Here is a 144,179-nt window from a genome sequence, read left to right on the forward strand (position 1 = left end):
ACAACCCAGGCCTTGCATGAGGACAAAAAGCGTGCGGATATAGCAGCAATGCTTTTTGCCGCCATGCAGTCATAAATGTAATACAGATGAGAGGTTCAATAAACAGGGACCGGTAACGCTACACCATCCCAGATGTTCATTGGTCATGTTACTTGGTTGGGGTCCTGGAGTGTTGCGTAGTCGTTTCCAATCCAGGATTGATTCATTTTAATTTGAGTCAGACGGTCTGCATTTTCTGTGGAGAGGCGGATACGCCGATCTGTGACGATGCCTCCGGCAGCACTGAAACAGCGTTCCGACATAACGCTGGCTGCCGGGCAAGCCAGCACCTCTATTGCGTACATTGCCAGTTCGTGCCAGGTGTCTAGCTTCGATACCCAATAGTTGAAGGGTGCAGATGGATTGTTCGACACAGCTACGTCATCTGACATGTAGTCCTTGACCATCTTCTCCAGGCGATCGGTGTTGGAGGTGGATCTGCACGCTTCCTGTTCAGTGGGCTGCTGCTGCATGGGTGTCAGAAAATGTTCCCACTCCAAGGACACTGCCGATACCATTCCCTTTTGGGCACTAGCTGCGGCTTGCGTTGTTTGCTGCCCTCCTGGTCGTCCTGGGTTTGCGGAAGTCAGTCTGTCGGCGTACAACTGGCTAGAGGAGGGGGAGGATGTCAATCTCCTCTCTAAAGTCTCCACAAGGGCCTGCTGGTATTCTTCCATTTTGACCTGTCTGACTCTTTCTTCAAGCAGTTTTGGAACATTGTGTTTGTACCGTGGATCCAGAAGGGTATAAACCCAGTAATTGGTGTTGTCCAGAATGCGCACAATGCGTGGGTCGCGTTCAATGCAGTCTAGCATGAATTGAGCCATGTGTGCAAGAGTCCTACCAGAATCCTCATCATCCTCTTGTGAGCGTTGTGATAGTTGTTGTGATGCATCATAGTCGTCACCTTCCTCCTGGTCTGCTTCTGCTGACCATTCGCGCTGAATTGTGGAAGTCCAACGTGCACCGCTCTGGCCCTCGTCAGTGGTGGCATGAAATTCCTGCTCCAACTCCAGCTGTTCCTCCTCCTCTTCTTCGTCATAGCTGCTGGGGCCAGCGTTCCCTGAGGCGGATGGCCTGATGTTGGTACCATCACGCTGATCGTTTTCTCCTTCAGATTCCCCCAGTTGCATCATGACAGCTGTTTCCTTGATTTTCAACATTGACCTCTTCAGTAAACACAGCAGTGGTATGGTAATGCTGACTGAAGAGTTGTCACTGCTCACAAGCAACGTGGATTGCTCAAAATTTTGGAGGACTTGGCAGAGGTCCAACATGTTGGCCCAATCGGATCCACAGAAGCTTGGCAGCTGTCCGGATGCGCCTCGGTACTGCGCCGTCATGTACTGGACCACTGCACTCTTCTGCTCACAAAAGCGTGCTAGCATGTGCAGCGTAGAATTCCAGCGCGTAGGGACATCACACAGCAAGCGATGGTGGGGGAGATTGAAGCGCTCCTGCATCTTGGCGAGTGCCCCCGAAGCAGTACTGGAATTTCTACAATGTTTGGCCACTCGACGCACCTTCAACAGATGATCGGCCACGCCTGGGTATGTCCTCAGGAACCGCTGAACTACTAGGTTCATCACGTGCGCCAGGCAAGGGATGTGTGTCAGCTTAGCCAACCTTAAAGCGCGAATGAGATTACTCCCATTATCACACACAACCATGCCCGGTTTCAAGTCCAGCGGTGCCAGCCACAAATCCGTCTGTTCCTTTATTCCCTTCCAAATTTCCTCCCCTGTGTGCTGCTTATCCCCAAGGCAGATCAGCTTCAGCAACGCTTGCTGACGCATGCCAACAGCTGTGCTGCACTGCTTCCACGATCCTACTGCTGCTGGGTTAGCGTTTCCGGATGAGGTACAGCTTTGAGATGCGTTGGAGGAGAAGGAGTCAGAGAGGTAGGTGCTGCTGTTGTTATCCAGTGGGAGGGACGGCGGTGCAGCTGTTTGCGGCGTGGGCAACACCCGCGCCGTAGCAGGTGAGGAATCGCTGCCAGGCTCCACAAGGTTCACCCAGTGCGCGGTAAAGGAGATGTATCGACCCTGGCCGAACGCACTCGTCCAAGTGTCAGTGGTGAGGTGAACCTTGCAGGCAACGGCATTCTTCAAGCTTCGGGTTATTTTGCTGACCACGTGCTCATGCAACTCAGGCACTGCAGAGCGCGCAAAGTGGTAGCGGCTGGGAACCAAGTAACGTGGGATGGCCACTGACATCATGCCCTTGAAGCTGTTTGTCTCCACCACTCGATATGGCAGCATTTCGCAGGCCAGAAGCTTGGCTATGCTGGCTGTTACTGCCACGGCCCGGGGGTCATTTGCTGGCAATTTCCTCTTGCGCTCAAACATCTCCGACACAGACAACTGAACCGTAGCGCTGCACACGGAAGGGCTGTTGGTTGTTGTGTTTAATGAACACTGGGAGACCTCAAGAGCACTACTCCGGAAAGTGACAGTGTCAGCGTCGTCTGATGTTTGTGAATGTTGTGAACCACGCAATGGCTGGGCTACTGCTGCTGCTGAGGCGGGTCTGGTGGTGAGTCTGGTGAACCCAAGGGAGGCAGTGTTGCTGGTACCCTGTCCTGCCGCGTTTGCCCACAGAGTGGGATGTTTGGATAGCATGTGGCGGCTCATGCTGGTGGTGGAGAGGTTGTTAATACTTTTCCCCCTGCTCAGGCGAGTCTTGCACACCTTGCAAATCGCCATGGTAACATCCTCAGTGCAGTCTTCAAAGAAAGCCCAGACTTTGGAGCACCTGCCTCCTTGCTGGCGATTTCTGTTTCCTCCTCTTTTGCCTCTCACTCTAACTTCCACGCTTGTGGTGCCTGAAATTGCGCGCCGCCTACCTTGTGGCACAAGGCGAACTCGTGCAGCAGTGGGTTCTTCAACAGACTCATCTGTGCTGCTGCTACGACGGCGATGTTCTCGTTCACAAATAAAATCTGGGTCTCTGTCCACATTGTCCATACCCTCCTCTTCCATCTCCTCAAACTCGTCATATGTCATTGTGGGGGGCCGCCGCCGTGGAGTAGAGCTCCCCAGAACAACCTCTGCGCAGCTCACTCCAACGTCGTCTTCCAGATCTTGTCGGCCGACCTCCTGCAATTGCAACCCCTCCTGCCCAACTTGCTCTGGGATTTGGGTTTCCGAGTCCTCCTCGGACTCGCCTTGTATTTCAGTGCGCGGTGCATTTCCCACAGTTAATGGTTGTGAATCCGGGCACAACATTTCTGGCTGTTCCTCCATTGACCTTTCATAGGTGGAAGTTTGTTGGGCTGGGAATAGCTCCTGCGAATACCCCATTGTGTCCTGAGGTAATTCATAGGACTGGTTATCTGGCAGTTGTGTGCGTGGTGTCGCTGCCGGTTGTGTCAGCTTTGTGCCCACTGGCTCCTTGTAACTGGCTGAGGACTCGGACCTCGTGCGTGATGTGCTGGTGCTGCTTAACCCACTGCTGGACGCTTGAGAGGTCATCCAAGTAATTATCTGGTCCTGTTCTTTTGGATTTGTGAGGGTTGTTGTCCTGGACAACATGGGCGGTATTGAGTGGGTTTTCTTGGGTGCTCCCCTGTGGCCTGTACGTGAACCGTCAGGGGAAACACCTCTTCCCTTGCCCCTTCCTCTTTCACCGGATTTTTTCCTCATTTCACTTATCCTTACAGTACACGCTGACTGGCAGCAGTACAGTGGCAGTACAGAAATGCTATACAGTACCACTATTCCCAGCAGCGACACAGAGCACAATGCTATACAGTGGCGGGTGAGCGGTGTACTACTGTTCCCAGGCCCAGCAGACACAGAGTGGAAGTAAACACAATGCTATATAGTCTGGCTGAGCGGTGTACACAGAGTGGCAGTACACACAATGCTATATAGTCTGGCTAAGCCGTGTACACAGAGTGTCAGAAAACACAATGCTATATATAGCGTGGCTGAGCGAGGTGCACAGTGGCAGTACACACAATGCTATATTAGTCAGGCTAAGCCGTGTACACAGAGTGTCAGAAAGCACAATGCTATATATAGCGTGGCTGAGCGAGGTGCACAGTGGCAGTACACACAATGCTATATAGTCAGGCTAAGCCGTGTACACAGAGTGTCAGAAAACACAATGCTATATATAGCGTGGCTGAGCGAGGTGCACAGTGGCAGTACACACAATGCTTTATAGTCAGGCTGAGCCGTGTACACAGAGTGTCAGTAAACAATGGTATATAGTCTGGCTGAGCGGTGTACACAGAGTGTCAGTAAACAACGGTATATAGTCTGGCTGAGCGGTGTACACAGAGTGGCAGTAAACACAATGCTATATATAGCGTGGCTGAGCGAGGTGCACAGTGGCAGTACACACAATGCTATATAGCCAGGCTAAGCCGTGTACACAGAGTGTCAGAAAACACAATGCTATATATAGCGTGGCTGAGCGAGGTGCACAGTGGCAGTACACACAATGCTTTATAGTCAGGCTGAGCCGTGTACACAGAGTGTCAGTAAACAATGGTATATAGTCTGGCTGAGCGGTGTACACAGAGTGTCAGTAAACAACGGTATATAGTCTGGCTGAGCGGTGTACACAGAGTGGCAGTAAACACAATGCTATATATAGCGTGGCTGAGCGAGGTGCACAGTGGCAGTACACACAATGCTATAGAGCCAGGCTAAGCCGTGTACACAGAGTGTCAGAAAACACAATGCTATATATAGCGTGGCTGAGCGAGGTGCACAGTGGCAGTACACACAATGCTATATATAGCGTGGCTGAGCGAGGTGCACAGTGGCAGTACACACAATGCTATATATAGCGTGGCTGAGCGAGGTGCACAGTGGCAGTACACACAATGCTATATATAGCGTGGCTGAGCGAGGTGCACAGTGGCAGTACACACAATGCTATATTAGTCAGGCTAAGCCGTGTACACAGAGTGTCAGAAAACACAATGCTATATATATAGCGTGGCTGAGCGAGGTGCACAGTGGCAGTACACATAATGCTATATATAGCGTGGCTGAGCGAGGTGCACAGTGGCAGTACACACAATGCTATATATAACGTGGCTGAGCGAGGTGCACAGTGGCAGTACACACAATGCTATATTAGTCAGGCTAAGCCGTGTACACAGAGTGTCAGAAAACACAATGCTATATATATAGCGTGGCTGAGCGAGGTGCACAGTGGCAGTACACACAATGCTATATATAGCGTGGCTGAGCGAGGTGCACAGTGGCAGTACACACAATGCTATATATAGCGTGGCTGAGCGAGGTGCACAGTGGCAGTACACACAATGCTATATATAGCGTGGCTGAGCGAGGTGCACAGTGGCAGTACACACAATGCTATATTAGTCAGGCTAAGCCGTGTACACAGAGTGTCAGAAAACACAATGCTATATATATAGCGTGGCTGAGCGAGGTGCACAGTGGCAGTACACACAATGCTATATATAGCGTGGCTGAGCGAGGTGCACAGTGGCAGTACACACAATGCTATATATAGCGTGGCTGAGCGAGGTGCACAGTGGCAGTACACACAATGCTATATTAGTCAGGCTAAGCCGTGTACACAGAGTGTCAGAAAACACAATGCTATATATATAGCGTGGCTGAGCGAGGTGCACAGTGGCAGTACACACAATGCTATATATAGCGTGGCTGAGCGAGGTGCACAGTGGCAGTACACACAATGCTATATATAGCGTGGCTGAGCGAGGTGCACAGTGGCAGTACACACAATGCTATATATAGCGTGGCTGAGCGAGGTGCACAGTGGCAGTACACACAATGCTATATTAGTCAGGCTAAGCCGTGTACACAGAGTGTCAGAAAACACAATGCTATATATATAGCGTGGCTGAGCGAGGTGCACAGTGGCAGTACACACAATGCTATATATAGCGTGGCTGAGCGAGGTGCACAGTGGCAGTACACACAATGCTATATATAGCGTGGCTGAGCGAGGTGCACAGTGGCAGTACACACAATGCTATATTAGTCAGGCTAAGCCGTGTACACAGAGTGTCAGAAAACACAATGCTATATATATAGCGTGGCTGAGCGAGGTACACAGTGGCAGTAAACAATGCTATATATAGTGTGGCTGAGCGAGCGGTGTACTACTATTCCCAGCAGCGACACACAATGACTGGGGGGGACCCTGGCTAGCGTGGCTGGAGAGCGAACTACCCTGCCTGCCTACCCAAAGCTAAACCCACAGACAAATGGCGGAGATATGACGTGGTTCGGGTATTTATTTACCCGAACCACGTGACCGTTCGGCCAATCAGAGCGCGTTCGGGCCCGAACCACGTGACCCGTTCGGCCAATCACAGCGCTAGCCGAACGTTCGGGGAACGTTCGGCCATGCGCTCTTAGTTCGGCCATGTGGCCGAACGGTTTGGCCGAGCACCGTCAGGTGTTCGGCCGAACTCGAACATCACCCGAACAGGGTGATGTTCTGCAGAACCCGAACAGTGGCGAACACTGTTCGCCCAACACTACAGACAACCAGCAACTGAACAGCCAGCAGTATATATACACAGCCACTCTCCAGCACCTCCCTAATGTCTGGACCAATGAGAGGACTCAGAATTGTCAGCTGACCAGCTTGGTCAGCTGACCTACTTCTGGCTGTTATATAAGCTTTGCCTCTGTGCACGCGTGTCACTCTGAATCTTGGTGGACTATCAGTCCCAGCCACACCAGTACTGTCTTGCAATGTATCCAGTGAACCGAGCGTGGGAGCCGCCGCACCGCTTACTACACCAGCGGCGGCTTCCCCACGCTCAGCCCCCTTGTCAGGGATACTGCTATGCGGCAAGTTCGCCGCCTCTAATGCGGATTCCGCCGCTTCCAATGCGGATTCCGCCGTTCCCAATGCGGATCCCGCCGCTCTGCCTATGCGGCATGCGGCGGTTTTTCCGCGTTGTGACGCCATGCTGGACGCGGAAACGGCCGCCTCACCCTGAGAAAGGACGGCTTTTCCGCGTTTCCTCACAATTGGCCAATTGTGTGTTAGTGGCAGCAGAGAGAATGTGCTGTGTGAAATGGAAGCAGGTAACATTACACGTGCTGCTCTGCATATCGGGAGGGGGTAGCAGGGAGGTTTATTTACCCGCTGCCTGCCTGGTCCCTTGGGGGAGGGGGGCCGGTGCTATGGACTTTAGGGACCCCATGCAATCTTTTTTGCAGGGGGGCCTCATACATGGCCCCTGATACAAACTCCGTGCAGATAGTGCCCTGGTTGGGATTCAAACCGGGGACCCAATGCTGCTGTCATACTCACGCTTCCGTGTCCCGGCAATGGCATCCTCCCTGTCTAGCGCGCACGCGTGTCACTGGCGCAGGTTGAATCCTGTGGTTGGGGGCGTGTGTACGCTTGCGAGACATGGAACATGGCTCTGTGTATGCATGCGCGGAGTGTTGCGTCCACGCGCAGCGTGATGACGTTGGCGTCAATCTGCCCAGCCAAGAGTATAAAAGGCCAGTCCGCCCCTGACTCTGGTGCTGTTCGTTCTGACAGATAAGTGTTAGTTCCTGGTGTTTCTTGCCTCCGGCCAGCCTTGCTTTCTCCATTGCTGCGCTGCGTAATATGTTGGCGCTTTATAAATACAATAAATAATAATAATTGCTTCACGCTGTGACCCGGCTTTCCTTGACTACTCTCGATCTGCTTCCCTTGTTAACGACCTCGGCCTGATACTGACTACTCTTGCCTGCTACCTGCCATGACCTCTGCCTGAATACCGGATTACTCTTGTCTGCTGCCTGCCCAACCTCTGCCTGAATACTGCATTACTCTTCATCTCTCAGAGCTATCTTAGGTACTCACCTGGTTTGGTTTCTGGACTCTCCACACTGAGGTGTCTCGTTCTCCTAACCACCAGTCGGAGTTATCAGTTGTGACCTGGTGGGCACTAGGCCGCTAAAAGTCCATCATCCCTTGCACGGTGCTCTGGTGAACACCCGTGGTCACCTAGACTCCACTTCTGAGCAACGCTCCAACCACTGGTGGGAGGGTCAACGTACTCCTGAACATAACAGCTGCAAGGCAAGAGCACGAGGAAAGGGGGAAGTAAGGTGTTAAAATTGGGCAATTTTTTTTTTTATATATATATATAAAGGTATATTTTTACCTTTTGGCCACTAGATGGCCCCACACTATCCTGTGTACTGAACAGTACCAGGGATGCTCTCACCAGTAATCACAAGTGTGTAAACACTCAAATTCATGATTTAAATGAGAATTAATTAGCTCACGTGTGTGGCAGGGACATATAGGGGTTAGTTACCCATAATTCCGCGTCCTCCAGGCGCTCCAAATAGCTTATCACCACATTCTTTCTCCTTTGAGCTTGAAAGAGGAAGTGCCCGCAGTGAGGCTTGCAACGTGTCCAATATTTGGAGTACAGGGAGAACGCAGAATTATGGATAACTAACCCCTTATGTCCCTGCCGCACACCTAAGCTAATTAATGCTCATTTAAGTCACAAAATCGAGTGTTTACACACTCGTTATTACTCGTGAGAGCATACCTGAACAGTACACAGGAAGTACACAGGAAGTAGTGAAAACCTGTGTTTTTACTTTCACTTTGGTATTTCATTGGTTTCCGGTGCTCATTTGCAACGGCACTTCGGTCGGTTTTGGGAACATATGTTTGCATTCATCGATCATTACTCTGCTGCGGGGTGAGTTGGGGGGGGGGGGGGGGGGGGTTGGAGGAGGGGGTGTCATGGGCGCGCAGACAGGTGCATGTATCTACGCTCTTGGTGCTGAAGTGAAGTCTCTAGGGGCATAGATACACAAGGTGCTGTATTGGTTAATTTGTAATACAATTTCCAGCAGTAATACAAGTGAGCCATCTTTGAAGACACATGCACATCCCATCAACACCGAGAATCCATGACTGTAGCTAATCAAAACAACAATGCTGCAGTCCGATCTGTGCTCTTCTTGATCGGTCGAACATTTTTACGTCTCTTTCATCCATGAAAGCGTTGAATAAATTGCGTTTGGCACGCACAATTGGGAAATGAAGAGGCTACAAGAGATTAATTGCTGGAAATCTCAGCAATAGCACGAAACAAACACAACAAACATTCGGAGAGCTGAGTTAATTAAATTGAATTGTGTTTTACATTACGGCTGTAAAATGGGTAATTATCGCTCACGTTTCCGAGCGGCTCAAGTGGACATTATTCCTATTCCAGCCCTGTCACATTTCCATTTAATAATTCCGTAATAAAATGCAGATGGGAGGAAGCAATAATACTTCTGCTACAATAGGAGTGACCAAAGCTTCCAGCTTCCTATTATTATTGATATAAGTGGTTTATAATATCACATCATTATTAATATAATAATTAATGTGAAAACCATCACATCACATGGGCAGCACGGTGGCGTAGTGGTTAGCTCTCTCGCCTTGCAGCGCTGGGTCCCTGGTTCGAATCCCAGCCAGGGCACTATCTGCAAAGAGTTTGTATGTTCTCTCCGTGTCTGCGTGGGTTTCCTCCGGGCACTCCGGTTTCCTCCCACATTCCAAAAACATACAGGTAAGTTAATTGGCTCCCTCTAAAAATTGGCCCTAGACTACAGTACTTACACTACATAATATAGACATATGGCAATGGTAGGGATTAGATTGTGAGCTCCTTTGAGGGACAGTTAGTGACAAGATATATATATATATACTGTACAGCGCTGCGTAATATGTCGGCGCTATATAAATACTAAATAATAATTAAAAAAAAAATAATAATCACATAGTGTTGTATATTAAAAGGGGTATTTAGATTATTAACTTGAGACAAAATCACAAATACATGATACTAGGGGATAGGAGTACCATACTGAAAAGTTGCTAATATCTTATTGCCGGTGCATACATAGAACATGTATATATACATACACACACATTTATTTATTTAGTATTTATATAGCGCTGACATCTTCCGCAGCACTTTACATAGTATATAGTCTTATCACTAACTGTCCCTCAGAGGAGCTCACAGTCTAATCCCTACCATAGCCATATGCCCATTGTAGTCTAGAGCCAACTTAGGGGAAAACCATATATATGTATATCCCCCCTAAATTGGCCCTAGACTACGATGCAAACACTACATGATACATACATTGACAAATTACTATGGCAGGGACTAGATTGTGAGCTCCTCCAAGGGACAGTTAGTGGCAAGACAATATATACTCTGTACAGCGCTGCGTAAGATGTCGGCGCTATATAAATACTAAATAATAATTATTATTTAATATTTATAGCGCCAACATGTTCTGCAGCTCTTTTCCACCGTCTTGCTAGTATACAGTATATTAGATTTTTAAACAGCTGATCAGTGCTTGATTACTGCTATGTAATCAATATCATTGAACTTGCTCAAACTTGATTAACTGGCTCCATATATATGAGGATGAGTCTCCCCTTCAAGTAAAAAGCGATTAGGAGCTGCTTTAACTGGTGGGTCACATGATTCGTGGTGATTGGGGGGTTATGAGTGACACTTGATCAGTTTGTAGCAAAAAGAGACTGTACTTCCAGCAGTACTGCAAATGCTGTATTAGATCACATGAGCATACATTGCATTACGCATTGTAGGTAAACTGTAACATACCGGTGTGAAGACAGTGGGTGTGGGGGGGGGGGTTGGGGCAAAAGGGGGTGAGCTTCTTCTTGATTAGTTAGATTTAGAAAAAAATGAATACATTAGGAAACTAGATGTAATTGCTCCTTTAACATGTAGACAATACATCTTTTAGCACTTAGGCAGAATGACTGCACTTTATGCTTTCAGTGTTTTCTGCTGTTCTCCTTCCTGTCTGTGAACAAACACAAGCACCTGGCTGCGACAAGCATTTTTGGTTTTTTTTTACGATTAGTCGAAGAAAGTACTCTGAGAGTGGCTGGCTCATGCCTGTTCATTCTCTTATGTGCTTGAGTAATGAGTATAGTACCCAACATTAAATCAAATTAGATTGAAAAATACCATTGGTCTTCAAGTAAGGGTTCTACAGTGACAAACCTTGTTTCAAAGAATGTGGTTCTGTTATACTGTATAAATCAGCCCGAATACTTGTCCTGAGATTTGGGGTCTAATGCTAGGTATACAAACCATAGATGATTCAATAGATAATTTCCGTCATGTCCGTACTTATTTTCGATCGTTTTTCTGATCGATTTCTCATAGAAGTGAATAGAAATTGATAAAAAAAAATGATAAGAAAATTGATCGGAAAATCGATTAAACAGTAAATTGGCTGAAAAATGTCATTGTGTGTACCTAGCATAAAGAACCATTCACACGCCTGTCTAAGGCGGCCGATAACAAAAGTTAGGTATGTGTACAGTGGCCGCCAAAGCCCGACCCCCAGCACGCGAGTAAACCGCCTGGCGGACCAACGTACTTCCACGATGGCCGATCACATTGTCTGCGGTGCTCTTCCGCGTGACGTCACACTCGTTCTGCTATCCCTTCGCCCTGTGCATAGCAACAGAACGCGTCATCAGCTACACAGCTGACACACATCTGTACAGGCCAGTGATGTTGCCTTAGGGGATCAGATCCTGATTCCAGACAGACGACATGTGTGTATGCACCTTACCCTCTAAATGACCGCCTCACGCCAATTGGTGTGAATGCAGCAGCTCCCCCAGGACCGCCAACTGGCGTTAAGTCCTGGGGCGGAGATTGCTGAGGATCACGTGAGCCGATGCAAGCGCATCCTAGTTTGAATGACATAGCTCCACTCCGATCGCCGCTAGGAGACTGTTAGACGGCGAAACAGCTGTCTATTTAGATTGTGCAGCGTTGCGATCTACGGCAGCACTGTACTGGGGACACCTGTGTCACTCGGCTGTCCCCCTGGGAAGGCTCAGAGAGATCAGCTCTCATAGGCTGATGTCTATGAGAGTCAATCGCTGTGATTGGCTGGCGGGGGAGGGAAGGAGGGGAGTATTAAAAATAAATAAAAAATAGCAAACTTTATAATAAAAAACAACAACAAATACATAAACATTACAGCAGTGATCAGAGTCCACCAACAAAAAGCTTTGTTGGTGGGCAGAAAAGGGGTGGGGGGAATCATTTGTGTGCTGCTTTCTATGACTCTGCAGCAACCTCTTAAAGCTGCAGAGCACTGAAATGTAAAAAATAGCCTGGTACTAGGGTGTGTGTAAGCCTACGGTCGTTAAGAGGTTAAAGCCACCTCTACTTTGACCTTTCAAGCCTGCCTAGTTTTGGTCCTTTATTGTGATGGATGGTTTCGTCCACCAATAGAGAAGCTGCACTCACTTTATCTACGTTCACTGTGTTTCTATCTTTCGCTCCAACCTACTAAAAATGCAGGGTTTATCTCAGGGTCACTTTAAGGACCTTATATAGTGTACATCTTCTAGGCAGGGGTTTGGCAGGGAAGCCGGTTGCTATGACAAGCTCACTGGCACAAGATAAAAAAGGCTCCCGTTATACATTTTCCGAATCACCTCTGTACACGCCAGGGAAGCGGACTGATGTTTGTGCCTGTGAATTTTTCATGGAATTTATACAGCAGCCATCAAAGCGCAGCGCTAAAAGTGATGTCTCTATTTTATGTCTGGCTAGTGGAGTAAAGCACAGAGATGGCTTTGAGCAATGTGCCAAATGAAGAGGCTTCCTCAAGTCCACTGAATAATAATCCCGACTCCCTGTACATTGCAGGGAGAGAACTGCACGTGGGGAGAGCAATACAGGATAATACAAAGGGGAGGAAGAGGCGCCCAAGGTATAATAAAACTGCATTAAAAACAGCTAAAATGAAAATGGTGAGGTGGCTTACCTTAATGAAGATTCGTATAATAATTTACGAACTTTAATATGCACTTTGCAATGCATTTCGTGGGTCCCCACCCACTTCCTCAGGCCAAATACAGTGCCAATTTGTGTCTCAACCAGAACAACAGGCTCCTCTTGGGGACATTGTGACATACTGCACCATTGGGGCTCCCATTGTCTCCCATTGTGCTTTTTCTTCTCCAGGGTGCTCTCTGCTCACCCTGTCCACTCGTAAACTACAGGATAATATTTACCTGGAGGAAGGCACAGCGGTGTACCTGGGGTGTAACTGCAGGGGGGCCCCCAACTACTCCGTCACTCTCTCTGATAACGGGGTCCATCCTTCAGATCAGGGGTTTTTATGGTTACACTTGTTATGTTTGTGAAGATTATGCTATTATTAGTTGCATCTCACTGATCATCCCTAACCAGTTTATGCATGTATCTAATCAGCTAATCGGATGGCAGCAGTGCTGTACATAAAAGCCTGAAACTGCAGATCTGGCATTTCAGTTATTGTATATGTTACGGCCAGAACCTGAAGTCTGGCCACTTAGGGCTCTGGCCAGTCAAAACTAGAAGCGGCCGTCTCACTGCGTCCAATGTGCGAAACTTTCTCACATTGGCCGCAGTAAGACGGCCACTTCTAGTTTTGACCAGCCAGAACTCGAAGTGGCCAGACTTCGGGTTCTGGCCATAACATATACATCAAACACTAGAATGGGGAAAAGTAGCATCTCAGGGATTTTGACTGTGGCATGACTGTTAAAGTGTACTTGAAGGGAAAACAAGTACTTACTCTGGGTATTTACCTTAGTAGAGGGAAGCCTCTGGATAATCCAGAGGCTTCTCCTGTGGTCCTTATCCACGCCGTTCCAGCGCAGGGACCCCTAGAAGCCCATCCACAAGACAGGGCTTGTCCACACTGCACAGTCACAGATGGTTCATGCCTGCGCGGTAGCATGCACAGCGCAGCCGTGCTCATTCTCATATGGGGGTGCAGCTGTGAGCTTCAGGGGTCTCATTACTGGAACGGCCTTGTGGAAAAGGACGGGGCTTCCTTCTACCAAGGTAAGTATTCTTTTTTTCTCCAATGGATTGCACAGGCTTACTTCAATATGAGGCAAGCTGGTTAGGGCATTTCTGTAGCTGATGAGCTTCTGAGAGTCTCATGCACAATAGTCACTAGAGTTTACTCATAATGGTGCAAATATTATTATTATTGATTCATACAGCACCATCATCTACCATGGTACTGTATAATTTGAAGAACAAAAATGAAATTTAAGGCTATGACTGAGTAGCAAACAGGCCTGGTTGTTTTTTGTGATTTGTTTTTGCTGTGATTTTTTATTTGTATGTAGTCAGTTGTTTTTAGATTCCTTTTTCATTTTTCATAGAGTCATCGATTGCTAGTTTCCGTAATTTAATGTCTTGCTTTTAGGTAAGTTTACACAAAAAATAATTCAAGTTTTGAAAGCTTGCATGAAAACTATTTACAATTACTGTATATATACTCTCATATAAGCCGGCCGCATATAAGCCTAGGTACCCTCTTTTTCCTCAGAAACCAGGAAAAAGCGATTGACTCATGTATAAGCCCCCTCCCCAGTATAGCCCCCTTCCCCATGGCCAGATGTGCCCAGGATCATACAGCTGTGTCTCAAGACGCCACTAGATGGCATCATAGATATGAGACACAGCGATTGCCACACAGGACAAATACCTGATCATTGCACCTCTGACATGTTACTTGCTTGCTCCATTTCACAAACCAGGGGGCACAGGTGGTCTAGAGCAGCACACTCTGCACACCATGTTGCAGGGGAGAGAGGGCAAAGACACAGCAGGGAGCTAGCAGGCAAGAGCAGGATCACTAGTGCATGATCCTTACGCTTCTCTGACAGTATTAACACCTGCTCCACCATCTAGTCTGTTCCACTGGCTCGCATATAAGCTGAAGGGGTAACTTTTCAGCACATTTTTTGTTGCAAAATTAGGCTTATACGTGAGATTATAAGGTAGTCATTAATAGGCAGTGACCAAAGCAACTTTTATTATTTAACAAAAAAGAATGTTTGCTTTCTCCAGTATTAAAGCTATGTACACATGCTAGAAGACACTCAACTGAGGTGGCCAAGGTTTGCTGGATCTTTAGCGACACTAGACTAAGGCAGAACCCATTGCTCCCTTCCTCACCCCATCCACCAAAAGCTACTCCATCATCCATTGCACCATTGTCCCGCTTCCCTTCTCCACAGTAACAGATGTGTCCCTTGCAGTGCCATACGTGTGTGTGTATAGCGCTCGTATGCCACAGTGTCACCAGAAAGGTTGAGCTTGATCCTCATACTAATCGAGCATGTGTAACTATCTGGGCCACACCTCCATTATATGATCAGTGACTGCACAGGAAATTATTGAGCACTTATCTTTTTTGACTGTATTCCTGCAGTTAACTAACGTTCTTAGTGGCTCGAGAGATGTTCATGAATTGAAAGAGTAGTAGTCAATATATTTCATGCACCTTTGGATAAAATCTGAACCATCTATGGTCACCTTTAAAGCTATATACAGTAACAAGTTTAGATTGCGCCAACCAGTAAAAAAGGTCCATGAAATGCAACCAATTCTGCCTTGCTTGTAAACCAAATGCAAATCGTATGCAGCTTGAAAGTTGGCCAACCAAAATTACTTCCTGGAGAATTTGATTGGCCCAATGCCAAGCTGCATACAATCTGCATTATCATTGCATGCAAGCCAGATTTATTGGCACCTCATTGAATATCACTACCTTCCAGCATCCACACACAGTTCAAGTACCAGTTTAAGGTGTACATGTGTTGTGATTCTAAATGCAGAACATTCAGAGCACTTGGTCTTCTTTACAGCACAGGGATATATGGAAATTGACATTTCCTTTTAAACAATGCAAACTGCCTGGCTGCCCTGCTGATCTTCTGCTTCTAATACATTTAGCCACAGACCCTGAACAAGCATGGGAATCAGTGTTTGACTGAAGTTTGACTGGATCAGCTGCATGCTTGTTTCAGGTGTGTGCAGGCACATGCAGGGGGGCGGGGGCTCTGGGTGCTCAGACAACCCTCCCACCGACTTTTTATTTTTTCAATAAAAGTAGCCTTATCACTGTGCAAAATAAGACCCGCCCCAACTGCGATTAGCCACGGCCACCACACATGCACACGAAGCTCCGCCCACCTCGCTCCGCTCCTACTAGGAACACTTTAGAGGACACAGGGGGCCAGGAGGGGACAGGGGAGGGGGGCAGGAAAGCACACAGGGGGCCAGGAGGGGACACAGGGGAACATGAGGGGACATGGGTGGGGGGGGGGCAGGAAAGGACATAGGGGGCCAGGAGGGGACACAGGAGGCCAGGAGAGGGGCACAGGGGGCCCACAGTGACCTCCCCTTCCTCCACACTGACCTTTACCTACCCCAGTACCCACAGTGACCTCTTCCCCCCAGCCCTCACAGTGAACTACCCTTACCCCAGCACTCACACCGGAAAGGACATAAGGGAACATAGTAAAGGGCATAGGGGGCCAGGAAGGGACATAGGGACCCCCCCTTCCTCTAGCACCCACAGTGACCTTTACCTACCCCAGCACCCACAGTGACCCCAGCAGTACCCACAGTGCGCCCCCCCAGCACTCACATATAGGAGTACACAGTATAGTCTCAAGGTCACGAATAGCGCCTACAGAGGTGCTATTCATGACCTTGAAACTATACTGTGTACTCCTATATGTTTATTGCCTGAATAAGCGGGAACATACCCGTGAAACGCGTTGCACTGTTTGTTTTGGAGTATATTAATAAACCTATTGTCATAAAACTGACGGTATCTTGTCTGCTTCGAGGAGGCACCACCACCTCCTGAGGGATTTTAAGCCTTTTAGAACCTTTTATCCTGCTTGGGCCTCTGTTCACTCTTACAACACCCACATGACATTTGATACCCACCCAAAGCCAGAACCCACATAATCAACACCCACATGTCACAGTACTCACACAGCACCAAGTTCCAAAGCCATTATATGCACCTAATACCCATCCATGGCCAGCACCCAAATAGCACCCATTAACCACACATGGTCCGAACCCATATGAGACCCAGTACTCTCCCATGGCACATATCTACTCCCCAGATGGCACTCCCAACTCACTCATGTCCTGCCCACTGCACCTACATGCACCCAGTACTCACTCTTAGCCTGTACCCAGCACTCGCATGGCTCCCTGTAACAATTAGTACTTACATGGCACTGACTACTATTTATTACCATCTGCACCCAATATTCAAACAAACAAACACAAAACATGTATATCATGCTTTTCTCCTGGCGGACTCAAAGTGCCAGAGCTGCAGCCACTAGGGCATGCTCTATAGGCAGTAGCAGTGTTAGGGAGACTTACCCAAGGTCTCCTACTGAATAGGTGCTGACTTACTGAACAGGCAGAGCCAAGATTCTAACTCAGGTCGCCTGTGTCAGAGGCAGAGCCCTTAACCATTACACTCTCCAGCCACTAGACTGCTTAGCACTTAAAGAGAACCCGAGGTGGGGATCTTAGAACGAAATCTATACACAGAGGCTGGGTCTGGCTATAGTGCCCAGCCTCTGTTGCTATTTGAATCCCCCCTAAGTCCCCCCTGCGCTCCGCTCTCCCCCATAAATTACAGCCGCGCTGGCGCCACGCAGTGTGTCGCAGCGAGCTGTGTTTACCTCCCTAGTGTCACTCACGCCGCTCCCCCACCTCCTGCAGAGCACCGGTCCCCGCCCACGTCCCTTCCCTCGCCGCTGATTGGAGGGAAGGGACGCGGGCAGGGACCGGCGCTCTGCAGGAGGCGGGGGGAGCGGCGTGAGTGATATTAGCTACGTAAACATTGCCCGACAGCGCGGCTGTAATTTATGGGCTAGAACGGAGCGCAGGGGGGACTTAGGGGGGATTCAAATAGCAACAGAGGCTGGGCACTATAGCCAGACAGCCTCTGTGTATAGATTTAATGCTAAGAGCCCCATCTTGGGTTCTCTTTAATACTTAATCTGACGATATTTTATCACGATCTTTGGTCCATGCTCCCCAAACTATTTGAAATGTATTGGCGCAGCCTTTGGCAATATATGCTGCCTTGTATAGGTGCAGAGATGAATTACCGTATATACTCGCAAGCAAGCCGAATTTTTGACCCCCCAAAAGTGGGCCAAAAGTTGGGGGGTCGGCTTGCTTGCGAGTCATGTGTGGGTGGGTGGATAGGTGCTGTCCCTCCCCGCTCCCCCTGCGGCCGCCGCTGCTGCTATTACCTCAGGCGGCGCCGCTGCCTCTATCCCCGTCCTCCTCCGGTAACTCATTCACACAGCAGCGCGCCCCCCGCTGCTGTGATGACGCAGGAAACCATAGAGAGCGGTTCCCATAGTAACGGCATCACGCTACAGGAAGCCGCTCTCTATGGTTTCCTCGTCATCACAGCAGCGAGAGGCGCGCTGCTGTGAATGAGTTACTACCGGAGGAGGACGGGGATAGAGGAAGCGGCGCCGCCTGAGGTAATAGCAGCAGCGGCGGCCGCAGGGGGAGCGGGGAGGGACAGCACCTACCCACCCATACTGGGGCATTATGCTAGCTATATGGGGCACTATACTAGCTATAATGGGGCACTATACTAGCTATACTGGGGGCACTATACTAGCTATACTGGGGGCACTATACTAGCTATACTGGGGGCACTATACTAGCTATACTGGGGGCACTATACTAGCTATACTGGGGGCACTATACTAGCTATACTGGGGGCACTATACTAGCTATAATGGGGCACTATACTAGCTATAATGGGGGCACTATACTAGCTATACTGGGGGCACTATACTAGCTATACTGGGGGCACTATACTAGCTATACTGGGGGCACTATACTAGCTATACTGGGGGCACTATACTAGCTATACTGGGGGCACTATACTAGCTATACTGGGGGCACTATACTAGCTATACTGGGGGCACTATACTAACTATACTGAGCACTATACTAGCTAAACTGGGGCACTTCACTAGCTATACTGAGCACTATACTAGCTATACTGAGCACTATACTAGCTATACTGAGCACTATACTAGCTATACTGGGGCATTTTACTAGCTATACTGAGTACTACCTACCTATACTGAGCACTATACTAGCTAAACTGGGGCACTTCACTAGCTATAATGAGCACTATACTAGCTATACTGAGCACTATACTAGCTATAATGAGCACTATACTAGCTATACTGGGGCATTTTACTTGCTATACTGAGCACTACCTACCTATACTGGGCACTATACTAGCTATACTGGGACATACTGGGGGGATCACGCGGCCAGCGTTTCCTACCCCGGCTTACATGAGGGTCAATCATTTTTTCCTGTTTTTTGGGGTAAAAGTGGGGGGGTCGGCTTACATGCGGGTCGGCTTGCTTGCGAGTATATACGGTAATAAGGTTTTTCCAGAACTGGATTGTTGGAGGGTCCTGTTGTTTCCAATGCAGCAGTATAGACTTTCTGTAATAAAACAGTAGTAGACCCAGTAACGCTCTTTGGGCTCTAGTTGGAGCTAAGGCTGTTACTTTACCGAGAAGGCAGTGAAATGGTTCAGGAGGGACCCTTAGTTTAGTAACTAGTAAAATATATTTGCATATTTCTACCCATTTTGAGGCTATTGCAGGACACAGCCAGAAGACATGATTGAAGTCTGCCAAGTCTGGACCTTTGCATCTTACCACCCACTGCGTCTTGGCACCTACTGCAATTTTGCACCTACTAATGCTTAGCAACCACTTTCTTTGCCTAAAAGGAGCTTGGGGCTGATCGAGAGGGACAGAGGTTCCAGTAATGATAGGTGAGCCGTGCCTTCATCAGGCTCCATTTTGCCCAATTTAATAATGGGCACCTATCAAACACCACTGCAGCCACAGAGATTAGCAGGGCTGCCAGGCAACTGGTATTGCTTAAAAGGCAATAACTATGGCAGCTTCCATAGCCTTCTCAGTTTCAGAGGTACTTTAATTCTGTTATGATAACGGATGAATAAAGTGCTTTGGTTAAAGGCAGACACTACTGCATCCAATACTCATATGGATGAACTTCTGATGAACTTCTGATGTCCTGTTCTCTCATCCCGTACAATCTTCTGCTAATAGCAGCCATTTATCAAAGCTAATAACCCCAACATAATTAAAGACTTGGATAAACAGCCCCGAGCACTGCAACACTGTAGCGTTCCGTTCAGCCAGCCAACTGCATCCAGCGTTAATGACATTTTATTAACATTCCATAATTATTTCATGAAAGAAGGAATGAAATTGCATATAGGGATAATGAGAGTCTACTTCACAGGCAAGTTCAGTCAATAATAGGTTCAATTTTGAATTAAGTTGGGAGGCAGTCTCACTGAATCCCACTTAAAATTATACCGCAAAACATATAAAGAGAAACTTAACCAAAAATAACTTTATGAATAAAATATGTGGTTTTTTTTTTACAATAATACTTTACAAACTAAGTAATGTTTGTCCAGTGTAAAATCTTTTTTTATCCCTATTTTACGGAGCAGTGAAAAATGGAGCACAGCGCCGACGTGATTAAAATGGCAACCCATTCACTTTCATTATCAAACGATATTTATCGTTTTAAACATTTAAAAAATGGTGCAGACCTTGTGAACGTTATTTATTGTTTTAAATCCTGCTTTTTTTGTCCTGCTTGAACGTTATTTATCGTTTTAAGCCCTGCTTTGCTGCCATTTGAAAATATGTCCGCCGACTTTAACGTTTAATAGCAAAGCCCCCTTAAAAGACCGCAAGATAGAGGATATTGGCGTGGGACATTTTTCCGAGGATATTGGCGTGGAAACTTTTTTTTAAAGGTACAGGTAAGTATTTCTGGTTAATTAAGACTAATTAATCATTTACCCTTTATGGAAATGGGTAAGGGGTACTTTGTACCCCTATACTAATTTCTCCTGGGAGGAGGGGTGGGCATCTGGGGGTCCCCTTCTTAAAGGGGACTTCCAGATGCCACCATGAACCCCCCAGGGAGTCATCACCCCCACCTCCTCCTGGGGCTCCGGAGGTGGGGAAGAGCCCCTTGCCCATGGATTGGACAAGGGCTCGGGGGGAAGGGGAAGGCTTGGCTGGCCCTCTCCCCCAGAGCCCCCCCATACCATGGACCATGCGGGCTGGTATAGCTCAGGGTGCGAAGCCCCAGTCGGCCGGGGCTCCGCATTCTGGCTATCCCAGCCTGCATGGGGGACAAGGGGTTAAAGAGGCTCTGTAGGGGAGACCTCACTGAGTATCAGTGTATCCCCTAATGGCGGCGGAAAGCTAAAACTAGTCGGGACAAGAGCGGGCAATACAGCATGTATGATCGCAAGTAACTCTGATATAGTACCACATTGGGTGGGAAGTGTATTTGCCAAGAGGGTCCCTACAGGAGTAGGACCCTGTGAATGTGAGTGTTTTTACTGCATATCTGGAACTTTATGATCAAATAAAATTGTCTTCGTGAATTTTCCACTGAGAGAATCGCTTTTCCATTTTATTTTATGTGCACTGAGTTGCACATTCAGGTACAACCTGCATCTACTGTATATGGGATATCTGGAGGTGGAAGAACTGAATGGAAGCTAATAGATGTGGATCGCATAGCGCTACTGAATTACTGCTATATCTTTTTAACATGTCCTGCAAATTTGGTGTTGCTAGGATGTAAGGGGCCTTTGCTATTAACTGCTAAAGTCGGCAGGAATTGTTTCACTAAGAACTGTCATTTATCGCATTTAAATGTAACTTTTTGCCTTTGAAACTTTAAAATGATTTTCTTAAAAAGTATAAGGTCTGGTTCCCACTGTTCTTCTTAACATAACCTGCAAATTTGGTGTTTCTAGCTTTCAAGGGGGCTTTGCTATTAAACGTTAAAACCGGCGGGCAGACATATTTTCAAATGGCAGAAAAGCAGGGCTTAAAGCGATATGTAACGTTCAGGCAGGACAAAAAAAGCAGGATTTAAAACGATAAATAACGTTCACAAGGTCTGCGCCATTTTAACCTTTCAAACCATAAATATTGTTTTAAACAAATATTGGGCGGAAGCGTGCACCATTATTTAACCAGCGCCATTTTTCACTGGAAGCCTGTTTTACATTCTCAAAAAACGTTCCGTACAGATCACCTGACAGAACTAAAGCTGTCACCACCAGTGATACATTTTAGAATGTAAATCAGGGGAGGAAAGATTTTACAATGGGCGAATAGAGATGACCCAAACTATTAGCCTGGCGGTGTTCGTGTTCACATCCTCAGGCGAACACATGGCGTGTTCAACCCACCCCCTATACATCATTATGGAGCCAAAAATGTACCCCTCACCCCAGAGTCAGCAGACACATTGCAGCCAATCAGCTATTCCTTCCACCTAGAATGTCCCTCCTCCCCCCACACACACCTATTAGAAAGCCAGCACAGAAGCCATTTTGCAGTCTGTGTTTGGCTTCTGTGCTAGGCAGATCAGGGACAGTGTGTTGCTGACAGGGAGAGAATTAGGTAGGCCTGTGTTCTGTGTCCTTGCTGCCACCATATTGTCCTGAACTACAGATAGGCCCTTCTTAGTACTGGTACATTGTTTTTCTTGCTATTGCATTGCTCTTCTCTGGCCAGTGCACAAGCTAGCTGTTGGAGACAGGTCTGCTGGTCCTAGTAGTGCACTGACCATAACCCAATAATCCTTCACCACCACTACTGGCATCTAGTATCTACTACTTCCCCCTTGTATGAGGCCTCAGTGCTGTTGGAGACAGGTCTGCTGGTCCTAGTAGTGCACCCACCCTAACCCACTAAACCTTCACCACCACTACTGGCATCTAGAATCCACTACTGGCCCCTGTGTAAGGCCTCAGTGCAGAATCAGTGTTGTTTTTAGTCACTTACCTGTCACTGAACTACCTCAGCCTGACAATAGATGCTGGAAAGAAACATGTGATCGCCTGTACTCCTGCGAACGTGCGTACAAGCACGGTGGCCACCACACACCACTACACAAAAGATTGCCGCCGAGAGGACTAACATTTATGTCCTGGAGGTGTCAACTAGTAAAAACAAAAATATGTGCACCTGACATAATGACTAAAGGTCTTTGTTTAGGAGTGTAATGTGATTTCTACTCTTTAGAGATTAAAACATGGCTCTGTGTAAACTACGTCATTTTTAGTGGGACTTTAGCCATGGATCCCCCTCTGGCATGTCCCCATCCAGGTGTTAGGCCCCTTGAAAAAACTTTTCCATCACTTTTTTGGCCAGAAACAGTCCCTCTAGGTTTTAGAATTCGCCTGCCCACTAAAGTCTATGGCTGTTTGCATTTTTGCACTGTTCAATTCAATTCAATTCACTTTATTGTCACTGTGTAACACAACGAAATTACTTTTCATGACAATAGTTCGCGAATAGTTGCGGAAGTTGGTCCTCATTAAACTACAATTGTGGAAAATTGTGAAATATAAAAGGCATACATAGAAGAGATACATTTATCCTAGAGTAAAATGCAGCTTAAATAACTTTTTCCTATATGAGCGGTACTTACAGTAGGTAGTACAAATCGGTGTTATTGCACGTTGCCATAGCAACGCTCACATTACTTGAGTACCATGATAATAGCGTAACTTGTGGTGCACCGCTGGCTGGCAGTAGTATCAGTAATATTGCCCCCCGCACAGCAATACTACCCCTGGTTAGTGCATCAGGCTCTAAGGGGCCATGTGTTTGGGATTTTTCTATTGCGTTTAAGCGATTTTTATATGCGTTTGTGTGCGAAAGTTCACATTGTGATTTTTTTCTCCCACAAAAATCTATGATGCTAACCTACATGTAATTTTGTTTATATATAATTCAAATTTGCATGAGAATTTTCATTCCAATCGTGAATTATTATGCAAATTTCTGACTTGCATTGAAACACAAACTGCACTTTGCACATAACTGTAAGCAGACCTGCCGTCAATGCAGTAAATTCACAAATGCAAATTTACACAAAATCTTAAATACAATGCAATGCCATTAAAGTGTACCAGAGACGTTAAATTGTAAAAATGTAATACTTACCCGTGGCTTCCTCCAGCCCCTTAAGCTTGTCTGCATCCTCCTGCGGTCTGCCGTTCAGCCACGATCAGCACCGATAACTGGCTCATTCGGATCCAGTCTGAGTCTTTTGCGGATGCGCAGACCTCCCACCATGCGCAGTAGACCAGGACTGATGCGACTTAGCCTATTAACGGGGCTGATCGCGGCTGAACGGTAAACCGCGGGAGGATGGCGAGGGACTCGCATGTGCTTATGGGGCTGCAGGAGGCCCCTGGTAAGTATCGAATCTTTACAACTCAGCGTCTCTGGTACACTTTAAGATACATTACATGTGCAGAAATATATATATATATATCATTATAGTAGAGTAAAAAAAAAAAAAAGTATAAGTTTTAGAGTAAAAAAAAAAAAAGTTATCCCATTTTAAGAATTCATATCTTTTGTTAAACTTTCCAGGGTGATATTTCCATCTAGACAGCATCCTAATCTCCAGATATGAAATCTAATCAAACCTTTTTCAAAGTTTAATCTTTAAAATGAAATCTAAACTTTCACTATGGTTTAAAAATTTAAACCCTTCCAGTATATTTCAAATCATCTTGTGTGATTTTTTTTTCTTTATAAAATACTGATGAATATTTAAAAAATTGCTTAGAAAGCTGCAAAAAAAGAAAAAAAAAATCAAGATTATGTTTCAAAAATGAAGTTGGGCAAAAGGAAAAGTTACTAGAACAAGGGAGAAAGGAAAGAATTATAAATTAAAGGAACCCGAGGTGAGAGGGGTGGGATATGGAGGCTTATTTGTATCCTTTTAACCTCCTTGGCGGTAACCCCGATCGCCGCCGCCCCGCGCTCGATCGCCGCTATTCGTCGCGCCGCGCGCCCCCCCAGACCCCGTGCACTGCCTGGCCAATCAGTGCCAGGCAGCGCTGAGGGGTGGTTCGGGACTCCCAATGACGTCCCGACGTCGGTGACGTCATCCCGCCCCGTCGACGGGGGAAGCCCTCCAGGAAATCCCGTTCTTTGAATGGGATTTCCTGATCGGAGATCGCCGAAGGCAATCGAAGCGGGCGGGGGGATGCCGCTGAGCAGCGGCTATCATGTAGCGAGCAACACAGCCTGAATAGGAACTACACTAAAACAGCAATAGGAATTACACCACAATTTACCTCATGAGGTAAAACATGGCTAAAACCTGCCAGAATTGCTAAATGTTATTACCTCATGAGGTAAATGACCTCGCATAAAGTAATTTGTTTGATAACTCCACCAGAATTGAGGCCATTGTAGGGGGTTCCACTGCCACGATTTCGATTTCCTCAAATCGCAGCTCCTGCTGCATTTTGTGATTTGCCCAAAACTATCTCATAGCTGGAAAATACCGGTAAATTGCGATTGCTCCAAGTAATCGCTATACAAAACGCAGCACTGCTCTTTCGGAAATAGACGAGGTTTCCTAAAATGCAAGTGGGTCTCAGGCTTTAGTGCCAGGAATTAGTATGCCATTGCCATCACTAACCTCTTAACACTATCAAATCTAACCTTCCCCTAATCTACACACCCTAACACTAAGACCGTATTCACAGTAGTGCATTGCAGTACAGCATAATGGACACTTTGTAACGCAGCTTGCCGCTCGGCAATGCACCACCTATAACATCGTGTACTCTGTGGTATAACGGCTTGTGGCATCGTAGACCCACTGCATGCATGCAGTACATTACAGCAAACGTACGTGTTAACAGTAAAAGTAGAGTGAAGCATACTTTTCATTGACTGCATGCTTCAATGTATCTGATGCAATGCATGGGTAACATGCGGCGCCACTGTCCCGAACTTTTGCGTTCTTGCTGTTACAGGGAATGCAATGGCCGCTGTGAACGCAACCTAACCCTCCTTTAACTGTGCCTAAAACTAACTTCTAACCCTATCGCCTAACACTTACCCTCAAAACATAGTTTTTAGATTAAGAGCCAGTCCACACTAGGTCCGGAAACGTATCCGTGGCTGCGTTTTTCAAACCTGAGGAAAAACGGAGTCCCGGATACTAATGTTGAAAATAGCAGCCAGCCTCACCCAAGTAAGAAACGGATCCGTCTGCGTTTGCGGGGATCCGTTTTCAAAACCTGAACGGAAGGTCCGAATCTGCTGCATTTTCACGCAACGGATCAGGACCACGGATACACGCAGGGGTAGTGAAAGTAATGAGAAAACACATCTCCAGCTCCACAGGCAAAAAACGGATGTTAAAACGGATAGCCTGAGCTTTATGATTGGCCAAAAAAAAATCCTCCCACTCCTTCCTAATGATGGAGACGTTTTCTGTCAGGGAAAAACCTGAACGGAAACTGATGCAAAACTGATGCACTTTCATCAGTTTGCAGTACGGTGGGTACTTTCCCTGATCCGGACTGCAGTGTCCGTCCTGCAACTGGGTCTAGTGTGGACCCACTCTTAAACCACACTGGTTATGTATCATCATTAGTGTTCCTTCATATTAACATTTGAACATAATATATACATTTAAAGGCTGGGAATAAAATGTAGAGTCTATTAAACACATTTTTCAGTACAACAATACAAACATTTACACAGATCTATACATCAGTCCTGAAAGTGGGACAAATGAGGGAGAAAGAGGGACAGGGGGATTAGGTTCTCAAAGAGGAACTGTCCCTCTGAATAAGGGACAGTTTGGAGCTATGCAAGCCTCACTGGCGTAGCAATAGGGGGGGCAGATGTTGCGACCACATCAAGGCCCTTGGGTCAGTGGGGCCCCCGGGGGCCCTACCTCAACTTCAGTATTAGCTCTCTATTGGTCCTGTGCTTATAATAATCACTTCTTTAGAGACTTTGAATAGTGGTAATCATTAACAAAGTGTTCTCCATCCCCTTCTTGCACCTCTGACACTGTAGTTGCCATTGGTAGGTTTTGGTGTGCAGTATCAATTGTTATGTATAGAGTACTTGGGGGAAGGGGGGGGGTGGCAATGTAAAACTTGCATCGGGGCCCACAACTCCTTAGCTACGCCACTGGCAAGCCTCTACTAACCCAGTAAATAGAAGCTATAGTAGCAATCAAAAGCTAATATACAGTAATTTGATCAGTCAGCTGGTGACTTTCATTTGTTAGTGAATTACCTACTTCATGGACTGGTGGACAGTGTCGGACTGGGAGATGGTAAAGCTGAAGAAATCCACTTGCTGTAATATCACAAGAAAAGCCATCCATATAGCAAATCATGAATAGAGATGGCCCGAACAGTTCGGCGGCAAACGGTTCCCTGCGAACCTCGGTGGTTCGCAATCGCGGAGAACCGCAAACTTTACCGGAAGTTCAATTTGCCCCACAGTACACCATTAGGGGCAACTTTGAACCTCTACATCACAGTCTGCAGGCACATTGTAGCCAATCAGGCTACACTCCCTCCTGGAGCCACTCCCCCCCATTATAATAGGCAGGCAGGCAGCGCCGGCCATTTTACTCACTCGTGTTGCTGCAGTAAATAGAGAAGGGACAACTACTGCAGACTCTCATAGGGAAAGATTAGTTAGGCTCTTGTAGGCTTGTTAGCTTGCTCCTTGCTGATTCTTATTGCTAAAATAGCACCCCACAACAGCTCTTTTGAGAGCTAATCTTGTTCTTGTGATCTTGTGTTGCATAAACAGCCTTGATAATTCATACTGTGTGTGCCACTGCCAGCCAGGCCCAGCACATTCAGTAACTACCTGTGTGTGTGACAGGTGCACATTGTAATATCCATTACTGCATATACCTACCTGTTGTTCACAGTGCACCCACCTACCTACGTGAGCTTAGCGCACGGAGTGTCACTGTGCCTGTCCGCTACCTGTCTGTGTGTGACAGGTGCACATTGTAATACCCATTACTGCATATAACTACCTGTTGTTCACAGTGAACCCACCTACCTACGTGAGTGCACGCATTGTGATATACCACTCCCACTCTGGACCGGAATCGAACCCTGAATCCCCGGCCATTACCCGTGGTCACTCGCAATGGCAGACTTGCCCTCCATAAAACATTTTCTCGTTGCAGGTACTGAACAGCAAGCTGAACAAGTATTGTAAAAAAATAGATGGAAGCTTTAACAATGGTAGAGAAAGAACCATCGAAAGTTGATAAGGCAGTCAGACATTACCTAACATCACTGAGTGAGGAAGAGCAATCTTGCCACGGTGCGCACCACTCCAGCACGGTCGTCACTACGTAAACAGCTGTTTGAGGTGTGTTACACAGTGAGTTTGGTGTGTCAGTGTGAAGCAGTACTCCCTGATTGATGTATACACATGCAAGATGTTTTAAAGCACTTTAGGCCTGCAATTTAGCATTCAATGTGATTTCTGCCCTTAAAACGCTGCTTTGCGTCACATCCAGATTTTTCCCCGGGACTTTTGGCATCTATCCCACTCATCCATGCCCCCCTCCAGGTGTTAGACCCCTTGAAACATCTTTTCCATCACTTTTGTGGCCAGCATAAATGTTTCTAGTTTTCAAAGTTCGCGTCCCCATTGAAGTCTATTGCGGTCGTGAAAGTTTGCGCGAATCGAACGTTTGGCGAAGGTTCGCAAACCTAAAATCGGAGGTTCGGGCCATCTCTAATAACGATTACACATAACAAAATTGTCCATAGAGTACAAACAATGTTTATTAGGGACGTGCCCCCTTTAAAAACATTAAACACACAGCAAGGAGTGTGAGCCCAGTGTCATAATGACTCACATTAAAATCACTGTAAAACGCGATCGCAAGCACTTAGTGATTTATTATGACCATTGTTATATAAGTCAATGGGAGCATTTTTTAAAAAGATAAATTTAGGAGACAGGAGGCGCCCAATTTGGAAACAGACTATGCAGGTTTACTTGTCAATAATAGGACTAAAAGATTAACCATGAGCCAAAAAAATAAAAATATAGTTTCATTTATTGGAAAAGATCAGCACAGTGACAACGCGTTTCTCGGCGTAAGCCGCTTCCTCAGGTCAAGTGTGTGCCGTTAGTGCAGTATCTGAGTCCCGGAGCGCCCGTCAGTAGCACGCTACTTATTTTTTTGGCTCATGGTTAATCTTTTAGTCCTATTACTGACAAGTAAACCTGCATAGTCTGTTTCCAAATTGGGCGCCTCCTGTCTCCTAAATTTATCTACTAATACCCTATTTAATAGGGTTTCGACGCCTCACGTTTAGGCGAATCGAATATATTTTCATTTTTGGAGTTGTGACCTAGAACATCTTGAAAAGGACGAGTGAGGACAGTTCTTCCTCACCTGCATATATGAGTGGTTGCCTCTTCTAAGCAACCCACCTTTGTGAGTATATTTCCACCAGATCTTCTACACCAGAAACCTTTCTTAGACGATATCACACCAGAGCGGGCTCCCGGTGTCCGGGTGTCTTTTTTGTTTAGTTTTTTCAGTCATATCTCCATTTTTTTAAAAGCTCTCAGGGCCCTTTTCCACTTGCAATCGCTAGCGTTCACGCTGAACGCTAGCGATTGCTGAATCGCAATTACCGGCGATTCCCCGACGTTCGCCGCCGCGATTTTGCTATGCTTTGCACTGCATAGCAAAATCGCGGCAATTATCGCTCCGCCGCGCGTTCGCGTTCCCGACAAAAGCGAATCGCGGTAGTGGAAATGACCTACCGCGATTCCTATGTTAAAAAGCAAACCGTAGCGTTTGTAAAATCGCTAGCGGTTTGCGGTTTTGCGATTCAGCCAGCGCAAACGCGCTGGTGGAAAAGGGCCCTTAGAAAGCTCTGGAGGCCAAAAAGCCGCTCAGAAAAGCGGTTAGGGCTAGTTCACACTCGGTGCTTGGAGCGCCGCATTCCAGCGATTGCATTTGGCTCCCCAACCGTGATTTGCGGGCAAAATCTCGCAATTCAGCGTGATTCGCGTTTAAGATTCCCATTCAATAGAATGAGAATCACAGTGCAGTCGCCCCTGAAACGCTACATGCAGCGTGTTTGCAATTGTTTGAAATCGCCGGCGCTCAGTAAAGCGCTGAAAAATTGCTAAGTGTGAACCAGCCCTTATAGTGTGTCTGAGCCCTAATTATGTATTGCTACTCACAGTGAAGACTTGTTACCAGGGGCGTAACTACAGGGGTGTAGCCCCTGCAATAGCAAGGGGGCCCAGAGCTCTGAAGGGGCCCAAACTACTAATCTTCCCTTTGTCCAGTAAAGGGACCCATCCTTCAGGTCAGGTGTTTGTGTGGCTACACTTGTTATGAGTGTGAAGATTATGATGGCCACACATGACCCATTCATGATGGACCTCCAGGCTGTGAGGGTCACCAGGGGAAAGGGTGTGAACATTGGGACCCATCAAAGTTTTTCTGGGGGGCCCCTTGATTTGCAGTTAGTTAAGTCCCTGCTTTCTACCGGTTTCTATCGGGAGTGATAAGACCTGGGCCTGTGGTGTAGCTAGAGATCATGGGGCCCCATAGCAAAACTTTCATGGGCCCTCAGATGTAGGCACTCTTAAGCAATGCCGCCTGCCCCTACCCTATGGATGTTACTTTGGCAATTTACATTCTCATGCAATCAAAACTACACACAGTTCATGGGCACCAAGACAAAGTCAGAGGGTGGATGAACACAAAAGAAGTTCATGGTGAGTACATTAAGTACTCACTGGGCCCCCTATGCTGCAGGGCCCAATAGCAACTGCTATGGCTGCTGTGGCTATTGCTACGCCCCTGAGTCCTGGGCTTATATGCAATTCACTTTTTCTCCATGGTTTTCTCCTAAGTGATATTTTCAAAATTGTTGAAAAAATGCCCTTCAAGCCACCAGGCAGCAACTAGCAGGAATATACTCAAAATAATTTGACTGCTCTTTTTCACATACTTTTTGGTTTAAGTTGCAAAGTGCTGAAAATATACTGTTTTTTAAGTAGAAGATAAGAAATTGCATATGGGCCCTAGTTTCTGCTGCTTGGCTAGCAGATGGATTTCCTCAGCTTTTCCACTCCCCAGTCCGACACTGCTGGTGGAGACGTTTCTGCTCATTTAACAGTAGAGGTGGTGGTCAATCCTACTGGCATAATTTCTGTAGAGATGTCGCGAACCTCCGATTTTCGGTTCGCGAACCGGGTTCGCGAACTTCCGCGGAAGGTTCGGTTCACGGAAAAGTTCGCCAACCGCAATAGACTTCAATGGGGAGGCGAACTTTGAAAAATAGAAAAAATTATGCTGGCCACAAAAGTGATGGAAAAGATGTTTCAAGGGGTCTAACACCTGGAGGGGGGCATGGCGGAGTGGGATACATGCCAAAAGTCCCGGGGAAAAATCTGGATGTGACGCAAAGCAGCGTTTTAAGGGCAGAAATCACATTGAATGCTAAGTTGCAGGCCTAACGTGCTTTCAAACATCTTGCATGTGTATACATCAATCAGGGAGTGTAATTAGAGTACTGCTTCACACTGACACACCAAACTCACTGTGTAACGCACCGCAAACAGCTGTTTGTGTAGTGACGGCCATGCTGGACTACTGCGCAACATGGCGAGATTGCTCTTCCTCACTCAGTGATGTCAGGCAATGTGTGACTTCCTTCTCAACTTTCCATGGCATTGTTAAAAAGCTTACGTTTTGTTTTTAAATTACATTTTCTACTTGCTGTGTACTTGTTCAGTACCGCTACAATGAGAATCCTGTGGAGGCGGGCAAGTCTGCCATTGTGACCCCGGGTAATGGCCGGGGAATGAGGGGTTTGAATCCGGTTTGGAGCCTGAGCAACGGCTACCACTACGCATCCAAGGAGGGCAGCAGGCAGGCACGCACGCCCGCCCGCCCCGAGGTAGTGACCAAAAATAACAATACAGGAGGAGAACTTTCGAGGCCCTGCTGTGTATTTGAAATGTATGTACTTGAAATCCTTTAACGAGAACCAGTTATGGCGGGCAAAGATGACACCACATTCCTTTCACGAGAATCATATGGAGGCGGGCAAGTCTGCCATTTGTGACCCCAGGTAATGGCCGGGGAATGAGGGATGGAATCCGGTGTGGAGTCTGAGAAACGGCTACCACTACACATCCAAGGAGGGCAGCAGGCAGGCATGCACGCCCGCCCCGAGGTAGTGACCAAAAATAACAATACAGGAGGCGGACTTTCGAGGCCCTGCTGTGTGGAATCCGTTATGGAGGGCAAGTCTGCCATTGTCACCGCAGGGAATGAAGGTTGGATTCCGGCCGGAAGTGGGAGCCTGCTGAGACCCATGCTGTAGCTGCCCTGACCGTGCTTTGCAGACCAGGCATCTGTGGTCAGATGGACCCTTGAGCCAGTGGAAGACAAGCCAAGTCGAAAGCATTTGCCAAGAATGTTTTACGGAGGGCAAGTTTTTTTGCCCTTTTTTTAAATTTTTTGAAAATGATAGATGGTTGTATTTTTAAATTGTTTGAAAGTTTAGATGGTTGTATTTTTAAACAATTTAAAAATTTAGATAATTGTATTTTTAAATTGCTTAAAAGTGTATCCATTTTTCCTCCCCCCAGCCACGAACAATACCATGGGAACGTGGAGCAGCAGAAGCCCCCTTTGATGGCTGCCGCGGTTGTTCTCCGCGGCTTGTCTTTTGAGGGGTGCTGCTTTTCCTCAGGTGTTCTTGCCGTAGCTGTTTGGGCCTTCTCTCCAGGTGCCTTCGTAAAGCAATTGTCCCTACGTGACAGTTGGCCTTTCCACGGCTCAATTTTTGCTGGCAGAGACAACAGATGGCTTTGCTCCGATCTGAGACACACGTTAAAAAATTTGCAAACCGCTGAGCCCCCCTGGGCTGATGGCGCTACGGTGGCATCAGCAGCTGAGGTTGAAGGGCATGTTGGCTGTCTGGCCATAGCTGGCGATACATGGCGCCGGACACTGCCCCCAGCTGTTTCTGACTGAGGACGAGCTCCCTCTTGTATTGCGTTCCGGAGTTGGAGCCTGATCAACGTCTACCACCACACATCCAGGCAAGGAGGGAGGCAGGCAGGCATGCACGCCCGCCCCGAGGTAGTGACCAAAAATAACAATACAGGACTCAGGAGGACCTTTTGCGGCCCTAATTGAAATGAATTAACTTTAAATCCTTTAAGGGGAATCCGTTATGGAGGGCAAGTCTGCCATTGTCACCGCGGGGAATGAAGGTTGGATTCCGGCCGGAAGTGGGAGCCTACTGAGACCCATGCTGTAGCTGCCCTGACCGTGCTTTGCAGACCAGGCATCTGTGGTCAAATGGACCCTTGAGCCAGCGGAAGACAAACCAAGTCGAAAGCATTTGCCAAGAATGTTTTACGGAGGGCAAGTTTTTTTGCCCTTTTTTTCAATTTTTTGAAAATGATAGATGGTTGTATTTTTAAATTGTTTGAAAGTTTAGATGGTTGTATTTTTAAATTGTTTAAAAGTGTATCCATTCAAGTGCAAGTTATGCACTGACTGCCAGGTATAATGTGCAGTCACAGATGCAGTGAAAGGTGTGCAGTGACTGCAAACCGTTTGTGTAGTGACGGCCATGCTGGACTGGTGCGCACCATGACGAGAGTGCAGGTGATCGTGGCTTTTCAGCCCATATGCTCGCCCGGCTGATGTAGCTGAATGACAGAACAGTGACTGTGCAGCTGATCAAATTTGGTCTGACCACAATGAAGCAACGACCTTATTATCTTTTGTGTGCCACCCCCACCCGAGACACTCAAATAGCCGGCGGTCATTGCTTCATTGTGATGTGCAAGCCCCTTCACCGCGGCAAGGTAATGATCACGAAGGGGGATGGGCATATGTACACGCACCAGAAAAATTAGTGTAGCGGCCGCTGCTAGCAGCGGCCTTAAAAATTCAGGAATCCGCCTAGAGTCCTGGACCCTGTTGGTAGTGGCGGAGAAGGCAGTCAAGCGACCTGCAGGCAGAGATGCTGTGTGTGGGGACTGACTTAGTCTTCGGTCGTGCAGTAGCCCTCCGTGATCTATTCCTCATTCATTTTGATAAAGGTCAGGTACTGAACACTGTCGTGATTTAGGCGACTTCTCTTCTCAGTAACGATGCCTCCAGCTGCACTGAAGGTCCTTTCTGACAGGACGCTTGCGGCAGGGCAAGAGAGAAGTTGTATGGCAAATTGGGACAGCTCTGGCTACAGGTCAAGCCTGCGCAACCAGTAGTCCAAGGGTTCATCGTCGGTTTTCGCAGAGTCTACATCCACACTCAAGGCCAGGTAGTCGGCTACCTGCCGGTACGGGCGTTGGTGGAGGGTGGATCCGGAAGGACTATGGCGAGGAGTTGGACTAAAGAACGTCCGCATGTCCGACATCACCCTGAGATCGCTGGAGCGTCCTGTTCTTGCCTGCGTGGACTTGGGAGGAGGAGGGTTACTGCCAGTGGTACCTTGATTGCGTTGTGCAGCCACATCACCCTTAAATGCATTGTAAAGCATCATCGACAGCTTGTTCTGCAAGTGCTGCATCCTTTCCACCTTTTGTTGAGTTGGTAAGAGGTCCGCCACTTTGTGCCTGTACCGAGGGTCTAGTAGCATGGCCACCCAGTACAGGTCATTCGCCTTGAGTTTTTTGATACGAGGGTCCCTCAACAGGCTGGACAACATGAAAGAGGACATCTGCACAAAGCTGGATGCAGACGTACTCTCCATCTCCTCTTGCTCTTCCTCAGTGATGGGACGCAACTCCTCTTCCTCCCCCCAGCCACGAACAATACCACGGGAACGTGGAGCATCAGAAGCCCCTGTGATGGCTGCCGCGGTTGTTCTCCTTCCGCCGCCTCTTCCTCCTCCACAGAAACACCTTCCTCATCATCACCTTCCTCATCATCACTCCTCTCTTTCCCCACACGACTCCTCTTCTTCCTCTTACTCCCCCCTCTGTGCTGCCGCCGGTGTTGTGGAAACATCGGGTTCGTGTGTAAATGGCTCCCACGACTCCTGCTGCCCTAACTCTTCTTGTTCACGCTCCTCCACAGCTGTATCCACCACTCTACGCACGGCACGCTCCAGGAAGTAGGCATAGGGGATCAAGTCGCTGATGGTGCCCTCATCGCGACTCACCAGTTTGGTCACCTCATCAAATGGCTCCATGACCCTGCATGCATTTCGCATCAGTGTCCAGTTGTTGGGCCACAACATCCCCATTCTCCCAGATTGTGTCCTTGTACTGTAATGATACAGGTACTGGGTGACGGCTTTCTCCTGGTCTAGCAGGCGAGAGAACATCAGCAGAGTGGAATTCCAGCGAGTCGGGCTATCGCAAATCAGTCATCTCACCGGCAAGTTGTTTCTACGCTGAATGTCCGCAAAGTGTTCCATGGCCTTGTAAGAGCGCCTGAAATGCCCACACAACTTCCTGGCCTGCTTCAGGACGTCCTCTAAGCCTGGGTACTTGGACACAAATCTTTGCACAACCAGATTAAGCACATGTGCCATGCAGGGTATGTGTGTCAGCTTTCCCAAATTCAACGCAGCAATGAGATTGCTGCCGTTGTCACACACCACGTTGCCGATATCAAGCTTGTGCGGGGTCAGCCATTGCTCCACCTGTTTGTTAAGAGCAGCCAGGAGAGCTGCTCCAGTGTGACTTTCCGCTTTCAGGCAAGACATGTCTAACACTGCATGACACCGTCGCACCTGGCATGCAGCATAGGCCCTGGGGTGCTGGGGCTGTGTAGCTGGAGAGGAGATGGCGGCACCAGCCAAGGAGGAGGAGGAGGAGGATGACGACAGCGAAGCGGTGATAGCAGGTGTAGAGGAGGTTGCTGGAGGCCTGCCTGCAAGCCGTGGAGGTGTGACAAGTCGGTCCTCTGCGCAGCCACGTACTCCCTGCTTGCTGCCATCGGTCACCAGGTTGACCCAATGGGCTGTGTATGTAATGTAGTGGCCCTGCCCGTGCTTGGCAGACCAGGCATCCGTGGTCAGGTAGACCCTTGACCCAACGCTGTGTGCCAGAGATGACACCACTTGCCTCTCAACTGCACGGTACAGTTTGGGTATGGCCTTTTGTGAAAAATAATTGCGGCCTGGTATCTTCCACTGCGGTGTACCAATGGCCACAAACTTACGGAAAGCCTCCGACTCCACCAGCTTGTATGGTAATAGCTGGCGAGCTAATAGTTCCGCCACGCCAGCTGTCAGACGCCGGGCAAGAGGGTGACTGGCAGACATTTGCTTCTTCCGCTCAAATACTTCCTTCACGGACAGCTGGGTACTGCTGTGGGCAGAGGAGAAGGAACCGCTCAAGGGAAGAGGCGGTGTGGAGGAGGGTGGCTGTGAAGGTGCAAGGGAGAAAGTGGATGAAGACGATGCACCTGAAGGAGGAAGAGGAGAAGGAGGGTGGCTTGTCTTTTGAGGGGTGCTGCTTTTTCTCAGGTGTTCTTGCCATAGCTGTTTGTGCCTTCTCTCCAGGTGCCTTCGTAAGGCACTTGTCCCTACGTGAGAGTTGACCTTTCCACGGCTCAATTTTTGCTGGCAGAGACAACAGATGGCTTTGCTCCGATCTGAGACACACACGTGAAAAAATGTCCAAACCGCTGAACCCCACTGGGGTGATGGCGCTAGGGTGGCATCAGCAGCTGACGTTGAAGGGCATGTTGGCTGGCTGGCCATAGCTGGTGATACATGGAGCCGGACACTGCCCCCAGCTGTTTCTGAGGACGAGCTCCCTCTGCTTCTATCATGGAGTCGTCTCCTCCTACTCCTCTCTGACTCCTCCTCTGTCCACCTGGTCATCTCCTCTACCAGGAACATATGTGGTATCCGTATAATCATCATCATAATCCTCCTGGCCAGCTGCGCTTTCCTCAGACACCTCCTCAAGTGCACCAACTTCAGGTGGTCCACCATCATCCCCATCCACACACGTTACGTCCATACTATCGCCACCTAACTCAGACGTATGAGGTGGTGTACCTGCGCCTTCTTGTTGTTGTTGCAGTAGTGGCTGGGAATCAGTGATTTCACCACCACCACCAAATAACTCCTGCGAAGTGTCAAATGCAGCGGATGTGGTGCTTGTTGTAGCACTGGTGGCTGCGGGAGATGAGGTGTTCTGTGTTAAATACTCAATCACCTCCTCACGATTTTGGGAAGTGATGGCACGTGCCTTCTTCTGAGCACTGTATTTTGGGGCAGGTCCGCACGAAATCACAGCAACACCACCTCGCACAGCCACAGACCTGCCGGTGCCTGGTGGCCTTCCTCTGGGTCTGCCTCTACCTCTTCCTCTACCTGGTTTGTCCATTTTGTCCATCTCGGGGGTATGCTAGCTATATGCAGTGAGGTGGGTTCTCACTCAACACAACAGGTAGTTAGATGCAGTGAGCTGGGTTCACTGAACAGTAAAGGTACTTAAGATGCAGTGAGGTGGGTTCTCACTCAACACAACAGGTAGTTAGATGCAGTGAGCTGGGTTCACTCAACACAACGCTAGGTATATGCAGTGATGAGGTGGGTTAAGTAAACACAACAGGTACTGGGTAGTTAGATGCAGTGAGCTGGGTTCACTCAACAGTAAAGGTACTTAAGATGCAGTGACTGAGGTGGGTTCTCACTCAACAAAACAGGTAGTTAGATGCAGTGAGGTGGCCAGGTGGGTTCTCACTCAACACAACAGGTAGTTAGATGCAGTGAGCTGGGTTAACTCAACAGTAAAGGTACTTAAGATGCAGTGACTGAGGTGGGTTCTCACTCAACACAACAGGTAGTTAGATGCAGCGAGGTGGCCAGGTGGGTTCACTCTCAACACAACAGGTAGTTAGATGCAGTGAGCTGGGTTCACTCAACACAACGCTAGGTATATGCAGTGATGAGGTGGGTTAAGTAAACACAACAGGTACTGGGTAGTTAGATGCAGTGAGCTGGGTTCACTGAACAGTAAAGGTACTTAAGATGCAGTGACTGAGGTGGGTTCTCACTCAACACAACAGGTAGTTAGATGCAGTGAGCTGGGTTCACTCAACACAACGCTAGGTATATGCAGTGATGAGGTGGGTTAAATAAACACAACAGGTACTGGGTAGTTAGATGCAGTGAACTGGGTTCACTCAACAGTAAAGGTACTTAAGATGCAGTGACTGAGGTGGGTTCTCACTCAACACAACAGGTAGTTAGATGCAGTGAGCTGGGTTCACTCAACACAACGCTAGGTATATGCAGTGATGAGGTGGGTTAAGTAAACACAACAGGTACTGGGTAGTTAGATGCAGTGAGCTGGGTTCACTCAACAGTAAAGGTATTTAAGATGCAGTGACTGAGGTGGGTTCTCACTCAACACAACAGGTAGTTAGATGCAGTGAGGTAGCCAGGTGGGTTCTCACTCAACACAACAGGTAGTTAGATGCAGTGAGCTGGGTTCACTCAACACAACGCTAGGTATATGCAGTGATGAGGTGGGTTAAGTAAACAAAACAGGTACTGGGTAGTTAGATGCACTGAGCTGGGTTCACTTAACAGTAAAGGTACTTAAGATGCAGTGAGGTGGGTTCTCACTCAACACAACAGGTAGTTAGATGCAGTGAGCTGGGTTCACTCAACACAACGCTAGGTATATGCAGTGATGAGGTGGGTTAAGTAAACACAACAGGTACTGGGTAGTTAGATGCAGTGAGCTGGGTTCACTCAACACAAAGCTAGGTATATGCAGTGATGAGGTGGGTTAAGTAAACACAACAGGTACTGGGTATATGCAGTACTGGGTATTACAATGTGCAGCTCCCTGTCACACACACAGGTAGTCACTGAATGTGCTGGGCTGCTGGCAGTGGCACACACACTATCAATTAGCAAGGCTGTGCATGCAACAAAAGTGTCAGTTTGACACACAGGAAAAGAAAAAAATTACAGGTTGAGCTCTGAAAAGAGCTGTTGCTGGGTGCTTTAAAAGCAATAATAATCAGCCAGGAGCAAGCAAAGCAGCCTAGAACCTAACTAATCTGTCCCTAGGAGAAAAAGTATGCAGCAGCTGTCCCTTTCCTCTCTCTAGCAGGCACACGGGTGAGGCTAATGGCCGCCGGACTCTGCCTTATATAAGGGGGGTGGGGCTCCAGGGCTTAGTGTAGCCTGAATGGCTACAATGTGCCTGCAGACTGTGATGCAGAGGGTCAAAGTTGACCCTCATAGTGCATTATGGGGTGTATCGAATTTCCGCAAAGGTTCGCCTGCTGCAGGCGAACGCGAACCCCCAATGTACGCCTGGAACCGTTCGCCAACGAACCGTTCGCTACATCTCTACATTTCTGCAGTAAGAATTCATCCATCCATTTATCAGGTTGTTAATTTATACTTGTCTGATTGCCTTTCCACTACCCCATAGCTCCCAACTGTTCCTCTTTTGGAGAGACAGTCCCTCTTTCCTCCTCATTTTTCCGACTTTCAGGACTTTGTCCCTCTTTCTATGTAAATATTTATATTTCTCTACTAAAAAATGTGTTTGACTCTAAACTTTATTCCCATCCTTTAAATTGATATATTATTAATTTTAAAATGTTACAATGAAGGAAAATGAACCAGAATAGAAAGGACCAGTGTGGTTTGAATCATGAAACATATTTTTCTTATGAAATCTCTATGGTATGCGTTCACTAGGGGCATGACGGGGGCATGGTCAGGGGTGTGGCAGGGGCATGGCTTAAGTGTCCCTCTTTCTCATCTCAAAAAGTTGTGATGTATGCTACCCTGTGATCACATCTACCCTTTTGCTTCCTGGATGGGTTGACCATGGCCAGCCAATCAGAGAAGTACAAATCAGTCACCTGACACATGGGTGATTTGTTTATCTTTGGGTCCTTTTGCAGCCGAAATGAACTGCTCTACTCAACTCCTTCCAGCTGTACAAAAACAATGTCTGGATTTCCAATTAGTCTGGAGCTGTTCTATGACTGAAGCAGGTTCAGACCAGCGCTTGATAGGAACGTGATCTTTTATGAGCAGGAAATGAAAAATCAAGTCATTTGGGGAATAAATGTGCCACAACTTCCTCGGAAAAGCAGTATTTTAAAAACCATTCTCCGCGGAATAGAAGTGTGACTGCGGTGCCAAGCTGCACTCTGTCTTAATGAGCAGGCCTGGGGGCTTCTGATTCGGTGGCTGGAACTTAATAGGATTTGTAATGAATAACAGCTACAAATTAGAACATTAAGATCTGTTAGGCTCCACTGGCTTCCCTTATAGGCAAGAAGATTGTAGAAATGACACAATATCCAAAGCAGCTCTGATATAAAAGCTGGAAGGAGGAGAGAAAAGCGCCGGCACTTGCTGTCATACACTTTATTGAGACAGTGATAAAATTCATGCAGGAAATTCTTGCAGACAAAAAACGGAATAACACATACCGTGGGTTGATGCAACAGGTGCGGTGGGTGCGGTGAGTATAGCCTCCGTAGAAGCGCACATTGCGCGAAACGGCCGTCAGGCACCCCACCCACCGCACCCACCGCACCTGTTGCATCAACCCACGGTATGTGTTATTCCGTTTTTTGTCTGCAAGAATTTCCTGCATGAATTTTATCACTGTCTCAATAAAGTGTATGACAGCAAGTGCCGGCGCTTTTCTCTCCTCCTTCCAGTCATGTTGTAACTTGGGCCTGAGCACGCTGAAGACACACTTTGTTTACACCTCCGTCTGGGGCTGCGCAGTGCTCCCTCTTCCCCCTCCTCCCCTTTCCTGGATGTGGAGTGACCTTTGCAGTGCCAGCAGCTTCTGTTTTCTTTTCTCACTGTCCCAACATCTGATATAAAAGCCAAGCGATGGGTCACACAAGGAATTGCATAAGCTCTTTCAGCGGTAGACAACATCATTGTTAACAGTGTTAAAGGAAAACTGTGGATTTAAAGTGAACCTTAAGTCAAATTAACAAAATGAGTTTTACTCACCTGGGGACTCCCTCAGCCCCCTGCAGCTGTCCGGTGCCCTCGCAGCCCCGCTCCGATCCTCCTGGACCCGCCGGCGATCACTTCCGGTTTTGCCGTCAGGACCTGACAGGCTGGGAACGCGAGGGATTCTTTGCGTTCCCAGCCACAATAGCTCCCTCTATGTTGCTATAGCAGCCCTCTATGCTGCTATAGCAACATAGAGGGAGCTATTGTGGCTGGGAACGTGAAGAATCCCTTGCTTTCTGAACGGGATTTCCTGCTTACTCTGATCGCCGATGGCGATCGGAGTGGGCAGGAGGATGCCGCTTGTCAGCGTCTATCATGTAGCGAGCTCGCTACATGATTTACAACATTTTTTTTTTAAAAGTGCTGCGCTGCCCCCTTGCCGTCACAATTGGAACGGCAAAGGGGTTAATTTGACTTAAGTGCCTCTTTAAACTGCTATTAAACGTTTCTATGCCTAAGATTTCCAGGTCAATAATGCAAATGTATATGTTGCTCTGTTTCTTGGGCAGTGCGGGAAGGGCAACCTGGGCACAGACCGGCAAGTAAAAGAAGGGGGGAGCAGGCAGAAGGACATAACCGCTAGGTAGCTGGTGATGAGCGATGGAGCCATATGGTAGAAAAAAGATTACCAATGCAATCACCTTCCTTGACTCCTCCTGGGCTTCCTGTGTCAGACGTCAAGTGGTCATCACATCGCCACTGCGTAATGACACCTGATGTCCTGTAGCAGTACTGCAGGCTGTCAGTTAGTGGCGCCCATGGAGGAGTTGGCTTTCCGGGCTCTCTTCGCCTGTGTGTTTTCCTGGTCCCAGCTTCCTACTGGATGAGCGGTCACTAGTAACTATGGCAGATCTACTTGCGACATCTGGCTGTGTGGCTGTCACGTATCTTTCTTCGCATTCCTGCCCACAATAGCGTCCTGCGCTATTACGAAACTAGCTGGAGTCGTGAGAACAGAAGATCGTGGAGGACCAGCGCGGGACAGGAAGGCTGCAAGGGGCTGGAAGAAGCCCCAGGTAGGTGAAATACTTGCGCGGAGGTGTACAGAGGCGCCGGTAGGATAAAAGTCAATAAAAAGTTTAAAATTGTTTCGGTTGTGGTGGTGGACCAGCCAACCAAAGATAGACACATGTATTTGTAATAATCCAAATAATATACAATTTATTCATTTACTCCTATTGACAGTCGCAACGCGTTTCACGGGCGAGAACCCGCTTCTTCAGGCAATAAAAGACAGGAGCAATACACAACATGTATTCGATGAGTTGCTTGGCACCTTGAGGCCAGAGGTGCCAAGCAACTCATCGAATACATGTTGTGTATTGCTCCTGTCTTTTATTGCCTGAAGAAGCAGGTTCTCGCCCGTGAAACACGTTGCGACTGTCATTAGGAGTAAACAAATAAATTGTATATTATTTGGATTATTACAAATACATGTGTCTATCTTTGGTTGGCTGGTCCACCACCACAACCGAAACAATTTTAAAACTTTTTATTGACTTTTATCCTACCGGCGCCTCTGTACACCTCCGCGCATCTAGAAGTCCACCCTTGGTGGAAGGGTGACATACCCTACTATTTCCTCCTATCCACAGAGAGCGACGTCTTATTCCTGAGTGGGGACAGGCTCGTTCTCCCCACCTGCCTTTACAGTGGTTGCCTTGGAGGTAACCCTGGTTTGTGAGTATATTACTTACTTCTCATAATACTCTCCCTCCATTCTTATACGTACTACACTATATTGGGCTCTCGTTCTTCTACCCTTATAGGTGAAATACTTGGAGTTTTTAGTATTCAGTTCTGCTTTAATGAACAGATGTCTTTTTTTTTTAACCAAATTTCCTGACTTATTGTGACTGTGGCTCCCTTTATGTAAACACTACCCTAATTCTGGGCAGGTCCTCCCTTTATGGATAGGTAGGCATAGAGGCTCTCAGTATAAGTAGCCATGTGGTGACGCTCTGTGTCATTGCACCGGCTGCAACACGCCATCGACCAATTTCATTTTTATCTATTGCTCAGGGTCCCTTTAAAGCAGCCTGTTACCCCTGGATGCAATATAATATTGCTGCTTTTGCTTCTGTTCTAAAATAAAAAATGTTTTACTGCTATCCTATATAATAAAACCCTACTGTCTCTGCATCCCGTGTCCCTGTGAGTGTCCCATCTGCGCTCTGCGCATGTGCAGGAATGCAGAGACAGTGAGGCGGAGTGACGTGAGCTGCACGGGCAAGGGGCAGGCGGGTGGGCGTGCGCGAGACGGGCAAGCGCTCAGGCGTGTTTGCGGCTCGGGTGTGTGCTTGGCGGGCGCATGCGCAATGAAGACCTAGCCTAGCCCATTTTTAAACGGGCTTAGGTCCACTAGTTCTATATATTACACCAGCCTTTCTCAACCTTTTACCCTGGAGGAACCCATTCAAATAATTTTTGGATTTAAAGAAACCCCTGCATTAGCAGGGGGAGTGGGGATTTATTTTGCAAGGATGTAAGTCGGTGTCCTTGTTCATTCTGAGAGCCTTGTTGCTTAGCCCCCATTCCCAGTTTCTTCCTTACAGTGTTTCCTATTATTGAAGAGCATATTAGTGTTTTTTGCTATAAACTCCCATAGGTATATTGCTCCCCTGTAACAGTACTCTTTATTGCACTACCCCTTATTATGGTTATACTGCCCCCCCTATTCTATTGCTAATTGTGTGCTCATTACTTTGACCTCCAGTTGTGTGCTTCTTTATATAGTATCTCCTAGTATAGTCTATTAAACTCCATGTCCCACCCCGCCCCCACCTCATTTGGGGTGAGCATTCAAGTCAGTGAAGAGGAAAAAGAGGAACTTTCTCAGCCCACCATAGTCACGGAAAGAGCAAGTGCCAGGGAACCCCTGCAAAGACCAAGGAACCCTGGGGTCAGGGGTGTAACTAATAACCTTCCCTTTCTCTGATACAGGGGACTACACTTATCAGGTGTTTTGTGGCTACACTTGTTAATGGGTGTGAAGATCAGGGCAGTTTCTAGGCTAAATTGCACCCAGGGCGAGGGTGTAAACGTTACGCCCGTTCCCCCCACCCCCGTGAAATCGCGGACCCTTATTCTTTAGGGACAGTCACACAGCCACAGGTCACAAGCAAATCTGCCTACTTACCAGTGACCAGCCGATCATCCAGGAGGAAGCAGGGACCGGGAAAAGACACAGGCGAAGAGAGCCCTGAAAGCCAACTCCTCCATGGACGCCGTGCACTGACAGCCTGCAGTACTGCTAAATTAGGTGTTATCACGTGGTTGGGACATGATGATGACTTGTCTGTTGCAGGCAGCCCAGGAGGAGTCAAGGAAGGTGATTGCGCTGGTAATCTTTCTTCTTCCATTTGGCTGCACTGCGTGTCACCAGCTCCCTAGCGGTTATGTCATTCTGCCTGCGCCCCCCCCCCAGAAAAGGCCCTGGTGAAGATCATGATGGCAACACTTGTTTTATGACCCTTATGAGGTGGGAACCAAGGCTGTGAAGGGCACCAAGAGGAGCCAGGGGAAGTGGGGTAAGTATTGGGGGGGGAGGGGGGCATGAATTGTAGTAATGCCATTGCCAAAGGTTCCAGGAAACAGAGGTTGAGGAAGTCTGTATTACAGAAATGAGTCATCAGAAGCCCATATTCCATACTCCGCTTTTGTATATGTTAACTTAAATTGGACCTGAACTCAGGACTTCCTCTCTGCTCTAAAAGATAAGCAACAGCGTATTCCTTTAAAGGAAAAAACATTTATTTGTTACAGCTGATACACATCCTGCTATAAATCCACAGTGTGTCTACTTCCTGCTTTCATGGAAGCAAACATAGGGTTAACATCCTTTTGTTTACAAATTGGCTGCTCTGCAGAGGACTGCCAAGGTTTCCTAAGCTGACACCGCTGAGAGATCAAATTACACTTGTGATTAGTCACAGATGAGGACAAATTAGACAGGCTAAACTCTCTAAATACATACAGGGTGCATTTCTCTTTGTTTTTCTTCTGTCCTGTGCAAGAGTTCAGGTCTACTTTAATTAAAGGGATGACAATGAGCGTAGAGAATTGATATATGGTGGTAGAAGCAAACAATGGGAACTGTCTCAACTGTCAAACCACATATTCAAGCAGAGATCACCACAGACCGCAGCTAGTTTACTGTCAGCTAAGACATGGTATATAACGATTTATGCGATACATACTGGGACCGACATTGTTGTATGTTTTACTAGGGGTAAAATAAATAATGCAAGGAACCTGAATTTTTGATCAGGAGCCAATATTAAAGAGAATCTGTATTGTTAAAATCGCTCAAAAGTAAACATACCAGTGCGTTAGGGGACATCTCCTATTACCCTCTGTCACAATTCCGCCGCTCCTCGCCGCATTAAAAGTGGTTAAAAACAGTTTTAAAAAGTTTGTTTGTAAACAAACAAAATGGCCACCAAAACAGGAAGTAGGTTGATGTACAGTATGTCCACACATAGAAAATACATCCATACATAAGCAGGCTGTATACAGCATTCCTTTTGAATCTCAAGAGATCATTTGTGTGTTTCTTTCCCCATGCACTGAAGTTTCAGGCTGCTCTTTTCTTCTTGCAAACAGCTTTGCCCTTGTTTGTAATTCCTCAGTATGTGAAAGCCCAGCCAGCTCAGAGGGCGATTTATCCAGCTGATTAGAGCAGCTTCTCTCTTCTCTCTTATCTAAATAACACACAGGCAGTGTGCATAGAGGGGCCAGAAAGGGTGAGTTCATAGCAGAACCACAACACTGAAGAACTTGGCAGCCTTCCAGACACAGGCCGACAAGTCTGACAGGGGAAAGATCCATTGATTTATTACAGAGACTGTCATAGTAAAAAGTGCTGCAGTTAGCCAGAACACATTAGAATAGCTTTTGGAACATGTAGGATGTTAAAAAACAGGATGCAATTTTTGTTACAGAGTCTCTTTAAGCCAACCCGTTTTCTAAACTATTTATCACTGTCTAACCAAGTTTCAACGGTGAAGCAGTTAAAACTTAACAGCTGTAAGTATTTGATGAAGTTTGAACTCAATAAAGCAAGCAGCCATCCCTGAGATTTGGTCAGCGGGGTTGCTGAAGAGAATCGATGACGACAAAGCTGGATCGATGACACATATTTGTCAGTGCCGAGTTTTATTTCTGAAGTTTCAGACTGACCTTTTTTCCTCTCTCAGCTTCTTAGTGGGGGTGAGAATGAAAATCACACAGCATCAAGTTCTCCTGGATGTGATACGATGGGTCGAAGGGGGAGAGAAGATATGAAATGATACAGCGCTGACCTTGTGGAGGAAGTATCAAACTCCGTTCTGCGGATCGTCCTGCAGGGCACAACTGGGGGCGATGTGAATTTGTGTCGCAGTTTTGGAATGGAATACATCAAATACATAATCCAGCTTACGTGTTTGAAAAAAATAATACTGTTGAACTCAGCTTGGCTAGATTTATTATTGATTATGTTCTCATCCTCAGAAAATGTATCTTACTGTGCCCAGTCTGTCTGTCTGTTATTCCCAACAAGTGTGATATAGTGTGCTCTATGCAAAGGGCAGGTTCTGGAGTTTTTGCTGCCTGAGGCAAACATCATGAGGAGGAAGTGCAGTAATCACCCCAAATATAAAGTGAAGCAGTCACCCCACTTATAAAGTTTGGCTGTCACCCCACAAATGAAGTGGGGCAATCACCCCACATATGAAGTGCAGCAGTTATACCACATATGAAGTGAAGCAGTCACCACACATATGAAGTATGGCAATCACCCCACATATGAAGTGCGGCAAGCACTCCACATATGAAGTGCAGCATTTAACCCACATATGAAGTTCATCAATCTCCCCCAAGCAAGAGCAAAGACCTTGTGGTTTCAGTGTTTGTAAAGTGGGATGAAAATCGCATATCTGCACTGCAAAGTAATCTTTTGATGTATGAAGTGCGGCAATCACCCCACATATGCAGTGTGGCAATCAATCCACATATGAAGTATGGCAATCACCCCACATATGAAAAGTGGCAATCACCCCACATATGAACAAACTGAGCCTCTCCTAAACCTCTCTTGACAACACACTTCCTCCCCTCCCTGTTCATGTGGCTTACTTGCAGTGTGACTGGCTGGCTTGGCCTGGTGGCTCCATGACCACAAATGTAAGCCCCAGTGGATGGTGGCGTGCAAAGACTGAACTGCACAGACATGAACAGTATTGCACAGGTTCAGACAGTCACTCTGACCTCAGCGATGCAGCACAGGCTGTAACATACCCTTGTGTAAATGCCTCTGTCTCCTCCTGCCGTTCATTGGCCACCTCCTTCTCCATCACCATGCTGCATTCTCCTCTCGCTGTCTATGCAACTGTTGCAAAGAGTCTTAGATGGGCGCAATGGGCACCTTCTTCTGCTGGCTGGTGGATGCCGCCTCTCTCTTCACGCTTCTCCATCTCTCTCTTTCTTTCTGCCTTGCTCATTGCTCTGCGTCATCAGTCTCTCTGACCTCCTACATTCTCTGCTGTACATGCTGGCCCCTACATTCTTCTGGCCTGAATCATATGATTCAGGTTGCTTCATGGTAGGGCCAGTCCTGGGATTACTGCACTGCGCAGTCCACGATAATCCCGGGCAGGTGAATGCATTCCCCATATAGTCTATGGTGGTAGCGCATCTGCCTTAGGCTACAGCCGGACCACAGCAGACCATCGGAGGGGACACTACACTGTTAAGACAACCGAGGTGATGTGACATGATGAGATAGACATGTGTATACAAATAACTAGGCTGTGTTCCATTTTTTATTTCTCTGCCTGAAAGAGTTAAACATCAGGTATGCAAGTGACAGTTTCTGCCCGGGTCGGACTGGGTCAGACTACAGGATAACCCTAACTGATATGTAATTACAGCCACAAAAAGGCTTTCCTGTCAGTAAATGGCTTCTGAGAGCAGGAAAGAGATAAAAATGAGTCAATAATTCATAGGTTTGAGCTCTGGCATACGTCAATGAAGGTGTTATTGAGCAGAGACAATGAAACCCTAAAAACTTAAAATCTAGATTGAGGCCTGGAACTTACTACAAAGCGCTATTGCTAATCGCAATCGCTAGCATTTTTAATGAGCGTTTTGTAAGCAATTTCATGAGCGTTTTCTGGTGATTTTGGTAGCGATTTTAAAAAGTGTAAGCGTTTTGCCAGCGATTGTGTAGTGATCAGCAATTTTCATTCTGATTGGTTCTTTCAATTAATTGTAACTTTTTTACAGAGTGCAGTAATTTAAAAACGCTAGCAAAATCGCTCTGTGTAGGTTTTGACGAGCGATTACACCAGCATTTATATACTTTACATTGCAGAAATGCTAACCCTAAACGCTAAATATGCTACATGTCCTGCGTTTCCGATTTTGGTAATCGCATCCCTCCGTTGGAATTTAGTTGAGTTGTTCGCAGATATTACCAGCACACCAAGAGTTACGAAACGCACTTTATTGTGCCAGTTTCCACAAGAATTCCAACAATTGTTTCGGGGCCACACAGGGTCCCCCTTTATCAAGGCATGTGGTTACATGGCATGCTAAAATCCAAATACATATAAACCTTAGTAATCCCCAATACCACACCCCTACAAACTAGTGACCTCATCAGCACATAACAATGATTGACAGTAGTAAACATACTAAATGATCTGCAAATATTAACGATCTATGCTTCATAGTGGTAATGTAACATTATCAGTGCACTCTGTGCTACTGTAGTTTTTGACCATACCTTATGGAGATGCCCGCACTGTGCCAGGATACACTTGTTGCCAATACTTGGGTAACGTTTGAATCTTTTTCTTGTGACGTTGCATCCGTTGGAATTTAGTCCATCCATTAACATTAGCTGAGCATTTAGGGAAATCGCTAGCGTTTTTAATCACTCCCTAAACACTCAAAAAAAATTGCTCTAGTGGGTTCCAGCCCTTAAATATAAAATAAAACTGCGGGATATCTAAAAAAGTCATTTATTGATTAACCAGTTTTGAGGAGTCAGTTGTATTGTTCTTTTGTGCGCTGAAAACCTTCTGCCAAGATGTTAAATCGCAGAAAGACAAGACACGGCATGCCGGACTGTAACGGAGCCTGATAATTATATAAGCACTTAGCAGAAGCGATTGTCTATTGTCTAACACTGAATGGACCAGGCTCAGAGAGCGGCAAGGAGGGAGTCATGGGTGAAATACGAAGTCCATGAGCTAAACAGGTACGCAGCGCCCGCATGAATAGCTTTGCTAAAACAGGGAAATTGGAGGTTTGCATATCAATTCAAAGGGTAACTATTCAATTGAATTTAGAATTAATAGTTATTATAATTAATAATAACTGTAATAACAGCAGGGCCGGATTTACCATAAGGCACTGTAGGCATGTGCCTACAGGTGCCTGATTCTGGAAAGGCGGTTCACTCCCCTCCCTGAGTGCCTCCCTCCTGCCTTACCTATACAGAGTCCTGAGTGGATAAAAACAGGGAACACCAAGAGCCCCAATAGTGTAATTCGTACTGGACAAGGTGGCAATAAGTTTGTATTGCTAAATACTCACAAGTCAGGGTCACCAGCAGGCAACCACTGTAAAGGCAGGTGGGGAGATTGTCCTGACCCCACTCAGGATTAAGAAGTCGCTCTCTGTAGACAGGAAGAAAGGGTAGCAACCCTCCACCAAGGGTGGACTCAAAATTGTATACAATGATTAGAGGCGCCAAAAGTATAAGATTAGATTAAATGAGCTTAAAAACCAACTTAAATGGCAAAATTGAAGGAGGAAGTGGTGGTCTTACCTCCCTCAAGCAGACACAACAACGACTGCGATTCAGACGGTCAAACACATTTATTAGGAACTCCAAAAAGAAATGCTACGCGTTTCGCAGGTTCAACCCCGCTTCATCAGGCAATATAGGGAGGGGTATCAAACAATCTGCACAAGGATTCAAATTAAGCGCCTCACAGAGGCGCTTAATTTGAATCCTTGTGCAGATTGTTTGATACCCCTCCCTATATTGCCTGATGAAGCGGGGTTGAACCTGCGAAACGCGTTGCATTTCTTTTTGGAGTTCCTAATAAATGTGTTTGACTGTCTGAATCGCAGTCGTTGTTGTGTCTGCTTGAGGGAGGTAAGACCACCACTTCCTCCTTCAATTTTGCCATTTAAGTTGGTTTTTAAGCTCATTTAATCTAATCTTATACTTTTGGCGCCTCTGTTCATTGTATACAATTTAGAGTCCTGAGTGGGGTGTAAATGAGAGGTTACTCACCTGGGTCTCTGCATTCCACTGATCAGCTATCTCTTCAGTCAGGGACATCTCTAGCTACCTTATACTTGGAGGCACCTCTAGCTACTTAACCACTTCCCCTCTGCTGGGACGAGTAACTACACCCTTGCAAAATGGCATAGCTCTGTGGCGGGGCCTAGCTACTAAGTACCTCCCGCCCCTTCCCCCCCTCGCTTGGTAGTGCTCCAGTTTCCGTACTAATAGTATGGTAAGCTGAAGTCACCACTGAGCACATCTTGTGGCCATATTGTAATATTGCATCCCTTTTTTTTTCTTTTTTTTTCCAGTTAATCATCCCTAGTTACCTTTTTTTTCTTTTTAAATTAACCCCTGACCTCCCACACTCCCCTAAAGTTACCTTTTTTTTTTTTTTTTATAAAAAAAATGAAAAAAAAAAATACATAGTTACCTCAGGGACTGGACTTTTTTAATATGTATATAAAAACTGTATACTACAATTACTTTATAAATGATGGGCTTGTAATTAGGGATAGACATTGCAATAACCGATACAAATGGGCAAATAAAATGTGTGGGTTTTAATTACGGTAGCATGTTTTATTTTGAAACTATAATGGCCGAAAACTGAGAAATAATGAATGTTTTAATTTTTTTTTCTTATTATTCCCATTAAAACTGAATTAGAATAATTTAATTCTTAGCAAAAAGTACCCGCCAAAGAAAGCCTAATCAGTGGCGAAAAAAAACAAGATATTTATTATTTATTTATTTATTGTATTTATAAAGCGCCAACATATTACGCAGCGCTGAACATTAATTTAGGTTACAGACAATATTTAGGGGTGACATACAGCAATATGACAATACAGGAATAATAGAAAACCAGATCACACGGCACAGTATGAGTGCCAGGTAATGCTTAGTCATTGGATTGAGCATGTAGATTAGGCAAGTTAGGTTCACTCAGATGCATAGCATGGGTTCACAGTAATGGAGGTGCATGATCAGGTAGGACACAAAAGGAGGTGGACCCTGCCCAAAGGATTACAATCTAGAGGGAGATAGGAAGATATAGATTGTTTCGTTGTGATAAGTAGTAATAAAGTTATAGGTTAATGAATGGAAGGAGCGCTGACGGGTGAAAATTGATCTGTTTTTTTACGGGGAAAACCCTTTGAGGTGAAGTGGTTAATACTGAGGATAGCTCTGGCTATCTAATACTCATTCACAATAAGCTACTCTTTTACATTACAATATCCATCATAACAGACTCAGACAAGCCTAACCAATCAGGAGGAGACTGTGCCTGGGGACAAAGCTGCAGGACTGTAGGAGTGGGCAAGCATTTCAATGCCAACGGTAATATAGGAAAGGAGGTGGAGTCTTTACAAAAATACTAATTGGGTAGGTAAGCATTTCTGTAATGCAACTACAATTCATGGGTCCCCCAGAAAACTCTTGATGGTGCCCTCACTCTGTTCACCCCTTACCCAGTCTCCCCTTGGTGCCCTTCATGGCCTTGGGGCCCATCTCACAAGTGTGGCCATCATGATTGTTACACCCATAAGTAGTGTTGCCACAAAAACATCTGATCTGAAGGGAAGTTAGTACGTGGGGCCACAAAACAGCGCTGCCCCCCTCCCCCAGGGCTACTCCCCTCTAGTTAAGTCACTGGTAATACCCCCCCCCCCCCCCCATGCATCTGATCCGCTACTGTGGGCCTATATATGCAATGTAAATAAAGCACAAATCATATACATTTAAGGTAACAATAACTGTTTTAGATTTTTTACTTACTTGATGCCGAGACTCTACAGCTGACTCCTCCTCAGGGGCGTAACAACAGGGGTTGCAGAGGTTGCGACCACATCGGGGCCCTTGGGCCAGAGGGGCCCCAAAGGGCTCTCCCTCAACTGCAATATTAGCTCTCTATTGGTCCAGTGCTCATAATAATCACTTCTATAGATACCCTGAATAGTGGTAATCATTAACAAGCTGTTTCCCATCCCCTTCTTGCACCTCTGACACAGTAGTTGCCATTGGCAGGTTTTGGTGCGCCGTATCAATTGTTATTTATAGAGTGCTTGAGGGGCCCCAATGTAAAACTTGCACCGGGGCCCACAGCTCCTTAGCTACACCACTGCTCCTCCTACGTTATTTTTGTACAAATACCATAAACAGCTGCAGCAACATGGCAGCCAAGAGCTTTACTAAAAGTTATATAATGAAGAGTATTAGAAATAGAAAAATCACACCAAAATTGGTTTAACATTTGTGACAGCTATTCACAGACGGTGTAAGATTCTGTCATTTGGTGTTAATTACAGAGGATACATGTATTCTGCTAACACAATTTCACTATGTAGAATATTTTATGGCTATGTTCGGTGTGCTAGGGAAATAAGAGCAATGAATTATGGAGAGAACGTAATCCCTGGAAACACCACCACTGTCATATAATCATGCAAGGATCCAGACCATCCTTAAGACAATCACCAAGTTGGACTTCCCTCTCCAGTTCTATTTTCCCGGGTTTGTATGGTGTCACTGCAGGTAGTATTGCTGCTCACCCAGGTTTGCACTGCCATTGCATTGGGAATATTATATAGGTACTAAGGCCTAGTGCACACCGGAGCGTTTCCGCTGCGGTTTGCGATCTGCTTGCGGGTGCGGATCCGCTAGGGTAATGTATTTCAATGGGCTGGTGCACATTAGAGCGGGAGGCGTTTTGCAGAAACGCATACTCCCGGGCTGCTGCAGATTTTGGATTGCGGATGCGTTTCTGCCTCAATGTTAAGTATAGGAAAAACGCAAACCGCTCTGAAAAACGGCACTTCAGAGCGGTTTGCCAGGCGTTTTTTGTTACAGTAGCTGTTCAGTAACAGCTTTACTGTAACAATACATGAAATCTACTATACCAAAACCGCTACACAAAACCGCAAAACGCTAGCTGAAACGCTGCAGAAAAATAAGAAAAAGCGTTTCAAAATCTGCTAGCATTTTGCGGATCTGCTAGCGGTTTTTGGTGTGCAGTAGGCCTAATACATGTGCTACATTGCTTCCACAGGATAACCTCATGTACACTGTGCACAGGCACTTTTCTGATCACTTAGGGCTTGATTCACTAAAGCGTGCTAAGTGTTTGCACGTGCTAAGTGGCTTTTCACTGGCCTACTAAGTTTTGCGCGCATGCTTTGCGTGCAAAATCTGCCGATTCGCGCGCTAAGTAGTGTGATAAGCATAATTTGCATGTGAAGCAGCCGATTTTGCACGTGAAGCGGTGTGCGCAAAACTTTACGCGTGAAAACTTTTACGCTCGCTAAAATAGCACGCGATCAGCTTTGTAACAGCTTTGCCGTGCAAACTACTTAGCACCCTAGTTTGCACGTGCAAAGCTTTTAGGCGTGCTAACTGTGTTAGCATGCTTTACTGAATCAAGCCCTTAATCTCTATACCTTGTATTTAGTATATTATATGCCAATAAATTGCTTTTATGATTAATTATAAGCATAAACCACATGACCCGGGTACAGTGGCGTAGCTACAAACCTAGGGGCCCCGTTGCGGAATTTAGACCCGGGCCCCCTCACCATACATTAGCCAGGTATAGGTGCTTCCAGTATAGGTAGCCAGGAATAGGTGCTTCCAGTATAGTTAGCCAGGAATAGGTGCCCCTGTATAGGTAGCCAGGAATAGAGGCCCCCAGTATAGGTAGCCAGGAATAGATGCCCCCAGTATAGCCAGCCAGGAATAGATAGCCCCAGTATAGGTAGCCAGGCATAGGTGACTCTGTATAGGTAGCCAGGCATAGGTGCCTCAGTATAGGTATCTAGGAATAGGTGCCTCAGTATAGATAGCAAGGAATAGGTGCCTCAATAAAAGTATAGGTAGCCAGGGATAGGTGCTTCAGTACAGATAGCCAGGGATAGGTGCGCCTCAGTATAGATTAACCAGGGATATGTGCCTCGGTATAGATAGCCAGAAATATGTGCCCCAGTATAGATAGCCAATGATAGGTGCATCGGTATAGATAGTTAGGAATAGGTGCCTTGGTATAGATATCCAGGGATAGGTGCCTCAGTATAGATAGCCAGGAATAGGTGCCTCAGTATAGATAGCCAGGAATAGGTACCTCAGTATAGATAGCCAAGAATAGGTGCCTCGGTATAGATAGCCAGGAATAGATGACTCGCTGGGGCGTAGCAATAGGGGTTGCAGAGGTAGCCACCGCATCGGGGCCCTTGGGCCAGAGGGGCCCCGAAGGGCCCTCCCTCAATTACAGTATTAACTCTCTTTTGGTCCTGTGCTCATAATAATCACTTCTATAGATGTTTGAATAGTGATAATCATTAACAAACTGTTCCCCATTCCCTTCTTGCACCTCTGACACTATAGTTGCCATTGGCAAGTTTTGATGCGCCGTATTAATTGCTATGTATAGATTCCTTGGGGGGCCCCATTGTAAAACTTGCATCGGGGCCCACAGCTCCTTAGCTACGCCACTGATGACTCGGTATAGATAGCCAGGAGTAGATGCCTCGGTATAGATAGCCAATAGGTGCCTCGGTATAGATAGCCAGGAATATGTGCCTCAGTACAGATAGCCAGGAATAGGGGAAACAGTAAATTCGGGCGCCTGAGGCTAGTGGACAAATCGGGCGCCGCCATTCACTCCTATAATAAATATCGTTTAATGGGCGCCCGATAGGAAAAAAGGGCGCCGGTGAAAAATAACGTTTTAAAAGCGGCGCCCGGAGACTTAATGTTTTATTACTGCTTCTCATGATTACACATTATTTAATGATTTATACATTTTTAAATATTATTTTTAAACGAAAAACAGTACAATATTTTTTTTCAAACATTATTTTTAAACGAAAAACAGTACATTTTTTTTTTTTACATTATTTTTAAACGAAAAAACCAACAGGGGGGTCTTAGGTTTAGGCACCAACAGGGGGGGTCTTAGGTTTAGGCACCAACAGGGGGTCTTAGGTTTAGGCACCAAAAGGGGGGTCTTAGGTTTAGGCACTAACAGGGGGGTCTAGGGGTTAGGCACCAACAGGGGGGTCTTAGGTTTAGGCACCAACAGGGGGGTCTTAGGTTTAGGCACCAACAGGGGGGTCTTAGGTTTAGGCACCAACAGGGGGGTCTTAGGTTTAGGCACTAACAGGGGGGTCTAGGGGTTAGGGGTAGGTACAGGGAGGGTTACTTAGGCACCAACAGGGGGGGTCTTAGGTTTAGGCATCAACAGGGGGGTCTAGGGGTTAGGGGTAGGTACAGGGAGGGTTACTTAGTAATTTTTTTTTTAACGTTATTATATGTTTCAGTATTTAAACGAAAGATTAACGTTTTTACAATTGCCGATTTAATGCACATTATTTAATGATTTATAACTTTAAAAAACATTAATTTTAAACGAAATACAGTACAATACATTTTTAAACGTTATCCATGCTTATCGTTAAAAACCCGGCGCCCTTTTTTCCCAGCGCCCCTTTTTAACGTACGCAGGAATAGGTGCCTCAGTACAGATATCCAGAAATAGGTGCATCAGTATAGATAGCCAGGGATAGATGCCTCAGTACAGATATCCAGAAATGGGTGCCTCGGTATAGATAGCCAGGGATAGGTGCTTCAATATACAGTAGATAGTCAGGAATGGGTGCCTCAGTATAGGTATCCAGGTAGAGGGTGGATGCAGTAGCACGCACCAGCACCGGCAGAGGGAACTCCGAAAATTAAATACTCACTTCGCCGCGATCCACACGCTGCATCTAGTTACTTCTTCCTGTCCTTGTGTTACATCTCAAAGTAAGTGCATTCCCTAGGGGGCGCTCTTACTGTGAGCTGGAATGCAGGACAGGAAGAAGTTTGTAGACGAGTAGGGAGTATTTGATGTTCCCTCTGCCGCTGCTGGTGTGTGCCGCAGAATCCCCCCATGCAGCACGTGGTGAGGAAGAGTGCACCCCTCAGGGGTCCTGGGCCTGGTCGCACAGTCGACTGCTGCAACCGTGGCCCCTACGCCCCTGCCTGGGTCATACTCCTGTATGGGCTTTGTTAGCCCTTACTAGAGAGGTTTGTTCTCTGTTTGTATTATATATCCATTGTCTGAATGGTATGGGCCTCTGGTCCTTGTGTTGTTTTTAAGGCTTTCTTATATCCAAAGTTTGAATATAATTGTGTTGGTCTGGTCTGGATCATTTCTTTCATCATTTATGATATGACAGTGGTACTGTTTCCAGGGATTAATTTCTCTCCATAATTCTCTGTATTTTGCTAAGTAGAGATGGCTCGAACCTCAGATTTTGGGTCCGCGTACGCGAATTTCTGCAAAAGTCCGCGGACCGTCATACTCGGCGAATCGCAAAAGACTTCAATGGGCAGGCAAACTTTAAAAACTACAAACACTGTTTCTGGCCACAAAAGTGATGGAAAAGATGTTTCAAGGGGTCTAACACCTGGAGGGGAGCATGGCGGAGTGGGATAAACGCCAAAAGCCCCTGGGAACATTATGGATTTGAAGCAGTGTAGGGTTATAATCCCTAAAGGGCAGAAATCCCATTGCATTGCTAAATTGCAGGCATAAAGTGCTTAAAAACATCTTACATGTGTATACATGGATCAGGTAGTGTAAGTAGTGTACTGCTTCACACTGACAGACCAAATTCACTGTCTAACGCACCGCTGCAAAGGGTTGTCATTAGTTGACACTTCCAGGACATACACTGGCAGTCCACTCGGCGACAATGTTTGTGTACGGATAGCCGTCTGCACCGGCAGTACTACAAGGTAAATCATCTTGCCAAAGCTAATCTAACCACCTGTTCTTTGGATCCTATTCCCTCCCATTTCATTCCGCAGCTATCCTCATCTCTCTTGCCTGCACTAACAACGCTATTTAACCTGTCCCTCTCTACTGGCATATTTCAGTCCCCACTCAAAAAAGCTGTTGTGACACCACTACTTAAAAAACCTTCTCTAGATCCTACCACACTTGCCAACTACCGCCCAGTGTCACTTCTCCCATTTGCATCCAAACTACTTGAACGCCATATACATGCAGAACTAAGCCATTATTTATCTGCTAACTCCCTACTTGATCAGTTCCAGTCTGGCTTTCGTTCTAACCACTCCACGGAAACAGCCCTTACCAAAGTGGCCAATGACCTTCTTACAGCCAAATCCAAAGGTCAATATTCCATACTCATCCTTCTTGACCTGTCATCAGCATTTGATACTGTCGACCACACCTTACTCCTACAAATACTTTCAAATGTCGGAATAAAGGGCCTTGCTCTCACATGGTTATCTTCCTACCTCTCTGGAAGGTCCTTCACAGTCTCCTACTCAGATCAGATCTCTTCTCCTCATGCTTTGTCTGTTGGGGTTCCCCAATGCTCTGTCCTTGGTCCCCTCCTCTTTTCCATCTACATGCATGGTCTTGGTGATTTAATCAACTAATTCGGGTTTCAATACCACCTCTATGCAGACGATACACAACTGTACCTCTCTGCCCCAGACCTTAACTCCCTCCTTAAACGTGTTCCTGACTGCTTGTCTGCTATATCCTCCTTCATGTCCTCTCGCTTCCTAAAACTTAACATGAGTAAAACAGAAATAATAGTTTTTCCACCGTCTCTGTCCACCTCCCTGCCTGAAGTAACAATAAATGTTAATAACACTCCCATAACTTCAGTTCCCAAAGCTCGGTGCTTGGGGGTGATATTCGACTCATCTCTCTCTTTTATTCCTCATGTTCACTCCATAACCAGCTCCTGCCATCTCCAACTCAAAAACATATCTCGCATCCGTCCCTTTCTCACTCAAGACACAACTAAAATGTTAATACATGCTCTCATAATTTCTCGTCTGGACTACTGCAACATACTACTTTGTGGACTACCGTCTAACAAACTGCCCCCACTCCAGTCGGTACTGAACTCAGCTGCTCGTCTCATTCATCTTTCTTCTCTATCTTCCTCTGCCGAACCTCTTTGTCAAGCTCTTCACTGGCTGCAAATTAAAAAACCAGAGGATTCAGTTCAAACTCCTAACCCTAACCTACAAAGCTCTCCACAATCTCTCTCCCCGGTACATATCCTCACTAATCTCCAGATACAAACCCAATCGCAACCTCAGATCGGCACATGATCTTCTGTTGTCTTCCTCTAGAATCAACTCCTCACATTCACGTTTACAAGACTTCGCACGCGCTTCACCCCTCCTCTGGAATGCCCTCCCACAACACAGCCGTCACTCGCCAACCTTTGTTACCTTTAAACGCTCTCTAAAAACACACTTGTTCCGACAAGCATATGCGCTACCTTAGGCCACTTCCCTTTGTACTAAGACCAAATTGCACTCCTACTAGGTATCCTAAAACACAAAGCCTCTATATATTTGCTGCATACTACCCCTCCTCCTGTCTCCCCCCCCCCCCCCCCATTCCCTTTAGATTGTAAGCTCGCAAGGGCAGGGCTCTCTCCCCCTTTTGTGTCTTGGTAACCATTATACATTTTATTCATCATGTTAATTTTATCACTGTCATTACCAATTCTATAATTTGTATTTTGTATCATTCTTTGTATTTTGTCACTAATTATGTATCTTGTATATTGGTGTACACCATTGTCTGTATTATTATGTACCCCATGTTTGTTTCTTACTTTGTACAGCGCCACAGAATATGTTGGCGCTTTATAAATCAATAATAATAATAATAATAATCTTGTTGGTTGTGGCGGAGAAGGCAGTCAATCAGCCTGCAGGCAGAGAAGCTGTGTGGGGGACAATTGTCATTTACAAAAAATAATAAATTAAGTTAGTGCGTTATGCTCAAGTAAACGGACCAGCGTAGCATCATGATCTCACGTGCACCAGAGGCCTAGATGGGATGGGAAGTTATTTAGAGAACTTTATGATGGTAGCAAGCAGACTGGCTCACTGTACAACCTATTATTATCTTTTGTTTTTCTAAACCACTTAACGACCGCCTAACGCCGATAGGCATCGGCAGGTCACAGTGGTGTTTCCATGGAAACATTCCATGTCAGTTCACGGAGGGTGTCTCCGTGAACAGCCTGCGAGCCTCCGATCGCGGCTCGCAGACGAAATGTAAACACGCGGGGAAGAAATCCCCTTTGTTTACATCCTACGGCGCTGCTGTCGCAGCAGCACCGTAAAGGAGATCAGCGATCCCCAGCCTCTGATTGGCTGGGGATCGCCGCCGTCTGATAGGCTGAAGCCTATTAGAATTAGAGGCAGTACAGAACGGATCGCCGTCCTGTGCCGCCCATGGAGTGAAAGGGAGGGAGGGAAGGAGAGGGAGGGAGGAATAGTGCATTGGAGCTGGGCTTTGAGGAGCCCCCCCCCCCCCCCCCCCCCGCTCGGCCACACAGAGTGGCGGCGATCAGACCCCCCAGCAGGACATCCCCCTAGTGGGGAAAAAAAGGGGGGGGGGGGGGAGTCTGATCGCACTGCCCAAAACCTGATCTGTGCTGGGGGCTGAAGAGCCCACGCAGCACAGATCAACCAAAACACCCCTGGTCCTTAAGTGGCATGTTAGTCAAATGTATCAAAAATTATTTCTAATGTTATTATATTTGTGTGCTGCTTTTATTAATGTGTGCATACCATTGGTGTTTTTGTTTTGCGATCAGGTGCCTTTGCAAAGCAGTTGTCCCTAGTTGGGTGTTGGGCTTCCCACATTTCTTTTGGCTGAGGTTGCAGATGGCATTGCTGGTATCAGAGGCACACATACAAAAAAAATGGTGATCTTTGGAATGTCGGCATTTGGATGGTGGCAACAGCAGGCCTTGAAGGGCGTGTTGGCTGGATGACCCCAAGTGTATCACTAAATGCATTTTATGTGTGAATAAGTCCTCTGACACATCAAGTGGAGCAGCTGTGTTGCTAGTGTTACAGTTACATAATTATTTTGGTTGAAAAAAGACATACGTCCATCGAGTTCAACCAGTATAAAGTACAACACCAGCCTGCTCCCTCACATATCCTTGTTGATCCAGAGGAAGGCGAAAAAAAACCCTTACAAGGCATGGTCCAATCAGCCCCAAAAGGGAAACATTCCTTCCCGACTCCAGATGACAATCAGATAAAATCCCTGGATCAACATCATTAGGCATTACCTAGTTATTGTAGCCATGGATGTCTTTCAACGCAAGGAAAGCATCTAAGCCCCTTTTAAATGCAGGTATAGAGTTTGCCATAACGACTTCCTGTGGCAATGCATTCCACATCTTAATCACTCTTACTGTAAAGAACCCTTTCCTAAATAAATGGCTAAAACGTTTTTCCTCCATGCGCAGATCATGTCCTCTAGTCCTTTGAGATGGCCTAGGGACAAAAAGCTCATCCGCCAAGTGTAATGATCTACTCTGCTGTCTACACAGGCAGACAGCTTTTTGACCATTTTTTAGGTCTGAGTGCTGCAGGTCTCTGGAAGAGAGACCTGTCTTCACTCTGCAAGTTTCAGAGTTGCTCTGCTGCTGAGGAATTTGCATCCACTTGTCATGCAAATTGCTTAGCTGCTTCCTTTGATGGCTTGCAGTATAAATACCATTTCTTCCCAGAATTCCCTGCTGGTCATGATGGTTTGTTCCTGCTAACTTGCCTGGAGTTTCAGCCCTTGTTCATTGTTGGCTATTATTGCTAGCTTAGAGTAGATACCCTTTGGGAGTTCTCCTTGCATTCCTATTAGTGCAGTCAGGATTGTGTATATTTGTACTGCCTATTCTGTCGTGTCTTGTTCTTGCGATTGCGCTGTCGCCAGCGGTTGGCGGTAGCGAATCGTTCTGTCTTTCTGTTGCGATTGTTCTGTCGCCAACGGCGGCTGACAGAAAACTGCTCTGTCTGTTTGGATCGCACTCGCTCTTGCGGAAGAGCAGTGGATCCTTTCAGTTCTGTTCCCGTGTACGGAACGCACTTGCTCTTGCGGAAGAGTAGTGGATCCCATCTGACCTGTTCCTGTTGTTTGTTTATCTGTCGGTCTGGAGCAAACGCTTGCTGTTTCCTGAGGTAAGGCAACCGATTCGCAAGCGTTTCTGTTATATGTTTGTTTGTGTTTTCTGTGTTCATTTGTTAGTCAGGGGTGGCGCGTTTTGTCTCTGTTGCGCTTTTCGTGCGGAGCCCGGGGCATTAGCGTGTGTTGTCGCTGTTGTGCTTTTCGTGCGGCGACCGCGCTTAGCGAGTGCGTTTGTTATTTTACTTGGCGTTCTGATCATTATTGTTTGCTGTGTTTCTCTTACTACACTTGTGCTCTGTCTCTACTCGGTCTTGTGTCACTGTTGGCAATCGCCACTCTTGCGATTGCGTTCCCACTCGGTTTCCGCTGTTGTGTGTTCACCGTCGCCGGGTGGCGACTAGATTGGTGGACACACATACATTCTGTCTCTGTGCTCACTTTCTCTCTACAGGTGCATTGCACCAAAGCTGGGTTCTGTCGTTTTATACGCTTGTGGAGGACTTCTGCAGTGTCGGCGCACATCTTGTGCCCTGACCACGGAGATAATTCCACAATCGTTACACCAAGCTATTATATTGCCCTCTGATGTATTTATACATGTTAATTAGATCCCCTCTAAGGCGTCTTTTCTCTAGACTAAATAAACCCAGTTTATCTAATCTTTCTTGGTAAGTGAGACCTTCCATCCCACGTATCAATTTTGTTGCTCGTCTCTGCACCTGCTCTAAAACTGCAATATCTTTTTTGTAATGTGGTGCCCAGAACTGAATTCCATATTCCAGATGTGGCCTTACTAGAGAGTTAAATAGGGGCAATATTATGCTAGCATCTCGAGTTTTTATTTCCCTTTTAATGCATCCCAAAATTTTGTTAGCTTTAGCTGCAGCGGCTTGGCATTTAGTACGATTATTTAACTTGTTGTCGATGAGTACTCCTAAGTCCTTCTCCAAGTTTGATGTCCCCAACTGTATCCCATTTATTTTGTATGGTGCTAGATCATTGGTACGACCAAAATGCATGACTTTACATTTTTCAACATTGAATTTCATCTGCTATGTATGTGCCCATATAGCCATCCTATCCAGATCCTGCTGCAATATGACACTATCTTCCTGAGAGTTGATAATTCTGCACAATTTTGTATCATCTGAAAAAATAGCAACATTGCTCACTACTGCATCTACTAGGTCATTAATAAATAAATTGAAGAGCACTGGACCCAGAACAGACCCCTGTGGTACCCCACTACTAACAGTCTCCCATTGAGTATGATCCATTGACCACAACTCTTTGTTTTCTGTCCATTAGCCAGTTCCCTATCCATGCACACAGACTCTTCCCCAGTACTTGCATCCTCAACTTTTGCACCAGACTTTTGTGGGGAACAGTGTCGAAGGCCTTTGCAAAGTCCAAGTATATCACATCTACAGCATTCCCAATATCCATATTAGCGTTCACTACCTCATAAAAGCTGAGCATGTTAGTCAAACAGGACCTGTCTTTAGTAAACCCATGTTGATGCTGAGAAATAAGATTATTTTCTACTATGAAGTCATGTATTGTATCTCTTAGTAACCCCTCAAATAGTTTGCATACAACTGATGTTAAAGAGGAACTGTAACGACAAAACGGCCCCTGGGGGGTACTCACCTCGGGTGGGGGAAGCCTCAGGATCCTAATGAGGCTTCCCACGCCGTCCTGCGTCCCTCGGGGGTCTCGCTGTAGCCCTCCATACAGCGGTGACGCAATATTTACCTTCCTGGCTCCTGCGCAGGCGCTCTGATGGCTGTCGGCGCCGAAGTAGGCGGAAATACCCGACCGCCGTCGGGTCTGCTCTACTGCGCAGGCGCAAGTTTCCGGCGCCTGCGCAGTAGAGCGGACCCGACGGAGATCGGGTATTTCCGTCTATTTCCGTGCCGAAAGTCGCCACAGCGCCCCCGCTGGAGCCAGCAAAGGTAAATATTGAACTGACAGTCGGCACAGTCGCCGGCTGTTCGGAGGGCTGCGGCGAGACCCCCGTGGGACAGAGGACGGCGTGGGAAGCCTCATTAGGATCCCGAGGCTTCCCCCACCCGAGGTGAGTACCCCCCAGGGGATGTTTTTCATGTTACAGAGTCTCTTTAAGCTTACAGGTCTATTTCCTGGATCTGATTTTTTGCCCTTCTTAAATAATGGGAAAACGTGGGCTGTACGCCAATCCACTGGGACTCTGCCAGTTGAAAGAGAGTCACAAAAGATAAGATAAAGGGGTTTATCTATAATTGAACTTAATTCCCTTAGGACCCGATGATGCATGCCATCCGGGCCAGGTGCCTTGTCTATTTTTAATTTATTTAGTCTTGCCTTCACTTCTTCCTGCGTTAAGTATTTAATATTACAGTTAGAAGATTGAGACTCCTCTGCCTCTGTAATTTGCAACAGTGCTGTTTCCTTTGTGAAGACAGAAGCAAAGAAAGCATTTAATAACTCTGCCTTACCTTGGTCTTCCACCATTGAGTTCCCACCCTCATCCTTTAGTTCTATACAGTCAACCTTTCTTTTTTTAGAGTTGATGTACTTTTCAGCTTCGATCTTTGCCAGCCTAATTTCTTTTTTTACAATTTTTATCGCACTCCTTATAATTGCTTAGTGCAGCCTCGTCCGCTCCTGTTTTAGGACCTTATAGGCATTATTTTTCCTCTTCATCTTTAACCTTTTGTAATGATCCGCTCAGCTGGCTGCACAGGCAGACAGCTGTTTGACCATTCCTTAAGTCTGTGGGATGCAGGTCTCTGGATAATAGACCTGTCTTTGCTTTTCAAGCTTCAGACCTGCTCTGCTGCTGAGGAATTTGCATATACTGATTATGCAAATTGCCTAGTCGCCTCCCTTGAAGGCTTGCAGCATAAATACCATGTGATCCCACAATCCTTTGCTGGTCATCATGGTTTGTTACTGCTAAAACACTCCTAGAGTGTCAGCCTTGCTATTGTTTGCTAAAGATATCTTAGAGTATTCCTGGGGATTGCATTAGGCATCCCTCTAGTACAGTCAGGTTGTATTATTTGTATTGCCTGTTCTGTCTTCTGTTTGTCATTGCGATTGCACTGCCGCCAGCGGTTGGCGGTGGTGAATCGTTTGGTCCAGAACCTGGATCGCACTTGCCCTAGCGTTAGCGGCAGTGGATCTCTCTAGTCTCTGTCTTGGATTCTTACCAAAGCGGCGGTTGCTACTGGTTACTCCTTCTGTCTGTTTTGCCATGTGGATCGCACTCGCTCTGGCGGAAAGAGCAGTGGATCCTGCTAAACTCTGTTTCTGTACTTGGATCACACTTGCTCTGGTGGAAAAGAGCAGTGAATCCTGCTAGTTCTGTTTCTCTGCTTGGATCACACTTGCTCTGGTGGAAAAGAGCAGTGGATCCTGCTAATTCTGTTTCCCTACTTGGTTCACACTCGCTCTGGCGGAAGAGCGGTGGATCTTATCTGACCTATTCCTGTTTTCCGTTCGTCTGTCTGTCTGGAGCAACGCTTGCGGTTGGCTGCGGTAGGCAGCCGTTTAGCAAGCGTTCCTGTTATTTGTCCATTTGTGTGTCGTTGGTTAGTTAGGGTGGCGTGCTTCTCTCTGTTGCGCTTATCATGCGGAGACCGTGCGATAAACGCGTTCGCTGTTGCGAATGAGTGCGGTGTTCGCGTTTAGCTAGCGTTTATTTTCCTTATCTTCTCATTGTTGTTTGCTGTGCCTTTGCTACTCTCGTGCTCTGTCCTGTTCAGATTTGTGTCACTTCTGGCAATCGCCTCTCTCGCGATTGCGTTCCTACTTTGTTTCTGCTGTTGTGTGTTCACCGACGCTGGTTGGCGACTAGATTGGTGCACACATATACAATCTGTCCCTGTGCTCATTCTCATTGGTAATCGCATCTCTTGCGATTGCGTTCTCATTTGGTTTCCACTGTTGTGTGTTCACCATCGCTGGTTGGCGACTAGATTGGTGGACATACATACATTCCTTCTCTGTGCTTATTCAGTCTTGTGTCGCTGTTAGCAATCGCCATCTCTTGCGATTGCTTTCCTACCTGATCTTCACGGTTGTGTGTTCATCGTCGCTGGATGGTGACTAGATTGGTGGACACACATACACCCTGTCTCTGTGCTCTCTCTCTTTAAGGGCTATCTTGCCCTGCATTGCTTCCCCTCGTACAATTCCTATCTGGCATCTGTGACTGTGCAGAGGATCTGTTCCTCTGCACTCCACAGCTCCATCTGCTGGCAGGAATTCCCTTCCACAGGTGCAAAGCACCATTGCTGGGTCCTCTCAGATTATACGCTTGTGGAGGATCTACGCAGTGTCAGCGCGCATCCTGTGCGCTGACCACGGAAATAATTACACAATCGTTACACCTTTCTATTCATCCATAGAGGCCTTTTTTTATTCCTAAATATTTTGTTTCCATATGGGATATACATACTACAATATTGATTGAGTATACGTTTAAAAGCTTGCCATTTCCCTTCAGTGTCCTCCCCTTGTAGTACATTATCCCAGTTCACCAAACTTAGTGCCTGCCTAATTTGATTGAACTTTGCTTTTCTAAAATTCATAGTTTTAGTGGTCCCACTGCCCCGTGGCTTATCAGTCACCAGATCAAACGTTATCATGTTGTGATCACTATTTCCCAAATGTTCTTGAACCTGCACATTTGATACATTATCTGGTCTATTAGAAATGATCAGATCCAGTAACGCATTCGCCCTAGTTGGTTCCGTTACCATTTGAGTCAAGTAATTGTCTTGTAGTGCTGCCAGAAATCTGCTGCTTTTACCAGAATGGGTAGTCTCAATACTCCAGTCAATGTCTGGAAAGTTGAAGTCGCCCATAACTATGACCTCATTTTTACTTGCAGCTTTTTCAATCTGTTGTAGTAATCGCAGTTCTACAGCTTCATTAATATGAGGTGGCCTGTAGCATACCCCAATAAGCAATTGGCAACTTTTGTTTCCACCATGAATATTTACCCAAACGGACTCCACATCTTCGCAATCTACCTCCATCTCATCGTTGAGGACAGCTGTAAAAGAATTCTTAACAAAGAGACAAACCCCTCCACCTTTTTTCCCTGTTCTATCCTTCCTAAACACATTGTATCCTTTTAAATTAGCTATCCAGTCATGACTTTCATCCATCCATGTCTCTGTTATTCCCACAATGTCATAGCCTTTGTCATTCAGAATGAACTCTAGTTTGTCTATTTTATTTGCAAGGCTCCGAGCATTGGTTACCATGCACTTTATATTTTTACCACCACATTTACAAATTTTGTTTACATGAAATGGGCTACTTGAAGTTTTACCAACCTCCTTAATCTTTACACTGTCCCCACCCCCCTCTCCACCTCCCATAATGTTAGGCTCCCACTGTCTTTTTACCTCATCTTGTCTACGTATTGAGACCTTATCCTCCCGCCTCCCCCCAGATCCTAGTTTAAAATCTCCTCCAACCGTTTAGCCATCTTCTCCCCCAATGCTGCTGCACCCTCCCGATTAAGGTGCAGCCCATCCCTGCTGTAGAACCTGTAGCCGACTGCAAAGTCTGCCCAGTTCTCCAGGAACCCAAACCCCTCCTTCCTACACCAATTTCTCAGCCACTTATTTAACTCCCTAAGCTCCCTCAGTCTCTCAGTTGTAGCACGTGGCACTGGCAGTATTTCAGAAAACACCACCTTGGAGGTCCTTGCTTTAAGTTTATCTCCAAGTACCTGAAAATCATTTTTGAGGACCTTCCATCTCCCACTAACTTTGTCATTGGTGCCAATGTGTACCATGACAGCCAGGTCTTCCCCAGCCCCACCCAGTAATCTGTCAATTATTTCCGCTACATGCCGAACCCGAGCACCCGGGAGGCAACAGACTGTATGGCATTCACGGTTTATTCGACAGATTACCCTATCTGTGCGCCTAATAATTGAATCCCCTACCACCAGTACCTGTCTAGCCTTAGCTGTACTCCTATTCCCTTTCTCGTTGCAGCAGTCTGCCCCTTGGTTGCTAAGGAGCACATCCTGCTGCAGCATTGCTACTCCAGAATCCTAACAGTGGTACTGTTAAGTTTTTTGGGGAAACCAGAAGCAGAGCAGAAGGATGGTGCATCACGGAGGTTCTGTGCGGAAGCTGTAGAAGATGTGGTGCGCTGTTTAAGACAGTCAACCACGTCCTTAGAATTTTGGGGTTTGAGGGTAGGTGTCTTCTGAACACTGTACTTTGGCCGAGGGCCACACGAAATCACGCCAGCATGACCTCAAAAATACCTGCGGGGTTGCCTGCCTCTGCCTGTTATTTTTCCCATATTGGGGGTATGCAGTACTACTAACAATGTTCAATAGTGGTAGACAGTGTGTGTAATCACAAAGAGGCACACAATCAGTGTCAAATACACAGCAGCTCTCTCTGTGTGTGTGTGTGTGTGTGTGTGTGTGTGTGTGTGTGTGTGTGTGTGTGTGTGTGTGTGTGTGTGTGTGTGTCACTGGGCTGTGTACTTTAACACACACACAGAGATATCCTATATAGTACTTTCAATCACAAATACAGTTGCAAGCTAAGTACTGCTTATGATACACATTGTGCTAGCTTGCTTGCAATAGTTAGAAGAGTATAGTAGAACTACAAGGGTCAGCAACTGACTGTGGCCTGTATGCAGTGTGTAACCCACACAGATATCAATAACAGATACAGTTGGAAGCTAAGCACAGCTTATGAGGATAGACAGTGTGCTGGCTTGTAATAGATAGAAGAGGATAGTAGAACTGCCTGCCCTGTATGCAGTGTCTGGCGCGCGCGCACACACACACACACACGCACGCACGCGCACACACACACACACACACACACACACACACACACACACACACACACACACACACACACACACACACACACACACACACACACACACACACGAATATGAGCCCTCAAAAGGGTTTTTGTTTTGGGGTGGTTTCAGCAATAAAGAACAGCCTAGCTAACTGTCCCTATCTCTCTGTGGGCTGTATGCAGTGTCACCCACAAAGGAAGCTATGGTGTAATACGTTCAATCACAGATACAGTGGAAAGGTATGCACTGGTATAATAGAGTGTGCTGTCACACAGGTACAGAGGGAAGGTATGCACTGGTATAATAGAGTGTGCTGCCCATGGTGGGACTACAATCCCAGCTGGCCTGGCTGGCAACTGTCTGTGGGCTTTATGTAAGCAGTGTCACCCACAAAGACAGCTATGCTTTAGTAAGTTAAATCACAAATGCAGTGAAAAAATATGCAATGGTATGGTAATACAGTGTTGGACTACAAATCCCAGCTAGCCTGGCTGGCAACTGTCTGTGGGCTCTATGTATGCAGTGTCACCCACACAAATGCAATAAAAAGATATGCAATGGTATGGTAATACAGTGTGGGACTACAAATCTCAGGTAGCCTGGCTGGCAACTGTCAGTGGGTTCTATGTATGCAGTGTCACCCACACAAATGCAGTGAAAAGATATGCAATGGTATGGTAATACAGTGTGGGACTACAAATCTCAGGTAGCCTGGCTGGCAACTGTCAGTGGGTTCTATGTATGCAGTGTCACCCACACAAATGCAGTGAAAAGATATGCAATGGTATGGTAATACAGTGTGGGACTACAAATCTCAGCTAGCCTGGCTGGCAACTGTCAGTGGGCTCTATGTATGCAGTGTCACCCACACAAATGCAGTGAAAATATATGCAATGGTAATACAGAGTGTGGGCCTGGCACACTACAGCAAGGCCCAGCTGCGACAGGGCTGTATGTATGCCTGTGGTGTCACACACACACAAAAAAACTGATCAGAAGAATATTAGCTCTCAAAAGAGCTTTTTGTGGGGTGCTTTCAGCAACAAGATTGAGCGAGGAGCAAGCTAACAACAGCCTAACTAACTCTTTCCCTATTTGTCCAGCAAGCTCTCCCTGATCTCACTAGATCAAGATCAGCAGACTGAGAACATGGCCGACGCTGCAGCGTTATTATAGAAGGGGGGGCGGGGGTCCGTGGGTGAGTGCAGGCTGATTGGCTGCCATGTGTCTGCTGACTGTGATGTAGAGGGTCAAAGTTTAGCCCAATAATGAGGAATAGGAGTTGGGTCAACCATGCTATGTGTCCGCTACCCACCACGGACAGCTGCAATCTGCGTGAACTACCCGCCAGGCGAACTGTTCGTGCCATCTCTACTGCTAACACTAATCTAGTCATATGAACCAGAGCAGCTCAACTGAAGTAATGGACGGAAGAATGCTCAGGTGAAAAAAAGAATACTGAAGGTGACCATACATCCGATTTGGCAGCTGATCAACCATCCGATTTGGCCATTATTATCGAATCAGGTGAAAATAGGTGCTGCCAAAAGTATGCCCAGTTGACGAATTAACCAATTTCGGGCCGAAATTGGTTGAATGTATCGATCAGACATGCTGCAAGATGTCGGGCCAACATTTCTCGATTGGGCGTGTGACGGTAATGGCGTGTGATAATCATGAATGACGAACGCAATGGAAATCCCCGGCCGCTGTCCCCTAGTGTAAATGTACTCCTCATCCTCCTGCATTAATACATCACCTATCCACCGCCGGACTCCTCTTTCGGGTCCATATGGGTTCTTCCAAATGGAGTGTGAATCCGGAAGAGGAGTTCGGGAGTGGAGAATTAATGTATTCATGCAAAGGCATGGGGGTACATTTACACTGGGGGGACAGCAGCTGGGGGTGGCAAAGGAACGTCACAAGGCCGATTGCTGAAAGATTTCATGCTAAAATCGGTCGGGAATCAGCCTGGGATTTATAGTGGCCAACAGATCTCTTTCTGAACAGATTTGATGAGAGAGAATCTGTCTATTGGTCGATCGGCCGCCAAAATTGCTAGATGTATATGGGCACCTTTACCTAAGGAGAGGGAAGCCTCTGGATCCTATAGAGGCTTCTCGGATCCTACTCGCTCCCATCACTGGCTGGTACCCTCATTAACATACAGGCCACGCTCCTTTTCTGGCATGAGCGTGGCCATAGCAGCACTGCTGCACAGGCACGGCCATACTTGCACAGGTGCAGTACTAGTCTGCAGCCTTTGTGCTTGAAGAGGAGCGCAGCCCCGATCAGATTTCCAACAAGCCCTTGTCAGAAAACTTTGGGGATTCCACAAGCGGCAATGGGGGACCGGAGGACACTGTGGGAAACCTCTATAGGATCCAGAGGCTTCCCTCTTCTTAAGTAAGTAACCTGACCTTTGGCTTGAATACACTTTAATGGGTGCTGCTAGGCTTAGTCAAAGGGGCGGAACACAGACACAGATGTCTAAGATTATGCCTTCTTAAAGCTCTGGAGGTCCATAGTGCAGGAAGTGGCTGGGGAGTGGTTTCTAACCAGACACTTATAAAGTGATTTTATTCAGCACCAACTAGTGATGGAGGTTCTCCGCAGACATTCGTACTCTTCTGAGTGCTGCACAGGACGTGGAAAACATTTGTCCCTGGAGTCAGGCTTGAAAGATACACGGATTAACTGGAAGAAGCAGCATACATTTATTATATGAAGACATGGTCAGGACTGGCTGTAGAATAACAGTATAAAACATTATCCTGTGGGGTCAGCGCCTCCTAGGAATCACGCATGAAATATTCTTCCCTTAGCCGGCAGTAAATTGAATATTTATTGTTCTGGGATACAGCAACAACTTCGCTTTCCCTCGTATTTCAATAATAAATAGAAAACCCGCAGCAAAGAATGAATTATACATGTTGTGACAGCACCAAATCACCTTTGATTTCACGCCTGACGAACGCCAAACAAGCAGACTCCGAATTTACTGCAGAAATTAATTGTAGGGCACGCTGTAATTATGCTGTCGGATGCAGTAACACTGTGTTGAACAATACTGTATGATCGCATTTTTGGAAACTATCGAGTCAGGCAAAGTTGTTTGGCAACAAAACCGATTGGTTGGTTGATTAGTGAAGGAGGTGATAAAAATTATTACCCTTTTTGAGATTGTGGTTACTACCATGACAAGAGGAATTGAATGGGATGGGGTCACATGACATTTGCAAAGTCTTTCTTAGAAAGAGGAGGAAGATGCCAAACAAACAGGGTCGCCTCTAGACGTTTTGCCGTCTGAGACAAACTTGTGAGGATGACGCCCCCCCCCCTCCTCTTCAGGTAGTATATCCCCCTAGGTAGCCTGGAAGGGGTAGCAGCCAGGATGGGGGGCAGAGGGCACAGGGGCAGGAAGGGGGGGGGTCGGACCCCCCCTCCCTCACCTGGGTCCCCCATCTGGTCTCCCCCTCCAGCTAATTGCACAGCGGGCACACACGTTAGGCAGCGGGTGGGGGAGCAATTACTCACCTCTTCCTTCTGCGTTCCAGTGTGTGTACCACTTCCTGCAATGTTTCTCAAGTGGTCAAGTATTGACCTTTTTCTAACTCGGCGACACTCAGTAGGCTGCCACTGATTAGAGACAGCCAACTTTGTAATATTTAAATATAAGAGATACGTTAAAAAGTCATTTTTAGGATTAGGAGGATAAATATAATAGTTTATCTTATCACTTTTTTTTCACCTCGAGTTCACTTTAAATTATTTTCCCCCATGTCACAAGTGCTTTAAATCAGCACAGACAGGACCATATAAAAGATGATTTGTTAGGTATCTAGATCATCCGTATTATTATCTGATCCTATCAGATTGCCGCTTCTGGCTCTTCTGTCCTCGCCGCTGCTAGTATTAGATTTGTATAATTTATCCTGACATCTGTCAGACAGTTCAATTAGGCTCTTGGCACTGGCTACGAGGCCTGACAAGATATTATCACCTTTCTAATGCTGCATTGTTTATAGAACAACACGGGTGGCCAGAATGAGGATTCGAGGACTCTCTCCCCGGGGCACACGGCAGCTGAAAACAAGGATATTTGCTGCTGCCTGGCATTTAACACTGCGAACGAGGAACCGGCTTGTGTCAACATCAGCTGTTCCTCACATTGGCGTGTAAACAGCGGCTCTTTCGATGCTCAGATTAATAACCAGGGCTAAGGGTGGCTTCATTGCCCTCGGCAGAATAAAAACCTTCTCATTCTAAATACTTAAAGCCAAACCAAACCCGGAACTGAACAAGGCAAATTCTCAAAGCAATCACGGCGATTTGTGCAAATTATAAGTATTACCTTTGGAAGTGAACTTTTCAAATTGAAAAATCCCTTCTGTGTCGCCATTCTTGCCTGCAGCTGTGCACCTATCCATGTCATGTTCTCAATGTTTATTATTATATTTTTTTTATGTTTACTTTTTTTTTTTTTTTTTTTTTTACTGTACCCTCCCTCCACCCACCCAGCTTATACTATAACAAAAAATGGGAGTGCAAAAATGAGATACGTCTCACAATTAGTTCTTGTTTTTTCATGAATGCTACGCTAAAATCAGTAATACAGTTAAACTGTGTTAAAGCAATCCCAAGCCAAAACTCAGGATCAACATAAGATACTCACCGGAAGAGAGGGAAGCCTCAGGATCATATTGAGGCTTCACCCTCCCTGCTCTGTTGTCCCCTGTTGCCAAGCATGGTCCCTCGCCACATCGGGGCCGTGCAGATTCTCCTCTTGCAGTGTGGCCACGCAGTAGACATGCGGCCATGCATGAGCAGTAACACGGAGCCAGGGGCGTAACAATAGCCCCTGCAAGGTATGCAGCTGCAGGGGGACCCTTAGGGAGAGAAGCCCGAGGAGGAACCCTGGCTCTGGGGACGTCCAGGACCATTTTTTAAGTGCAGCAGGGGGCGCAGTGCAGGAAGGGGGAGCAGCAGGCACAAACAGCAGTGGGGAGGAGGGCCTGACTCACCCTTGCCTCACCTCAGGCTACCATCAGTGCTCCCCTCTCCAGCACCGACAGCTGGGGGGCCTCACCCAAACCTTCGCAGGGGGGCCCAGTGATATCTTGTTACTCCCCTGCACTGAGCACAAGTGTGGGGCGGCCACGCACAGCTGCTGCACGACAACGCCGCAAGTCCTTCATATGATTAGCAACAATGCCTGAGGCTTCCCTCTCTTTAGGTAAATATCTCAATGTACACTTTAATGTTTAGTACAGTATTTTAATACATTTTAAGTTCACTTATGGGCTAGTCCACTGAGGCCAGGTTCACAGTGCTGACTTGGAGACATGTGCATAGCAATCACCCCTGCGACCCCTGCCATTGCAGGGGGGCCCAGAGGCTTTGGGGCCCCTCCACCTCCCTCTCAGCTACCGCAAGTGCTGCCAATTAGCAAAAAACCCTCCCTGTTCACTCACAAAAGCCGTGTACAGGAGCTTGGGTAATTTTTTCCTGCTTCCCAGACACTGCTTCATAGCAGAACAGGCTCTGCTGCAATTCGCTGGCTCCCCATCACATGACCAGCATGTGGTTTGGTGACCAAGGGGCCCCATGCTATCATCTTTGCAAGGGGGCCCTATTAGGTCTAGTTATGCCCCTGCATGGAGGGGAGTAACTATAAACCATGGAGCCCCCCAGCAAAACTTTTATGGGGTCCTCAATGGTCAAACCCTTTCTCTTGCCTACCCCTGGTGACCCTCATGGCCAGAGGGCCCATCTTGCAAGGGTCATAAAACAAGTGTGGGCATCATAATTTTCACACCCATAACAAGTGTAGCCACAAAAACACCTGCATTGAAGGATGAACCCCTTTAACAGAGGGAGTGATGTAGTAATTGGAGCACCTCACACCCTGTAGTTACACCCCCGGTGCCTTGCGGTGCCACATAATGGCTACTCTATAACGCAGCTTGCCAAACTGCAATGGGTCACCTATGCAATGTTTACAGTGAGACGTGTGCGTTGTGGTGTAACAGAGTGCGGCATGGTTACACACTGCTGTAACCATTAACGCCTGCGTTACCATGCAAAGCATACACTTCATTGACTGTATGCTTCACTAAATGCGACTCAATACATGGGTAATGTGCGGCATTGCTTTCCTGATCCCTTGCTATCACAGGGAATGCAATGCAACGGTCACTATGGACGTGGCCTAATGCTTATGATGTACCTGAAGCAAAATAAAAGTGAAAAATTAGATACCACCTCAGTAGTAGGAATCCTTTGTATAGTCCAGAAGTTTCCCTGATCCTCTTTTAGACCTCCGTTCCAGAGCCGAGTCCCTCTAAAAATATCAGACACGATTATTAAAGCGGAATATAACCCTGCATTTCAACTTTGCTCTAAAACATTATTTACAGTATATTATATGCAACCAGCATTTTTTTTTTACTAGACCAGCATTGGAAGGGTTACACAGGGCTTTAAAGTCCCTGGAGATTTTTGCAGATGCATCCGAACTTGAGTTAGATACTTTTTGTTTACACAAATGTATCTAAGTGTTTATTGTGACTCATCTCTCTCACTGAGAAGGAGTTGGAGGACAGCCAAAGAGTGTATAACATTTCTAAATATATACATATAACTAAATAGAATGTAACTATCTGAACGTCTGCACGGAACTTAAAACCTCTGTGTTTAACCCTTCCAATGCTGGTCTAGTAAAAAAAAAATGCTTTTTGCATATAATATGCTGTAAATAATGTTTTAGAGCAAAGTTGAAATGCAGGGTTATATTCCGCTTTAAACGTGCCTCTTGACAACGTTCCCTTCAGTCTCCATACATCCCCTACTGGGCATGTGCAAATAAGCTCTGCACATGCCCGGTAAAACAAAGCCACTTTTTAAAAATGTTATTTAGTCTGTGACTGACAGCAGTGATTGAAAGTCCACTGTTCGCACCCAGCCAGCAGCCTCTCCCTTCTGCTACAAGGCAGAGCACCGCAGGTGCCGTATGCTTTTGTAAAACATGCAGCCGCCAGCATTACACACCAATGTGAAAGTGTGCTCAGGCCCTTAGCAAGACACTGCAACTTTTTATATGTTGCACACATTCACAAATAATAGATCTTTATTTATTGTTTATTTTGGATGCAGTTATTTACTTACAGGCTTTGAGCTAGGTATCATCCATCTTTTTTTATTGATGGGATTCATTTGGGCATGGTTGTCATACAGTATATTACACAGCCAAACACTGGCTTGGGATTGGAAAGTACTTTTTGACTTAGCTACCAGTTTTACAGGCTGTAGGGCGATTTGCTGGTGCTCGTCCAAACAATAGCTGAGTGCTGGCACCTGAACTAAACACCAAAGAAGGAAGATCATAGCTCCCAACTGTCACTCTTTTGGATGAATAGAAAAACTGCAGAGGATCTTAATTAATTAGAAACAAAAATAAAAAAAACTTCAGAGAAGTAGAATAAAAAGTGGGCACTTGGATACAGAAGCCGCAGAGAAAGAGCAACCCACAGGTGTCATAAACCTTTCCCCTTATCAGGCTACTGATGCAGAAATGGCAGTACTGTCCATTCCAAAGGCCTGTCATTTTGCCCTGCAAAGCCCATATGCAATATTGCACTCTGTGGTGTTATGGAACAATTCTTTAGAACGCTACGACTCAAGAAACACTTCTATGACAGGCAATCTTGCAATACAACTGATAATGAACCAACACACACAAGATGCACAAAAAAACTCAGATGGACCCCCAAAGCCGGAAAAAACCTTGCCCTGGACAAATACATAAACAAATTTAGATGCTAAATCCAGCGGTGTAGCTAAGGAGCTCTGGGCCCCAGTGTGAGTTTTACATAAGGTCCCCCAAGCACTCTATACATAACAATTGATATGGTGCACCAAAACCTGCCAAGGGCAACCACAGTGTCTGAAGGGGATGGGGAACAGCTTGTTAATGATTTACTACCATTCAAAGCATCTATAGATGTGATTATTACAAGCACAGGACCAATGAAGAGCTAAAACTGCAGTTGAGGGAGGGCCCTCTGGCCCAAGGGCCCCTTGTGTGGTCGAGACCTCTGCACCCCCTATTGCTATGCTACTGGCCAAATCTCTGACAGGGTTCTGAATAAATGAAAAACACTATCTCAAAATATAACATCGCAAGTGCAACAGGCTATTAGATCCCTGAAGAACAATAGAGACATTATCATCAAACCAGCGGATAAAGGAGATAACAGTCATCATGGACACCAGTGACTATATCCGGGAGGCACAAAGACAGTTGTTCAACACCATGCACTATGCCAAATTACAGGGGAACCCAACAAACAGCAACAGAATGGCACTCAATAAAATGATAAAGAAATTGCCCGCAAACACCAGACATCATATACAGACTCTTTTCCCTGAAAATCCCAGAAGAGCCTGCTTTTACATGCTTCCTAAAACCCACGAAACCCAGACAGGGCCATAATCTCAGGGAGTGGAACTCTCATGGAGAATATCTCAGGGTGTTTTGAGAATATTTTGAAACCTCTGGTCTGTAAAAAACCCAGCTACATACAAAATACTACCCACCTCCTCAACTAACTGTTGGCCATCGGCCCAGTGCCTGGAGGCACCATTCTTGCCACCACAATGCATGTAGAGTCTCTGTACACCAACATCCCCCATAATGATGGCATTGCTGCCTGTTGCAAATATCTTCAAGGTTTAGACAAACCTATAAAGCCAATTGCTGGACTCATGAGATTCATTCTTACCCATAATTATTTAACTTTTGGAGAGGACCTCTATTTACAGCAGATGGGAGTGGCAATGGGCTCACAGTGGGGTCACGATTTGTACGCAAATCTCTCCATGGAAAAGATCAAAGAAGAATGGCCTACTTTCATTTTATAGATTATATCTTGGTCATCTGGTCTGCAAGCGAGGAGGATCTCATTCAATTCCACAGGAATTCAAATGCCTTCGATCCCACAATCAAAATTGAGCTACTCTCACAGGGAGATTAACTTTCTTGAAACCACCATATACATCAGAGGGAACAACCTACAAATGTCCATGTACCGGAAACCGACAGATCATCCCACATACCTCCGGTATGACAATTTACACCTCAAACATATACAAACATATAAAGAATTCCATAATTTACAGCCGGGCAATAAGATGCAATTGGATCTGTTCTGACAGGGATAACATAGACAAACACCTGGGTTACCTGAAGAAGAATTTCATTAAACAGGGATACAATCTTCGAATGGCCGAGACCCAAATCAAGAAAGCTAACAACATCCCTAGGACTCCGCTCTTGGAGTACAAGCAAAACCAGGAAGAGAGCCGTCTCCCACAGGTGGTCACCTACAACCCACACCTGGAAATTTTAAAAAGGATTGCAAAAGAACTTCATCCTGTTCTACACAAGCATCAGAGACTGAGAAAGATATTCCCTAAACCTCCCCTCCTGGCATACAGACAGCCACCCAATCTTAATCAGGTGATTGTCAGGAGTGCCTTGAATAGGCCAGAATTTTTAAGCCTACCTGCCTTAAAAGTTTTTCTTTATATAAATCACCTCCTCTGGGTGAAGGGGTGAGTTTCTCCAAACCCTGAAATTGGAAGCCCTCCATATTGCCTGCTTTTACATTGCAAAAGTGTCTGACAACATTTGAAATATTGTTGGAGAGGTTCTTTTATACGCATTTTGTATATATACCTTATGATATTTAGTTTGTTGAGGCACAATAGCTGTATAAAAGGGTGATGCCAGTTTGGTGCATTACACCACACCTATGGTTTCCGCCCCGGGGGGGCTGGGTGGTGGGTGACGGCTTAGTTCCAAACACATAACTTCTCAAATCTGCCATTACCAACTAGCTATGATTAAGAACTAAATGTTCGAAACATGTTAGCTATGTAACCTTGTGGATTTCTGTGGATATGTCCGGCAATGAAGTTACTTTTATTGGACAAGTGCGGACCATTTTGTTGTTCCTACAATAAAGAGGACTTTTGAATCAATCCACTGAGAGCATCCCTCTTTGTCTTTTTGTGCACTGAGCCTGCACATACAGGTCTTGAAGCTAACAAAAGGGATCTCTGGAGGTGGAATGCATCTACTATGTGCCTAGGAACTTCATCACCTAGTGCTGTGGCATCACTTGCATACTATGTATCTGTGCAGGGCCGGGCCGAGGCATAGGCTGGAGAGGCTCCAGCCCTTAGGGCGCAGTGTAGGAGGGGGCGCACAATTCATTCAGCTGTCATTCCTAATTGTGTATGAAGCAGAAATAAATAAGAAAAGGGGATACCTAGCAGTGACTGCAAGCCATATAACTAGATATTAAAGTGTTGGGGAGGTTGTGGGCCCTGTGGCCCTCTTAGTCTAATAGCAATCAGTGTGTGACAGCTGAGGTGGGAGGGATGGAGGGGCGCACTTTGGTGTCTCAGCCTTGGCTGCTGGAGGACCTTGTCCCGGCTCTGTATCTGTGGATTAAAAGTATACATCCCAGGCAAGGCAGCTGTGTTTTTCTGAGCGATCAGAAGTTACAGTGGGATGCAAAAGTTTGGGCGACCTTGTTAATCGTCATCATTTTCCTGTATAAATCATTGGTTGTTATGATAAAAAAAAGTCAGTTAAATATATCATATAAGAGACACACTGTGATATTTGAGAAGTGAAATGAAGTTTATTGGATTTACAAAAAGTGTGCAATAATTGTTTAAACAAAATTAGGCAGGTGCATAAATATGGGCACCACAAAAAAAGAAATGAAATCAATATTTAGTAGATCCTCCTTTTGCAGAAATTACAGCCTCTAAACGCTTCCTGTAGGTTTCAATGAGAGTCTGGATTCTGGTTGAAGGTATTTTGGACCATTCCTCTTTACAATACATGTCTAGTTCATTCAGGTTTGATGGCTTCCGAGCATGGACAGCTCTCTTTAACTCACACCACAGATTTTCAATTATATTCAGGTCTGTGGACTGAGATGGCCATTCCAGAACGTTGTATTTTGAGTGCATTTTGAGCAGTTTTTAGGGTTGTTTTGTTGAAAGATCTAGCCCCGGTGCAGCTTTATCTTTGTTACTGATACCTGGACATTGGTCTACAGAATCTGCTGATACTGAGTGGAATCCATGCATCCCTTAACTTTGACAAGATTCCTAGTCCCTGCACTGGCCACATAGCCCCACAGCATGATGAAACTACCACCATATTTTACTGTAGGTAGCAGGTGTTTTTCTTGGAATGCTGTGTTGTTTTTCCTCCATGCATGATAATGCCCCTTGTTATGCCCAAATACCTCAATTTTAGTTTCATCAGTCCACGGCACTTTATTGTTGTCCAAATATGCTTTAACATGCTTCAAGTCGTCTCTGTTTGTGCTGTGGGTGGAGAAAACGCTTCCTCTGTATCACTATCGCATACAGCATCTCCTTGTGTAAAGTGCGCCGAATGGTTGAACGATGCGCAGTGACTCCATCTGCAGCAAGATGATGTTGTATGTCTTTGGTGCTGGTATGTGGGTTTACTCTGATTGTTGTCAGCATTCGTCACTTCTGTTTATTCAATATTTATCTTGGTCTGCTACCTCGAGCCTTAAAGGGAAGGTCCAAGCAAAATAAAAAAAAATGAGTTTCACTTACCTGGGGCTTCTACCAGCCCCATGCAGCCATCTTGTGCCCTCGTAGTCACTCACTGCTGCTCCAGTCCCCCGCTGGCAGCTTGCCGACCTCGGAGGTCGGCGGGCCGCATTGCGTTTATTTTTACACATTCCCGCTATTGCAGGAGCATTAACACATACATTTTTTACGCGTTACTGGTTCAATGCGTACATTTTTACGCATTTAACCAGTAATGCGTAAAAATGTATGTGTTAGTGTTCCTGTACTAGCGGGAATGAGTAAAAATGTACGCAATGCGGCCAGCCGACCTCCGAGGTCGGCAAGCTGCCAGCAGAGGACTGGAGTAGCAGTGAGTGACTACGAGGGCACAGGATGGCTGCATGGGGCTGGTAGAAGCCCCAGGTAAGTGAAACTAATTTTTTTTTATTTTGCTTGGACCTTCCCTTTAACTTGAACTGAGCCTGTTCTCTTCCATTTCCTCAATATGTTCCTAACTGTGGATACAGACAGCTGAAATCTGGGACAGCTTTCTGTATCCTTCCCCTAAACCATTATGGTGAACAATCTTTGTCTTCAGGTCATCTTAGAGTTGTTCTGAGACCCCAATGTTGCTACTCTTCAGAGATAATTAAAAGAGGATGGAAACTTACAACCGACCCCCTTAAATACTCTTTCTTGTAATTGGATTCACCTGTGTATGTAGGTCAGGGGTCATTGAGCTTAGCAAGCCAATTTGAGTTCCAATAATTAGTTCTAAAGGTTTTGGAATCAATAAAATGACCACACTTATGCACCTGCCTAATTTTATTTAAACAATTATTGCACACTTTCTGTAAATGCAATAAACGCCATTTCACTTCTCAAATATCACTGTGTGTCTCTCCTATATGATATATTTAACTGACATTTTTTATCGTAACAACAACCAATGATTATACAGGAAAATCATGACAATTAACAAGATTAACAAGGTCGCCCAAACTTTCGCATTCCACTGTACTACATTGGGGCGCCTATATTACTACAAAATCTATACATTGGTTCAAAACTGTAGAAGAAGGAATAAACAAGGACTCTAACTTCTTGTGCTCAGTTGTCTTTAAATGCAGTATAGGAGAATTTTGGAGCATATATGGGTATTAAGTAAAAAAAAACATCAAACCTATTTAAACAGAACAGAATAGGAACATAGAACTAATAACAAGAAACAGCTGCTGTCCATTTGTATGAGGTAATAAACCCTGATTTAAATAGGACCTTTGGAACCACTGTATATTTGTAAGTGAATGAGAGCCTAGTTGTAATGGTCAATGTAGTAAGAGTATAATGGAACTAAATGGTAAATTTGCATCTTAACTTCATTTACATGGTGATATTTAATTTATATAAGCCTTTAACCTGGAATATATTAGGATATTCTTTAGATCCATGAGGAGACTATAAGGTGCCTTGCGGCACATAGAAGATGGGAATGTGATTGTAAGGGGCTTACCTGTGGTTATGTCCCTCGCCGGTCCCTCCGCTCCGCTCACTTCCAGGTCCGTTGGCGTGCATGGCAACGCCAGTGTCCCTGCCGACAGGAGTGCGTGCGCATCCTCTCTGGATCAGCAGAGCGCGCACGGCTGTAGACTTCAGCCGTACGCGCTCAGACGCAGGAGGTTGTAGTGTCACTGTTAGTCAGCTGACGCTCAGGCAGGGCTGCTGTGTGATTGGTTGCTGTGTTGTGGCCGGGCACTGATTGGATGATCGCCTGTATTTAAAGCTTGCTGTGATACTTGGTTATTGCCTGTGATAGCTTTGGCTGTGTGCTTTTGCTGGGTGTGATATTGTTGTTATTGGATTATCTGTGTACCGACCTTGCCTGGAAACCGACCTCTCTTTGATCACCGCCTGTACCGACCTTTGCCTGGAATCTGATTACTCTCTGACTGTCGTCTGTACCGACCCTTTGCCTGGAATTTTACTACTCTTTGATTGCTGCCTGGACCGACCTTGGATTGTCTGATTCTGATATTGCTTGCTCCTAATGTACTTCGATATCCTGATCTCTCGTGTATGACCTCGGATTGTTTCTGGACTCTTGCTTGTCTCCTGTTAGGTCCTGGTGAGTTACATAGCTCACTCTACGTCCAGCTCCTATACCTTGCACCTACAAGGCCTGGACCGTGTAACCGAAGTCGGGTAGGTGCTGTTTCTTCACCTCCCGTTCAAGCGGGGATGCGCCACACAGGTTAAAGAAGGTGGTGTTAGATTGGGGCATAGAAGCTGAGCTGTGAGCTGATAACTTGCCAAGCCTGACAGCAATAGAATATGTCAAAGCAGAAGTCCATAGGTATCTTGTTTATTCCTATGTGGAGAATGGCTAAAATATTTGGGGATAGTGTAAATCTTTCCCATAAATTGGTATTAATAAATCTTGTTACATCTTGCCATAAGTCTTGGATAAATGGACAGTACCAGAGTATGTGCATTAAGGAACCTGGAAGACCACATTCTCTCCAACATAGAGGAGAGGTTTCTGTGAAAATTTTAGAGATTTGTATTGGCGTAGTGTACCATCTTATAATTTTTTTGGAGTGTTTCCCAGTGTGTGGCACATTTGGAGTGATGGGCCAGAATGTTAGAGGCCAGTTGAATATCACTTAGGGAGATTTCTCAATGGAGATCTTTAGACCAGTTTCTGATCTAAATGCTTTATCTTAAAGGACAACTAAAGCGAGAGTGATATGAAGGCTGCCATATTAATTTCCTTTTAAAGAGGAGCTGTCAGCCATGCTATCTCAGAAAAAAACACATACATAAGTAGATACATACTTTCTCTACTTACATAACATATGTATTGCACTGTCCATGTTTTGGTTTTAGTGATTTTTTTTACAGTAAAAAAAGAGAAAATCCTTCTTAGCATTTCCCAATTTAAAGAGAAACTCTAACCTAGAATTTAACTTTATCCCAATCAGTAGCTGATACCCCCCTTTACATGAGAAATATAATGCTTTTCACAAACAGACCATCAGGGGGCGCTGTATGACTGATTTTGTGCTGAAACCCCTCCCACAAGAAGCTCTGGGACCGCTGTACTTTTGGCAGTTTGTTACAATGTAACAAGGTTCACAGACAGGAAATAGCTGTTTACAGCTGTCTCTAACAGCCAAAACAGCTAGGAGCAGCTACATAACCTGCCCACAGTAAAAATGTCACCATGTAATAAATGTCAGAATGTAAATCGGGGAGAGGAAAGATTTTACAATGAGCAAACACTGACTAAATCATTTATACATAATTATGGTAAAAAATGAAGCACTTTTTTTGTACTACATTATTTTCACTGGAGTTCCTCTTTAAGTGTGGCTATTTGAAGCCAATCCTGATGTAATTACCTCCCTTAGTCTCCTCTGCCTGATTGCCTGCCCTCCACTCTAGAAAGTGCATTGTCTCAGCATGAGAAATACTGGCCAATCAGAGAGGAACAGAGGTGTGGGAGGGGAAAACAGGAGGGAAAGAGGCTTCAGCCAATCAGGCTACATTAGTTAAGTCTGAGGGGAAGTATAAAAGCAAAAAGAGGACAACCCAGCATGCCCTGCAACTTCCTTTTTGTGTACCAAATAAGAGTCAGGTAAACTGGGGAATGATAATTTAGCAACAAGAAAAGTAATAGTGATTTTAACTTTTGGATTGCCTGGTTAGCACCCTTATTACTTGTTTACCAGATAAAAATAAAGCATAGATTTTTTATTTTATGCCCGACAATTACACTTTAAGCAATACCAGTTGCCTGGCAGCCCTGATGATCCTCTACCTGTAATACTTTTAGCCGTAGACCTTGAGCAAGCATGCAGCAGATGTTTCTGCCAATATTGTCAGATCTGACAAGATTAGTTGGTTCAGATCAGGGGAGTTCTTTATCCCATGAAGCAAGAGATTGCTCAGCACATTCAGAATTTGTGATCACAAATTCAAACCATTATTCCCCCCCACCTGCCTCCCCCCTTTGATAAGGCATCTGTGTCAGCATCCATGTACTCCTTCTCCATGTCAGAATACGATGGTGATGGAAGGCGATTGCTGCTTTTTACTGTGTTTTTTTTTTCTGCGACCTTTAAACTCATTTCCCTGGCATCTGGTTAACTTCTTCTCTGAGTTTTGGTCAAAGGTGAATGTAAGTTCTGCTTATTGCATTCTGATTTATCTACAAAAAAGCTGCTTAGCTGTTTTAAATTTAGATGAAATGTCTTATTCGTTCCAGTGGCAACTGAGATCCTGTTTATTTTTATTAAATCTGTTTTTATATTTTTCTTGGTTTTCACACCAACCTGACAAGTGCCCAATGGCAGTTTTATGAAATACAATATCCAGCGCCATTTCCAATAAAAACAGACCCCTGTTATTTCCACAGCGCCGAGCGTTGAAATACCCCGAACGCTCGCCTCCTGCCCCAGGGTACGGCATTTCCACATCTGGAAAGAGGATGATTGAATTTGTTCCGGAGCGTTTGAATTTAATCAGTTCTTTTTATCCCTGTATTACTTTTCTGTTTACAAACTTTCCCACCAGTGCTGTGAAGAGCACCAAGTCACGGTGAAGTTATGTGTTTCTTGTGGGTAAGAGACCTTTGGATTCCAGGAACTTTAAACTCGAAGCCTGTGATGTTGACAAAATTAAATTCCCTCGCTGAGATCTTTGCAAACTTCACTTCCTCACCAGATTCTGTATTGTAGACATTGACCTACACAGGTCAAACCAGGACATATACTTGAATTAGTCTGCATCAGTGTGAATTCAGAAGGTCAGTCTTTATTTTTAAGTTTATTTACACGTTCGCCAAAGTTTCCCCACCGTTGCTTCCCACTGGAAAAAAAGAGAACAGTATATATCTGGGATATATGGTGTGGTACAAAATTACTGTTACAGGACCACAGTAGAACTCCAGAAAACAAAAAATTATGGATATTTGGAGAAGCTAAACTGTTACAGGTCTATGGTTGGATTTCTGGAAAGGTCATGCGGCCTGGGGCCTACAGTGGCTGCTGCCCAAGGGGGTGACTAGCTGAACATAGAATCGGGGTTGCTACATAGAGAAGATGAAGCTGCCAACCAGCAGCTAAGGATACACACTAAGGCCCAGTGCACACCAAAAACCTCTAGCAGATCTGCAAAACGCTAGAGGCTTTTGAAGCAGATTTCAGAGTGATTCTAGGCATGTTTTCTAAATACGCCTAGCGTTTTTTGGAGCGTTTTTGTGTAGCACATTTCAAATATTGTTACAGTAAAGCTGTTACTGAACAGCTTCTGTAACAAAAACGCCTGGAAAACCGCTCTGATCTAGCGTTTTTCAGAGCAGTTTTCCACTTTCCTATACTTAAAGAGACTCTGTAACGAAAATTTCATCCGGTTTTCTACCATCCTACAAGTTCCTAAACGTATTCTAATGTGCTCTGGCTTACTGCTGCACTTTCTACTATCACCATCTCTGTAATAAATCAGCTTATCTTTCCCCTGTCGGACTTGTCGCCCTGTGTCTGGGAGGCTGCCAAGTTCTTCAGTGTTGTGGTTCTGCTATGCACGTCCCCTCCGGGCCTCTCTATTCACACTGCCTGTGTGTTATTTAGATTAGGGCAGCTTCTCTCTGCTCTCTTATCTTTTACAAGCTGGATAAATCGTCCTCTGAGCTGGCTGGGCTTTCACATACTGAGGAATTACAGACACCGGCAGAGCTGTGTGCAGAAAGAAACAATCAGCCTCACAGCCTGTCACTCTTCAGTGGAAGATAGCTGCAGGGGGAAAGAAACACACAAATGATCTCTTGAGATTCAAAAGGAAGGCTGTATACAGCCTACTTGTGTATGGATGTATTTTCTATGCGTGGACATACTGTACATCAACCTACTTCCTGTTTTGGTGGCCATTTTGTTTGTTTATAAACAAACTTTTTAAAACTGTTTTTGACCACTTAATGCGGCGGGGAGCGGCAAAATTGTGACAGAGGGGAATAGGAGAGGTCCCCTAACGCACTGGTAGGTTTACTTTTGTGCAATTTTAACAATACAGATTCTCTTTAACATTTAGGCCTCAGAAATCTAAAAAATGCTGTAGCCCCTGAGTTTGCGTTTGTGGAAAAAACGAACCGCTCTGGTGTGCGCCATCCCATTCACTTTCATTAGCCAAGCGGTTTTCCCCTGCAAGCGTTTTAAAAAACGCTTCAGAACCGCTCTTGTGTGCACCAGCCCTTAAAGAGGGACTCCAGTGAAAATAATATAATAAAAAAGTGCTTCATTTTTACTATAATTATGTATGAATGATTTAGTCATTGTTTGCCCATTGTAAAAGCTTTCATCTCCCTGATTTACATTCTGACATTTATCACATGATGACATTTTTAATGTTGGCAAATGATGTCACTGGAAGTAGCTGCTGCTTGCTTTTTTTGGCAGTTGGAAATAGCTGTAAACTGCTATTTCCCACAATGCAACGAGGTTCACAGACAGGAAACTGCCAGGATTATGTTCTCATAGTTTCCTGTGGTAGGGGTTTCACCACAATATCAGCCATACAGAGCCTCCTGATGATCAGTTTGTGAAAAGGAATAGATTTCTCATGTAAAAGGGGGTATCAGCCATGCATGGGCTTAAATTCGGATTCGGGTGATCCGGATAGTTCCGGATAGTTACTATCCGGATTTCACCCAGTAATGCTGTGCGGGCTGGGCGGGGAGGTCAAACTTACCTTTCTGACGTCTTCTTCGCTTGTCCCTCGGCACCTCCCACGATGCATTCCAATCCGCTGTCACGTGACTACAAACACTTCCTCCTTCCGGGTTGAAGGAGGAAGTGTTTGTAGTCAAGTGACGGAGGATTGGAATGCATCGTGGGAGACGCCTAGGGACAAGCGAAGAAGACGTCAGATAGGCAAGTTTGACCTCCCCGCCCAGCCCGCACAGCATTACTGGGTGAAATCCGGATAGTAACTATCTGGATCCACCGAATCCGAATTTAAGCCCATGCCTGGTATTGGCTACTGATTGGGATGAAGTTCAATTCTTGGTCACGGTTTCTCTTTAAAAAATCATGATACATGAGAACAGTTGGTATTAACCAATTAGGCGACCTGCTGGGACGCAGAAGGGCTGATGTTTTCTTGTCACATCTTTTTACGCATAGATTACAGCACACGTGTTGAACTCCAGGCCTGGAGGGCCATATCCAGGCCCGTGTTTGGGATGGACTGAGAAATGGAGAAGTGTGTTCTACTTGATCCATCAATTAATTTTAGCTGTGCCAAAAATGTGTGAGGACCTTGGCTCTTGAGGACCGGAGTTCAACATCCCTGAAGAATAAACCGAACAAGTGTGTATGGGCTTGGAATAGAGAGAACCTAGGCATGACTGCTTGGACATGTATTTCCAATGGAGATAATGAAGAAGGAGACCCATTTACAGACAAGTGTACCTCACTGCATATCTACCTTTTCTGTTGAGTGAACTCACCTCACTGCATATAACTACCTTTGTGTTGAGTGAACTCAGCTGACTGCATCTAACTACCTGTTGTGTTCAGTGAACTCACCTCACTGCATATATAACTACCTTTGGGTTTAGTGAACTCATATCACTGCACATAGCTACCTTTTGTGTTCAGTGAACTCACCTCACTGCATATATAACTATCTTTGGGTTGAGTGAACTCACCTCACTGCACATAGCTACCTTTTGTGTTCAGTGAACTCACCTCACTGCATATATAACTACCTTTGGGTTGAGTGAACTCAGCTGACTGCATCTAACTACCTGTTGTGTTCAGTGAACTCACCTCACTGCATATATAACTACCTTTGGGTTGAGTGAACTCATCTCACTGCATATCTACCTTTTCTGCTGAGTGAACTCACCTCACTGCATATACCTAGCTTCCCCCCGAGATGGATAAAATGGACAAAGCAGGTAGAGGAAGAGGTAGAGGCAGACCCAGAGGAAGGCCACCTGGCACTGGCAGGTCTGTGCGAGGTGGTGTTGCTGTGATTTCGTGCGGACCTGGCCCAAAGTACAGTGCTCAGAAGAAGGCACGTGCCATCACTTCCCAAAATTGTGAGGACGTGCTTGAGTATTTAACACAGAACACCTCATCTCCCGCAGCCACCAGCGCTACAACAAGCACCACATCCGCTGCATTTGACACTTCGCAGGAGTTATTTGGTGGTGGTGAAATCACTGTGTTGAGTGAACTCAGCTGACTGCATCAGCTGACTGCATCTAACTACCTGTTGTGTTCAGTGAACTCACCTCACTGCATATATAACTACCTTTGTGTTGAGTGAACTCAGCTGACTGCATCTAACTACCTGTTGTGTTCAGTGAACTCACCTCACTGCATATATAACTACCTTTGGGTTGAGTGAACTCACCTCACTGCACATAGCTACATTTGTGTTCAGTGAACTCACCTCACTGCATATATAACTACCTTTGGGTTGAGTGAACTCACCTCACTGCACATAGCTACCTTTTCTGTTCAGTGAACTCACCTCACTGCATATAAATACCTTTGTGTTGAGTGAACTCAGCTGACTGCATCTAACTACCTGTTGTGTTCAGTGAACTCACCTCACTGCATATATAACTACCTTTGTGTTGAGTGAACTCAGCTGACTGCATCTAACTACCTGTTGTGTTCAGTGAACTCACCTCACTGCATATATAACTACCTTTGGGTTGAGTGAACTCACCTCACTGCACATAGCTACCTTTTGTGTTCAGTGAACTCACCTCACTGCATACAACCAGGGCCGGGCTAAGGCAGAGGCTGGAGAGGCTCCAGCCTCAGGGCGCAGTGTAGGAGGGGGCGCACAACTCACTCAGCTATCATTTCCTATTGTGTTTGAAGCAGAAAGAAATAAGAAAAGGGGATACATGACAGTGACTGCAAGCCAGATAACTAGAGATTAAGGTGTTGGGGAGGTTGAGGGCCCTGGGGTGCCTCTTACTCTAATAGCAATCAGTGTGTGACGGCTGGGGTGGGAGGGATGGAGGGGCGCACTTTGCTGTCTCAGCCTTGGGTGCTGAAGGACCTTGTCCCGGCTCTGCATACAACTACCTTTGTGTTGAGTGAACTCAGCTGACTGCATCTAACTACCTGTTGTGTTCAGTGAACTCACCTCACTGCATATATAACTACCTTTGGGTTGAGTGAACTCAGCTGACTGCATCTAACTACCTGTTGTGTTCAGTGAACTCACCTCACTGCATATATAACTACCTTTGGGTTTAGTGAACTCATCTCACTGCACATAGCTACCTTTTGTGTTCAGTGAACTCACCTCACTGCATATATAACTATCTTTGGGTTGAGTGAACTCACCTCACTGCACATAGCTACCTTTTGTGTTCAGTGAACTCACCTCACTGCATATATAACTACCTTTGGGTTGAGTGAACTCAGCTGACTGCATCTAACTACCTGTTGTGTTCAGTGAACTCACCTCACTGCATATATAACTACCTTTGGGTTGAGTGAACTCATCTCACTGCATATCTACCTTTTCTGCTGAGTGAACTCACCTCACTGCATATACCTAGCTTCCCCCCGAGATGGATAAAATGGACAAAGCAGGTAGAGGAAGAGGTAGAGGCAGACCCAGAGGAAGGCCACCTGGCACTGGCAGGTCTGTGCGAGGTGGTGTTGCTGTGATTTCGTGTGGACCTGGCCCAAAGTACAGTGCTCAGAAGAAGGCACGTGCCATCACTTCCCAAAATTGTGAGGACGTGCTTGAGTATTTAACACAGAACACCTCATCTCCCGCAGCCACCAGCGCTACAACAAGCACCACATCCGCTGCATTTGACACTTCGCAGGAGTTATTTGGTGGTGGTGGTGGTGGTGAAATCACTGATTCACAGCCACTACTGCAACAACAAGAAGAAGGCGCAGGTACACCACCGCATATGAGTTAGGTGGCGATAGTATGGACGTAACGTGTGAGGAGGGGCATGATGAACCACCTGAAGTTGGTGCAGTTGTGGAGTTGTCTGAGGAAAGCGAAGCTGGGCAGGAGGATTATGATGACGATTATACGGATGTCACGTATGTTCCCAATAGAGGAGATGACCAGGGGGACAGTTTAGAGGGGGAGCCAGAGAGGAGTAGGAGGAGACGACTTCATGATAGAAGCAGAGGGAGCTCAACCTCAGAAACAGCTGGGGCAGTGTCCGGTGCCATGTATCGTCAGCTATGGCCAGCCAGCCAACATGCCCTTCAAGGTCAGCTGTTAATGCCACCGTAGTGCCATCACCCCAGGGGGGCTCAGCGGTTTGGAAATATTTTACGGTGTGTGCCTCAGATAGGAGCAAAGCCATCTGTTCTCTCTGCCTCCAAAAATTGATCTGTGGAAAGGCCAACACTCACGTAGGGACAAGTGCCTTACGAAGGCACCTGGAGAAAAGGCACAAACAGCTATGGGAAGAACACCTGAGGAAAAGCAGCACCCCTCAAAAGACAAGCCACACTCCTTCTCCTCTTCCTCCTTCAGGTGCATCGTCTTCATCCACTTTCTCCCTTGAACCTTCACAGTCACCCTCCTTCACACCGCCTCTGCCCTTGAGCAGGTCCTGTTCCTCTGCCCACAGCAGTAGCCAGGTGTCCGTGAAGGAAGTCTTTGAGCGGAAGAAGCCAATTTCGGCCAGTCACCCTGTTGCCCGGCGTCTGACAGCTGGTGTGGCGGAACTATTAGCTCGCCAGGTATTACCATACAAGCTGGTGGAGTCAGAGGCTTTCCGTAAATTTGTGGCCATTGGGACACCGCAGTGGAAGATACCAGGCCGCACTTATTTTTCACGAAAGGCCATACCCAAACTGTACCGTGCAGTTCAGAGGCAAGTGGTGTCATCTATTGCGAAGAGCGTTGGGTCAAGGGTCCACCTGACCACGGATTAGTGTTGGGCGAACACCTGGATGTTCGGGTTCGCGAACGTTCGCCGAACATGGCCGCGATGTTCGGGTGTTCGAACCGAACTCCGAACATAATGGAAGTCAATGGGGACACGAACTTTCGTGCTTTGTAATGCTTCCTTACATGCTACATACCCCAAATTTGCAGGGTATGTGCACCTAGGGAGTGGGTACAAGAGGAAAAAACAATATTTGAAAAAGAGCTTATAGTTTTTGAGAAAATTGATTGTAAAGTTTCAAAGGAAGCGACACAGAGCACAATGCTATACAGTGGTGGGTGAGCGGTGTACTACTGTTCCCAGCAGCGACACAGAGCACAATGCTATACAGTGGTGGGTGAGCGGTGTACTACTGTTCCCAGCAGCGACACAGAGCACAATGCTATACAGTGGTGGGTGAGCGGTGTACTACTATTCCCAGCAGAGACACAGAGCACAATGCTATACAGTGGCGGGTGAGCGGTGTACTACTGTTCCCAGCAGAGACACAGAGTGGCAGTAAACACAATGCTATACAGTGGTGGGTGAGCGGTGTACACAGAGTGGCTGTAAACACAATGCTATATAGTGTGGGTGAGCGGTGTACTACTGTTCCCAGCAGCGACACAATGACTGGGGGGACCCTGGCTAGCCTGGCTGGAGAGAGAACTACCCTGCCTGCCTACCCAAAGCTAAACCCACAGACAAATGGCGGAGAAATGACGTGGATCGGGTATTTATTTACCCGAACCACGTGACCCGTTCGGCCAATCAGAGCGCGTTTGGGTCCAAACCACGTGACCCGTTCGGCCAATCACAGCGCTAGCCAAACGTTCGGGGAACGTTCGGCCATGCGCTCTTAGTTCGGCCATATGGCCGAACGGTTTGGCCGAACACCATCAGGTGTTCGGTCGAACTGGAACATCACCCGAACAGTGTGATGTTCTGCAGAACCCGAACAGTGGCGAACACTGTTCGCCCAACACTACCACGGATGCCTTGTCTGCCAAGCATGGACAGGGCCACTACATTACGTACACAGCCCATTGGGTCAACCTGGTGACCGATGGCAGCAAGCAGGGAGTACGTGGCTGCGCAGCGGACTGACTTGTCACACCTCCAAGGCTTGCAGGCAGGCCTCCTGCCACCTCCTCTCCTTCTCCTCCAGCTACATCCTCTTCGCTGTCAACCTCCTCCTCCTCCTTGGCTGAGTGTAAGTTGAACTCTAGAGGTGCTGCCATCTCCTCTTCCTCTCCAGCTACACAGCCCCATCTCCCCAGAGCCTACGCTGCATGCCAGGTACGACGGTGTCACGCAATTCTAGACGTGTCTTGCCTCAAAGCGGAGAGTCACACTGGAGCAGCTCTCCTGCCTGCTCTTAAACAGGTGGAGCAATGGCTGACCCCGCACCAGCTGGGGATCGGCAACGTGGTGTGTGACAACGGCAGCAATCTCCTTTCCGCTTTGAATTTAGGAAAGCTGACACATGTACCCTGCATGGCACATGTGCTGAATCTGGTCGTGCAAAGATTTGTCTCAAAGTACCCAGGCTTAGAGGACGTCCTGAAGCAGACCAGGAAGTTGTGTGGGCATTTCAGGCGGTCTTATACGGCCATGGCACGCTTTGCGGACATTCAGCGGAAAAACAACTTGCCGGTGAGACGCTTGATATGCGATAGCCCAACTCGCTGGAATTCCACCCTGCTCATGTTCTCTCGCCTGCTAGACCAGGAGAAAGCCGTCACCCAGTACCTGTACAACTACAGTAGAAGGACACAATCTGGGAAGATGGGGATGTTGTGGCCCAACAGCTGGACACTGATGCGAAATGCATGCAGGACCATGCGGCCGTTTGAGGAGGTGACCAACCTGGTGAGTCGCGCTGAAGGCACCATCAGCGACTTGATCTCCTACGCTTACTTCCTGAAGCGTGCTGTGCGTAGAGTGGTGGATGAAGCTGTGGAGGAGCGGGAACAGGAACAGCTATGGCAGGAGGATTCGTGGGAGCGATTTACATCCGAACCACATGTTTCCTCGACACCTGCGGCACCACAGAGGGGGGAGGAGGAGGAAGAAGAGGAGTCATGTGGGGAAGGAGAGGAGTCAGACTCGGATGACGATTATGAGGAAGGTGTTTCTATGGAGGAGGAAGAGGCGGCAGCGGCGGCAGAAGAACAATCGCAGCAGCCATCACAGGGGGCTTCTGCTGCTCCACGTTTCCGTGGTATTGTTCGTGGCTGGGGGGAGGAAGAGGAGTTGCGTGACGTCACTGTGGAAGAGCAAGAGGAGATGGAGAGTACGTCTGGATCCGAATTTGTGCAGATGGCCTCTTTCATGTTGTCCAGCCTGTTGAGGGACCCCCGTATCAAAAAACTCGAGAATGACCTGTACTGGGTGGCCATGCTACTAGACCCTTGGTACAGGCACAAAGTGGCAGACCTGTTACCAATTCAACACAAGGCGGAAAGGATGCAGCACTTTCAGAACAAGCTGTCAATGATGCTTTACAATTAGAGATGGGCCGAACCTCCGATTTTAGGTTCGCGAACCGGGTTCGCGAACTTTCGCGTAACGTTCGGTTCACGTTAAAGTTCGCGAACCGCAATAGACTTCAATGGGGATGCGAACTTTGAAAAAAAAAAATAATTATGCTGGCCACAAAACTGATGGAAAAGATGTTTCAAGGGGTCTAACACCTGGAGGGGGGCATGGCGGAGTGGGATACATGCCAAAAGTCCCGGGGAAAAATCTGGATTTGACGCAAACCAGCGTTTTAAGGGCAGAAATCACATTGAATGCTAAATGACAGGCCTAAAGTGCTTTAAAACATCTTGCATGTGTATACATCAATCAGGTAGTGTAATTAAGGTACTGCTTCACACTGACACACCAAACTCACCGTGGCAGGTTCACTGAACACAACAGGTATGCAGTGGTGGGTTCACTAAACAGGTATACAGTGGCGGGTCCACTGAACAGAACAGGTATGCAGTGGCGGGTTCACTGAACACAACAGGTATGCAGTGGTGGGTTCACTGAACAGGTATGCAGTGGTGGGTTCACAGAACAGATATGCAGTGGTGGGTTCACAGAACAGGTATGCAGTGGTGGGTTCACAGCACAGGTATGCAGTGGTGGGTTCACAGAACAGGTATGCAGTGGTGGGTTCACAGCACAGGTATGCAGTGGCAGGTTCACTGAACAGGTATGCAGTGATGGGTTCACAGCACAGGTATGCAGTGGCAGGTTCACTGAACAGGTATGCAGTGATGGGTTCACAGCACAGGTATGCAGTGGTGGGTTCACAGAACAGGTATGCAGTGGTGGGTTCACAGCACAGGTATGCAGTGGCAGGTTCACTGAACAGGTATGCAGTGATGGGTTCACAGAACAGGTATGCAGTGGCAGGTTCACTGAACAGGTATGCAGTGGTGGGTTCACAGTACAGGTATGCAGTGGTGGGTTCACAGAACAGGTATGCAGCCAGCCAGGAACAAGTTAAGCCTAACTAATCTTTCCCTGAGAGACAGTCTGCAGCAGCTCGCCCTACTCTCACTAACGCAGGCAGCACACGAGTGACCGTAATGGCCGCCGCTGCCTGCCTTATATAAGGGGGGGGTGGGGCTCCAGGGGCTAGTGTAGCCTAATTGGCTACACTGGGCCTGCTGACTGTGATGTAGAGGGTCAAAGTTGACCCTCAAGGTGCATTATGGGGCGAACCGAACTTCCGCAAAGGTTCGCCAGCGGGACGCGAACGCGAACCATCGAAGTTCGCGTGGAACCGTTCGCCGGCGAACCGTTCGGCCCATCTCTATTTACAATGCATTTAAAGGACTTACGAGGCGAAAAAGACCTAAAAAGTTAAATACCTGCATGTAATAGCAATGCCGTTCCGCTGGGTCCCCGCAGCTCAATGTACCCCCCGGCCGGTCCCGACCCCCCAGCCCGGGTCACTACCTCGGGGCGGGCGTGCATGCCTGCCTGCTGCCCTCCTTGCCTGGATGTGTAGTGGTAGCCGTTGCTCAGGCTCCAACTCCGGAACGAAATACAACCATCTACAGTTTCAAACAATTTAAAAATACAACCATCTACAGTTTCAAACAATTTAAAAATACAACCATCTACATTTTAAAACAATTGAAAAATACAACCATCTACAGTTTCAAACAATTGAAAAAAATGGCAAAAAACTTGCCCTCTATAAAACATTCTTGGCAAATGCTTTCGACTTGGTTTATCTTCCGCTGGTTCAAGGGTCCATCTGATCACAGATGCCTGGTCTGCAAAGCACGGTCAGGGCAGCTACAGCATGGGTCTCAGCAGGCTCCCACTTCGGGCCGGAATCCAACCTTCATTCCCCGCCCATTACCCGTGGACGTGGTGACAATGGCAGACTTGCCCTCCATAACGAATTCCCGTTAAAGGATTCAAAGTTGATTCATTAAAATTAGGGCCTCAAAAGTTCCTCCTGAGTCCTGTATTGTTATTTTTGGTCACTACCTCGGGGCGGGCGTGCTTGCCTGCCTGCTGCCCTCCTTGGATGTGTAGTGGTAGCCGTTGCTCAGGCTCCACACCAGATTCAAACCCTCATTCCCCGGCCATTACCCGGGGTCACAATGCCAGACTTGCCCGCCTCCATAGGATTCTCATTGTAGCGGTACTGAACAAGTACACAGCAAGTAGAAAATGTAATTTAAAAACAAAATGTAAGCTTTTTAACAATGCCATGGAAAGTTGAGAAGGCCATTACCTGACATCACTGAGTGAGGAAGAGCAATCTCGCCATGTTGCGCAGTAGTCCAGCATGGCCGTCACTACACAAACAGCTGGTAACTTGCGGTGCATTACACAGTTAGTTTGGTGCGTCAGTGTGAATCAGTACTCTAATTACACTACCTGATTGATGTATACACATGCAAGATGTTTGAAAGCACGTTAGGCCTGCAATTTAGCATTCAATGTGATTTCTGCCCTTAAAACGCTGTTTTGCGTCACATTCAGATTTTTCCCCGGGACTTTTGGCGTGTATTCCACTCCGCCATGCCCCCCTCCAGGTGTTAGACCCCTTGAAACATCTTTTCCATCACTTTTGTGGCCAGCATAATTTTTTCTTTTTTTCAAAGTTTGCCTCCCCATTGAAGTCTATTGCGGTTCGCTAACTTTTTCGCGAACCGAACCTTCCGCGGAAGTTCGCGAACCCGGTTCGCGAACCTAAAATCGGAGGTTCGGGCCATCACTATTCAGGATATTATACCAATTTATTGTTGTCTACAGTCCTCTTAAAGAGACACTAAAGCCAGTTTAAAAACGGCTTTTTACCTTTTAACTTAGCTGTAGGGAGAACAGTGGTGCCTGGATGAGTGAATCCGTGAATGCATTTGTTTGAACATTTGCATGCGAGAGTGCAAAGGGTTACTGATTTTAGTTAATTTTCTGGCCACACCCCCTTCAGCACCTCCCTTTCCTTAATAACTTATTTAATGTCCTAACTAGAGGCAATGTGCCTGGATGTATGTTTTTGTTTTTTTGTTTTTTATTTTTATTAGGCATGTTTGCCCCTGCTAAAACGCCACTAGAACGAGGGGTCTTTATCCCCAAACCCCCGGGGCACACTGCGGGGAGCGCTTCTGTGAGAGGTAGAGCTTTCAGCTGCAGCTCTGCCTCTACACGCGTCTATCAGCCATGGGTCTCCGCCAGCGCGTATCTCCGGGGGAGAAGTGGAGATCCATGGCTGATAGACGCGTGTAGAGGCAGACAGGGGCAATCCTAGGGTCCTTGGAGATCAGTGGCACCTGGGGGCACCAGGTGGGGGCTATGGCGTGGTCATGCAGTGAGTGGGCGTGGCCATGGGTGGGGCCAATCGTACATTAGATTAGGACAGTGGTGGCGAACTTTTTGGAGGCCCAAACTGCAACCCACAAGTCACTTATCTATCGCAAAGTGGCAACAGCAATTTAAACTAAATACTATACAAACGTTTTAACACATACATGAACATTATGGAAAATACAAGTTGAAAAACTGAAAAGATAAACAATTTCATCCATCCTACTCCTGAAAAAATATATTCATTTTTTTAGAACCTCCCAGTTTTATTTTCTGTTTTAAAAAGCTAAAAAAAGTAGTTAATGCTATTGTCTCATATGATGATGATTCGGCTTTTCCCATAGTCTCGCAGTTAGCAATCATGTGACCCTCAACAAGACAAATTCAGCAATCATGAGGCCCTTACCAAGACAAATTCAGAAATCATGAAATCATGAGGCCCCCAACAAGACAAATTCAGCAATCATGAGGCCCCCAACAAGACAAAGTCAGCAAGCGTGAAGCCCCCAACAAGACAAATTCAGCAATCATGAGGCCCCCAAAAAAATCATGAGGCACCCAACAAGACAAATTCAGCAATCTTGAGGCCCTCAACAAGACAAATTCAGCAATCATGAGGCACATAAATAGACAGCATTTCACATAAATAGGCAGAATGCCCCCTTAATATGGTAGACACCTCTCACCTGGCTTCTGAATTCTCCTCTACTGGCTGCTGTACCTGGCAATACGGTTTTTGGCTGGATTGGGGATGATGTGTGGGCTGAAAGGCCTGGCAGTGATGCTGTGGCCTGGCTGGCGGTGATGCTGTGGCCGATTTTGTGGCTGAGTTGGCTGGCAGTGATGCTGGGCTGTGCTTGGCTGGTTGAAGTAAATGCTGGCCTGACTGGTGGTGATGCTCTGGCCTTTTTGATAGTGATTCTGGGCTGGTTGGCTGGTGGTGATGCTGGGCTGGCTGGCCTGGATAGTTTAGGTAGCGACAGGTGCCCTCTAGTTAAGGTAGCGCCAGGAGTACCCCAGTTTAGGTAGTGACAGGAGCCCCCCAGTTCAGTTACTGACAGGAGCCCCCAGTTTAGGTAGTGACAGGCACCCCCCAAACCCCCCACCTGGCTAGTGGCTGCTAATGGCCTGGCTGCAGGGTGGCTGTGTGAGGCTAGCTGACTCCACTTTCCCCTCCACCCCAAACCCCCCACCTGGCAAGTGGCTGCTAATGGCCTGGCTGCGGGGTGGCTGTGTGAGGCTAGCTGGCTCCACTCTCCCCTCCACCCCAAACCCCCCACCTGGCTATTGGGCGGCTACTACTGGCCTGGCTGCGGGGTGGCTGTGTGAGGCTAGCTGGCTCCACTCTCCCCTCCACCCCAAACCCCCCACCTGGCTATTGGGCGGCTACTACTGGCCTGGCTGCAGGGTGGCTGTGTGAGGCTAGCTGACTCCACTTTCCCCTCCACCCCAAACCCCCCACCTGGCTTGGCAACTACTGGGCTGGCTTCAGGGTGGCTAGCTGGCTCTGGCTGTAGTGCTGCACCCTCTCATCTCCCCCTCCCCACCAAACCCCCACCGCTTGTATTTTCTGGGTGCTGCTGCTGCCACTTACTGAGGCGGCGGCCAGATGGTGGTGCAGTAGTCTGGTGGTCTGCTGCTCTGTGGTGGAGGAGGCGTGGAGCAGTCTGGCGGCGAGGCGAGCGGATGCTTTGGCGGGGGGAAGCCGGCGCCGCCAATATGACGCCATGTGCTGCCTTCTTGCCTGGGTCAGACTCCGTGCAGGGGGCGGAGCTAATCACGCTCCATGGCTCCAGCCCCCTGCCTTTCAATGGAACGCCACGCCCCCTGCCAGGTGCTTCTCCGCTTCTGATTGGAGCACGGGCGGCAGGGGGGCGGATCAAGGCAGCGTATGCTGCCTGTCACTTTTCAACTTGATGTCGGGAGCCGGAAATGTGAGCGGCCGCCGTATCGAGCGAACGGCGGCCGCATTGGCTCATTGTGCGGCTGACTGTGCCCAATCTGCCCACATACATTCGGGGCACCTGTGTTGGGCACCCCCATAAATAGATCAGGGGCACCCTACGCCAGGTTCGTGGCACGGGCCACGAATAAACAGTGCTAGGAACGCCCCTGGAGGCAGAGCTGCAGCTGAAAGCTCTGCCTCTCACGGAAGTGGTCCCTGCAGTGTGCCCCGGGGGATTTGGGGGGTAAAGACCCCTCGTTCTGCCGTGGGATAGCGGCGTTTTAGCAGGGGCAAACATGCCTCACATAAATAAAAGGTAAAAAGCCGTTTTTAAACTGGCTTCAGTGTTTTCCTCTTAACCACTTAACGACCGCCCCCAGCCGATGGGCGGCGGCAAAGACCGGTCCCAAACGACCGCAATACGCCCATCGGCGGGGGCGGCATCAGCGGCGGCTGTGCGGCGATCGCGTCATCAATGACGCGATCGCCGCCGGCAATAGGCTCCGCCCACCCTACTCGGAAACCCGCCGGCCAATCAGCAGCGCCGGCGGGTTTCAAACCTCCGCGATCCGGCCAATCAGAGTGTATAATACACTTTGTTATGGTAACAAAGTGTATTATACTGGCTGCCTCCTCCGCTGATGGTCACTCGTCGTGCGACCATCAGAGAGGACGGCAGCCATTAGCTAAGTGCTAAAAAATCACACTTTGCCCCACACAGACCCCCCGATCGCCCACCCCAGCCCTCAGAACCCCCCCTGACCACCCCAGCACACCAGTATCTGCACCCCACCACCCACCTAAAAACCCATCAATCACTCCCTGTCACTATCTAGGGACGCTATCCTCTAGGTTAGGTCCCTAACTGCCCCCTAGGGTCCCCTGATCACCCCCCCTACCCTCAGATCCCCCCCAGACCCCCCTCCCAGACCACCCCCCTGTATGCTGTATACAGCTATATAGCTGCCTTACCCACTGATCACCTGTCTATCACCCATCTATCACCTGTCTATCACCCCTTGTCACCACCACCCATCAGCGCAGACCCTAAACTGTCCCTTGGGGGCACCTGATCACCCACCCAGACCCTCAGATTGCCCTCAGCCCCCCCCCCTGCTGATAACCTCCCCAGTGCATTGTTTACATCTATTCTCCCCTGTAATCCCTCACTGATCTCCTATCGTCACCCCCTGTGTCTGCCACCCACCAGATCAGGACCCAGTCTGCCCCGTGCGGACACCTAGTCAACCCCCCACACCCTCTGATCGCCCTCAGACCCCCCCCCCCCCTCCCCCCCCCCCCCCCAATCACCTTCCCAGTGCATTGTATTTGATTGTGCTGTAATTGCATTTGATTGTGCTGACATTCAATTTCATTGTGCTGACATTCAATTTGATTGTGCTGTAATTGTATTTGATTGTCCCGTGATTGTCCCGTGATTGTCCCGTGATTGGCCTGTGATTGGCTTTGATTGGCCTGTGATTGGCTTTGATTGTCCCGTGATCGGCTTTGTCCCGTGATCGGCCTGTGATTGGCCTGTGATTGGCTTTGATTGTCCCGTGATTGGCTTTGATTGTGCCGTGATTGGTTTGATTGGCCTGTGATTGGCTTTGATTGTCCCGTGATTGCCTTTGATTGTCCCGTGAATTGAGTGCCCTGTGATTGGCCTGCGATTGCCTTTGATTGTCCTGTGATTGTTTCTGATTGCCTCTGATTCCCCACTCACCACCACCCCCCTGTCACTATCCTAGTGATCTAAAAACAGTGATCAGTGAAAACTGTCACTTTTTTAGTATCACTAGTGTTAGCAGTTAGGCCAGTTAGCTAGGCCCCTTTGTAAGTGTCAGTTAGTGCTCAGCCCACTGCACCACAGTCACTAATTAGCGTCATCACTGTCGCTAATCAACATTGGTACTATATAGTATCTGTAAGTGATCATTACTGATCGCAGTCAGATCTATTAGGGTCACTAGGATCCACAAAAAAAACGCAGTGTTTGCCCGATCAGGCCTGATCGTTCGCCTGCACTTGCGTTCAGCCCGCCCCACCGCAGTGACAGAATTTTTTTTCTGATCACTGCAAAAAACACTGTACAATAGCTGTGGCACTGTAAACCTCAGTTTTGATTTATTTTTTTATCAAAACTCAGTGACCACAGCTTTCTACCTCTCAAATACTCCCTTTTGCTAGGTAGGTGCTCTTTTTTTCTGGGTAGTCTCAGAGGAATACCCCCTAAATTTAGCAGCCCACCATGGCAAGAAAGGGGTATTCCGATGATGAGGTTCTCAGGTACATGGCCCAGTCGGATGAGGACGATTGGGACGCCTCATTTGATGAATCTTCCGGGTCAGAGTTTGAACCTGAATTGAGCAGTGGCTCACTGACCGATAGTGATGATGAGGTTGAGGTCCCGGCTAAAGCCAGGCGTACCACACCCCATGTTGTTGGACCGCAGGTGGCGCAGGATCAGCCTCAAGGGCAGCAGAGTGGTGTTCGTGCTGGTCTGAGATTTCATGGTGGGGCAGGCACCAGCAGCACAACATCTCCTGGACCTAGAACCAGTACTTCCGTAGACCCTGGTGAAGTGGCGAGCACCAGCATGGAAGTTGAAACTGGTTCGGTGGCACGTGCAGTAAGATCCCAGTCGCAGCCACCAAGAAGACGGGCCCGTACTACCCCTAATTTACCAGAGGTGCTGGCAAACCCAAATTGGCAATCCCCTGATTCCGCCGCACCCGTACTTCCCCCTTTCACCGCCCAGTCTGGAGTCCAGGTGGAGACAGATAATCTAGGATCGGCCCTAGACTTTTTCTATCTGTTCTTCACCCAGGATCTCTTGGACTTAATTGTGGCAGAGACCAACCGTAAGGCCACACAATATATAACCGCCAATCCGGAAAAGTTCCTTGCCCAGCCTTTTCGGTGGAAACCAGTCCAAGTTTCCGAAATGAAAATTTTTTTGGGCCTTCTCCTTCACACGGGACTAGTAAAGCAGAATGTGTTGCGGTCTTATTGGTCTACGGACCCAGCACATCATGTTCCCCTGTACTCTGCTGCCATGTCCAGGACACGATTTGAGAACATCCTGCGCTTCCTGCACTTCAATGACAACGAAACCTGTCATCGAAGTGACCACCCTGATTTTGACCGGCTCCACAAAATTCGACCCCTCATAGACCACCTGTCATCCAGATTTGCAGATGCTTATACCCCTGACCAGGACATCTGCGTAGACGAGTCCCTCATACGCTTTACCGGGCGCCTTCGCATCAAACAGTACATCCCAAACAAGCGCGCCCGGTATGGGGTGAAACTGTATAAGCTCTGTGAAAGGGCCACAGGCTATACATCTTATTTTAGGGTCTATGAGGGAAAAGACTCCAAATTGGAGCCGGTCGGATGCCCTGACTACCTGGGGAGCAGTGGAAAGGTTGTGTGGGACTTGGTGTCACCCTTGTTCCAGAAGGGGTACCATCTTTTTGTGGACAATTATTACACAAGTGTGGCCCTCTTTCAGCACTTAAAAATAGAAAAAATCCGATGCTGTGGCACCGTGCGGCCTAGTCGCCGGGGCTTCCCCCAACGGCTCATTACCACCAGACTTAAGCGGGGGCAGAGGGCCGCCTTGTGTGCTGACGACCTGCTCGCGGTGAAATGGAAGGACAAGAGGGAGGTTTACTTCCTGTCCACCATTCACGCAGACACGACAGTTGAAATTCAACGGCGAACTGAGGTCATTGAAAAACCCCTTGTCGCCCACGAGTATAATACTAACATGGGAGGGGTGGACTTCAATGACCAGAGGTTAGCGCCCTATTTAGTTTCCCGAAAAACAAGACGCTGGTATAAAAAAGTGTCTTTTTACCTCATTCAATTGGCAATTTACAACAGCTTTGTTCTCTACAGTAAGGCTGGGAGAACTGGATCGTTTATTCAATTTAATAAACAGATCATGATGGAACTCCTGTATCCAGGAGGTGCCGTGGCCCAACCCCAAGATGCAACTAGCCGGCTGCATGGAAGGCATTACGCCTATCCAATTCCGACTACCCCAGGTCAACGAATCCGAAGAAAACGCTGTCGTGTCTGCAGCAGGGCTGGAATAAGGCGTGACACCACCGTTTATTGTCCCACCTGTCCTGACCAGCCTGGCCTATGCCTAGGGGAGTGTTTTGAGAGGTACCACGAGCAGGTACACTATTAGAGAGTAGGGAACTCCACACACAGCGGTAGGCACACAAGGGTCTCTCAGTGCTATTTCACACTGCTGCGATGCGTTGGGGCAAAATGCCTAGCAAAAGTCACACTTTGCGGTCCCCCCCTACGCCGGAAGTGCTTGACTTAACGCTAGTGCATGCCTACGTTACTGCGTGGCTTCTGTGGCAATATCGATCGGCCCGGAAGTCATGTTAGTCTATGGCGACGCAGTCCATTACTAGGCCGAATGCTACTCTTGTGGTATTGTCTGAAGGTCTGTTTTGGACGATACGGTGCGGCGGGCTCGACCCACCGGATATGTCAATATGCAGTGTGAAACCAAACATCGGGTTTCCAGGGACCCTAATACACAGGGCTGCCAGAAACCTCTCCTTTCACTTGGGACAAATTGCGTAATGTATTTCGCCACAACTCTGTGCGATTTGCACTTCGCACATTGTTCCATGGGGGAGGAGAGGTTTGTCCTCGGGAGGTAAGTTAAAAAAAACAAAAAAAAACAAAAAACAGGTAAGCAAAGAAGTTAATGTTTGGTTTGCAATGTTAAGTTTTTAAGTAAAAAAGTTCAAAGGTTATTAATGTTAATGAAGTAATTGCTTTGCTGCTTGCTTGTTTTTTGGGTTTTTTTGTATTTTTTTTTCTCTTTTTCCATCCAATAACCTTCCAGGTGGACCGAGCGAACGACTAACCAGCTGCAGTACTGATGGTGCATCCTGACAGAACATTGCGCGTCTGTCAGCTTACACACAAGTCGGTGCATGCAGCGCTGCAGGACGAGATTTCTCCTCCGCAGTCAAAAAGATACGTTTGCCGAGGCATATGGGCCGAGGAGTGGTGTTGGGGATTCATATGCTTTGGCAAACACTTTGTATCAAAAAAGAACTCTGGCAATGATTTGTTCATCCACATCGGTCGGTGTGAATGGATAAATCAGGTTTGCCAGGGCATACGAGCTGGTGGGTTTGGATTTTTGGGGCGGCAGCTCCTATGTCCTGGCAGACGCCTTCCCCTCCTTTTTGTATTGTTTTGTCTTTTTTTCTTCTCTCTTTTTTTCTATCCAGACTGACCAATCAGCTGCAGCACTGATGGTGCATCCTGACAGAACATTGCGCGTCTGTCAGCTTACACACAAGTCGGTGCATGCAGCGCTGCAGGACGAGATTTCTCCTCCGCAGTCAAAAAGATACGTTTGCCGAGGCATATGGGCCGAGGAGTGGTGTTGGGGATTCATATGCTTTGGCAAACACTTTGTATCAAAAAAGAACTCTGGCAATGATTTGTTCATCCACATCGGTCGGTGTGAATGGATAAATCAGGTTTGCCAGGGCATACGAGCTGGTGGGTTTGGATTTTTGGGGCGGCAGCTCCTATGTCCTGGCAGACGCCTTCCCCTCCTTTTTGTATTGTTTTGTCTTTTTTTCTTCTCTCTTTTTTTCTATCCAGACTGACCAATCAGCTGCAGCACTGATGGTGCATCCTGACAGAACATTGCGCGTCTGTCAGCTTACACACAAGTCGGTGCATGCAGCGCTGCAGGACGAGATTTCTCCTCCGCAGTCAAAAAGATACGTTTGCCGAGGCATATGGGCCGAGGAGTGGTGTTGGGGATTCATATGCTTTGGCAAACACTTTGTATCAAAAAAGAACTCTGGCAATGATTTGTTCATCCACATCGATCGGTGTGAATGGATAAATCAGGTTTGCCAGGGCATACGAGCTGGTGGGTTTGGATTTTTGGGGCGGCAGCTCCTATGTCCTGGCAGACGCCTTCCTCCTCTCTTTTTTTTTTTTCAAATTTTTTGGCAGATATTTTTTCATCCACATTGATTGATTGTTTGACGTTCATTTTTCCTTTCAGCCCACAGTGCATTACCCTTATGCCCAATATAAGGAGTATAGCAGAAACTCCTAATACTGGCCATACATGTAATGATTGCAGAGACCCTAAAATGCCAGGACAGACCCCACGAATGATGCCATTTTGGAAAGAGGACACCCCAAAGTATTCCGTGAGGTGCATGGTGAGTTCATAGAATGTTTTATTTTTTGTCACAAGTTAGCAGAAATTGTGGTTTTTTGTTTTTTTTCACAAAATGTCATTTTCCGCTAACTTGTGACAAAAAATAAAATTTTCTATGAACTCACCATGGCCCTCATGGAATACCTTAGCGTGTATTCTTTCCAAAATGGGGTCATTTGTGGGGTTTGTTAACTGTCCTGGCAAGTGGGCGGGGTGCTAAATTTTGAGCACCCCTGTAAAGCCTAAAGGTACTCATTGGACTCTGGGCCCCTTAGCGCAGTTAGGGTGCAAAAAAGTGCCACACATGTGGTATTGCCGAACTCGGGAGAAGTAGTATAATGTGGTTTGGGGTGTATTTTTACACATACCCATGCTGGGTGGGAGAAATACCTCTGTAAATGACAATCTTTTGATTTTTTTACACACAATTGTCCATTTACAGAGTTATTTCTCCCACCCAGCATGGGTATGTGTAAAAATACACCCCAAAACACATTGTACTACTTCTCCCGAGTACGGCGATACCACATGTGTGGCACTTTTTTGCACCCTAACTGCGCTAAAGGGCCCAAAGTCCAATGAGTATCTTTAGGATTTCACAGGTCATTTTGCGGAATTTGATTTCCATACTACTCCTTACGGTTTAGGGCCCCTAAAATGCCAGGGCAGTATAGGAACCCCACAAATGACCCCATTTTAGAAAGAAGACACCCCAAGGTATTCCGTTAGGAGTATGGTAAGTTCACAGAAGATTTTATTTTTTGTCAAAAGTTAGCGGAAAATTGATTTTTATTGTTTTTTTCACAAAGTGTCATTTTCCACTAACTTGTGACAAAAAATAAAATCTTCTATGAACTCACCATACTCCTAACGGAATACCTTGGGGTGTCTTCTTTCTAAAATGGGGTCATTTGTGGGGTTCCTATACTGCCCTGGCATTTTAGGGGCCCTAAACCGTGAGGAGTAGTCTGGAAATCAAATTCCGCAAAATGACCTGTGAAATCCTAAAGGTACTCATTGGACTTTGGGCCCTTTAGCGCAGTTAGGGTGCAAAAAAGTGCCACACATGTGGTATTGCCGAACTCGGGAGAAGTAGTATAATGTGTTTTGGGGTGTATTTTTACACATACCCATGCTGGGTGGGAGAAATACCTCTGTAAATGACAATCTTTTGATTTTTTTACACACAATTGTCCATTTACAGAGTTATTTCTCCCACCCAGCATGGGTATGTGTAAAAATACACCCCAAAACACATTGTACTACTTCTCCCGAGTACGGCGATACCACATGTGTGGCACTTTTTTGCACCCTAACTGCGCTAAAGGGCCCAAAGTCCAATGAGTATCTTTAGGATTTCACAGGTCATTTTGCGGAATTTGATTTCCAGACTACTCCTTACGGTTTAGGGCCCCTAAAATGCCAGGGCAGTATAGGAACCCCACAAATGACCCCATTTTAGAAAGAAGACACCCCAAGGTATTCCGTTAGGAGTATGGTAAGTTCACAGAAGATTTTATTTTTTGTCAAAAGTTAGCGGAAAATTGTTTTTTATTGTTTTTTTCACAAAGTGTCATTTTCCACTAACTTGTGACAAAAAATAAAATCTTCTATGAACTCACCATACTCCTAACGGAATACCTTGGGGTGTCTTCTTTCTAAAATGGGGTCATTTGTGGGGTTCCTATACTGCCCTGGCATTTTAGGGGCCCTAAACCGTGAGGAGTAGTCTGGAAATCAAATTCCGCAAAATGACCTGTGAAATCCTAAAGGTACTCATTGGACTTTGGGCCCTTTAGCGCAGTTAGGGTGCAAAAAAGTGCCACACATGTGGTATTGCCGAACTCGGGAGAAGTAGTATAATGTGTTTTGGGGTGTATTTTTACACATACCCATGCTGGGTGGGAGAAATACCTCTGTAAATGACAATCTTTTGATTTTTTTACACACAATTGTCCATTTACAGAGTTATTTCTCCCACCCAGCATGGGTATGTGTAAAAATACACCCCAAAACACATTGTACTACTTCTCCCGAGTACGGCGATACCACATGTGTGGCACTTTTTTGCACCCTAACTGCGCTAAAGGGCCCAAAGTCCAATGAGTATCTTTAGGATTTCACAGGTCATTTTGCGGAATTTGATTTCCAGACTACTCCTTACGGTTTAGGGCCCCTAAAATGCCAGGGCAGTATAGGAACCCCACAAATGACCCCATTTTAGAAAGAAGACACCCCAAGGTATTCCGTTAGGAGTATGGTAAGTTCATAGAAGATTTTATTTTTTGTCAAAAGTTAGCGGAAAATTGATTTTTATTGTTTTTTTCCACAAAGTGTCATTTTCCACTAACTTGTGCCAAAAAATAAAATCTTCTATGAACTCACCATACTCCTAACGGAATACCTTGGGGTGTCTTCTTTCTAAAATGGGGTCATTTGTGGGGTTCCTATACTGCCCTGGCATTTTAGGGGCCCTAAACCGTGAGGAGTAGTCTGGAAATCAAATTCCGCAAAATGACCTGTGAAATCCTAAAGGTACTCATTGGACTTTGGGCCCTTTAGCGCAGTTAGGGTGCAAAAAAGTGCCACACATGTGGTATTGCCGTACTCGGGAGAAGTAGTATAATGTGTTTTGGGTTGTATTTTTACACATACCCATGCTGGGTGGGAGAAATACCTCTGTAAATGACAATCTTTAGATTTTTTTACACACAATTGTCCATTTACAGAGTTATTTCTCCCACCCAGCATGGGTATGTGTAAAAATACACCCCAAAACACATTGTACTACTTCTCCCGAGTACGGCGATACCACATGTGTGGCACTTTTTTGCACCCTAACTGCGCTAAAGGGCCCAAAGTCCAATGAGTATCTTTAGGATTTCACAGGTCATTTTGCGGAATTTGATTTCCAGACTACTCCTCACGGTTTAGGGCCCCTAAAATGCCAGGGCAGTATAGGAACCCCACAAATGACCCCATTTTAGAAAGAAGACACCCCAAGGTATTCCGTTAGGAGTATGGTAAGTTCATAGAAGATTTTATTTTTTGGCACAAGTTAGTGGAAAATGACACTTTGTGAAAAAAACAATAAAAATCAATTTTCCGCTAACTTTTGACAAAAAATAAAATCTTCTATGAACTCACCATACTCCTAACGGAATACCTTGGGGTGTCTTCTTTCTAAAATGGGGTCATTTGTGGGGTTCCTATACTGCCCTGGCATTTTAGGGGCCCTAAACCGTGAGGAGTAGTCTGGAAATCAAATTCCGCAAAATGACCTGTGAAATCCTAAAGGTACTCATTGGACTTTGGGCCCTTTAGCGCAGTTAGGGTGCAAAAAAGTGCCACACATGTGGTATCGCCGTACTCGGGAGAAGTAGTATAATGTGTTTTGGGGTGTATTTTTACACATACCCATGCTGGGTGGGAGAAATAACTCTGTAAATGGACAATTGTGTGTAAAAAAAGTGAAAACATTGTCATTTACAGAGATATTTCTCCCACCCAGCATGGGTATGTGTAAAAATACACCCCAAAACACATTATAGTACTTCTACTGAGTATGGCAATACCACATGTGTAGCACTTTTTTGCAGCCTAACTGCGCTAAGGGGTCCAAAGTCCAATGAGCACCTTTAGGCTTTACAGGGGTGCTTACAATTTAGCACCCCCCAAAATGTCAGGACAGTAAACACACCCCACAAATGACCCCATTTTGGAAAGTAGACACTTCAAGGTATTCAGAGAGGAGCATAGTGAGTCCGTGGCAGATTTCATTTTTTTTTGTCGCAAGTTAGCAGAAATGGAAACTTTTTTTTTTTTTTTTTTTTGTCACAAAGTGTCATTTTCCGCTTACTTGTGACAAAAAATAATATCTTCTATGAACTCACTATGCCTCTCAGTGAATACTTTGGGATGTCTTCTTTCCAAAATGGGGTCATTTGGGGGGTATTTATACTATCCTGGAATTCTAGCCCCTCATGAAACATGACAGGGGGTCAGAAAAGTCATAGATGCTTGAAAATGGGAAAATTCACTTTTTGCACCATAGTTTGTAAACGCTATAACTTTTACCCAAACCAATAAATATACACTGAATGTTTTTTTTTTTATCAAAAACATGTTTGTCCACATTTTTCGCGCTGCATGTATACAGAAATTTTACTTTATTTGAAAAATGTCAGCACAGAAAGTTAAAAAAATCATTTTTTTGCCAAAATTCATGTCTTTTTTGCTGAATATAATAAAAAGTAAAAATCGCAGGAGCAATCAAATCGCACCAAAAGAAAGCTTTATTAGTGACAAGAAAAGGAGCCAAAATTCATTTAGGTGGTAGGTTGTATGAGCGAGCAATAAACCGTGAAAGCTGCAGTGGTCTGAATGGAAAAAAAGTGGCCGGTCCTTAAGGGGCGAAAAGACTGTGGTCCCGAAGTGGTTAAGTACATTTTCAATAAGGTCTTGTGCTTTTATGGGAAACAGGATGTGAGGGGATTTTTTTTCCTCGAGTATGTTCTGGTTTCAGTGTGAAGGGGAATGCACAGTATTTTATCACCTTTTAAAGTGGAACTGAAAGTTTCCCAACAAACTGGGTTCTTCCTTTTTGAGCTGTAAAACAGAGCAGAATTAATGTGCCTTTGAACTTTCCTACAGTACAACCTTATCTCAAGCTGTCTCTCACTGTTTTTTTGGCTGTTTAAGCTATTTAGAAAACAGGACTGGGTTTGACCAAGTTGGCTGAATAGCTCAGAGAAGCTCTCTTGCATAAATAACAACTCAAGTGTTTTAACGCTCCCTGTACTGGAAACCAACGGGAGACTTTTTTCTTTGCTACTAACATTCTATGGGCTTGATTCACAAAAGGGTGCCAACGCACGCACGCCTAAAAGCCCCTTAGCACGCCTAAAGCCCTTTAGGGCGTGCAAAGTTTTGCACGTGCAAAGTTCAGAGCTGCGCGGAGTGCGCGATATGTCGCACCGGGTGCGATAAAAACGTCACACTGGGTGCGCCTAAACCGTTGCACCGGGAGCGCCCGAAACGTCGCACAGAGTTAGCACCCTTTTGTGAATCTAGCTCAATGTGTTATCTGTACTACACATACGTTTATTACCGCTTCAGATTTGCTTTAACTATAGGGAAAGCAGGCCATCGCTGTTATAGAGCATTGCTTGCACAGGGGCCCCTGGTTGTCAGGATCACTACAGGGCAAGGGAGTATTACTGGGGCCCCTATGATTTACGCACATCTAGACACATATAGTCAAAACAATTGTGCGTATTTAGCAGCCTATTATGTCAGTGGAGAAAATCACTTCCATACTCACAAACTACTGCTGATTCCCCCAGAAGTGTTAGCTGCGTACAAAAATAAAATATTCATTAGTAATATTTCATAGGTGCCAAATTAAAATAAAAAACAAAACACAAAAGTTAAAGTTTTATGTTTTTTAAACAAAATAATCATTATGTATTTTCTTTCAAAAACTGAATTGTATAATATGTGAATATTTATGGGGCATCAAAGGTTACGGTTGTTGCCGAAATTCATATATTAATATTCAACATGCTGAACCAGCAGATCCAGTGATTATACAAAACAAAACCAACACACCATAAATCAATTTATGAAAAGATAAATGAATAAAAAAGGGAAGGTAATATATAAAAATCTGTATGATAATTTCCCCTAAAAAAATCATTTGGAAATTTGCATAGTCAACATTAACTTCAGAATGACTTACTCCGAAGAAATGAACAGATAAAAAGAATGCAAAATAAAATAAACTGAATCTAGTGTCTGTGATGTGTTATTACATTATTTTATAATGCTTATTTTGTATTCAATTGATTGCATTGGTTTGTATTTTGATTTATGTAGATTTGATCTCACTGTAGTAATATACCTACCAGTTTTAAGATAATTATAATTTTACATTTCCTCCATAAATTCATAAGATCATGCTTAAAGAGACACTGTAACAAAAATTTCATGCGGTTTTCTTCCATCCTTCAAGTTCCAAAATCTATTCTAATGTGCTCTGGCTGACTGCAGCACGTTCTACTATCACCATCTCTGTAATAAATCAACTTATCTCTCTCTTGTCAGACTTGTCAGCCTGTGTCTGGAAGGCTGCCAAGTTCTTCAGTGTTGTGGTTCTGTGATGCATCTCCCCCCTCCAGGCCCCTCTCTGCACACTGCCTGTCTGTTGTTTAGATTAGTGCAGATTCTCTCTGCTCTATTATCTTTTACAAGCTGGATAAATCCTCCTCTGAGCTGGCTGGGCTTTCACATACTGAGGAATTACATACAGGCAGAGCTGTCTGCACTCTGCAGGAAGAAACAGCTTGACACTTCGGGGGAAGATAGCGGCAGGGGGAAAGAAACACACAAATGATCTCTTGAGATTAAAAAGGAAGGCTGTATACAGCCTGCTTGTGTATGGATGTATTTTCTATGTGTGGATATACTGTACATCAACCTACTTCCTGTTTTGGTGGCCATTTTGTTTGTTTATAAACAAACTTTTTAAAACTGTTTTTAACCACTTTTAATGCGGCGGGGAGCAGCGAAATTGTGACAGAGGGTAATAGGAGATGTCCCCTAACGCACTGGTATGTTTACTTTTGTGCGATTTTAACAATACAGATTCTCTTTAAAGTGAACCAGAGATGAAAATAAACTGATAGATGAACAAGTATATTTATCTTCCTACTACTAAAATGACAATTTTAAGTATCTCAGGGTTTTCTTTTATATTTAAACTTTTACAAAGTAGGTTGAATGTTTTACTGTCTCTAATCAGTGGCAGCCTATTAAGTGTCCCAGAGTTAAGGTGGCCATACACATTGATTTTCTCATTTGATTCCTTGCAGATTAGATTCATCTGCTGGGAATTGATTCCCCAAAATGTCACATCGATCAGTTGATGAGGTTGCAGATGATCTCCTTAGGGATCTTCTCCCAGACCTAGACTAAAGCATCCACCAACTCCTGGGCAGTCAGTGGACAGTCTCCTGGTCGTTCTGTGTTGGTGGATGGAGCGAGACATAATGTCCCAGATGTGCTCAATTGGATTAAGGTCTGAGGAATGGGCGGGCCAGTCCAGAGCATCAATGTCTTCATCTTGCAGGAACTGCTGACACACTCCAGCCACATGAGGTCTAGCATTGTTTGCATTAGGAGAAAGACAGGGCTAACTGCACCAGCATATGGTCTCACAAGGGATCATTCTGAGGATCTCATCTGGGTACCTAATAGCAGTCAGGCTACCTCTGGTGAGCAAAGAAATGCTGTGCAACCAGGGGCGTCGCTAGCCCAATTTTGGGGGGCCCGTGCCCCCAATCTGTCCTGGGGTGCCACGGATCTCCCAGCCGCCGCTGCCCCGATCTGCTCCGCTGCCATTCAGACCTCGATCAGCGCCGGGCGACCAGATAGAGCGGGCGCTAGGACCTAGCGGACACCGCTGATATGCGGAAGTGACATCACTTCCGCATATTTGTGCCCGGCGCCTGCTCTATCTGGTCGGGTCGCCCGCTGAGAGAGGTCTGTGAGAGGTCTGACGCGGCAAGGTAGGTGGGGTGGGGAGGGGAGCGCGCCTGTCACTCACTACCTAACGGGGGTCCCTGTCACTCACTCACTACCTAACGGGGGTCCCTGCTGTCACTCACTATCTAATGGGGTCCCTGCTGTCACTCACTACCTAACGGGGGTCCCTGCTGTCACTCACTACCTAACGGGGGTCCCTGCTGTCACTCACTACCTAATGTGGGTCCCTGCTGTCACTCACTACCTAATGGGGGTCCCTTCTGTCACTCACTACCTAATGGGGGTCCCTGCTGTCACTCACTATCTAACTGGGGTCCCTGCTGTCACTCACTACCTAACGGGGGTCCCTGCTGTCACTCACTACCTAATGGAGGTCCCTGCTCTCATTTACTACCCAAGGGGGGTCCCTGCTGTCACTCACTACCCAACGGGGGTCCCTGCTGTCACTCACTACCTAATGGGGTCCCTGCTGTCACTCACTACCTAACAGGGGTCCCTGCTGTCACTCACTACCTAATGGGGGTCCCTGCTGTCACTCACTACCTAACGGGGGTCCCTGCTGTCACTCACTACCTAACGGGGGTCCCTGCTGTCACTCACTACCTAATGGGGGTCCCTGCTGTCACTCACTATCTAACTGGGGTCCCTGCTGTCACTCACTACCTAACGGGGGTCCCTGCTGTCACTCACTACCTAACGGGGGTCCCTGCTGTCACTCACTACCTAACGGGGGTCCCTGCTGTTACTCACTACCTAACGGGGGTCCCTGCTGTCACTCACTATCTAATGGGGGTCCCTGCTGTCACTCACTATCTAACTGGGGTCCCTGCTGTCACTCACTACCCAACTGAGGGTCCCTGCTGTCACTCACTACCCAACTGGGGGTCCCTGCTGTCACTCACTACCTAACTGGGGGGTGCCTGTCACTACCTAACTGGGGGGTGCCTGTCACTACCTAACTGGGGGGTGCCTGTCACTACCTAACTGGGGGGTGCCTGTCACTACCTAAACGGGGGGCTCCTGTCACTGCCTACACTGGGGGGCTCCTGTCACTAACTGAACTGGGGGGCTCCTGTCACTACCTAAACTGGGGTACTCCTGGTGCTACCTTAACTAGGGGGCACCTGTCGCAACCTAAACTATCCAGGCCAGCCAGCCCAGCATCACCACCAGCCAACCAGCCCAGAATCACTATCAAAAAGGCCACAGCATCGCCACCAGTCAGGCCAGCATTTACTTCAACCAGCCAAGCACAGCCCAGCATCACTGCCAGCCAAACCAGCCACAACATCGGCTACAGCATCACCGCAAGCCAGTCCACGGCATCACTGCCAGGCCTTTCAGCTCACACATCATCCCCAATCCAGCCAAAAACAGTATTGCCAGGTACAGCAGCCAGTAGAGGAGAATTCAGAAGCCAGGTGAGAGGTGTCTACTATATTAAGGGGGTATTCTGCCTATTTATGTGAAATGCTGTCTATTTATGTGCCTCATGACTGCTGAATTTGTCTTGTTGGGGGCCTCATGATTGCTGAATTTGTCTTGTTGAGGGCCTCAAGATTGCTGAATTTGTCTTGTTGGGTGCCTCATGATTTGTTGGGGGCTTCATGATTGCTGAATTTGTCTTGTTGGGGGCCTCACGCTTGCTGACTTTGTCATGTTGGGGGCCTAATGATTGCTGAATTTGTCTTGTTGGGGGCCTCATGATTTCTGAATTTGTCTTGATAGGGGCCTCATGATTGCTGAATTTTTCTTGTTGGGTGTCACATGATTGCTAACTGCGAGACTATGGGAAAAGCTGAATCATTATCATATGAGACAATACAATTAACCACTTTACCCCCACCCGTACGAATTTCTCCGTCCCTTTTTCCATCCTTTAACCCCCTGGGACGGAGAAATCCGTACTTTCCGCGCTCCCGCCACTGCCCGTGCTCCCGCTTGTAAACACGCCGCCTGCCGCTAGTAAACACGCCGCCACCCGCTCGCCCGGAGATCAAGGAACGGGAAAATCCATTCCCGTTCGTTGATCTAAGCCCCGCAATGATCCGCTGCTCTCCGATTGGCAGCGCGATCATTGTGAAAAAAAACAAACACTCACAGCCTCCTTGTACTTCCTGCGAGCGTCCGGAAGGACGCTCGCAGGTCGCAATAAACAAAAAGTTACTGTTGCCATCTTGTGGCCAAATAGTAAAACTACACCCTTAGCATTTTTTACATAGAAATAAATTAGTGTTACACAAAAAATTAACTCATTACCTCCCACACTCGCCATTTTTTTTTTTTTTTTTGTAATTAAAAAAAATTAAAAAATGTACAACAAAATACATAAATAGTTACCTTAGGGACTGAACTTTTGAAATATTTATGTCAAGTGGGTATAACACTGTTACTTTATAAACTATGGGCTTGCAATTAGGGATGGACGCAAAACTGAAAAAAATGCACCTTTATTTCCAAATAAAATATTGGCGCCAAACATTGTGATAGGGACATAATTTAAATGGTTTTATAACCGGGACAAAAGGGCAAATACATTTCATGGGTTTTAATTACAGTAGCATGCATTATTTAAAAACTATAATGGCCGAAAACTGAAAAATAATTAATTTTTTTCCCACATTTTTCCTATTTTCCCATTAAAACACATTTAGAATACAATAATTCTTGGCATAATGTCCCACCTAAAGAAAGCCTAATTGGTGGCGGAAAAAACAAGATATAGTTCATTTCATTGCGATAAGTAATGATAAAGTTATAGATGAATTAATGGAAGGAGCGCTGAAAGGTGAAAATTGCTCTGGTGCTCAGGGCTCAGGGGGTAAAACCCCTCAGTGGTGAAGTGGTTAAACCTACTTTTTTAGCTTTTGAAAACAAAAAATAAAACTGGGAGGTTCTAAAAAAATGAATATATTTTTTCAGGCGTAGGATGGATGAAATTGTTTATCTTTTCAGTTTTTCAATTCGGATTTTCCATAATGTTCATGTATGTGTTAAAACGTTTGTATAGTATTTAGTTTAAATTGCTGTTGCCACATTTCGATAGATAAGTGACTTGTGGGTTGCAGTTTGGGCCTCCAAAAAGTTCGCCACCACTGTCCTAATCTAATGTACGATTGGCCCCACCCATGGCCACGCCCACTCACTGCATGACCACGCCCATAGCCCCCACCTAGTGCCCCCAGGTGCCACCGATCTCCAAGGACCCTAGGAACGCCCCTGTGTGCAACACTAGTACTGACCCACTGCCAAACGGGTCATGCTGGAGGATGTTGCAGGCAGCAGAACGTTCTCCACGGCCTCTTCAGACTCTGTCACGTCTGTCACATGTGCTCAGTGTGAACCTGCACTTTGGAGTATCCAATAAATGTTACCTTAAATTCTAGTAACGTTTTTCCAGTCTGTTTTTCTACGAGGGAGGTAAGTACACCAAACTTCCCCCTTTTAAATGTTTTTAATCTTGTTGGCTCCTGTATTCAAAAATGTGTATTTCATCTGTGAAGAACACAGGGTGTCAGTGGCGAATTTGCCAATCTTGGTGTTGTCTGGCAAATGCTAAACATACTGCATGGTGTTGGGCTGTAAGCACAACCCACACAGTCTGGCTCTCATAACACCCTCATGGAGTCTGTTTCTGAGCATCTGAGCGTTTGAGCAGACATATACAGATTTGTTGGCCGCTGGAGGTCATTTTGCAGGGCTCTGGCAGTGCTCCTGTTCCTCTTTGCACAAAGACGGAGGTAGCGATCCTGCTGCTGGCTTGTTGCCCTCCTACCACCTCCTCCATGTCTCCTGATGTACTGGCCTATCTCCTGGTAGTGCCTCTATGCTGTGGACACTACACTAACATGCACAGTAAACCTTCTTGCCACAGCTTACATTATGTGCCATCCTGGATGAGCTGCAGTACCTGGCCTGAGCCCCCTGTGTGGGTTGTAGACTCTGTCTCGTGCTACCACTAAAGTGAAAGCACCGCCAGCAAAAGTGACCAAAACATTAGCCAGAAAGCATGGGAACTGAGAAGTTGTCAGTGGTCACCAACTACACAATCACTCCTCTATTGGAGATGTCTTACTAATGGGGTCCGTTAAAAATGGCGCCAGTTATCGTAGTTAAAAAACGGCGCCCCATAGAGAACTACTATCGCTAGTTATTTTTCGTTTTTGACAGCTAAAAAATGGCGCTGGCTTTAAAAACGATATTTATCGTTTATATTTATATTTGTATTGCTCCCAAACGATATTTATCGTTTTAACCCTTGCTTTGCTGCCGTTTGGAAAATATCTGCCCGCCAGCTTTAATGTTTAATAGCAAAGCCCCCTTAAAAGCTACAAACACCAAATGTGCAGGGAATGTTAAGAAGAAAATTGTGAACAAGAGGAAAAAAAAATTTTTCAGAAAGACCTTATAGTTTTTGAGAAAATCGATTTTGAATATTCTTCTTCTGACCGTGGGAAAATTAAACGCCCGCCGACTTTAGCGGTTAATAGCAAAGCCCCTTTAAATGCCAGAAACACCAAATGTGTAGGGAATGTTAAGAAGAATAGTGGGAACACGAAGAAAAAAAAATTGTTCAAAAAGATCTTATAGTTTTTGAGAAAATCGAGTTTGAATCTTCAAAGAGGAAATATATCTATTTAAATCGCGTACTGACATTTCCATGGAAACTTTTTCTGCCGACTTTAGCAGTTAATAGCAATGTCCCCTTAAATCCTAGCAACACCAAATTTGCAGGATATGTTAAAAAGATACTGGGAAACAATATTTAAAAAAAAAATTGAAACATTTTATTTATTTATTTTTTTAAATTAAAATTTGTGGGTTATGTTTAAAATGTGGGAAATGTTTTGAAAAAAAATGACGTGGGGTCCCCCTCCCGAGCCTCTGTAACCCCTTTTCTCCCATGCAGGCTGGGATAGCCAGAATGCGGAGCCCCGGCCGACTGGGGCTTCGCACCCTGAGCTATACCAGCCCGCATGGTCCATGGTATGGGGGGGGGGGAGGGGGGGAGGGGCGGCCAAGCCTTCCCCTCCCCCCCCCCGGAGCCCTTGTCCAATCCATGGACAAGGGGCTCTTCCCCACCTCCGGTGCCCCAGGAGGAGGTGGGGGCGACGACTCCCTGGGGGGGGGGGGGGGTTCATGGTGGCATCTGGGAGTCCCCTTTAAGAAGGGGACCCCCAGATGCCCACCCCCCTCCCAGGAGAAATGAGTATAGGGCTACTTTGTACCCCTTACCCATTTCCACAAAGGGTTAAATGAAATAAAAACACAACAACGAGAAAAGTCCTTTAATGTTCTAAATTAACCAGAAATACTTACCTGTACCTTTAAGAAAAAAATCCCACGTCAATTAGGTCCCACGACAGTATCCTCTGTCTTGCGACCTTCTGTTACATCTTGATTGAAGATCTCCGCCGCCCCGACGCCACACACGCCGCCTCCGCCGCACTGCTCTTAGCTATACTTAGTATAGCTAAGAGCAAAAACCATCTTTAAATTTTAGCTCCAATGGTCCCCATTGGTTCCTTAACAGACCAATGGGGATCAGGAGGATCCCCATTGGTCGATAAGGAACCAATGAGGAGCCTTGGAGTCAAAATTTAAAGATGCTTTTTGTTCTCAGCTATACTTAGTATAGCTGAGAGTTGCGTCTATGCATCTATATAGACGCATTAGCGCTAGCTGCCGCTGCCCTCCCTGCCTCTCCCCACCTGTCACCCTCACCCATGCTGGCACCCATGGGTGCATTGGGTGCCAGCATGGGTGAGGGTTACAGGTGGGGGGAGGCAGGGAGGGCAGCGGCAGCTAGCGCTAATGCGTCTATATAGACGCATAGACGCAACTCTCAGCTATACTTAGTATAGCTGAGAGCAGTGCGGCGGAGGCGGCGTGTGTGGCGTCAGGGCAGCGGAGATCTTCAATCAAGATGTATCAGAAGATCGCAAGATGGAGGATACTGTCGTGGGACCTGATTGGCGTGGGATTTTTTTCTTAAAGGTACAGGTAAGTATTTGTGGTTAATTTAGAACATTAAAGGACTTTTCTCATGGTTGTGTTTTTATTTCATTTAACCCTTTGTGGAAATGGGTAAGGGGTACAAAGTAGCCCTATACTCATTTCTCCTGGGAGGAGGGTGGGCATCTGGGGGTCCCCTTCTTAAAGGGGACTCCCAGATGCCACCATGAACCCCCCCAGGGAGTCGTCGCCCCCCGCCTCCACCTGGGGCAAGGGAGGCGGGGAAGAGCCCCTTGTCCATGGATTGGACAAGGGGCTCCGGGGGGGAGGGGGAGGCTTGGCCGCCCCTCCCCCCCGGAGCCCCCCCACACCATGGACCATGCGGGCTGGTATAGCTCAGGGTGCGAAGCCCCAGTCGGCCGGGGCTCCGCATTCTGGCTATCCCAGCCTGCATGGGGGACAAGGGGTTACAGAGGTTCGGGAGGGGGGACCCCACGTCGGTTTTTTTTTAAAATTTGGTATCAATTTTTATTTTTTTAATGTTCTGAGCGTGGGAAATAAATTTAAAAAAAAAACGACGTGGGGTCCCCCCTCCCGAGCCTCTGTAACCCCTTGTCCCTCATGCAGGCTGGGATAGCCAGAATGCGGAGCCCCGGCCGACTGGGACTTCGCACCCTGAGCTATACCAGCCCGCATGGTCCATGGTATGGCGGGGCTTCGGGGGGGAGAGGCGGCCAAGCCTTCCCCTCCCCCCGGAGCCCTTGTCCAATCCATGGACAAGGGGCTCTTCCCCACCTCCGGTGCCCCAGGGGGGGGGGGTTCATGGTGGCATCCGGGAGTCCCCTTTAAGAAGGGCACCCCAAGATGCCCACCCCCCTCCCAGGAGAAATGAGTATAGGGCTACTTTGTACCCCTTACCCATTTCAACAAAGGGTTAAATGAAATAAAAACACAACCACGAGAAAAGTATTTTAATAATCTTAATTAACCACAAATACTTACCTGTACCTTTAAAAAAAAATTTTCCCACGCCAATATATCCTCGGAAATGATCCAACGAATAACAATATCCTCTTATCTTGCGATCTTCAATTAACTTGATTGAAGATCTCCCACGCCAATTAGAATACTATACCTTACAATGCGTCCTGCGTAGGGACGCATAGCATGGCTCCCGCTGTCCTCCCCGCCTCCTCACCTGTCACCCTCACCTAGCCTGGCACCTGGTGCACCCATGGGTGCCACCCTAGGTGAGGGTGACAGGTGCAGGCAGACGGGGAGAGACAGCGGAGCTGGCAGCTATACGTCAGCACAGGACGCATCCTAAGGTATAGTAACCGGCTCTTAAATGAGCCGGTTCTTTTTGTATTGAATCAAATGAATCGAATTTAGTGTTTGTAGCTTTTAAGGGGGCTTTGCTATTAAACATTAAAGCCGGCGGGCAGATATTTTCCAAACGGCAGCAAAGCAAGGGTTAAAACGATAAATATCGTTCAGGCACGAAAAAAAAAAGTTTTAAAACGATAAATTTCGTTCAAAAGGTCTGCACTATTTTAACCTTTAAAACGATAAATATCGTTTTAAACATATATCGGGCAGAAGGGGGCGCCATTTTTTTGCCGGCGCCATTTTTAACTAGACGCCTTACTAATTGCCTCTCATTTCTAACTGTTGTCTATTCCATTTGCACAACAGCATGTAGACTACCCAGCAAGCTCTTGGTGAACCAGAACTTATTGGAGCGTGTAAGGGGCACAACATGTGAAATAGATTTCAGTGTTGCTACCTAAGTGGACAGTTTGATTTCACAGAAGTGTGATTGACTTGGACTTACATTGTGTGGATTAAGTGCTCCCTTTATTTTTTTAAGCAGTGTACATAGCTTCTTTGTCTGGGGGCGCATTCTTCCTTGCTCTTACCTAGGCCCGTTTCCACGGCTGTGCGAATCGTGGGGCCGCCCAGGGCTCTTGGCGGAGCGGCAGGGAGGGAGGCACAGGGGCGGGAGAGAGCGGGCATAACAGAGTTACAACTCACCTTCCACAATCCCCTGCAGCCTCCTTCTTCTTCCTGTATCAAGCGTCTGTCACATTGGTAACAGCGTCCCCTGTGATGATGTAACTGCATGTCATCACAAAGGGCACTGTTACCAATGCGAGGAGCGCCTGGGAGGAAAAAGGAAGAAGATAGAGGCTACGTGAGTGCAAGGATCCGAAGAGGAGTTGTAATCCGTTATGCCCACTCCCCCTCCCCGCATATGTGAGCACCTACCTAGCTAACCTATTACTGGAGGCACCTACCTAGCTAACCTATACTGGGGGCACCTATCTATCTACCTATACTGGGGGCACCTACCTATCTACCTATACTGGGGGCACCGACCTATGTAACCTATACTGCGGTCACCTATCTAACCTATACTGGGGGCACCTACCTAGCTAACCAATACCGGGGGGCACCTACCTATCTCACCTTTACTGGAGGCACCTACCTAGCTAACCTATACTGGTGGCACCTATCTAACCTATACTGGGGGCAACTATACTGGCTACCTATACTGGAGGCACCTACTTAGCCAACCTATACTGGGGCATCTACCTATCAAACCTATAATGGGGGCACCTACCTGGCTAACCTATACTAGGGCAACTATACTGGCTACCTATACTGGTGGCAACTATACTGGCTACCTATACTGGGGGCACATATACCTGGCTACCTTTATTGAGGGGGACCTATAGGTTGAACCTCTGGTTGAACTTGATGGACGTATGTCTTTTTTCAACCCAAATAATTATGTAACTATATAGCTGGCTACCTATACTGAGGGCAACTAGACATTGCTAACCTATACTGCGGGCACCTATTCCTGGTTCCGGGGGGCGCAATTTTTACACTCTCGCCCTGGGTGCAATTTAGCCTAGAAACTGCCCTGCTCTTACCTACATTGCAGGCTTACAGGTCTTCACAACCAGCTGGAAGAGAGGAAAAGTGATCAACAATCTAGTGTAGGAACTGAAAAATGTTTTGGCCTGCAGGGTGCTCGATCTTTTTGGGTCTCTGGCTTGAACGCAGGTCTTTCCAGTAGTTTTTTTCTCTCAGGATAAGAACAACTTATTGCTTTGCCCAGTGGCATACACCGGGATGCAAAAGTTTGAGCAACCTTGTTAATCGTCATGATTTTCCTGTATAAATCATTGGTTGTTACGATAAAAATGCCAGTTAAATATATCATATAGGAGATGCACACAGTGATATTTGAGAAGTATGAAGTAGTATGACGTTTATTGGATTTACAGAAATTACGCAATAATTGTTTAAATAGAATTAGGCAGGTGCATATATTTGGGCACTGTTGTCACTTTATTGATTCCAAAAGCTTTAGAACTAATTATTGGAACTCAAATTGGCTTGGTAAGCTCAGTGACCCCTGACCTACATACACGTGTGAATCCAATTATGAGAAAGAGTATTTAAGGGGGTCAATTGTAAGTTTCCCTCCTCTTTTAATTTTCTCTGAAGAGTAGCAACATGGGGGTCTCAAAACAACTCTCAAATGACCCGAAGACAAAGATTGTTCACCATAATGGTTTAGGGGAAGGAAACAGAAAGCTGTCTCTGAGATTGCAGCTGTCTGTTTCCACACGTAGGAACATATTGAGGAAATGGAAGACCCCAGGCTCAGTTCAAGTTAAAGGGAACCTAAACCGAGAAGAATATGGATTTTTACTTTTAAAAGAATACCAGTTCCCTGACTCTCCTGCTGATCCTGTGCCTCTAATACTTTTAGCCACAGCCCCTCAACAGGCATGCAGATCAGGTGCGCTGACTGAAGTCAGACTGGAGAGGCTGCATGCTTGTTTCAGGTGTGTGACTGAGCCACTACATCAGCAGGACTGCCAGGCAACTGGTATTGTTTAAAAGGAAACATCCATATCCCTCTCAGTTAAGGTTCCTTTTAAGGCTCAAAGTGTCAGACCAAGAAAAATCTCATATAAACAGAAGTGACGAATGGTTAGAAAAGTCAGAGTCAACCCACAGACCAGCACCAAAGACCTACAGCATCATCTTGCTGCAGATGGAGTCACTATGCATCAGTCAACCATTCAGCATGCTTTACACAAGGAGATGCTGTAGGCGAGAGTAATGCAAAGGAAGCCTTTTCTCCGCCCACAGCACAAACAGAGCCGCTTGAGGTATGCTAAAGCACATTTGGACAAGCCGGCTTCATTTTGGAATAAGGTGCTGTGGACTGATGAAACTAAACTTGCGTTATTTGGGTATAACAAGGGGCATTAAGCATGGAGGAAAAACAACACAGCATTCCAAGAAAAACACCTGCTACCTACATTAAAATATGGTGGTTCCATCATTCTGTGGGGCTGTGTGGCCATTGCAGGGACTGGGAATTTTGTCAAAGTTGAGGGATGCACGGATTCCACTCAGTATCAGCAGATTCTGGAGACCAATGTCCAGAAATCCATGACAAAGCTGAAGCTGCGCCGGGGCTGGATCTTTCAACAAGACAACGTCCCTAAACACTGCTCAAAATCCACTAAAGCATTCATGCAGAGGAACAAGTACAACGTTCTGGAATGGCCCTCTCAGTCCTCAGACCTGAATATAATTGAAAATCTGTGGCGTGAGTTGAAGAGAGCTGTCCATGCTCGGAAGCCATCAAACCTGAATGAACTAGACATGTATTGTAAAGAGGAATGGTCCAAAATATCTTTAACCAGAATCCAGACTCTCATTGGAACCTACAGGAAGCGTTTAGAGGCTGTAATTTCTGCAAAAGGAGGATCTACTAAATATTGATTTCATTTCTTTTTTTTGTGGTGCCCAAATGTATACAACTGTCTAATTTTTGTTTAAACAATTATTGCACACTTTCTGTAAATTCAATAAACTTCATTTCACTTCTCAAATATCACTGTGTGTGTCTCCTATATGATATATTTAACTGGCATTTTTTATTGTAACAACCAACGATTTATACAGGAAAATCATGACGATTAACAAGGTTGCCCAAACTTTCGCACCCCACCGTAGCTAAGGTGCTATGGGCCTCAGCGTCCACTTTACACTGGGCCTTCTGAAAGCACCCTATACACAATTGACATGGAGCACCAAAACTGTTGGATCTGTTGCGGTAACCACAACGCAAACATTCGGACCTGCACAATTATTCTGGACATCAGATGCACATACCTCCCAACTTTTTGAGATGAGAAAAGGGGACACTTAAGCCACGCCCCTGCCACACCCCTGGTGACGCCCCAACCACGCATACCATAAAGATTTCATAAGAAAAATATGTTGTTTTATCATTCAAACCACACTGGTCCTTTCTGTCCTGGGTTATTTTCCATCATAATAACATTTTAAAATTAGTAATATATCAACTTAAAGGATGTGAATAAAGTTTATAGTCAATCAAACACATTTTTAGTAGAGAAATATATATATTTATATAGAAAGAGGGACAACGTCCTAAAAGAGGGACAAATGAGAGGGAAAAAGGGACAGGGGGACAGGGCTTCCAAAAAGGGACTGTCCCTCCAAAAAAGGGACAGTTGGGAGCTATGGATGCATTTCCCTTATAAGCCTGTGTTACATCTGCTTCGAACTCCTACCAGACGCAAAAACCTTAGTCTTTGCAGAAACAGAAATCCCATTTACATAAAAAACCAGGGCTTCTGTGCCCCACCACTAGTCACCTGCACCGCTATATTACACTGCCTGATTGAAACAAATGATGTTTGTAGCTTTTAGCAACGCACAGAAATTGGATTGTGAACAGTGTTATCTCTCTCCTTGGTTGTTATATGTTGTACTTGGTTTTAAGTCAGAGCATGCGAGCTACCCGCATAAGTTGCAGGTTTAGCTAATCGGTCCAGTGGAGTACCACTCCATACATAGTGCCGACAGATCTTCCCCTGCTTCTCAGGAAATCGCATCTTCCTTTTGTTTCCAAACTATGTGAAGGACTCACACAGCTGAAAACATCACAAGGAACTCTGGAGTAGAACACAGGGAATTATAAGACACTGCCAGGAAATGAACAAGGAAGCAGGACCGAGACTGCAGTCCAATGAGAAACCCTCAAACTCCGCGATGGCTAAAACAGGGGTGGACAAACAACTCATAAGGGTTCTTAAATTTAACCAGAGCTGGATCATCCACATGGTAACTTGCCATGTTAACTTGCTAGCCCCCAATACATCTTACCAAAAAGGTAGGTGTCCATAAAGGGTGGAACCAAAGTTGTTGCTTGCCTAGGGCTCTATTTCACAATCCATCTCTGAATTTGGCAGAGGGGATGAACCAGTATATGTAGTCAATGTGCCCCCCCCCCCCCCTCCCTCCCTGTATAGGTAGCCAAGTGCGCACCCAATAGTAAGTAGCCCCTCCCCCCAGTATAGGGAGCCAGATGTGATGCTGTAACGCTGCTGAAGGAAGATGAGAGTGGGCGAGTCACTTCATTTAACCACTTCAGGACCACAGGCTTACACCCCCCTAGCAACCAGCACATTTTTCACAATACAGGGCTGTACAGCTTTGTCAGGTTGCTACACAGCCCTACAACTAAGCACACCAATTCATCTAACCTCCTTAACAGGACTTTATTTTGGAGGTGTCTGATCGCTCGTGGGATTTGATTAGGACGGCGTTCCGTCCTCTTCTCTGCCTCTCATAGGCATCAGTCTATGAGAGGGCTTCGATCCCTTGCCACTCTGAGGGACAGCCAGTCCCTTGTACAGCGCTGCACTAGATAGCAGTACAGTATGGATGTAAACAAGAGGGATTTCTTTCCCCTTTCCTTTACTAAAGGCCTGCTAGCCGCGATCGCAGCTACCAGGCTGATCACGTAGCGGAGCTCCGTTTACTGGCAGGGTACAATCGCACGTGCGTGCGTGTGTTCCCTGGCTGCTAAACTGCAGCTCCAGGACTTGATGAAAATCGGCGTTAGGCAGTCCTGGGGCTGCCGCCGCGATCACGCCCATTGGCATGGCACGGTCGTTAGGTAATTAAAATGCACTGCATAGGGAGGGAAAGAGGAAGGCTGAACCCAGACCTGCATCGATGGGTCAGATTAAAAGACTAAAGGGACCCTACTGTCACCTAAAGCGATCATTTTGCTTGATATTTAGTGTCAAGATTATTTTAGTCTGAGTTTTCAGGTTAAAGTCAAGGCTCATGTAGTACGATGATCCCTCCCCCCCAAACCCCTTCACCGCCCCATAGCAGCAGCTTTGAGATGGGAGTAATTATGTCCCTATTAGACACCATCAGTAACACCTAACATATTAAATTATTCGTATAACAGCTGAATAAGAAGCTTTAACCCATCTCTCTCTCTCTTTCTCCTCACTCCACCTCTTATCGAATGACGCAGACTGTATTTTTTGTGCTTTTCCCATTTTTCCACTGCATTGGCACAGAGACATCCAGAGTTCCAGATGCAGCTAACTGAGATCTTTTAATTTCACAGAGAGACTTTGTGTTATAAGCTGGAACACCAACCTGAATGCATCAGGTCATAAGGCCTTCTGAAGTCAAGAATACACTTAATTGAGACATTCCTATTTTCTGAGAGGGAAATAATTAAAGTGTGACTGTGACAGCCTAGCGGGAAACGCGATAATATATACGGTACATTATGTGCTTCCGATGCAGCTTCTCTTTTCAGTGCTGGAGAGGCTTTTCTGCTCGTAATGAAGAGCTGCCACGCAGAATACTTGCTTAAAGATTTTACTTTAATTAACTCATCAATTACTTTCAATAACAATGGAGTGCTCTACTTGTGAAGATTTTAGTTTTACATTAATATAAAAGTTTATCATGCCTGGAAGTAGAATCCTGGCTCCAAAAAATAAATGCTACTGTAAATAAAGAGGATGACATTGACTCTGCCCCCTTCCCGATGGTCTTAAAGCGGGATTAAACTACTTCTTACTATTTTCGTCCATTTAGAAATGTCAAGCTCCCGAGGTACAGTTTATCTGCTCTGAAAGCTGCCATTGCATTTGATTGCATAGCTGCTGTATTTTTGTATTATAATGTACCCGGTGAGAGTTCTCTGCTGTTTTTACCTTCTACTATCCGTGCAAGCTGAACCACTGCTCGGCAATGTTTACTAATAGCATAGCTCCCAACTGTCTCTTTTGGAGGGACAGTCCCTCTTTGGGAACCCAAACCCTGTCTCTCTTTCTTCCTTTTGTGTCCTTCTTTCAGGATTCCTATACATATCTAAGTAAAAATATGTATTTTTCTACTGAAAAATGTGTTTAATTCACCATATATTTTTCCCTTTTTTCATATGGTAATATGAAGGAAAATGAACCAGGATATAAATGAGCAGTGTAATTTGAATTATAAAAACATTTTCCTAATGAAAGCTTTATGGTATGAGTGACTAGGGGTGTGCTGGGGGCGTGATTAAGGTGTGGCAGGGGTGTGGCTTAAGTGTCCATGTTTCTTATTTCACAAAGTTGGGAGGTATGGCTAATAGTCTAGTTGCTAAGCAAACAGGAAAAAAAGATAATATAATCACTTGAGTTTGGATCTTACTTTGGCAATAAGCCTCCCACTGAAGAAGAAAGTGCTGTGTTTAACTGTTTGAATGCTGTTCTGCTACCAAATGTTTCTGGTAGTAGGTTTAAGGCTGTAAATAGTCTATTAGAGCAAAGAAGAAATGCTGAGTTTCCTACCACTACACACAATTACTGTTGCCGTGGGGATCCGGGCGACAGTTCAGGGCCGGGTTCTGTACAGGAGCATCACTAGCCTATAGGCTATCCACGCATTCTGTTGCAATGGTGCAGGTCCAATGGCATAGTGCAAAATTGTATGACGTGCATCAAGGAGCAGCAAGATGATAGATTACATTGAGGAAGAGGAACGAAGAGTTGTCCTGCTGCCGAAACCAGGCAAAGTATGACACTCTGCTGCCACTGCTCTGCAAAATCGCCACAGGAACACGCCCTCTTAGTCCTCCTCCCTGCCACGGCGGGGATCACGTGGGGGTATTGTTACACCACTGCATGTCCCACTCTAATGCATACTCTCATTATTCTGGAGCAGGGGCCATAAGCAGCCAAAGCCTTGATGCCATAGGAAATAGCAGAGACAGATCATCTTGCGCAGTTTAGCAGTTTGTTTGAAGCGGGATTTTTTTGGGCTGCCACGCAAAGTGCAGTGACTCACCAGTAGGTGGGGCTGTGCTACAAAGAAATAATTACACGCTAAAAAAAGTGAATTTACAAAAATATGAATCGCCACACAGCATGGATGACGTGGACAGGACTGGCTGCCCAGACAAATCGCAGACAAGCTGAGGGATGTTAGACCCTCTTGAATATTGTTTTTTCCCCTTGTTGTTGGAAAGCAGCTGGAAATTAACATTTTCCTAAACCCCGTGATATTTATCAAAGGAGGAAAAAATAGAATTTGTATCATCGTTACCAAACGTACTACGAAACAGAACATGATGTCAACCCAACGTATTCATTAGAACTAAGATATTTCATTCCTGGGATTGTTTACATAAGAACTGCCAAAACTATTTTTGGTATAAACAAGTGACAATTGAAGGACAGGAAGGAGAGAAATCTAGGTTGTCATCCGTAATGGCATGTGCATATGCAACCATAACAAGTTGCGTTACCATAAGCAATAATAACAAATGACGGTTTATCACTTAAAAAACAGCAACACTTGTGACGTCAGGTCGCTGGGTTGGCTTTACATCTGTACATGTGGCGAATTGTAATTCCAGGCACAAATACTTCCCTTTATAGTAATCACTGGCAGTCTGGCAGGAGGAAGCTACTTAAATGGCCAACTTCCCATGACAGCAACAAAGGGGTAAGTATCACCTTGCGAAGCAAAGCAGAACTCAGTGCTAGTAATGACTGTAATCTGCTAATGACCATTACGTGACATTTCATGTAAAATCTCACAATTTCAGGCACACATTATAATGATTTGGAAACTCAGTTGATTTGGAGTAATTCATAATTTCACGTAATTTTGTGCCAACTTTAGTGGTTAAAGAGACACTGAAGCAAAAAAAAAATTATGATATTATGATTTGTATGTGTAGCACAGCTAAGAAATAAAACATTAAGATCAGATACATCAGTGTAATTGTTTCCAGTACAGGAAGAGTCAAGAAAATCCAGTTGTTATCTCTATGCAAAAAAGCCATTAATCTCTACGACTTTCAAAGTCGTGGAGAGGGCTGTCTTCTGACTTTATTATCTCAACTGTAAGTAAACAGTTTTCTTTTTATCTGCCAGAGGAGAGGTCATTAGTTCACAGACTGCTCTGAAAGAATCATTTTGAATGCAGAGTGTTGTGTAATCTGCACATATTAGAGAATGATGCAATGTTAGAAAACACACTATATACCTGAAAATAAAAATATGAGAATATTTTCTTTGCTGCTAATCTTCTAGTAATTATTCATAGTACACAACCAATTCATTATATCATATTTTTTTTTTCACTTCAGTGTCTCTTTAATAGCAGTTTTGCACCATAATTTACAATTCCAGTACAAAATCGTAACGTGAAATTTTGGAAAAAATCATAATTTTGGACCATATGTCCATAATGGCTGCCACTGGATGTTGGGGCCAAGTCCTTGAAAGAAAACGACCGTCGTGACCAATCATGTGCGCTCCTGCGCTCCTACTCGCCACCCGTTGGCCCGGAGATCAATGAATGGGAATGCCAGGCGTCCTTCTGGCTCCTCTCCCAGACCTAGTCCTGCTGGTGGCTCTGTTAATTGGTGACTTTGGCCGGTGTGAGAGTCCTGCGCTTTCGCGGTTTAGTCTTAGAGAACTGCACACGCGGCCAGTGTGATGACACTTGCTGTGAGCGTCGCGGGCGCGCACGGGTGCCTTTAGGCCAAAGTCGCCGATTAATGGAGCTACCAGCGGGACCAGGAGAAGAGCCGGGAAGATGCCAGGGGACCTTGCAGACTATGGGGGGCTGAAGGAAGCCCAAGATAAGTCCACATTCCGATTTTATGCAGAGCTCAGGGTCCCTTTAAGAAAATTGCACAGCAAAATGTCATTTTACTGAGTCTAAAAAACATTGTGCCTTTGAATTTTTAAAATCAATCTTCTCAAAGAGAACAAAGTCTTTTTGATTTTTTTTGTCCTGTTCCCACTATTCCCCTTTACATACACAGCAATTTTGTCGATGATAGCGTGTATGGGGACTTTGCTATCAATTTTTAAAGTCCGTGCGAAATTACGATTCCTAATGACAGTTACAAACAAAAAAGATTTTTCCTGAAATTTTGCATCACGATTTTGCATCATAATTGCGAATTAGTAAACAAGTGGGGTGAGTTAGTCACACAATGAACAAATGCAGTAGGGAAGATCAATAAGGCTCAATAACTAGTTCCCACACCTACCATGTGCACTGGGTGCCAGGGGTGCCTCCTCCACACAGAATTCCCACCAACCATGAGATAAGTATTGCATCAACTTTCATCATGTCTGATTTGTTTTTTGCATCTGCACTTTTCATGGCAATAAAATTGGACAATAGTGCCAAGCTCACGTTTTTAAAGAAAACCTGAACTGAAAATTAAAAGTCAAAATAAACATACAAAAGTCATACTTACCTCCCGTGTAGTCTACTCCTCAACCCCTTTCTCCTCTTCTGCGTCCTGTTTGTCCACTGTGATCAAGGGAATTCTCCGTTCTCCATTTTGAAAATGGCCATTACCTCATAACAGCTTTCTGGTCAGCACACTGTTAAACTGTAACATCGCCTACTTGAGCCTTAGGGAAACTTGGACATTACCTGGCACTTCAGTTGTCCTCTCAGTTATAACTGACAGCAGCTGATATATAACTGACAGCAGCTGATATATAACTGACAGCAGCTGATATATTTCAGTTCTGACAAAATGTTCAGAACTGAAAGGGATCATTGTCAGAAGGAAATGGTGAGCTTCTGAGAGGAACTGATGGCAGGGTAACTATGTAATGTTCATTTGAAGTTACTTAAAGAGAATCTGTATTGTTAAAATCGCACAAAAGTAAACATACCAGTGCGTTAGGGGACATCTCCTATTACCCTCTGACACAATTTCGCTGCTCCTCGCCGCATTAAAAGTGGTTAAAACAGTTTTAAAAAGTTTGTTTATAAACAAACAAAATGGCCACCAAAACAGGAAGTAGGTTGATGTACAGTATGTCCACACATAGAAAATACATCCATACACAAGCAGGCTGTATACAGCCTTCCTTTTTAATCTCAAGAGATCATGTGTGTGTTTCTTTCCCCCTTCAGTTCTCATGCACTGAAGTTTCAGGCTGCTCGTTTCTTACTGCAAACAGCTCTGCCCTTGTCTGTGATTCTTCAGTATGTGAAAACCCAGCCAGCTCAGAGAACAATGTATCCAGCTTGTAAAAGATAAGAGAGAAGAGAGAAGCTGCCCTAATCAAAAAAATACACAGGCAGTGTGCATAGAGGGGCCTGGAAGGGGGAGTTCAAAGCAGAATCACAACACTGAAGAACTTGTCAGCCTTCCAGACACAGGCCGACAAGTCTGACAGGGGAAAGATACATTGATTTATTACAGAGACTGTGATAGTAGATAGTGCTGCAGTAAGCCAGAACACATTAGAATAGCTTTTGGAACTTGCAGGATGATAAAAAACAGGATGCAATTTTTGTTACGGAGTCTCTTTAACTCATGATTATTTTAAATAATCTTACTCAGTTCGGGTTCCTTTTAAGTTCTCTTGTTTGCATGATTGCAAATTGTGATGCAAAATTATGATTAGGCGAAATTCGGGCTAAGCACTACTTAAAGAGACTCTGTAACAACAAAAACCTCCCCTGGGGGGTACTCACCTCGGGTGGGGGAAGCCTCCGGATCCTAATGAGGCTTCCCACGCCGTCCTCTGTCCCACGGGGGTCTCGCCGCAGCCCTCCGAACAGCCGGCGACTGTGCCGACTGTCAGTTCAATATTTACCTTTGCTGGCTCCAGCAGGGGCGCTGTGGCGACTTTCGGCACGGAAATAGACGGAAATACCCGATCTCCGTCGGGTCCGCTCTACTGCGCAGGCGCCGGAAACTTGCGCCTGCGCAGTAGAGCAGACCCGACGGCGATCGGGTATTTCCGCCTACTTCGGCGCCGACAGCCATCAGAGCGCCTGCGCAGGAGCCAGGAAGGTAAATATTGCGTCACGGCTGTACGGAGGGCTACAGCGAGACCCCCGAGGGACGCAGGACGGCGTGGGAAGCCTCATTAGGATCCTGAGGCTTCCCCCACCCGAGGTGAGTACCCCCCAGGGGCCGTTTTGTCGTTACAGTTCCTCTTTAAAGCATACCTGAAGTGAAAATAAACTTATGAGATAATGCATTGTATGTGTAGTACAGCTAAGAAATAGAACATTAATAGCAAAGAAAAGATGCTCGTATTGTTTTCCAGTACAGGAAGATTTAAGAAACTTCAGTTATCTATGCAAAAGAGCCTCTCAAAGCTATTCAACCCACTGGGTCGAATACAGTCCTGTTTTCTGAAGCACTTAACAAAAAAAACCAAAAGTTTGCTTTCTTAAAAGAGAAAGAATTTGCGATAATTCAGGTTGGAGTGAGCTTGAGATGTCTCCCTGGGCATCACTGCTGAATATATGCAAATTAACCATTGGGAGACATCTCAAGCTCACTCCAACTAGTGTTGGGCGAACAGTGTTCGCCACTGTTCGGATTTGCACGGACATTTTGGTGTTCGTGCACCGTTCGGGCTCGGCCGAACACCTCATGGTGTTCGGGCAAAAGCTCGGCCATATTGCCGAACTGCGAGCACATGGCCGAACGGTCCCCCGAACATTTGGCTAGCGCTGTGATTGGCCGAACGGGTCACGTGGTTCGGCCCGAACGCGCTCTGATTGGCCGAACGGGTCACGTGGGTCGGGTAAATAAATACTCGATCCGCGTCATTTCACCGTCATTTGTCTGTGGGATTAGCTTTGGGTAGGCAGGCAGGTTAGATAGAGTCTCTCTCGCTCTCCAGCCAGGCTAGCCAGGGTCCCCCCCAGTCAGTGTGTGTGCTGCTGCATTCAGTAGTACACCGGCGCTCAGTCACCCCATTACTATTTAGCATTCTGTACTCTGCCAATCAGTGTTATATTGCTGCGATCTGTAGTACACCGGCGCTCAGTCACCCCATTACTATTTAGCATTCTGTACTCTGCCAATCAGTGTATATATAGCTGGGATCTGTAGTACACCAACGCTCAGTCACCCCATTGCTATATAAAGCATTGTGTACGCTGCCAATCAGTATATATATTACTGGGATCTGTAGTACACCAACGCTCAGTCACTCCATTACTATATAAAGCATTGTGTACGCTGCCAATCAGTGTATATATAGCTGGGATCTGTAGTGCACCAACGCTCAGTCACTCCATTACTATATAAAGCATTGTGTACGCTGCCAATCAGTGTATATATATTACTGGGATCTGTAGTACACCAACGCTCAGTCACTCCATTACTATATAAAGCATTGTGTACGCTGCCAATCAGTGTATATATAGCTGGGATCTGTAATGCACCAACGCTCAGTCACTCCATTACTATATAAAGCATTGTGTACGCTGCCAATCAGTGTATATATAGCTGGGATCTGTAATGCACCAACGCTCAGTCACTCCATTACTATATAAAGCATTGTGTACGCTGCCAATCAGTGTATATATAGCTGGGATCTGTAGTGCACCAACGCTCAGTCACTCCATTACTATATAAAGCATTGTGTACGCTGCCAATCAGTATATATATATTACTGGGATCTGTAGTACACCAACGCTCAGTCACTCCATTACTATATAAAGCATTGTGTACGCTGCCAATCAGTGTATATATATTACTGGGATCTGTAGTGCACCAACGCTCAGTCACTCCATTACTATATAAAGCATTGTGTACGCTGCCAATCAGTGTATATATAGCTGGGATCTGTAATGCACCAACGCTCAGTCACTCCATTACTATATAAAGCATTGTGTACGCTGCCAATCAGTGTATATATATTACTGGGATCTGTAGTACACCGGCGCTCAGTCACCCCATTGCTATTTAGCATGATGTACTCTGCCAATCAGTGTATATATTGCTGGGATCTGTAGTACACCAACGCTCAGTCACCCCATTGCTACTTAGCATTGTGTACTCTGCCACTCAGTGTATATAATATTGCTGGGATCGTTAGTACACCGGCGCTCAGACAGTCACCCCATTACTATATAGCATTGTGTACTCTGCCACTGAGTGTATATAATATTGCTGGGATCGTTAGTACACCGGCGCTCAGTCACCCCATTACTATATAGTAGAGATGGGACGACGAATCCGGCGAATCCACGAATCCCTCGAATATTGGGAAATATTCGAGATTCGTGGATTCGAATCCCGACGCCATTTTCCACTTTACGAATCCGCCGAATCCCGACGCTGCATCGCCGCGCATCCGCCGCTCGCACTCGTCCTCCTCCGACCCGCGCCTCCTCCGACCGCCCCGCGCCTCCTCCGCCTGGCCACCCGCATACTTTGTATCAACTCACCCGTCCAGTGGAGCGCAGACAGAGCGGCAGACCTCTCGCTGACTTCCTGGTTCCCTCTAGTGACGGCTTTTACAATGACGTCATCAGTAAAAGCCGGTCCGGCCACTAGAGGGAACCAAGAAGTAAGGACGAGGTCTGCCGCTCTGTCTGCGCTCCACTGGACGGGTGAGTTGATACTGATGCAGGGGTGAGCGAGGAGGCACGGGGGACGGAGGAGGCCATGGGGGTGAGCGGAGGAGGCAGGGGGGGGGGAGCGACACCTACCTACCTACCACTTTACCTACCTACCACTTTACCTACCTACCTGCCACTATACCTACCTAAAGGCCCCCTATACGTACCTACCTACCGGGCACTATACCTACCTACCTACAGGCCCCTATACCTACCTAAAGGCCCCCTATACTACCTACCTACCACTATACCTACCTACCTACAGGCCCCTATACCTACCTAAAGGCCCCCTATATGTACCTACCTACCTAAAGGCCCCTATACCTACCTAAAGGCCTCTATACCTACCTACCTAAAGGCCCCCTATACGTGCCTACCTACCTAAAGGCCCCTATACCTACCTACCTACATACCTACCTATACTTAAGGCCTTATACCCTGCTACCTATACTGAAGGTCCCTTTAACTACCTACCTACCTACAGGACACTATACCTACCTACCTACCTACCGGCCACTATACCTACCTACCTACAGGCCACTATACCTACCTAAAGGCCCCCTATACGTACCTACCTACCTACCTACCTAAAGGCCCCTATACTTACCTACCTACCTACCTAAAGGCCCCTATACCTACCTACAGGCCTCTATACCTACCTACCTACTTAAAGGCCCCCTATACGTGCCTACCTACCTAAAGGCCCCTATACCTACCTACCTAAAGGCCCCTATACCTACCTACCTACATACCTACCTATACTTAAGGCCCTATACCCTGCTACATATACTGAAGGTCCCTTTAACTACCTACCTACCTACCGGCCACTATACTTACCTACCTACCTACAGGCCACTATACCTACCTAAAGGCCCCCTATACGTACCTACCTACCTACCTAAAGGCCCCTATGCCTACCTACCTAAAGGCCCCTATACCTACCTACCTATACTTAAGGCCCTATACCCTGCTACCTATACTGAAGGTCCCTTTACCTACCTAAAGGCCCCTATACCTACCTACATACCTACCTATACTTAAGGCCTCTATATACCCTGCTACCTATACTGAAGGCCTATATACCCTGCTACCTATACTGAAGGCCCATATACCCTGCTACCTATACTGAAGGCCCATATACCCTGCTACCTATACTGAAGGCCCATATACCCTGCTACCTATACTGAAGGCCCATATACCCTGCTACCTATACTGAAGGCCCATATACCCTGCTACCTATACTGAAGGCACATATACCTTGCTACCTATACTGAAGGCCTATATACCCTGCTACCTATACTGAAGGCACATATACCCTGCTACCTATACTGAAGGCCCATATACCCTGCTACCTATACTGAAGGCACATATACCTTGCTACCTATACTGAAGGCCTATATACCCTGCTACCTATACTGAAGGCACATATACCCTGCTATCTATACTGAAGGCCCCTATACCCTGCTACCTATACTGAAGGCCCATATACCCTGCTACCTATACTGAAGGCCCATATACCCTGCTACCTATACTGAAGGCCCATATACCCTGCTACCTATACTGAAGGCACATATACCCTGCTACCTATACTGAAGGCCCATATACCCTGCTACCTATACTGAAGGCCCATATACCTTTCTACCTATACTGAAGGCCCATATACCTTGCTACCTATACTGAAAGCTACCAATATTGAAGGCACCCATACCTAGCTAGCTATACTGAAGGCACCTTTACCTCGCTACCTATACTGCGGGCAACTATACCACGGATCGCACAATTCGTATGTGCAGGATTCGTTAGATTCGGGATTCGAAAGGTTCGAGATATTCGAGAACCTTTTTAGATTCGGATCCGGATTCGGATTCGAAGAAATTGTGGATTCGTCCCATCCCTACTATATAGCATTGCGTACTCTGCCAATCAGTGTGTATAATACTGCTGGGATCAGTAGTACACTGCCGCTCACTCAGTCACCCCATTACTATATAGCATTGCTGGGATCTGTAGTACTCTGCTCACCCACCCATACCATTGTACTGCCAGTCACTGTGTATATTGCTGGGATCTGTAGTACTTCACTCACCGTCAACCACTATATAGCATTGCGTACTCTGCCAGTCAGTGTGTATATTGCTGGGATCAGTAATACTCCACTCACCGTCAACCACTATATGAGCTCACCATGAGTTCCTCAGAGACCTCCGCTGTGAGCAGCACTCCCAACAACAGCAACAGCCAACGCCCCACGCAAGCTATAACATCCACCCCAGCAGCCAGTGGTCAGCAGCAGCCCTCCCCGGAGGAGAACGTTGTGTCCATCGGTCCGGCGCCAGAGCGATTATTGAGGGCTGCCATTGAGGAGATGATGGGGCCTGATGTGGAGGAGGAGGTCGGGCTCAGGCCAGCATCCCAAGTTAATGTTGAGGACGATGAGGGGTCTGTGTCTGGGGATGTTGGGGTGGCAGAGGTGGTGGGTGGGTCAGACTCAGGAGAAGAGTTGTATGATGAGGATGATGATCGGGACCATCTGTATGTGCCTCAGAGTCCGACCCCGGAAAACATGTTGTATCGTGTGTTTAGGTACTAAAATCTGCGTTCCCAGTACTGCCCGGGTCCACGGATCCATATAATTTTTTGGGCAGCACTATCAAACTGTGGTACTATGAGTGAGTTGCCATGGTCCTTCTGTGCTGTCACACTCACCGTCTGTCTGCAGATGGATTGTTCAACACAGCTATGCCATCTGACATGTAGTCCTTGACCATCTTCTCCAGGCGATCGGTGTTGGAGGACGTGGAACTGCCCGATTGCTGTTCTGTGGGCTGCTGCATGGGTGTCAGAAAATGTTCCCACTCCAAGGACACTGCCAATACCATTCCCTTTTGGGCACTAGCAGCAGCTTGTGTTCTTTTCTGCCCTCCTGGTCCTCCTGGGTTTGCTGAAGTCAGTCTGTCGGCGTACAACTGGCTAGAGAAGGAGGAGGATGTCAATCTCCTCTCTAAAGTCTCCATCCTCAAGGGCCTGCTGGAATTGTTCCATTTTTGACCTGTCTGACACTTTCTTCAATCAGTTTTTTAACATTGTGTTTGTATAAACTGGGTATAAACCCAGTAATTGGTGTTGTCCAGAATAATGAATAATAATGAATAGTGAATAATGCGCGGGCCGCGTTCAATGCAGTCAAGCATGAATTGAGCCATGTGTGCCAGAGAGTCCTGCCAGACTCCTCTGTCTTCATGTTCTTGTGAGCATTGTGATTGTTGTGATGCACCATATTCGTCACCAGCATCACTTTCTTCCTCTTCTGCTGTCCATTCCCGCTAAATTGTGGAAGTCCAACGTGCACCGCTCTGTCCCTCGGCAGTGGGGGCATCCAATTTCTGCTCCAACTCCAGCTGTTCCTCGTCCTGTTCTTTGTCATAGCTGGGACCAGTGTTTTCTGAGGCAGATTGCCTGATGTTGGTATCATCACGCTGATCGTTTTCATCTTCAGATTCCCCCACTTGCATCATGCCAGCGGTTTCCATCTTCAACATTGATTTCTTCAGTAAACACAGCAGTGGTATTGTAATGCTGACTGTAGAGTTGTCACTGCTCAGTCACAAGCAACGTGGATTGCTCAAAATTTTGGAGGACTTGGCAGAGGTCCAACATGGTGGCCCAATCAGATCCACAGAAGCTTAGTAGCTAGCTGCTGGAATGCACCTCAGCACTGCGCAAAAGCGTGCTAGCATGTGCAGCGTAGAATTCCAGCGCGTAGGGAGGGACATCACCCAGCAAGCGATGGTGCGCTAGATTGAAGCGCTCCTGCATCTCTTGGTGAGTCCTTCAGAAGCGGTACTGGACTTTAAAAAATGTTTTTGTTTTTTTTCCTTCAACAGAAGATCTGCTACGTTGGAGTGAGGAAGACGCCGCCAATCCCGACACCAAGCTGAACCCCGGCGAACTCCAAGCAGAGGATCTTCAGGAACCCTCAAGGCTTCGAGCAAGCTGAGGAGGATCAGCAGTCCCGACGAGACCTCTCCTCATATGTGACTGTGTGCAGTGGAGTAGAGCTCCCCAGAACAACCTCTCACTTGTCACTTTGTCACTGGTCACTTTGTCATTTTGTCACTTTGTCACTGGTCACTTTGTCACTTTGTCAGTCACTGTGGTCACTTTGTCAGTCACTTTGTCACTTTGTCATTTTGTCACTTTGTCACTGGTCACTTTGTCACTTGGTCACTTGTCCAGATGATCTCGGTACACCTCCTGCGATTCAAATTCCTGCACACATTGCTCTGGGATTTGGGTGTGATGAATGATGCATCTAACTGGCCACCGGAGGCAATTAAGGCCTTCAAAACATTGAAAGCAGCTTTCTGTTCCGCCCCCATTTTGCGTCATGTTGAGTTGTTGACGTCATGTTCATCCTCGGCCTCGCCTTGCATTTCAGTGCGAGGTGCATTTTCCACAGAAAAAGGTTGTGAATCCGGGCACATTTGTGGCTGTTCCATTGACCTTTCGCAGGTAGAAGATTGTGGGGGTGGGAATAGCTCCTCCGAATAGCCCATTGTGTCCTGAAAACTACTCATTGCATTGCTTTGCGCACGCATTTTTTTGTCCTCATGCAAGGCCTGAGTTGCGCCTGAAAGCGTGGCCTTCTCCTCCTGCGCATCCTCTTCCATCCTGTGTGCTGCTGCTGGGTTAGCGTTGCCGGTCCCTTTTCCTGGAACCTCTCATCTTTATTACATTTATGACTGCATGGCGACAAAATGCATGTTACCTGTGCAAAGAAAACAGACATTTCCCGCATTTAAAAGACAGTTTTCCCTTTGAAACTTTAAAATCGATTTTCTCAAAAACTATAAGCTCTTTTTGCTACATTTTTTTCCTCTTGTACCCACTCCCAAGGTGCACATACCCTGTAAATTTGGGGTATGTAGCATGTAAGGAGGCTTTACAAAGCACGAACGTTCGGGTCCCCATTGACTTCTATTATGTTCGGAGTTCGGCTCGAACACCCGAACATCGCGGCCATGTTTGGCCTGTTCGGCCCGAACCCGAACATCTAGATGTTCGCCCAACACTAACTCCAACCTGAATTATCGCAAATTCTTTCTTTTTTAAGAAAGCAAACTTTCGTTTTTCTTAGCATTTTAGTAAGGGGGCTTTTAGGACCATTGTAGCCCCTTACACACTCCAATGAGTTCTGGGTCACCATGAGCTTGCTGGTTAGTCTTAACCAAAAAAAAGTGAGACAGCGCTTTTGAAAAGATTTTAGTGAAGGGAAGTTCAAGGGGTCCTTAGCTCTGCTCTGTTTTATTGTTAAAATACAGAGTGTGGATTGTAGACTGCAAATATGACAGAATGATGCAAGCCCTACTCCATAGAGCCAAATTAATCCATGCCATGCACTGATGAGGATCAAACAATCCGAAATAGTCTGTATGCATGTTGGATTATTATGGCTCTGTACAAATTAACAACAGCGGTTCTGGAGGTGTGTTTAGCTTCTAAGGGTAACAATGGTTAATTTGCATATATTCAGCAGTGATGCCCTGGGAGACATCTCAAGCTCACTCCATCCTGGACCATCGCAAATTATTATTTTTTTTTTTTAGCATTTTAGTAAGGGGACTTTTAGGACCATTGTAGCCCCTCACACACTCCAATGAGTTCTGGTTCACCATGAGCTTGCTGGTTAGTCTTAACCAAAAAAAAGTGAGACAGCGCTTTTGAAAAGATTTTAGTGAAGGGAAGTTCAAGGGGTCCTTAGCTCTGCTCTGTTTTATTGTTAAAATACAGAGTGTGGATTGTAGACTGCAAATATGACAGAATGATGCAATGTTATAAAAAAAGCTATATAAATGAAAATAAAAATATGAGACTCTTCTTTGCTTCTAATGTTCTTACTCATTATCCATACTACAAATACCTACGCATACAATTAATTTTTTTCGAACTACATGTGGTGATATATTGGGGTGCTGATGATGTAAGGATAACAAGAACATATTTCTTTCATTTTCTATCGCCTTCAGCTATATATTTTGTCAGAGGTGTAGGTAGGCCAGCCAGTCTGGCTTTTGAAAGGTGTCACCTGGATATGTCTGTATGTAGATTAAAACAGTCATTCAGGGCAGAGATCAAATGAACTGCCAGTGTCTTATTGAATAGACCAGTCACCTTCAATAGGCAAGGAAGGGGCTCATTAGGCCACTAGCAGTCACCTGAGGGAGAACAATAGCAGACAATCTCGGATGTGATAGTCTGTGTCTGTTTACAGGCAATCTTTAGATGTATAGACATTGTAACCTGGGGAAATTGGACTAAGGAAGTCTTTTGTTGGGTGTGTGTACTATAGTGGATGTTGGATCTCTGGAAATCCAATTATGACTGAGGATGTAATTAAATCTAGTCCCCGCCCCCTGTCCACACAGGCTTACAGCCTTGAGGCGAATATTTTATTATAAAAACCAGGGGACAGATACCTCAAATCAGTTCTCTTCTGACGGTAGCAGCAGCTGGACTCCCGGCCCAAGCTAAGGGGCTCCTGGTCAAAGCCAGAACTGTGTCCGTCCACAAAAGTCCAAGATTCTTCTATCTGGATCCCTGTATTTGGTAAGCAAATCGCTTTTGTGTGTATCTTTGTAACTCTTAATTTTGTAACTTTTTTACTTTGTTTTTTGTAATCTTTGTATATATTCTGTTCTGCATTGTTCCACTTTTTCCTGGAATATGAAATTATTATTTAATAAGCTTGACTTCTGCTATACTAAACTAACCCTCATAGCCTAGAAGAGACTGCAGTGTAGCTGTGTATAAGTCCGTGCCTAATTGTATGCTTGAGCAACACTACCATATGGAATTGTAATTGCATTGTGTGTGGGTGTGGCGTCGCGCAACTGACCCAACGTACGAAACGCCAGTGCGAGTAGCTAACAGTATCGTTCAGAACGACTGTTAGTGGTTTTGCTGCACGACAGTGTAACTTGCATTACAAGTCAGTGTCTGATTGTGCTGTGTTACTGTACAACTGTACTGTGTGTGTGGGTGCGTGGCGTTCTCGTATTCGGCCTAAGCGCAAAGCTGACCCAAATACGAAAACGCAGTTTGCGCGTTGAGCCCTCGACAGCTGAGGGGACGTGTCTAGCAACGCTAGTGGTGGCAGTGGGAAGTGTTTGAGGGGTTCCAGCCTGGTTTGTAGCTTAAATAAGGCTGTTCCCCGCTTAATCTGGTCAAACCCGCAGTCGGGAACCGTATACGCAGGCATGCCACGGGCCGGTTCCTGACACTACAGGTTTGCTTTCATGCAGAAGAAGGCTGTGGTGACTAGTGAGCAGTTGTTTCTTAGTACAACAGCTGTAAACTTCAGATGTCCTAATCTGGTGTACTGTCCTCCCTCTAGGTAGGTCCCCTGAATCTTCAGAGAATGTTCCCCATAGACTTGGTGGATATTCCATGAAGGAGGTGAAGCAAATGTGACCTTTCATTACTCTCGTCATTCATGAATCCTTTGGCAAAGCTTCCCACTAGCCATGAAACCCACCAAGACATTTCCGTGTTCCAAGTCCTGAGCTGTGCTTCCTAAAAAAAAAAAACAACTTCAATATCCCAGCTGGCTTCAGTTTATGACGAAAACTCAAGACCGCATGTTACCAGTTTCTTGTTTGTCTTCTAATGATTTTTAAGTTCTACACTATTTTGTACAAACACTTGGTTTGCTTTTGATACATTTTTATTTCTAAATTATGTCTGTTTTACAGCATACGTATTATCATCGGTGAGTTGGGCCCAGAGCCAGCCAAATGATGGCTCACCTTGCTGTCTCTAAACTCCCCGGCGACGTTAAATACTATTCCCCTTCCGAGTCGTCGCAACTCGGAGGTAGATGTAATTAGGGATCGAGCGTTTGCCGGAGCCCCAAATCTCTCTTGTGCGCCCCGCGCAGCACTTGAAGAGACTCCGTAACAAACTTTTCAGCCTTATTTCTTCTATCCTATAAATTCCTATACCTGTTCTAATGTGGTCTGGATTACTGCAGCCTTTTCTAGTTGCACTGTCTCTGTAATATATCTAATCTTCTTTTCTTTGTCAAGCTTTGTGGACCCAGAGAGGAATGCACTGCCTCTGCTGTGATAGGGAAAAGTTATGCACGACCCTCCACGCTCTGTGTGTGTGCTTTGTTTATTAGTCACAGACAGGTCTCTGCTCTCAATTTCAGCTTGTCTGAGGGGGGGAGGGAGTTGCCCATGTTGAGCAACTATGAAAATCCCTGACTGGAGTGCAGATAATTCACTATGTAATTAAAAACTTGTAGCAGTGGCGTACCTAGGGTATCTGACACCCGGTGCTGGGTATTATAAGACACTACCCCCCCCCCACCAAAAAAGTAAAGGGGCAAAAAACGGGTGGGGATATAACAGGCAAAAAAATGGGCGTGGCCCTGACCGGATGAGGGGAGAGCTGACTGTAATTTACCATGAACCCAGGGTGAGAGTGATATGGAGGCTGCCATATTTATTTCCTTTTAAACAATACTAGTTGCCTGCCAGCCCTGCTGATCTATTTGGCTGCAGTAGTGAACTGAATCACACCAGAAACAAGCATGCCTGTTCAGGGTCTATGGTTGAAAGAATTAGAGGCAGAGGACCAGCACGGCAGCCAGGCAACTGGTATTGCTTAAGAGATAAATATAACAGCCTCACTATTATTCTCACCTCGGGTTCCCTTTAAAAGTGCAACGCAAAGACAGTGGACCCAAGTTTTGCTGACCCTTTCCCCAGAAATACATGCAATCATGTCGGCAGATTTGCCCAGAGAATACGTTCAATCAAGTCAGCAGATTTGCCCAGAAAATACATGCAATCATGTCGGCAGATTTGCCCAGAAAATACATGCAATCATGTCGGCAGATTTGCCCAGAAAACACTTCAATCGAGAAGCAGACCTGGCCAGAACATAAACGTAAAAATATAAATAAAAAAAAAAAAAAACATTTACTCACCTGCAGCAGAGCTCCTGTTCCGGGCCTCCGTCCGGTGCGTAGCTCCCACGATCCTCTGCAGACAGCAACTGAAACTCCCAAAGTCTCCAGAGCAGGGCTTCGGACATTTTACTATAGCCCTGCTCTGCTGCTGCGGTGAACTGACACGGCATCTATTAGATGCCGAAAGTCAGTTCACGTTGTCGCTGGGGGGTGCTTGGAAAATTTTAGGGGGTGCTTCAGCACCCAAAGCACCCCCCCGGTGCCGCAACTGCCCCCAGTATAGGTAGCTAGCAGTTGCCCCCAGTATAGGTAGCTAGTTGCCCCCAGTGAAGGTAGTATAGTTGCCCCAATATAGCTAGTATAGTTGCCCCCAGGATAGGCAGCATAGCTGCTGCCCCCAATGTAGGTAGTGTTGCTGCCCACAGTGTAGCTAGTATAGTGGCCCCCGTACAGTTGCCCTCCAGTATAGGTAGTATAGTGGCCCCCATAGTTGCCCCAGTATAGCTAGTATAGTGGCCCACAGTTTAGATAGTATAGTGGCCCCCAGTGTAGCTAGTATAGTGGCCTCCATTGTAGCTGGTATGGTGCCCCCCCTATAGGTAATATAGTGGCCCCCAGTAAAGCTAGTGTAGCGACCCCCATGCCCAGTGTAGCTAGTATAGTGGCCCCTGTATAGCTGCTCCCAGTATAGGTAGTATAGTGGCCCCCAGTATAGCTAGTATAGTAGTTTAGGTAGTACAGTGGCCCCCAGTTTAGGTAGTATAGTGGCCCCCAGTTTAGGTAGTATAGTGGCCCCCAGTTTAGGTAGTATAGTGCCCCCCCCCCCCCCAGTGTAGCTAGAAAGAGGGGTGACAGCAGGGATAGCGGTGGGGAGGGGGGGGGGCATATCCCCTCCCTCACCTGGGTCCCCTCCTTCTGCCTCTCCCCCCCCCCCAAATGCGGGCAGCGGGCAGCAAACGGCGAGCAGGCGGGCGCGGAAAATACTCGCGTTACTTCCGCGTATCAGTCTGGAACACTGCGTCGCCGTCACGTGCCTCTTCTGCGCCTCCAATGATTGGAGGCGCAGAAGAGGCACGTGACGGCGACGCAGCGTTCCAGGCTGATATGCGGAAGTGACGTCAGTATTCTCCGCGCCCGCCTGCTCGCTGCCTACTGCCCCCGGCCCGCTGCCCGCATTTCGGGGGGGGGGGGGAAGAGAGGCAGAAGGAGGGGACCCAGGTGAGGGAGGGATATGTCTCCCCTCCCCGCCGCTATCCCTGCTGTCACCCCTCCTCCTAGAGCTGCTCTTCCCCGCTCCTGCATGACTTGGGGGGTCGTGGCGACACCCCCCTGGCCATCTGGCACCCGGTGCGCCACGCCCCCCTGCGCCCTGTGATAGAAACGCCACTG

This window comes from Hyperolius riggenbachi, chromosome 10 (genome assembly GCF_040937935.1).
Source record: "Hyperolius riggenbachi isolate aHypRig1 chromosome 10, aHypRig1.pri, whole genome shotgun sequence".
NCBI lineage: Eukaryota > Metazoa > Chordata > Amphibia > Anura > Hyperoliidae > Hyperolius > Hyperolius riggenbachi.